At 40.3% G+C, this 144,179-nt stretch overlaps 2 protein-coding genes and 1 pseudogene across 3 annotated transcripts; 2 read left to right on the forward strand and 1 right to left on the reverse strand.

Annotated features, from left to right (window-relative positions):
- The first annotated feature begins 7,625 nt into the window (after positions 1–7,625).
- Positions 7,626–22,602, forward strand: Rtraf (RNA transcription, translation and transport factor). The gene is made up of 8 exons (XM_026391054.2): positions 7,626–7,780; positions 9,509–9,633; positions 11,920–12,019; positions 16,801–16,887; positions 17,615–17,703; positions 19,584–19,652; positions 22,115–22,163; positions 22,274–22,602. Exons 1-8 carry the CDS (start codon positions 7,720–7,722, stop codon positions 22,426–22,428), a joined length of 735 nt encoding a protein of 244 aa, XP_026246839.2. The 5' UTR covers positions 7,626–7,719; the 3' UTR covers positions 22,429–22,602.
- An 88-nt stretch (positions 22,603–22,690) lies between these two features.
- Nid2 (nidogen 2) lies at positions 22,691–81,802 on the reverse strand. Of its 2 annotated transcripts, XM_026391052.2 has the most exons (21): positions 81,527–81,802; positions 80,570–80,878; positions 72,210–72,442; positions 66,746–67,497; positions 56,943–57,092; positions 56,286–56,531; positions 54,578–54,778; positions 52,720–52,950; positions 44,444–44,587; positions 43,605–43,733; positions 42,700–42,843; positions 38,369–38,488; positions 37,375–37,608; positions 33,546–33,767; positions 32,812–32,981; positions 30,090–30,219; positions 29,399–29,570; positions 26,765–26,922; positions 24,633–24,756; positions 23,623–23,735; positions 22,691–23,427 (listed from the first exon to the last, which is right to left on the reverse strand). In XM_026391052.2, exons 1-21 carry the CDS (start codon positions 81,755–81,757, stop codon positions 23,417–23,419), a joined length of 4,224 nt encoding a protein of 1,407 aa, XP_026246837.2. In that variant the 5' UTR covers positions 81,758–81,802; the 3' UTR covers positions 22,691–23,416. The 2 variants fall into 2 exon arrangements, with proteins under 2 accessions (XP_026246837.2, XP_026246838.2); XM_026391053.2 differs by lacking the exon at positions 22,691–23,427 and having other exon boundaries at positions 23,615–23,735.
- On the forward strand, positions 25,589–26,082 carry LOC113184371 (large ribosomal subunit protein eL42-like; annotated as a pseudogene).
- Positions 81,803–144,179: the final 62,377 nt, after the last annotated feature.

A 144,179-nucleotide genomic window follows, 5' to 3' on the forward strand; every position in this document is an offset into this window, starting at 1 on the left:
TGAAATGAAAAAAAATACAACTCAGAAACTGTATATTGAAAACTTACTACAAATAAAGCACTGTATTCATTGGCTTTGTGTCACTGTGACCAAAATACACGATATGAACAACTTAAAGGAGGAAAGATTTATCTTGGCTCATGGTTCCAGAAGTTTCAGTCCCTGGTCAGCTGGCCCTGTTGCGTTCCTCTGAGTTGAGGAAGAACATCATGGCAGAAGAACATGGTGGTGGAAAGTTGCTCACCTCATGGCATCCAGGAAGCTTAGAAAGAGACCAAGGACAAAATATAGTCTCCCCCACTGAAAAGCACACTCTCCAGTGACCTGCTCCATTCAACCATACCTGTTTTAGTCAACTTTTATGCTGCTGTGGCCAAAACACTTGACAAGAACACTTAGAGGAGGAAAAGTTTATTTGGGGCTCAAAGTTTCAGAGATCTGAGTCCATAGACAGCTGGCTCCATTCTTCAGGGCCCAAGGTGAGGCACAGCATCATGGCAGAAGAGTGTGGTAGAGGAAAGCAGCTCAGGACATGACCAGGAGCAAAGAGAGATCCTCCACTCACCAGATACAAAATATATACCCCCAAAGTACATCCCCAATGAACCCTCCTCCAGCCACATTCCACTTGTCAACAGTTACTATCAAGTTAATCTCTATCAGGGGATTAATATATTGATTGGGTGAATGATCTCATAACCCAATCATTTCACCTCTAACCCTTTTACATTGTCTCATACATGAGTTTTGGGGGGATACCTAATATCTATACTATAACAATGCCCTACCCTGCTATAGTTTCCACCAACTTGCAGTCGTTCATTCAGTTATCAATGGATTCATCTACTGATGAATAGGAAAGGATGGGAGGAATCCAGAATTTGTAAAATCCTTTGAGTTGTAAATGTAGATTCTAATTTGTTATCTTTTTTACTTGTTAGTACGAACCAAGCAAAACACATGTGAGGGCCATATGTAGGTTTATATTCTTTGAGGTAGGCAGATGGGCCTGAGCTGCTTCATTTCACAGACCACACTGAAGCAGACCTTCAATGTCCGCTGGGCCCAGAGGCCACAGGAATGGAGTTCCTGTCTCATGGATGGTCAAGGACAGTGACGTTTTCCCATACAACTGAGAGTCACCCAAAGCAGGCCCAGCAGTGACTGTGTCGCCGCAACCAAGGACTGTGCAGAAGTGAGCACATCCCAAGGGATGCTAGTGAGGGTGGGTGAGGACCCTGAACTGACCTACTACTACCTGTCACCTACTCCTTGGCATTTCAGAAGTTCCCCCAAATTCAGATACAACCACTGGAAAAAAAGAGATCATGGCCGACTCATCATGAAGTGATGGTGTGTTAGCTTCCACCTTTAGCATGTGGAGAAAGGAGGTTCAAAGCAGAAATTAGGTTCACATTGGTGGACTGTTCTGTATCACATTCTCCAGCAATGCTTGAAACGAACAGGCTGGGACCTACATGATTTCCCAGGGGCACTATCAAAAAGATCTATTACCAGAAGATCTATATTTTTTTGAAAACCAAACTCCAAATATTTCTCAGCTATGAGGAAAGAGTATGGAAAATGGAAGCTTTTAAAAACATTCCATTCTCTAAAGTCTAAGACTTGCAGAAAGTTGGGCTCATTGGGGAAATAATGCAAACCCTTATTAGCAATCTAAATTATTTATTCCAACACAGTCATTAGTGGGACCAATAAGGTCAGGTCTCAGTTTCCACCAATGCCATCAGGGAAACTCTGCATAATTACATCTGGAAAGAAAAGGATGAAAAAGACTGCTTTTCCTCAATATTTGCTGACACCCGTCCCCAGCACATTAGGTACTGAGTGCTAAATTCCCACGAGTCTGCCATTCTTGATTGCTAAAGCTAAAGAAGAAATGACCCAGAAAACATAAAAAATAAAGAGAAACAAAGTGGTCAGATGGTAATGAGTAAAAACAAATTTTTTCCTCATTATTACTAAACCACACATAATAGCATACTTATGTTTTCAAGGGAGTTTTTTTTTTTTTTTTTTTTTAAGAAGAAGAAGAAAAGATGCCTAGGGAAATCACCGTGCTTTTCTGAGCTGAGAAGAGCTGAGGCCAGCATCTCACCGGAAAATAGGAAAATCTGTTTGAATTAAGAGAGTCTCAGTGGCAGAGCTGGAAAGTCTGTCTTGACTGATAGCAGTGATATTTCTCTCTTTCTAATATGTCTTAGAATTCACTTTTCTATAATTGAAATATTATCCAAATGGCTGTCCAAGTGGTCTAGAGATGCTGAACAGTTAATGAGAGGCGAAGGTGAATAGTTCATACCAATGATTCTCAATCACCCACAATGACGACTGAAAAGAGACCAACCTTCCACCCCAACATTATGCTCTGCTAAACAATGCACAGGACTTTTTCCCACTGCCACTCACTTAAACAGCCTTCTAAATGGGCCTTCCAGCTCCTCTCTACCAGCTACATTCTGTTTTCCACAGTAACCATCTAGATCTTACAACCCAAGTCAGAGTTTGACATCCTGTCAAAAAAACTTCAATGGCTTTCTGTTGCACACAGAAAACCCGTGGCCTCCAAGGCCCTAAGATTTGCCCTTCCACTTCAGATTGTAGCATTCAAAATTTTGAAAAAAGGACAAAATATAAATAAAAATAAAAAGTTCAAAAATGCTAAAAAAAATTTGAAACTTTTTGAGCATGGACATGATGCCACAAGTAGAGAACTTCACACCTGACCTTAGGAGGCAGGTTACAGTCAAAATGCAGGCATGCTAAATGTACTATGTAAATATACCTTCAGGTTACATGTATAAGGTATGTATGAAACATAAATGAATTTTATGCTTAGATTTGGGTCCCCTCCCAAGATATGCTTATATTATTCAAAAATTCAAAAACATCTGCAATCTGAAACACTTCTGGTCCCAAGTAGTTTAAATAGGGATATTCAACCTGTACCCTCAATTCCTCCTCACTTAACAGCAACACACCCACCACCTTGTTCACTCTCCTCCTACCACCCTGGTCTCCCTTAATCTGACAGTATCTACTCTTGCTGACAAAAGGATTTTTTGCTCATCTTGTTTTTTTTTTCTGTCCTTTCCTCATTTACAAGATGGGAATAGCTCATATTTTATGACTTAACATATTTAAGTGTCACCTCCTCCATGAGGCCTCTTCTTGTTATCAGAAAGTCACATTGTGTTCTCAGTTCTTATGTCTTGGTGAGAAAAGATTTCAAGCAAGACATGAGGCATGGTAAAAGTATAACACAGTTATTAGAAGAGAAAGAAGAAGGGAGAGGTGTCCTCTGTCAAGGAAGGACATCTTGAAGAGGAAATCAACAACTTACTTCTTGTGAGTTCTCTTTTATTGGGGTAGGAGAGGAAGTTTCCAAAAGGTCCCACCTAAGCACCATCTCTTAGCTCTTGATTCACTGTACGTTAGTCAGTATTATATGATATCATCAACTCCTTATAGTGTATGTCTTACTCATGAGTGTCTATGTGAAACTTGGGAGTGAAAATTTATAATTATAACAATATTAAATAATACTCTAAGTACCTAAAGGTAACTTTGGTCATCATATCTTGTATAGGCCATTTTTATCTGGAACTTGTTTTTACAAAGCTTGAGTCCATTAAACTCTTCAGCCTCTACTCAGGAAGAATCTATCTTCCTCTTATCCAAGGAAGAGCCTTAGGCAAACCACCTCAGCTCTGTGAATAAAGGTAAGGGTTATTAAGTCAGAGCAGGGCAAGGGTGACTTTGTGTAAAAACATATCGAGCAAGCTGGGGTTGTGGCTCAGTGGTAGAACGCTTGCCCAGCATTCATGAGGCACTGGTTCGATTCCCAGCACCACATAAAAATAAAATAAAGGTATTGTGTTCATCTACAACTAAAAAAAATATTTTAAAAAATATTGAGCCAGCCGTGGTGGCTCATGCCTGTAATCCTAGTGGCTCAGGTGGCTGAGGTAGGAGGATTACACATTCAAAGGCAGCCTCAGCAATTCACCAATGCCTCAAGCAATTTATTTTGCCTGTCTCAAAATAAAATAACAAAAAGGACTGGGGATGTGGCTCAGTGATTAAGTACCCCTGGGTTCAATCCCAATAATAATAATAATAATAATTATTATTATTATATTGAGAATTAGCATGTAGGCTCTGTCTGTAGAATTAACTCTTGATCTCATGTTCCCACCCCTAATGTTTACCTGTTCTTTATCACTCTGACCACACTATCTAAAGGAGGCCCCTCCTTGTTAAGCTCTGTCTCTTTGCTTCATTATTTCCTATCTCCCTGTTGTGTTGGAAACTCCATGAAGGTGAGGCTCATGTCTGTCTTCATTGTGTTATATCAAGTGTCTAGCTTCGTCCATAACAAATGCTCAATAAATATCTGCTGGATGGATGGATGAACGAATGAATGGACGCAACTTCTCCACCCTGACCCTTTAACCAGGTCTGATGTCCTCTTTCATTGACCCATCCTGAGATAGATACCCAGGGCTTTACATGTCATGAGCCTATAATAGTTATATGAGACCTTGAAGCAGAAGGTAGAGTATCTTGTGCTCTCCATCAAAATAGAATTTTATTTAAAATGACCCCAGTTCTGAGAATCAGTGTAAGCTAAGGGAAAATCTAGAGGAGTTCACCATTTCTGCTTCCCACAGCTTGCAGGATGGGCTCAATACTATGGCTTCTTAGGGAGGAACCCCAGGAAGCCTGGCCTGAAAGTGAAGCCTGTGTTTGGGGGACCAGCTGTCAGGACAATGCCTCTCATGAAATGGTCAAAGGTTCTTTGGAAAACCAAACTTTCTAGCAGTACAAGCATCCTGATAGTAGCAACTCTGCAGAAAGACCAGTTCTTGAGAATTCAAAACAAAGAGAAATGGCTGAGACTTTGTGGACATCTCAGAGTGAGCAAATCTGACTGAGGGTTCACTGGAGAAACAGGCAAGGGGAAAAAAGAATAGGAATGTGTATAGGAGATCTGTAAAACAGAGGATCTAAGGATGACTGTACGTTAGTCAGTATTATATGATATCATGATCTTTGCCTTATTCATTACCTGCTCTCAAGTATTCAAAGATGATTTTTCACAGAAGCCATCACAAAATCTACCACTTAAATGTTGATTTCTATTGCTCTGCCACCAATCCTGCCTCTCTAACCCCCTTCCTCTCTATCTTTTGGGGCACTATGTATTCTTTGTTCTCTTTGGATTTCCAATTATATCTTTCATATTTCATGATTCTTCCTCCTACTCCCCTGGAATATGAATAATAGTTTTTCCTAAGATGCAGTCCTCAGCCTTCTTTTCTTCCCCCATTTTCTCATGGAGCTCATCTTAATGGCTTTAGTTACAGCTTTATACTGACAACTCCTCAATGGGCATAACTAGTTCATTCACTTACATCCATTCCTGACATCTCAGAAGTGATTGATTACCCACCATGTTTTCCATATCTCAAATTCAACAGGTCTCAAACTGAATTCTTCAGCTTCCTCAGACTGATTTCCATCTACCAACATTCCTGTTTCTGTGCATAAATTCACTCTTGGTCACATGTCTGATGTGTGACTTTTCAGAGGTTACCTGTAACCATTCATCTCCTTCCCATTTGATGTTGAGTTCAACCAGTTCCAGAGATTTGAGGAGTGGAGAGTACTGGGGATTGAACCCAGGGCCTTATACATGCTGGGCAAGCACTCTAGTACTGAGCTACATCCCCAGCTCCTGTGGATCATTTATTTTATATTGCTCTAGAATCAGTCCTCACATTAGGACTACGTCAGTTTTAAGTAACAAAAATCCCAACCCAACCTGGTTCAATATAAAATGAAATTTATTGGCTTTCATATCTGAAAAGTTGGATCTAGCTCTTTGCAAGACATTTTTTTGGAATGGCCTGTCTCTACTTTATCACTTTGTTTCTGTGTTGTCAGGCAAACTTCCTTTGCAGTATCAAACATGGAAGATGAATGCTTTATGGTCCTTCTATAACTAAATTTATGACTATTCATTCCTATTCCATTTCTACCAATAAAGTTGAATTCTACTGGTTTGGTTTTTTGCTTCTAATGCTGAATCATGACATACTCAAGCCCAATCTTAAATTAAAAATTAAAAAAAGCAAGTCTTCATATTTAACACAGTCTTAGAGAGTAGATGTTTTCTGTCTGGGAGGGTCCCCAAGAACAAGGACCTCTCTGCATTACACAATTGGTTGAAAACATCTGAGTTCATGAGATGTTCAATTGATAACATTCATCAGAATATATTTTTGTGCAATATAGAGAATTTTTAAAGTATTTCTTAGTGTTTTCAACTGGTTCTGTACATTGTCTTTGGAAAGATAATTTAAACAAAGTGGTCTCGCAAAACTGCTCACTTTTTTTTCTTTATTTATTTAGAAAACTGCTTTCTTTAAAAGTGTTATAAGTTGTGAATGTAACTTTCATGCCTCTGATTGGTTGTCTTACTTGATATGTATTGTCCAGCTAATAATTTTGAAATTACCACCTCCACATGTGTGAAACTCTATACACCCTTGAAAATATTTTAGGTTTTGTGAGACATGGTCTCTGGTATCCATTAACTCTGCCCTTCAAGCATCAAAGCATCCAGTAAGCAAATGGGCATGGTGGTGTTACAACTTTATTTATGAACATTGAAAATGCAATTACATATAGACCTCATGTGTCATTTTGCTTTTAGTTTTTTTCGACCATTTAAAAATATAAAAACTATTCTTATCTTACAACTGCACTGAGTACTCTACTTAGAACTGTTTCCCCAGAAAGTCATGTGACTAACCTCCTTACTTTAACAGCCCTTCCTTTACATTTCACCTTTTCTTAGTAAGATCTAGCCTGATCTTCCTGTCTAAAACTGCAACTTGTCTAAAACCTCCTGGCTGTCTCCACCCTATTCTCTACCTTCCTTACTTCAATATTTTCCCCACAGTACTTAGCATCTTTTACAATATAAATAATTTACATTTATTATCCTATTATTTGTCTTCCCTTGCCAGCTCTCTGAGTCAGGAAAGACAGGATGAAAAAAGTTGACCTACTAGATGCTATGTAAATGGAGAAGGTAAGGATGATTCCAGTTGCTGACTTCACTCAGCTGAAACTATCATGTACTTCAATGTTATCTGTAGATCACTCCCAGCTAATCTGAAAGTATCTCATTGCAAACCTTGCTTTTCAGACTTTGCATTAGCAGTATTAGAAAAGCATCTATGTTGGACGAGAATTAGGTGAATGAGTACACTAAAAATATTAGGAGTAATTCTATGATCTAATGAGACATGTAGCCTAGAGTACAAAGCCTACAGATACTGTTCTCCGCATGCTGTTATCAAAAAGAACAGAAAAAGGAGGGAGACAAGAGGAAGCCGGCTTCTCGCTTGCTTTCTACCTATTGTACAACTAGGAAGCTGACAATAAAGTTTATTTGAGCGTCGACGTACCCTGGCGTGACTCCGCCTCCACATCCCGAGCCGCGATTGGTGAAGATTTGCCGGCGGCCTGCGTTCTTAAGCCCCGATTGGTGAAGGCCGCTATCATTCCGGAGCGTCCGGGCGCCAGCCCGCCCTCTCGCCGCGTCGCCGGTGCCTGCGCCGCCCGCTCCACCTCGCTTCTCCTCTCCGGGCGAGGCCCGGGGGACCTGAGTGAGAAGCGGGGACCATGTTCCGACGCAAGCTGACGGCTCTCGACTACCACAACCCTTCCGGCTTCAACTGTAAAGGTGAGGCGGCGGTCCCTAGCCGGCCGCTTGGCCCTGACCCGGGCGGTGGACGCACCCCCACCGGGACCCTTGGCGGCCTTGTACCCCTCTCGGGCATCAGGGGGCCTTTGGGCCCCCTTTCTCGGGGCCGCCACACACCTCTGCCCTCTGCCGCGCCCCGAGGTCGGAGCCCCTTCACCCATTCCTGCCTGAGCATCGCCACTTTCTCTACTTGATAACTCTAGACTCCCCTTCCCCACCCTGCAAACACCCAGCTCCTCTGCACACAAAAGGGAAAGCGTTTGCCTTTTTCTTATTTCAAAGCCCCAGAGTTCACCAGGTGTTGGGTAATACCTTGAGCATTTGTTGTGGGCCAGCAGTGCTGGATTCTGAGAAAGGTGCTGAGTAACTTGAAGACTAGCTCACTGCCTGCCAGAGCTAAGGGATAGGGGTAGGGATAGGAGACAGAACTACGGAAACAGTTTACGATCAAAACAGTACACAATGAAATCCAGCACCCACAGGGTAAGAGATTAATAAAGTTGTGTGGGTCGTGCAAAAAAGTTAGTAGCAGATGAGCCGGGAGGTTGAATTGTGTAAATAGAAAGGTATTGAAGATTTTGCAGCATTAAAGTTTTGAAAAGTAATGACATTGCTGCCCATTATTACTAACCTATCTGTACTCATTTTGTTCAGTTGTTTTTGATCTCTGGTCGACTAGGAAGTTTAAAAGGGATCATCAAGTTCAACTTGTGATATTGTACTCAAGTCATTATATTAGACTCACAAGTTGGGAATAATTTCAAAACAGGTTTCTTTGATCTCCTGTGGAATCATAGTGAATTATTGTATCTTGTTTTTGTACTTTGCGTTTGAATTAAAAAAAAAAAAGGTTCAGTGGCAGTAGAACTTAGATCTGGATTTGAATCTTTGAGTATCAGTTTTCTGATGTGTAAAATGGGGATATTATCCACCTCAAAGGGTATTGGATGCAGTCAGGTGAGGTGGCACATGCTTGTAATCCCAGTAACTGTGGCAGAAGGATCATGAGTTCAAAGCTAGCCTCAACAACTTGGTGAGACCCTGTCTTAAAATAAAAAGGGCCGGGGATGTGGTGAAGTGCACCTGGTTTGTGCACCTGGGTTCAGTTTAAGCGTTAAAAAAATATATATATAGGAAGGATTAAAATAAATATACACTGTGCACTTAATGTGCAGTAAGCATTATGTGACAGTAATAGTCATAGTGTTTCCTTTCTGAATTTATTATTTAATTTCTTAATTGGTTTTTTTATTACTTATTGTTTATTTTACTTTGTTATAATTTCATACTTGCCCAGTCTCTCTCTTCTCCCTCAAAGGAACTGGAATAGTACTAATACTTATATAGCAAAACTATGTGCTTGTGCACTATTTATCAATATTTCACTTAATCTTCAAAACAACACTATGAGGTAAGTCCATTTTTTAATCCCCATTTTGTAGCTAAAGAAACTGGGGCACAGAAAGTGTAGGTGATCAGCTCATGTTCACACAATCAGTTGTAAGTGTCTGGGCTTTTTAAATTCAGGTTGAGATTTGATTAGATCATTCTTAATCTGTAGCTCCAGGGGTCTATACTTGCAACTCCTGCTTCTGTTGGCTTAGTTAACTTATCATTGTGGGATTAAGAAAATTCCACAAGACCATTTGTGAAAAAGGAAGTATTTTATCAGTGTTTCTAGTGATTTATATAATATTTTGATTGCAGATGAAACAGAATTTAGAAACTTTATTGTTTGGCTTGAAGACCAGAAAATCAGACACTACAAGATTGAAGACAGAGGTAATTTAAGAAACATCCACAGCAGTGACTGGCCCAAGTTCTTTGAAAAGGTAAGGAATTAGGAAGTAAAATAAACATACAGAGAGCTTTTCTAAACTATATGAAGGTGACCTTAAAATTACTTTTTCTTTTTTTTGGCACTGGGGATTGAACTTGGGCACTCAATCATTGAGCCACATACCCAGCCTGTTTTATATTTTATTTAGAGACAGGGTCTCACTGAGTTGCTTAGGGCCATGATAAGTTACTGAGGCTGGCTTTAAATTCACTGTCTTCCTGCCTCAGCCTCCTGAGCTGCTGGGATTACAGGTGTACACGCTACTGTGCCAAAGCTTATTTCGTTCTTTAAAGATATAATAATGGTAAGTGTTAGAAAAGCAGATTTCAAGGGTTTAGCTTTTTTCTTACCGTGTTTCTTTTGATTTTAGTGCAAATTCTCCTCCTACCAAGCTTGAGTATTGATAATTTGGGGCGGGGGGGGGGGGGCAGGTGGCCTTGGGATCTTGACAATCTTATGAATGAGGTAGAAATAGTTTCTTCAGAAACGTTGTGAAGTTTCTTAAATAGTGGAATATATTCTTTAAATGTAAATATATTCACTTAGTGGCCAATATCAATTTTAACATTGAACAAAAATAAATAAATAAATAAATAAATAAAATGCAACAATGGTACACTTTTAGTAGTCTTTCTTTCTTTTTATTTTACTTTATTTTATTTTTTTTGTACCAGGAATTGAACCCAGGGGCAGTTAACCACTGAACCATATCTCCATATCCCCAGCCCTTTTTAAATTTTATTGAGACAGGGTCTTGCTGAGTTGCTTAAGGCCTCGCTAAATTGCTGAGGCTAGCTTTGAACACACAATTCTCCTGCCTCAGCTTCCCGAGCCACTGGATATTTCTTATATTAAAAGGCATGCTCGAAAATTAGACTATGTTATATTTATGCTTATATTTAATGTTCTGTGTATGATATGAAATCCTGTGTATGATAGAAGCAGCCTATAAATATCTATGTTCACATCATATTTTTGTGACCAGAATAAAGTTTCCCATTGACTTAATTTTATAATATTTTTGTAGAAAAAATTTGTTTTCAAATTAGGTAAAAGTCACATTTCACAGTGTCATTATTTACATTAAACATTTTCATCAGCTGTATTGCTTAAATGAGTAAGGGCACCCGTTCTCCCTAGAATCAACCAGTAATTTTATGAATTAGGGAATTCTATAAGTTATACACTAGTATTATCCCCTTGGGCAAGTTTATGAACCTTTCTGTCTCAATTTTAAGTAATGGGCATTACAGTGGTACCTATTCCATAGGGGTGGCTTTGTAGTAATGATAGACCTATATACCTATTTACAGAAGTGCCTGGCCAATAGCAGGTACTGTATAATTATTATTGTCACTGCCTTTACTTCTACTGGATTATTTTCCTTTACCCTTAAAAATATTTAAAACAATTCTAATGGGCTGGTTAAGACTTTGAAATACATTGTTAGGATTTTGCATTTGTTTATTTTACCTTTTATGGCCCATTCACATGTATAAAACAATACACATGTAAAAGGGTATTTGAAGAATAAAAACTTTCCTGATATAAAACACACAAATGAGATAAAGTAGAATAACTGGAAGATAAGTATATCAGAACTTACCCAATAGATGATCATATAGTTTGTCTCATGGGAATGTTAATGTCATTGTATAAAATATATATAAAAATGTTTCTTTCTAATTATGTACCTGTGTCTGAGACCTTTTGCTCATTTTTAAATCATGAGTTGAATCCTTTAAATGTTTTCAGTATTGACTATTTGGGGAGGGGGCCATGACAAAATATTGTGAAGGAGGTGATTATTTTTTTAAATAAGGGAACAAAATTTGAGGGTAGAAAATAAGTTATGATTAAACATAATAATTCATTAGTTATTCCTGAAAGGATTTCCAAAGGGGCAGAAGTTTAGTAGCATTGTTGCTAGAATTCAGTTTTCACTTCCTAAGAGACTTATTTGAAGGATACCACTCATCTTGATATGCTTTCAGATGTTTACTTGGTTATAGCCTATGTGTATGTTATATGATTTATTCTATTCATAGCATTTCCATAACATGAAAGTTATAATATTGAAGTTTAGATAATAACTAATTTATTTATATATCATTCTTTTTAAAAATGTCCCCTTTTTATAAATTACTCTTTATGTACTGAAGTCTGCAATTAGAAAGTTTAGATTCCCATCCCAGATCCAAGTTGTGTAATCACTGGCTAAAACTGGATAATATAATCAAATTGGACCTTTAATTTTTTTTTTCCTCCGTCTTTACAGTATCTCAGAGATGTTAACTGTCCCTTCAAGATTCAGGATCGACAAGAAGCAATTGACTGGCTTCTTGGCTTAGCTGTTAGACTTGAGTATGGAGATAACGGTATGTTTTTTTTGGAGTATTTGTGTTCTTTTTTTAAGAGAAAAGAAAGATGGGAAAGAGGGAATATGAAAATACAGGGAACTTACCAATTTGTTTCTGTCTTACATTGTTTAATCTTTGGGTTTTTTGTTTTGTTTATTTTGTTTTGTTTGCACTTCTGGGGATTAAACCCAGGGGCACTCTACTACGGAGCTTTATCTGCAGCCTTTTATTTTTTATTTTGAGACAGGGTCTTGCTAAGTTGTCCAGGCTAGCCTCAAATTTGCTGTTCTCCTGCTTCAACTTCCCAAGTAGCCAGAATTATAGGCATGTGCCTGTGTCTGGGACCTTTTGCTCATTTTTGTCACAAGAAGTTAAAAGCACTTTATATATATATAGTCTTTTATTGATATTTGCATGTGTCTTTTAGATTTTGGAAATTTTTTTGTAGAAGACGGTTTGCCTTTTCAACAAAGTAACGTTACTTTGGTAAACTTTACCATCTTTCACAGTCTACACCTTAACCTTTTAAGTTAAATTGTTTCTGGTATCCCAAATTTGATGGGATTTTGAGGTGTTGGTTATAGCAGTTATCCCAGGAGACTGAAAAGCATGTGTAATGCTAATGTACGTTCATACACTATAGATCACAATTGTGCATTGTGTTTAATGTTGTAACACATACTTTTTGTTATTAGAAGCTTCTTAATATTAATATGTAGAGTAAAAACAGTTTTTCATTAAACTCATGTTTCCTCTCAGTAGATTTCACTTTTGAGGAGGCTGCCCAGGTTTGAATGCGAGATCTGATCCATCTTATCTACATCTTTTGTATTTTGTTTTTCATTTTAATGATACTGTCAGTTACAGTCTCTTAATCATTTCCTTTTGAAGTCTCTTTGATAACTCTGGCTTTATCCTTTCCCTCCTGTCCTACCACTATTAATCTTTTGCCTTGTTTGCTGTATCTTAATTTCTCCATTCTTGCCACTATCATCCTATTTTTGCTTCTTGTTACTTTCTGCTGAGGTTATTGTAATATTTTTTAAAGTAGTCTGCTGTGAGTGTTACTCTACAGTCTTAGCTGCATAATCTACCAGCTCACTTTCTGAAATGTGAATCTGTTTTAGAGTGCTACTTCCTGAACAGCTTTATTTATGTATTTTAAAACATGGTTTTCCCATTTTCTACAAAAGGAACTTTAAGCTCCTTAGCTTGGTATTTCAGTCTATCTGTACACATTTAGCAGTAATTTTCACCTTAGCAGTAATATCCTTATAGCTTTTCATGTCTACCTTCTAACTCACTTGCCACTTTCCATTTTGCTACTATGTCTTATTTGCCCCAGTAAATTGTGAGGTTTATTCCCTGCATGGTACCTCTCTTAGTTTCTGTTGGTATTTTAACAAATTACCACAAACTCAATGACTTAAAACCCAATTTATTATCTAATTTTGGAGTTAGAAGTTCAACATTAGTCTCCAAGTTGTCAGCAGAGCTGGTTCCTTTTGGAGGCTGGAGGAGAAAATCTGTTTTCCTTTTCCACCTTCTTGAGGATATCTGTCTTCCTTGACTCTGGCCTTTTTCTTCATCATCAAGTCTAGCAGCATAGCATCTTCCAGTTTTTTTCTGCCTCTCCTTCCATTGTCATCTTGTTCTCTGACCCTTCTGCCTTCTTTTTCCATAAGGACATTGTGATTACAGTGGACCCTCTTGAATAATCCAGGATATTCTCCTCATCCCACTATCCTTGATTTAATCACACACAATTTCCTATTGCCACATAGGGTAACATGAAGAGGTTCTAAGTACTAGGAGGAGGAGGAATTCTATCTCGTACAGTACCCATGAGGTTCATGCTTATAACAGATCCTTATCAACTTTAGTAATTGCTTGGCAAATGCAATGTCTATGAATATTCACATATGTTGATTTGGAGCATCACCCAGTTGGTTTTTTTGGGGGTGCCTCAGATTTAAATTTCAGAAGCATTATGGCACAGATCTAGGGAAAGCTCTCTGATTTGAGATTTTATTCCTTTCTTTTTTTGTGGGGGGAGTACCGGGGATTTAACTCTGGGGCCCATGAGCCATATCTCCAGCCCTTTTTTGTATTTCATTCAGAGACAAGTTCTCACTCAGTTGCTTAGCGCCTTGCTGTTACTGAGGCTGGCTTTGAACTCAAGATCCTCCTACCTCAGCCTCCAGAGCTGCTGGGAATACAGGCATGCGTCACCGCATCCGGCTTTCTTTATTTTCAATTTTAGTTTACAAGGAAAATATGCATTTGATACTTTAGAAAATAAATGTAATCCTATGCTTTGTAACCTTGGTAGTGTTAATTGATTTTTTAGGACCTTTTAACAATTCTGCTCTGAATCAGTAAGAATTGTATGAGCTAATTTTTAATATTCTCCACCTTATGAAAACTGTTTTTCTGCTATTCCAAATAAGTTTGTAGTCACATATCAATTTATTTGTTTTACTCTTGTTTATTCCATTCTATTTTTATAATCTCAGTCTTCAGTGGTAGCTGCCACATGATAGTGTATCCCAATAGTTGACTACAAGTATGTACATTTGTTTCTCAGTTATAGCAGTCTTTGTTAATGAATAAAACAAGCTTGTATATGAAATATAGTGATTTTTTATACTAAAAAATAGTGGAAAGGTAAATGGTATCAAACATTTAAAAATCTAAACTAGAAACAACTTTTATTTAATAATAAAATTTAAAGTTATAAGAATACTTTTGAAAATTGGTTAAAGTAGTAATGCTTTTCTTTTTCAGCAGGAGGCGCTCATGTTCTTTTGAGGTTTTACATTGATAGGTTGCCACCTTTTTGACTTTTAAGCTTTCTTAAATTTGCTGAAACAATTGTGAAATTTTTATTTGTACCTTACCACTATATATATAAAGCCTTTCACTAGCTTGTCAATTAAGGTAATTAAAGCCTGACTCAAATATCTTTCACTTTTTTAAAATATAATTTCACATTGACAGAATTTTTATACACCCAAATTCTGCAGACTTAGCATTTTATTTTTTTCACATTTTTTCTTAGTTATAGTTGGACAAAATATCTTTATTTTATTTATTTATTTTTATGTGGTGCTGAGGATTGAACCCAGTACCTTGCACGTGCTATTCAAGTGCTCTACCACTGAGCAACAATCCCAGCCCCCAGACTTAGCATTTTATTTCATTGGCTTCATCCTTCTTTGTATGCACACATGTACACAAGAACATATATACAATTTTTTCCTAAACTGTTTGATAGTGAATTATCTATTTCCTTCACACTTATATACTTCTATGTGCACTTTCTAAAACGGATTTTTGTCTTACACGACCACAGTATTAAAATCAGGAAATTAAAATTACTACTATCTATAGATGTTAGTCACATTACACATTGTCTTCACAATATTTTTTATAGACAGCCCCTTTCAAATAAACAATAACAACAACAAAAGCAATCCTGGATTACGCATTAGATTCAGTTTTATATATCTCTTTAGTGTTCTATAATCTGGAACAATTCCTTAATCTTAGCTTGTGCCAAATGATACTGATACTTATTTTGTAGAATTTTACTCAGTTTGGGTTGTGTGATGTTTTCTCGAAATTAGGTTCAGGATTGATACTTTCGTTAGAAACAACACAAAAGTGATATATTTTTAAAGTGCGTTACATCGGGAGTTGTATGATGTTGCTCTCATTATTACTCACGTTAACTTGACCACTTGTTTAAAGTTTGTTCACTATTAATTGTTTTCCCCTTTGGGAGATATTTTGAGACTATTAAGTGTACTTTTGTTCCCCATAGTTCCCTCCTAATTTCAGCATCCTTTTGATGTCTTTTGCTTCATTTATGTTGGTAGTTGCCCAAAGGAGCTTTCCCAATTCCATGATTCCTTTGGCATTTGTTTATTTGTTGACTTTCTACTGTAAGGAGAAGCTTTTTTAAAAAAAAATTTATTAATTAAAATCATTGTAGATAAACGGGGTCTTATTTTACTCATTGGGTCAAAATCCTTTCTTGTCATCATCTGTCTTGGTGTTTATACTGTTCCACATGTGACCAGTGGACGTTTCTTTAGACTAATTTCTGACTGAGTTAGGAGTCCCTTTAGGCTTTAACTTGTCCGGCTTAAATTTTAAAACTTTTATTTTTTCCTCTTGTTTCATTAACAAATCATAAAAGCACTGTAGGTTAAGATTTCATTTTGGTCATTAAGTTGATTCAAAATTTTTTTGCATATTATTAAATATTTTTCAGATTAAAGTAATAAAGCCTACCTTTGGAATTCTAAATTTCACCTTTCCCTGAAATAAGTTTCAGATTTATATATAGTGTATTTGAAGTGATGATGCTTTACAAAGCAAGGTTTTTAGATTTTATATCTGCATTCAAAATAAGATTTGGGGGGAAAAAAAACCTTTTAGTGAGTTTATATTTAATCTTTTGTAACCTTTATTTACCCTCCTCCCATTCTGAAGTCCCAAGTTTTAGGGGGAGCAATAAAAGACATTTCCCTCCAAAAATTTCAGTGTTTGAAATAATTACCTTTAGAAATGTTAATGAAAAGATAGTTGTCAAGTATCTAATAAGCACTTTAGCTTAATCAAAAAGCTATAATTACATTCTCTTCTGTTAGATTTTCTATAGTTAAAAAATAAGTTTTCTTGAATGAAATATTTTATGTTTATAATCATCTGGGCTCAATTGAATTCAGAAATAATTATTTATTTTACCTTAAGTTGCCATTCTATAAATTATATTTTTGCCTGTTTTATAGCTGAAAAATACAAGGACTTGGTACCTGATAATGCAAAAAATACTGACAATGCAACTAAAAATGCAGAGCCGTTGATCAATTTGGATGGTAAGTATTAATTAATTAAGACTGCTTTATGTAAGTAGTGTTTATGTTGACATTTTATTCTCTGTAATGTTTTTGTTTGTTTGTTTTGTGGTGCTGGGGATTGAACCCAGGGCCCTATGCTGTTCTTTAATTCACTCCGAGTAAGTTTGGGGTTTCAATTTATATTTAATCATGCAGGTCATTGTTTGCCTTCCTGGGTGTATAAATTTTATTTTTTAATTCAGTTATAGTATGAAACAAATGATAAAATTTTCCATTAAGTCGCACATGTCTTAGTAATTATTTCCCCTTTATGAAAGTATGAAGAGTTTAATTATCTAGATTATGATATGTTAAATTATGAGTTATTTTTGTGAATGAATAAGCTTGTACATTCCATGCTTGTATATGCTGCTTAGAGAAAAGTTTTGAGGCAAACTCTTCATTGAAGGGATCTTTCTGCTAAAATTAGTAACTTTGGGAAGAAATGTAAATTAAAAGTGCCACAAAAATGAGACTTGCAGAGTTACAGAACAAATCTAATGCAAATTAAGCTAGTCACATTGGTTCTGTTACTTGTGAAATGTATTAATAGGGAAGCCATTTATCTCATTTACCTAATCATTGGAACTTTACACTTCTTTTTTCTTATTAATATAAAAAAATGACATTAGAAAATTTAAAATCTATTTTGCAAGCTTTTATGTCTGCAGAGCTACATAATTTATTTATTTTTAATCTTTCATAGTAAATAATCCCGACTTTAAGGCTGGTGTGATGGCTTTGGCTAACCTTCTTCAGATTCAGCGTCATGATGATTACCTGGTAATGCTTAAGGTAAGTTTCATATTTTTGATTCTTGGGAGAAACTGTATAGAGAAAAATCTTCGCTTTTTAAAATACTATTTATTGATATTTATATTTATGGTTGAGTGACCAGAGTACAGTTGAGAAATATAGGGCATAATGTAGATTGTCCAGTAATAATTAAAGTGCTTTATACTGCTTTGTTTTAACATCAAAAAAAAATTGGAAAGATTTTAAATTTTCTAATGCCAATTTTTTGATGTTAATGAGAAAAGGCAGTGTAAAGTACCAATGATTAGGAAAATGAGTGAGATAAATGGTTTCACTGGAAAGTGTTAAAGATGTGCCTATCACTGTGCTAAATCTTTGCAAAAGTAATCTCATTCAATCCTCCCAGTAATCAATAGAGGTAGATACTAACATTCTATTTTTAAAAAATGTATTCAGAGAAATGTAAATAAGACAATGACACAGAAAATCATAGAGTGAGAAACTGAATCTAAGTACTCTGACCCAGTAGCCCATTCGTTTTCCAACATTAGTCCATTTCTCAGTTCTTTTAAGGATTCATGGTCTGTATTCATTAAGATAGTGGAAAATGCCCAAATTAATAATGTTGAATTTAAGATATCAGAATTGGAGATTATTTTAGAAGTTATTATTAATATAAGAGATTAAAGAGCATTGGGCTGGACCTTGTACATGACTATTACTTTAAACTACTGTGTAATAAATTGAATAATTAAATTTTACCCTACCCTGAAGAGATTAAGTTATAGTTGTCCTACTTTTTAGAACTGTATGTATTATATGGCAATTTTAACAAGGGAAATATTATCCTGTTCTTAGCTCATTATAGTTCTCTGTACTGAATCTGAGTGTTAACTTAGATTTTCTTTGCCCAGATTGAATACTAAAAGACAATTTTTTTTTTTAATTTAGCTGCTTCAAATGCTTGTTCTTCATTCAATTATGTAAAATTCATTGGAATAGTTCTACAGTGGATATGTCCTTTTTAGTTATAAACTAAATGAGGAGAAACAAACAATGCATAGCATATTTAGAGTATTTTTGTTAGATTTCCAAAACCAGTAAATAGGAAAAATACAAATGAGCTATAACAAAAAACTTTATAAAATTCTAGTCTCAGCTACGTGTTTATTTCCCAGGGTTTTTTTTTAAATGATGATATAGAAAGCATCTTAGTAGGTTTGCCAGGTGTAAGAGTCAACATTAACTGGTAACCAATCACCATTAAAAATGTTTTAAATTTTTTAAAAATGTTTTAATTATCTTTTTCAGGTACAGCATTTGCTTTTTATTAAAAATAATTTTTTTAGTTGTAATTGTTATCTCCCCAATTTTAAATTCCATTTAAAAAAATCTTGTCCTTCAGAATGTTGAAAACTTAATTACTATGAAGTGATAAACACAAGGTATAAAACAAGCATTATTATATGCTACCCTTTGTGGCAAAGATTCTATGTTTGTAAATGCATGAGCAGACTTACAACTTCAGAGTCTTTTTAGATACATAAAAATCTGGTAACAATGATTGTTCTTTGGAGGGATGGCTAGGCATAGAAAAGAGACATACTTTTTACCACATACCTTTGTTTAAAAAAAATTTTGTAATATATATATATATTTTTTTAGTTGTCAGTGGACCTTTATTTTATTTATTTAATGTGGTGCTGAGGATCGAACCCAGTGCCTCACACATGCTAGGTGAGCAGTCTACCATGAAGCCACAACCCCAACCCCTAAAAAAATTTTTTGACCACGTACGTATAAATAAATAATACATCTATTCAAAAAAGCGTTTTGAATTACTATGAGTATCCTTATTCTCTAGATTCAGAGAAGGATGAATTATAAATAGTAAACGCAATATTTTTTATTTTCTTAAGGCAATTCGCATTTTGGTTCAGGAGCGCCTAACACAAGATGCAGTTGCTAAAGCAAATCAAACAAAAGAGGTATGTTTATATAAATACTAAATCAATTATTAGTAAGAATTTCTTCTTGTATAGCCATGAGTTTAAACGTTGTAAATATCTGCTTAAGATATTCATTCTGTGTTAAATAGCATAAAGAAAGGATTTCATATTTAATTGTGATTCAGTTTAGTTCTTAAGCAAATTCTGTGTATCCAGTTGTTGGGAATCAGTTGAGTAATATATGAACTTCATTTTTATTCACTTTTCTACCTTAGAAAAACTCTAAAAGCTTGTATGCAGTCTGCAAACTACTGCACATGCCCAGTTGAAGCTCATTTAAAAAGATTTAAGTTCATTGAGAAGGATTGGATTATTTGATTCATAGTAGAAAATAAAAGGGCATATCTTCAGTTACCAGTTAATTTTCTTTTTTGAGATAAGTTCTGTCCTTGGATCATTTTGTTCAGTATACCTTCCCCATACATAAAGAATACTTTGGGGTTTTTTTTATTATTATTATTATTAGCTATCAGAAATCCAAACATTCCTAAAGTTTATTGACCATGAGATAGTGCAGAGAATGTCCTCAGGAGTTATAGGAGGAACTATAGTCTCTACAGACAGTTCCATCCTACTGAATAGATGTTGCAGTGAATACCTTGGGCACACTACCATTCTGGACTTTGGTCTCCTTTCCCCTCTGATGTCTTTTGTCCTCTGACCCCTTTAGCAAGACCCAGTAGTGTTAAAAGGTTACTAACACCAGGGCAGTGTAGTCCTTTATGAAAGACCCACAGTTTTCTTCTCTAGGTTTTTCTTGACTTAATTATGTATGAATGGGGCCAGTAGAACTTGGCTTAAAATCAGCTTATTTCACTCACTCTATAGAACAGATAGTAAATTGTTCTGGCATAATGTAATCATTCATTTAGCAAAACTATGTCTTTAGTTTGGAAGGCAGTGTGAATAAAGGAATAGCCAAATCTTTTTGCCCTTGTTTGCAAAGTAAAATTTAGTTTTATTTTCAGTGCTCCAAATTCTAGTTTTAGTGTCTTCTTAAGATACCAGCCTATAATGTCATAGTAGAGAAATTCTTATAGTTTAGTCTTTGTAACTATTCATAACTAGTATTTAAGGCATAATTTTCACAGATAGCTGTTCCTCAGTGGTCTGTTGGCAGACAGAAGGAAAACTCCAGCCTCTGGTACCAAACTGACAGAGCCACTCAGTACAATTGCACTCTTTTTTGCTCACTATACTTTCAAACCCATTTGTTTTGTCACTTTTATATCTTGTTTGTTAGCTACTTTAAAGCAGATGGTACCTAGGTAGGTGTACATTAATAGATTAGGTAAGAATTAAGCAGTGACTAAAGTATTTACATAGCAACATTGAAAGTATAGGTAGTTGGGTTTTGTTGTTTTACTAGTAATGATTATATATAATATAATCAAAAAAGCCCTGGCATCATTTTTGATAGTTATTGTGAAGTCTACAATTTAGCATCATCGTAGTTGTCATCTTTGGTCTATCTATATGTTGGTGCTGACTAGTTAAATGCCTTTTTTTTTTTTCCTTCCAGATAAACTGTTGAAAGTTTAATTATGTAAATACTCTTGTAAACATAATGCTGGCTTAACAAAAACAGCATATTTTTAGATAGGTTTGTGCACTTTTAATGACAAATTAAGCTGGGCATAGTGGTACACTACTGTAGTCTCGGCACTCGGGAGAATCCCTTGAGTCCAGAAGTTTAAGACTAGTGTGGGCAATATAGCTAGACATCTCACAAAAGAAAAAGCCAGTGTGGTGGTACATGCTTGTAACCCCAGCTACTCAGGAGGCTGAGACAAGAGGATCACAAGTTTGAGGCTAACCTTGTCAATTTAGTGAGACCCTGTCTCAAAAAAAAAAAAAAAAAAAAGGGCTAGTGGGGTGTAACTCAGTACTTACCTTTCATGTGTGAGGCCCTGGATTTAATCCCCACTACTACTGGGGGGAAGAAAACACCAAAATAAATGTGCTAAAAGAAAAACTATTTTTCCTGGAGGAAATACTAAAGGTATTCCTATCCCATTTGCCTGTACGCTAACACTCTGTGAAACTAAATGGAACAACAGCAGCCAGTTCAACCCTCTTTCCATAGCACTAGTGACAAAACACTGTTGCAGTATTTTGCAGTGCTGGGGATTGAATCCAGGGCCTTGCACATGCTAGGCAAGCACTCTACCACTGAGCCATACTGCCTACCAAAGATTTATTGGTTTACAAGCCTGGTCTAAAGGCCTGGATGGGCTGTAGAATTTCCAGTACATTTAAAGCTATTCTCTCTAGTTATTGTAATAGGGAAAAACGTAATTGCAAGGCAGATTTCAGCAAATGATTCTTAGGCCCCTGACCATTATAGCTGAAAGTAGCAGAATAGCTGCTTTTTACAGTTTCTTATGAGAAGCAGTTATTTTTAACTGTAAACTCATTTTGTCTTTTTTTTTTTTTTTAAGGGCTTGCCTGTTGCTCTAGACAAACATATCCTTGGCTTTGACACGGGAGGTATGTGACTTTTGTTTTAATTCAAACTCTTCTTAGACTCTTAAAAATGAATAAATAGTCTTAAAAGCAACAATTATGTATTGATGCAGTGTTTTTTCCTTACAAAACAGATGCAGTTCTTAATGAAGCTGCCCAGATTCTGCGATTGCTGCATATAGAAGAACTCAGAGAGCTACAGACAAAAATTAATGAAGCCATAGTAGCTGTTCAGGCAATTATTGCTGATCCAAAGACAGACCACAGACTAGGGAAAGTTGGAAGATGAACACTTTAGGATTTTAGCTTCTTACCTACTTAGTACAATTGGGAACCATGTACACTTCTGGCATGTGTTTGGAAATCAAATGTCACATTTTCAAGGGAGGAATCCCAGAAAATTGACTGTTCTAGAGATTTACCACCATTGCTTTTTTTCTTTAATAAAGTTTGGGAAAGTGGAGTGTTTTTTTGTTTTGTTTTTTAAACTATGTACTTGTATAATTAATGTGTACTCCTTTGTGGTTGAGATGCATGCCAGTCCCCACCTTGTCACAGACAGTATAGATCCTTAAATTGTAGGAAAACAAATTTTATTAGAGTAATCTAGAAAATGTGAGAACTGCTACATCTTTGGTATTTATAAATGTAGTACTTTTGGTGGTCACATCTGTAGAGGCACTTATGGGATCAGAAAATACAATCATTCTAGCACCTTTTAATATAAATAGAAATGCACTAATGCAGAGGTAAAAAAAAAAAAAGTCTTAGAACTTTTGTTGGGAAACTATAAATAAGTTGGTCTTTCCCACAGTTCTGCATAGGCTTCTATAACTATATCTACGTTGATTTTTTTAGGATTGTATTTTGATTGTATTTTTATACTGATCGCATGTGCTTTAATTTCCTGGCCAGAAAGAATCCATAGCAAAAATCAGATTTAGAGGATTTAACTCTAATTGGTTCCTAGTTTTATAAATTTGCCTTTTAAATATGACACGAATGTTTACAAAAAGTTGCTTTAAAAAGCAACAATTAAAATTCTATTACTTTTTTTGAACTGGCAATAACAACCTTTGATTTTAAAAGTACAGTAGTAAAGATTGAGGTATAAGCTTTTCACAAAATATAGTCTTTTACATTAAAAATGTTCATCTTGTATGTCCAGAAACTTCTAATGGCCAATTCCTTTTTCACTTTCTTTGCCTTTTTCAGTAAATGCTCTTCAGGGTCAAGATTCTGATTGTAAACTTTAAGTCCTCCTTTATGTTTCATGTTCATTTTCTTCCTGTGAGGGAAGAGGGCAGAGTGATGAATTTTTAACCAAGTTATAAGACCAAATCTTTTTCATTTTGTTTATCGTTATGCTAGATAGACTTAAGGTAGTAAAGATGGCAGTGTTGGCAATGTCATTGGCAGCAGGAGTAATCAGTAATCCCTTCTCTGATAATTCAAAGGAGCATCCTGAAATTTGTTCATTTACCTGTTGGGCAGTAGGGGTAGACTGCAGTGATCCCATAGAGGTGAGATCGCTGCTCTGGGAGATACTCATCAATAAACTGGCCACTGTCTTTATTTACTGATATAACACCATCCCTGGCAAAAGAAAGGAAGAATGAATTAATGGAGATTTAGTCACTAGATAAAAAGATACAAGTAGTTAAATAAAGTAGAGAAATCTCTGCAAGCCTAGAATATGTTATTTAAATCAAGTTAACCAAGTGAGTTTTTTTCTCATGGAAGAGTTGTCTAATACCAGTGGTTCTCGAGGTGATACCCAAACTAGTATCATTTGGAAACTTACAGGTAATAAAAACCCTGGCACCTCTCCCCTGACTGCCCCCAAAACCTACTGACTCAAACTCTGGGATGGGACCTAGCAATATGTTTAAAATAAGCCCTTGGGGTGATATTGAAGCCACACTGAAGTTTGCAAACCACTGGTCTAAATCAGTTGTTTTCAGTCCTAGCTGCATTTAAAATCATATGAGGATCTGTTAAAATACTGATGTGTGGATCTCATGCCAGACCAATTAAATCAAAATTGTAGGTGATAGGATAAAAGAACGTAGATGTTTTGTTTTTTAAATGTTCCCCAGATCCTCATTTGAGAATAGTCTAAATAGTATTTTTCCCATCTCCTAGGTAGACTGTTCATAATATTTAAAAAAAAAAACAACTAAAAACCCAATACTTTATAACTACCTTATGGTACCACATAGACTAGTCCTATTCTCTGAGAAACAGATTTAAATAAACATGCCTACTTCTTAATAGGATACTACCAAAAAATCTTTGCCACTTTAAGCTACCTGTGGTCAATAACATTAAACTTCTGGGTTAAGTAAAAGTATGATTTCAAAAGCACTAACTATTAATGAGGAAATAATGAAAAACCTCAATAGAGGGCTTAAGTACCAAAGTAACTCACTGACTGGTCAAGTGTAATCTCAAGAACCATTTGCCTTTTCAGGCAGAATATGCTGAGCTTACCTCCTCCAATCTGTGTGGTAGAAGTGATCTGCATAGCTAACAATGCTGAAGGGGTAGTTGAGGTTGTTTTGGACGATACGCCGTCCAGTTCCATCAGGTAGTATACATTCCAGTTTTTTGGTTCCTTTTAAAACAAAGGGGAAATGAGATCCTTTCATACCATGCAGAAACAAAGGCTATTTTGCCACATATGATAGTGGCAGATTCCTTCTCAAGGAAAACAGAATAGGAAATGGACATTTTATTCCCATTTCTAGTCATACAAATTAGCAGCTGCATTATATTTCTATTATTAGTCTCCCATTTGTTCATTTGTACCAGGGATTGTACCAGCATTTAACTCCTGAGCCACATCCCCAGGCTGTTTATTTTTTTTTATTTTAAGAAAGGGTCTTGCTAAGTTGCTGAGGCTGGCTTTAAACTTGTGATCCTCTCACCTCAGCCTCCTAAACCACTAGGATTACAGGCGTGCACCATATTGCACCTGGCTCTAGTTTCTAATAGAAATTGAAACCTAGTGTTGTTGTTTTTGTTTTAATTTTGTTTTGTTTTGTGTTTTGAAAGAGATCTGTTGAAATCTAAATTTCTTCCAAAGTGAGTCAGTAGAGATGAGCATTTTTTTTAACTTATAATTTTAAGCCTTGGCCTATGAACTGTTGTATATTTAACATCTGGTTAAATATTCATCCTTCATAAAGCAAGTGTAAAGGGTATAATAGCCAAGGCAATCTTAACAAAAAAAATCCTTAAATGTTTTTAAAGAATGTTATTTTCTAGGTACAAGAAAATGGTAACATAGCCATTTTTCATTGTAAACAAAACAGTCTTGAAAATTTCCCAACAGCTAAATTATTCAAGAATTTCCAAATTTCACATTTCTCAAGAAATTTAAATCCCAAATACTTTTTTAAAATTGTAATTTTTTAGCTTTCCTTGCTGATAATGCTTCCACAAACATGGTGAACGTTCCTAGGACCTGACATATGCTCTGTAACAAGTGGGGCAAACACCAACCCCCAAAAAGTGACACAATAGCATGGATAGTGAAAGGAGACTCTCATCATTATACAAAATACATGTATGAAGATGTGAATTTGGTGTCAACATACCTTATATATAATCAGAGATATGATAAATTATTGTATAATGGTATATTAAGAATTGTAATGCAAAATAAAAAAGTACAAGAAAAAAAAAAGTGACACAATAGAAGAAGGGCAAGGATTCTCCGTATGCACAGGGAAAGCAGCATTATGACAGGAAACAGAGTGGGTATGGTGGGCAGACTAGGCAAATTTTCAGGAAAAGAGCTAAAACTACAAAGAAGATTGTGCTGAGACTTAAGTGTGTTGAGCCTAACTGCAGATCTAAGAGAATGGTGACTATTAACAGATGTAAGCATTTTGAACTGGGAGAAGATAAGAGAAAAGGCCAAGTGATCCAGTTCTAAGCTTCATTGTTTGTTTTGTTATGAAGATAATAAAATGTTGAGTTTATCATCATATGAAAAAAATGTAATGTTTTTAGACAATTAGATTGTAAGTGACCTGTCTGCATTATAGTCATTTTTATTAGATTATAAATTCAAGAATAATATTTTCCATATTCTTTACAGAACTAGGTACATAGCATATTTCATTTATTCTAAAGAAAAGCACACAATAGAAATAGATAAATCTGGGTATATCCCAGGTATTTCAGTATTACTGAAAGGAAGCTATTCTGCCACCTCACTTTTCAATATTTTCAGCATAAGATACTATTAAAGCAACAAGTGTTAAGTTGTAATACTGGCCCCCCAAAAAGGCAGAATAACCTTAATTGGTTTATCCAAGCTTGTCAATTCAACAGTGGCTAATATTTTAGCTTGAGAAGTATGCCAGGTGCCCATGTTGAGGTTAAACAGTAGAGACTTACTAATTCAGCATCCCCCAATCCAACCCCCCCAAGCTCATAATGAGAACTATTACAAAATGTTCTTTAAAAGCTTATAGACCAAACAGGTTGTTATACTGTTATAAATTTAACTCAAAAGATCTACATGACAAAATTTGGGGTTTTTAATGAAATCTATCACAGTATACATCCCCACTATAACATAGGGTTATATATGTGCATTCCATCAGTATTACCTGCATCTGCCCAGCAGAGCAGTTTGGAGAAAGGGTCAAAAGTTAAACCATTGGGTAATCCAATGTCTTTATTGACCAGAATTCTTCTGTTTTCTCCATCTAAAGAAGATGTTTCAATTTTAGGTGCTTCTCTATTCCAGTCTGTCCAGTACAAGTTGCTGTAGATAAATTTTAAAAAAGAATGTAAAAGCATAGCTTCTGGATCTGGGATGTAGCTCAGTGGTAGAATGCTTACCTAGCATGCAGGAGGCCCTGGATTCAATCCCTAACACCACAAAAAAAGAATGATAGCTACAGCTTGTGGTAGTGAACATCCAAGATGGCTGCCAATAATTCCCCATCCTCTAGTATTCTCATCTTTAAGCAATCCCCTTAAGTTTGGGCTAGATTTGGCTGAAGTGGTGGGATATCACTTCCAGTATTAGGTTTCAAAAAACTGTCTTCTGTCATAGGTTCCTTCTCTTGCTTCATCTGAAGGAAGGTATATGCCATGCTGAAAGCAACCCTATAAAGAGACCAGTCTGCCAAGGAATTTGTGTCTCTGTCCATAGCCAGCAAGGGCAGAGTTTGCCAAGAGCCCTCATGAATGCTTGGAAGTGCATCTTTCCAGCAGAGCCTTTAGATCACGGCAGCTTGGCCAGTGCCTTAATTAGGGCTTTGTGAGAGAGAGTGCCAAAGGCACTCAGTTAAGCTGTACCCACATTCCTGACTTACAAAAACTGATATAGTAAATGTTTATCTTCAATGGCCAAATTTGGTGGGGGGACAATTTGTTACACAGCAATAGATAACTAGTCATATCCTACTTCTGCCTGTAACACAAGGTTTTCTGACATTTGCAAATGTGTGGAAGAAGTAATTTATCTTAAGTCTATCAAAATTCTTGCTTCTTAGACACTCTGATTCAATTGCCCAGAAACCCTTAATTTATTGAAATGTTGAACTGGATCTTGGGCCTAGAATCCAAAGAAATGCAGTTGTTAAAAACTATGAAACTTGTCAAATCCCCTGGGCCAAGGAATTAAGAGGGAGATCTTCCAAGGAAAATACTCTGGTACTTGCCAAAGAGGAACCTCTGTTAATCTACACCTGGCCCCCAGAGATAGAAACACTAAGCCAAGCACTTTACCTTTTAAATGCCCTGTTAAATATGCAAAATTCTCATATAACAGATATGTCTAGAAATTTATCTCATTTGGAAATAGGTTACATGTTAAAGAAAAAATATTTTTAGAGAAGTAATGATGAAAGCATCATCTATAAAATACTGTTTTATAAAAGCTATAGTTAGTTGAACTATTCGAAGAGCAAAGAGGAAGAGATCATGGGTTTCCTCTGTTGAAAGCTTCATCGTTTATGCCTAACAGATGAAGGTTGAGAGCAAAACCCAGAATGCAGTTTCCACTTCCAGCTAAGATAAAGGCAGCCAGAGAGAGGGTAGGGTATGCATATCATTGCTTTATCATTTGTAACCTATCTCCTCCAAAATGATTTAAGGTACTGAAAACAGTGAATTTTGCAAAGCTCACACAGACATATAACATTTGACATAAATTATTTGTGGATTTCTTAAAGAAGAAAATTAAAAGGGTAAAATATCCAGGAGGGTTTAACAACTAAAATTTAGTTACATATGTGAAGGTGTTTGTTTTCACTAAATTTTTTTAAAGTCCTTTAGCATTATTATTTTCCATCTTGATAAAAATTAAGTTCTACTTTTATTTTTAAACTCATAGCAGTGATTTGGATGTTAGCTTTAAAATATGCCTTTTCCTCTAGGTCATGGACACATGATCTGCTCAGCAGCTCTTCCCTAGTTTCATGTCAAGAAGCAAAAGTTAGAAAGGCAAGCTTATCAAAATACAGTTCCTGGGCTGGGGATATAGCTCAGTTGGTAGAGTCCTTGTCTTGCATGCATAAGTCCCTGGGTTCAATCCTCAGCATCACCAAAATAAAAACAGGTTTCCTAAAAGGTTTTTAATTCTTTGGAATCCCAAATTCAGAACTACCTTTGAGACTTTGCACTTAAGTGTTTTTGAAATTTCCAAACTGAAAACTTCTTTACTGATATGAAGGACTACTGTGGAATTTTGTTTGGTAGAAGCTCCGCTTAGGTATAGCAAGAGCTTCTCAAGTATAAAAATCCTTCCTGGTTCCATTAAGTCCTATATGTCCCAGTTAGTGTCCTTAGTAATTGTCACAGAGTGGGAACATTTTTATATTGACTTTCAAATGCCCATTGTCTGAGCTTTGGTTACAGAGGAAAACCCTGCTGTGGCTTTAGCACTGTGGTTTCTAAATGTGCTGAATGAACTTGCTTTTTCCAGTGTAAATGTCATCTCCTGAGGCCCTGCCTGATCATCTGATCTAGCAGTCCCTAGTCCCTCTCACAACACCAAATATTATTTGTTCATGGTCTTATTTCCTAATAGAACGCAAGTTCCATTAAAGAACAGACCCTTGTCTTTGCCTAAAAGAATGTCTGGCACCTAGTAGTAAGTCCTCAATAAATATTGAGGTTAATGCATTTCGGCTTTTGCTCTCTTATTCTGATCCTCCCCACACTATTAAAAATCCAGGGGCTTCAAGTTCAGGTTCCACAGGTAACAGGAGAATTAGGGAAGCTGGGCTGACCCTCTGATTGGATCCACAGCAATGGCACGGGGGTTCACCAGATCTGTATGGAAGAGGACCTTGCGCTGGGAGCCATCCAGGTTGGCCCTCTCTATCTTATCAAGGCCACTGTCTGTCCAGTACATTGTTCTTCGGATGTGGTCAATGGCAAGTCCTTCAGGGCTTATCAAACCTGGAAATAAAGCAAAGGCAGGGCTGGAGAATTTTAGAGCATCAAGAGTATACTAGAGCAGAGAGATCTGTCATATTTGAACAGTTTACCCAAAAAAAAGAAGAAAAAAAAAAAGCCTGAGAAGAAGAATCTTTTAAGTCACCAGAGGCAGATTAATTGAGGAACCAACCCTTTTGTTTCTTTTTAGACCATCTATGTATACTAATAGAACTACCACCCTGATGTCACCAAACATCTACTGTGCTGGGGGACAAGTAGCATAAACTCACTATACCCTGCATTTGTATCCTGAACCCTTTCTTTTGAGAAGAGCTCATGGTAGCAGTAGTGATTTCTTTCATTCCTTAAGTTTGAATAGGTTTGTTTATAGAGAAGCTGGTCTGATATAACTCAACAAAGTGACTTGGGTGGAACTTAAATCTCCCCTGATAGATGAAAACCGAGGGAGCCTTTTTTTAAGGCAAGTAACTTAGTTCAATCAAAGGAAATGCAAAGTGTCTGCAGAGTGAAGCTGCTGACCTGAGTTAATGATAGTCTCGGGCTCTGCTCCTGGTTCCAGGCTGGCCCGGCTGATTGTCCGTCCAGCAACATCTGTCCAGTACACCATCCTTTCCCGGCAGTCGTAGTCAATTCCCACAACTATGGAGCCCTTCGTGAACCAATCATAAAGTTAGAAGCATTAGGATTCTTTGGATACCCCCATCCCCACTAAGTTCATGTTCACGCTGGCTACAAGCTGCTCTGGATTGTGGTCTTTCAGGCAGTAGAGCAGAGTGGTTTTTCATGTAGGCAGTGGAGATCTCCCTGGGGTCACACAGCCAGGCTCAGCCCCTTAATAACTGTGAGACTCTGGTACTTAAGTCTCCATGCCTTCATTTATTCATTCATAAGACGGCTAGTAGCAATACCTACTTCAAATGACTGCTATAAAAATATCATAAATGCTTGGGTTGGGTTGTGGCTCAGTGATAGAGCAATTGCCTATCATGTGTGAGACACTGGGTTTGATCCTCAGCACTGCATAAAAATAAATTAAATAAAAGGTATTGTGTCCATTTACAACTAAAAAAAATTTTTTTAAATACCATAAATTCTTATAAAGTATCCTAATCAGAAACTGGTATACAATAAGCCCCTCAAGAAATGGTGTTACCACTGCTGGTAAAAATAATTTGCTTGGGAAACAGTCTAAGCAAAGGCCTTAACACTTACTGGAGCAAAATAATCCCTTTAGATGTTACCACTTTTGAAAGAGCCTTTCTAAAATTTGCCAGTATATGCCAACAAAATCTATCGTCCCCACCCCTGTACATAGGCTGAGTGAGGTCTTTCCCCTACTTGAGATGCAATCAGCTGTACTCTGCTCCTAATCTTTAATACAAAGCAAGTCTTCAGTTGTACTATATTAAAAAGTCTAACTTAATGAGTTTAGGAACTGGGGAATTTCGATCTTCCAATCTTTGGCTAGTGAGGCCTCCCCTCATTCCTTTCTGCTAAATAATAACAACATCTTTTATTTTAAAATGTCAGGGTTGTGATATTCCTATCCTCAACTATACATAGGACTTGCTTCAGTTTCCAACTCCACCTCCTGCTAAGAACCCCAGCAGAAGTGTAAAGTAACATCAGAGGCCATCTAACTATCCCGGAGATCACACCACGTCCTTTCTTGCCCAAGAAAGCCTCCTGGGGGTTGGCTTGACTTATGCCTCTAAGACAGCAGCCACTGCCAGAGACTGTACAATGCAGGATTTGGCTCCTGTGAAAAAGTAGGCAGCTTGCCGGGTGTGGTGGTGCACGCCTATAATCCCAGTGGCTCAGGAGGCTGGGACAGGAGGATCACGAGTTCAAAGCCAGCCTGAGGTGCTAAGCAACTCAGTGAGACTCTGTCTTTAAAAAAATACAAAATAGGGCTGGGGATGGGGATGTGGCTCAGTGCTTGAGTGCCCCTGAGTCCAATCCCCAGTACCAAAACAACAACAACAACAACAACAAAAAAAAGTGGGCAGTTTATATAGGGGGAGTCTAAGAATGTTACTTTCACTGGAAAATTAAAATTAAAAAGCCATCTGTCCCAGGCAATATGCACATTCATACGGACTTCATTAGCCCAGGGAATCATGGAATTCATAAAATAAGTTTCTTGGGGAAAATGTCCCAGTTGAAGCAAATTTCCCTAAGGTGTGCTTGTGACACATGTCCATATCTTTTCCTGTTCCATCACCATCCTGTCCTGCCAGGGGCATGTTCAGAAATACACAAGCATCTGACAGTGATTCGAATAAATGATGTTAGCTTGACACAATGGCAAGTTCTTAGCTTCTGCCTCTTCTGAAGAAGCTTACAAAACAGTATGCTAGAGTTCATGGGTAAAACATTCTCAAATCTTAAAAAGGTAGAGAAAACATCTTTTTCTGATAACTGACTGCTTTGAAGCTTCTTTGCCACCAATTAGTAGTTCACTATTAGAAGTAAATATAAACATGAACCCTAAACTATTCTTTCTCATGGTGGGCAGGTATCCCCATTGTGCAGTTTAGAAATAGAATATTTCCATTGTACATGTCAATGCCTTTTTTGCAGAGCCTCCTTTTTTATTCCCCATTTTAGATTAAAAAAAAAAAAATCCTTCCTTCCAAATCGGGCTGTCTTGGTAATAGGGAAGCTGTTGGTTCAGGAAGAGGCAAGCCCCAGAAAGGGAAAGCTCCACACACTCCTTTGCTGGCAGTGCACACTCCCCAGATCTTCATTATGATGGAGTCTGAGACGGTTAGGAAAGAGGTGAGTCAAGGGACAACCAAAATGGGCAGGGAGGGCGGTGACAGTGATGCAGTGCTTAGCTCATTTCCACTTGGTGTTCTTAACTGACCACAGAAGCCACCCTTGAGCTACCACCTCCTTTCCTTTGGCTTCCAGGACCTGTGTGGAAATGTCTGTGACCTGGAGACTCCAGTTGAGAATCTGTCACTTTTCCCTAGGATCACCACCCAGCCTCCACATCCTGACAGGTCTGAAACTCCCTTTCCATATATCTGAAACCCCGTGAGCCCACAGGAGAGCATAGCTGTGGTCAGTCAGATGTGACTCCCAGCAACAGAGCCCCACTTCTGTGGTGGTGGCACCGGACCCATGAAAATTGCAAAAGCCCTCAGGGATTTCCTGACCCGATGTCCTTGACTTAATCCACAGAGGGCCTCCCGAAAGCCCTGCAGCCCCACCCTGCCTGAGAACTCCACTTTACATGCAGTGACAGTAGGGTCTTTGCGGCGTCCTTCTGAAGCCTGGTGCCGTTGAGGGGCAAGTGGCCAATCTGCTGGCCCTGGGCATAGAGCAGGAAAGTGCCCACTGATGGCAGGGTCACATCAGGCCGTGGCGTGGGCCGGAAGGTGGGTGGAGCGACCGTGGGTATACCTGGCCATGGGAAAGAGTGGGGGGTGGGGAGGGGGAAGAGAGGAAACAGGTGGGTGGGGAGGAAGAAAAGTTACTTTCTCACATCCCAGAGCATCCAAATATATCAAAATTTCTTCACCCTAGACAGATGTGCTCCAGATGTTCTTCAAAAGAAATTCTAATTTCTAGGGTTTTTTCAAGGATCAATTATGTAAATCATTGCCAATTACTAAGAAAGGAGGCACCAAAAATGTTTCCCTCAGAACAAAGCAGAGGGGTTTTTGCTTTTGAAAGGAAGAAACCTCTTTGGGTCCCCAGGGGATGTTGCCCTTTCACCCTGGACTGGGGAGCAGCAGAAATAACATGTTGCATGGAGTTCCAGCTGTTCCAAATGCTGTCCTAACCGCTGGTGACAAGACCAACATTAAATCCAAATTGGGCTATTAGGGGGACCAGATTATAAATCAACACAGTATATTGATGAAGTGACTTCTTTGGTCAGACCCCATCACCCACAGAGGACAGCAGCCCTGCAGAAGGACCTCAGTGCTGCTGAGGGGAGTTTGGACTGTCCTCAGTGCTTACATGCAGGGATGATGCCTGGTTGTGAGCGTGTCCCCTGCACCTCTCTGCCATCTTTGTCCACACACCAGCAGAAGTCGCTCTTCCCGTGGCACTGCAGGGCGGTGAAGTGGCCTAGGTCATCGCACTGGGGCACATACTGGTCATCCCTGGGCGTGCCGCCATAATGCTCCAGAAGGTTTTCCCTCCAGCGCTCACAGACGGTTCGAGGCCTCTGGGTGGGCTCTGAGCAGATGAGGAAACAAAGAGTCTTTGACTGCCATCCTAAAACAGTGTGGCATGTAGCACAAGGTCCCCCCACATGACCTCTTGGCCTTCCTCCTACTGTCCGGTAATGAGGTCACAAACCCCTAGATATTGAGCCAGGGAAGCAAATGTGTTCTAAGAAGTTCTCTATGAGAATCACAAGAGATCCTTTTGGAGAATCTGCCATCCAGCCCCCGCCACATGAGGAAAGAATAAGAGGAGGTAAAATTCACAGGGCAGAGTTTGCTTTGCCTTGGGAGGAGGATGATCTTGCTCAGGCCAGCAGAAGCCATGTGAACAACTGCTGGCACCAAAGGAGACCTGTGTTGACAGAGCACTTGTGCAGACTTTGGGGACTCAGAGGCCTATGTGATGCTTAAAAACCAATTGTTTCCCCCTTGCTTCAAGCTCCAGGACCTATTGCTAAGAGGGCCATCCTGAACCTGGCCTGTGTCTCAGAGTCATTGCTAAAAGCCTGGCTCTGCTACATGGCCTTAAAATGAAAAACTACACTGAGGAAAAGTAAGACTTACTGTAATTAGTGTGCACAGCATGGTAGAGGTGGTAGAAAGGAACTTAAAACTCTTAGCTGGTTTCTAGAAGTACTTCAGCCACTCTACTCCTGGGACTGTCAAAGCTGAACTTTTTTCTGCAAGTTCTAACTTTCTGCCACATTGCTACTCTTTTCTTCAGCATTCTCCCCTCCTATCCCTTCCTTCCCAGCCCACACAATGCCTGAAGCCTTGCTGACTTCATCTACAAAGCTGTCCCCTCCTGGATTGCTGTCACAGGGCTATGGACAACTTCCCAAACATGGGTGCTTCTGTCTGAAAAGACTGCTATGGGTCGTTGAATTAACATGTTCATTTATGATAAAATTTACCTAGAAGACTTAAATAAGAGGAGATGCTTCTCCTTCCTTTTTAATTCCTTTAACTCAAAGCCTGCAGGCTGCAGAATCACACAACCAAGTATCTACTTGCTGCCACCATTTGGATGCATAATAGAAATCTCAGAAACTAACAGAACCTGGTCCTCAGCTTTCCCCATCAAGCTTGCTCTTCTCTAGTCTCTTCAATATCAGTAAATAGCCCTCTACTTTCCCCATTTCTCAGGCAAACTCATTCTTGACTCCTTTCTTCTGCTTTTCATATCTGATATGTCAAATACAAGTTCAAAGACATCCTGAACATCTCACTTCTCACCACTTCCACCCCATCACTGTGCTCAAGGCACCATCGTCTCCCACTGGGATTACTTGTACATCTGCTCTGGTTTTCCTGCTCCCAAACTCCTGGGCCTTCCCTCCCTCTAAACCAGAGTAAACTCAACCATCAGACATTTGGTTCATTTAAAACAAGGCATTTCCTGCAACTCCTTTGCTCAAAACCCTCTAATGACTTCGAAGAACAAAATTGGAAACATGAAATACAGCTGCAGCAGGGACAATTTCTCTGGGAAGCAGGAAGATGGTGAATCAAATCTTCCGTGTTCAAACTCAACTAGGTCCACTGCAAGGCCCACCCGGTTTGGGGGAAGAGGATACCCTTCGGTTTACCACTACAACTCCTGACCCACAGGAAGCAAAGCTTTGAGACCTCATGGAGAAGCAGGACTTGATTTTCCCACTCCAGTACAGCTCCAGGAACCAGGAAACAGAAGGCTACCTCCCCACACACCTGTCATCCACTTCAGGGTGGGACACCGTGGGGAAGCTCCCAACACCACCCTGCTCCATATTCTGAATTGGAGGATGCATTCTTTGTTCAAGAGACCACCCAAGGCACATCTCTCAGTTTGGAAATGCAGACACAGGGCAGAGTCAATTTCTGGGGAGTGGATCTCAAACCACTCATAATGTGGGCATCCCTCATTCCTTACTCTTTGAAGCTACTTCTCAATCCAATCATAGATTTCTTTTTTCCTCTTCTGCTTGGCAGGGGCTTAAATATTCTAAAATCTTGGGCACAGAACATCCTCATTCCCCTACAGCTGACCCCATTATGCAGATGAGATTAGTTAGAAATGGCAGCCAAGGCCAAACCAGTGCCAAGGGAGAAGTCTGGACCATGAGAAAGTCTGCACAAAGGAATGTGTCCCTATTTTAGTCATTAACTTCTCAGTCTGAATCATTGTCCTTAACACATGCTTGTCTTAATAAACTTAATAGAACTCTGAACCAATCCCCTAAGGCACCTCCCAGCTGGAGTGGAACCTAGACTTTCTAAAGAGAAGCCATAAGTGAAACAGGATTTCTTGGCACTCTTTTTTTTTTGGGGGGGGGGGGGGAAGGAAGGCAGTACCAGAGATTAAACTCAAGGGCACTCAACCATTTAGCCACATCCCTAGCCATATTTTATATTTTATTTAGAGACAGGGTCTCACTGAATTGCTTATGCCTTGCTTTTGCTGAGGCTGGCTTTGAACTTGTGATCCTCCTGCCTCAGCCTCCCAAGCTGCTGAGATTACAGGCATGTGCCACCGTACCTGGCTCTGCACTCTTTTGAATATGCAGAATTTTTTCCTAAAAATAAGGACAGAGATAAATTGGGGATTTTGCTATGGATCAAACCACTACCAATTTTCACCCATATGACTCTCAGTGGGTGAAGTCCTGGCCATAACAATTAAGATTGTTAAAAAGTCTCAGAACTATTGGTGATTCTCCAACATTCTCTCTATTCACTCATTAAAATCCAAGGTGAATATTTTTGGAATCTTTCTCAATAACAAAAATGGGTCTTGAATAGCAAGCTTGTGGCTATAGGAATCATTTTGGTTATAATTCATCATGGCAAACACATCCTGTGATCTTTATATCAGTTCTTCCAAAAAAGAGAGGAAAAAAAAAAAAGCTTCACACAACTCAGCTAGTAACAGCAAGATGCCTTAGCTGCCTGCTATTGCCATCAACTGTGGACACTCGCTAACTGTGCCCTAACCTGACGGCCAGAACAACAGGCATGTTCACCATCAGTGTCCCTCATCTTCTGAACAAAAACAGATTCCTGTGCCTCTTACAAAGGTGGCCTAGACAAGAGGAATTCCCTGTCAACATGCTGGATAGACTGGAGAGGGCTGGGGTCACCCAGTTAGAGAAAACTAGCTGATCTACCCATAAGTTTCCTACTTATATTTCCTAACCACATAAACAGGGCCTCAAGGCTGCATCCTGCAATTCAGAAGGCAGAGCTAAGTAAGAGTTACATAGGAAGGCAGACTTCCTTCCGGACAAACTCTAGACTGTCAAGGTCCTCTAGCTCTCGAAGATCTCAGTGTGACCTCTGCCTGACCTAGATAATCCGAACTTCCAGCCTGGCACTCAAAAAGGATCTAAGAGGCTGGAGCTCAGTGTGTAACAGATCCCATATGTCACAGGTCACATGTGTATATGTCCCTATAATAAACATGCACATATGAGTACACATATTATCTAAGTGTTCCTCAGAGGGAAGAGGCTATCAAAGGACAGTGGCCAGACATCCCCATGTTTCCATGACCTGGGCAGGGCTTCCAGTCCACAGCCTCCTTCTACTTCTTGAGCCTCGGCCCAAGCTGTTCCAGCTTTCTTTCCTAGTGGGCTCACCTGGTGGTGGCCCGCAATGAGGTGGGGTGGAGCCAGGCGGAGTTTGGGTGCCGGGGACTTCGCGGCCATGAGGATCCACACACCAGCAGAAGCCAGTGCTGCCATGACACTGCAGGGGCAGGAAGTTGCCCTGCTCATCACACTGGGGGATGTGGAGCCGGGACCCAGGGTAGGCATGCTGTGCCTGGGCATAGCGCTGCTGGTGTTCACAGGGCTTCAGTCCAGAGGTGGAGTCTTCCAGAACCAGGGCAAAGAGAGACACAAAGGAGAAATAACAGGTAGAGCAACCCATCGACTTTAAGCAGCTAAGATCAAAGCCTCCTGTGCTATTTTTTCTACAATTGGAAGACACTCTATCATGGGGAAAAGAAGATAAAGGCACTGGCATCTTAGAGTCCTGAATTCTCATTTAAGTTCTGCCACTATGTAGCTAGTTTGTTACCTTATCTCTCAATTTACTCTCTAAGTTCCTAAATGACTGTTAAGTGGACAGAAGCCCTTTCCTCAGCCTTCGAGGGCCTACTGCTATCTGGATAAAATGAAGAGCCATTCATGGCATCCACCCAAATATCCCAGAAGACTTTGGAGAGAACAAGTCAAATTCCATTTATCCCTTGAGCCCCAGAGTTTAAATCTGAGAAGCCCCAGGTCAGTGACAGTCACACCCTTGGGTGTTCGCTCCTGGCTCATGAGTCCTATTTAGTAAACTTTTCAATATCTCATCTAAATCACATTCATCAAAGCAAATGGCTCACTAGGGCAGTTAATCAGAGCAGCTACTAGGCAGGATGAGGGATGGGACAAACTCCAGGCCTCCATAAATGTAATAGCCAGTGAGCCATCAGGAAGGCAGGCAGCAGGAGGTAACTGAAGAAAGAATCCACCCCCTAATACCCCAGACCAGGCTAAATAAAGAGTGGACCAAGATTCAGAGAAAGACATCACTGAAGAAGCAGTGAGATTTATGTGCCTAGTCTGGCCCTCCAAACCTTACCAGGTGTGCACTGAAATCCATCCCCCTGATATCCAGGTTGGCAACGGCAGGAGAAGGAGCCAGGGGTATTGTAGCAAGTAGCTGCAGGGTGACATCTGTTTTCTGGACATTCATCAACATCTGCAGAGGTCAGGAACCAGGCAGAGAGAGAAGGAAGGAAGAGCATGACTTCATGGCACACAACCTGTGCATCTACATGGGCTCAGGACACGTGGAACAACAAATTGTCAACCTAAGAAGACCTCTGGACATGACCAGAAAAATGCTAATGCCTAAAGGTCAATTTAATGAAAAACATCTAGAAACGTGTAAGTTAGCATATGAGATAAGAACATTCAGTATATGAATCAAACATGTGGTTGCTCAGATAAAAATATTCTGCAATATATTTCTAGAGCATCTTTCATCTATAGTGAATTCCAGGAAGTTATTACCTTTGAACTAACCTTTAGACTATAAATCATCAATTTCCTTTTAGTAACACTACAAGGAAGATAAATATAGGAACAATGGTATTTTTTTCTTTCATTATTGGCACCATCTCCCTAGAATATTCAGAGAGATGCAGAAGAGCCAGATGAAGCTCCAAATACTTCTATGTTAGAAGCATAAAGTCCTGGTATCTAGAACCACCAATTAACCAGAAATTTCCTTTATTTTCCTCTTATAGAAAAGAAAAAAATAAGAAAGAAAAATATAAGCAAATATCATCAGCAGTTTTAAAATGATATATATCATATACATATATAATATATATAACAAAAATATATATATATGAATGAAAACCTAAACTTGTTGGACATATCGGTATAGATAATTCAGTAATCTACACTCCCACCTGGTACCCTAAGGATTTTCATATATTGCAGAACTGCAAAATCTTGACACTTCAAACAAAAGCCAATTCATATCCATTATTAATTCATTTATTGAAATGGGCACATGCTGACAACTGCAAGTCATTCATCTTACCCTGGCCCCACCCACACACAGGCTGTGGGGGGAACTATTAAAACTAAGGCTTTGTGGATGAGGTAACCTCCCTCAAGAGGATGGAAGTCTTCCAGAATAAAAGGAGCCTAAACAAAAGGTTCAGCCTCAATTTGGCTCGACTGAAACAAAGCATTAGTCACATCCACAATAATGACCAGAATTTTTTTTTTCTAATGTGTGAACAGAAAAAAGTATAATGGGATGCTCAGCGTGAAAACTAGACAAGAGTAAAGCGCATCCTCTTGATACAGCCCATGACAGAGCCACACCTGCCTGGGAAGATGGAGATTTACAACCTGGAACTTGATGTGAACAGGCTGGGAACAGAACAGTTCCCCACTCAGCCTCCCACGATCCAAATGAGATGTCTTCTAGAGTTATCTCCACCACCTTGTTTGACCACACTGTCACCGAGTCGCCTTCCCATAAATAAGTGCTTTCTCAGGCGCCACTATGTGGACACACTGGACCATAGGCACTCAGCTCATTGGAGGGGGATCTCTCATATTGTAATTAGAAAATTAGCATCTGCTCATCCTCTGCCTCTGGGAAGTTTAATCAACATATATCAGTTCCTTTGAGTTAACAAACAAACCAAATTCTCAACACCATCCACTCTAATACAGCCACAGAGGCTCTCCATGGGGAGCAGCTGACTATACTGGTTACCTTTTCTCCACCTACAACAGTAAAGTGATTCTAAATTCATGTCTAAAGTTAGAAATGACAAGGTGTTCTGGTTAGCTCCCAAATTGTCATATTTAATTATCCTTGTGGTTGGCTGTCTCCTTAAAAGGGCAGCTCAAATGCTCAGTTGAGTGAATCTGGTGACCATCCAGCTCTTTGGGCTTGTAAGAGGCTGTAAAACTGGCTGTAAAACCAAAGCTGTAAAAATTAGCATTCAGGCAAATGCAGGAAACTGAAGCTCCTGGCAGCACATATGCTAAAAGTACCTCTAATGGTAACAGGAACCACAAGCAATGGCAGGAAGCAGGAATTCCTGACACATGACCTATTTCTGAAGCCCAAGGTGAGGTGTTTTTTTTTTTTTTTTTAATCATTATTTTTGAACTAAGGGGATTCCCCAAAGCTCTCAAGCCACCAATAAGATTATCATCCATGGCCTAGGAATTCTGACCTCATCTGAAAGACCATTTTTACTCTCCATGGGTACCCTTGCCATTATCATGGATACCATCGTTACAGATAGAAAGTAACTGCTGCAAATGACCAACGAGAAGGAGAAAGTCCCCCAAGAGACAGAAGGCATCCCACATGAGCAACCCCTGAGCCCACAAAGCTGGAGGAGGTTAAGGTCCCCTGAATCACAGTCCCTGACCCTTCTTAGTGGGCCTCAGGTCATGATGTGAAACTAGATCCAAATCAGTTAGTCCAGGGCCTGAACTCAGAGCTGGCGGCAGCCTCTCCTCAGGAGCTCAAACACGGAGAGGTTTGTGGGGAGCCTGAATCAATGTACAGAGGAGGAGAACTCTTCCCCATTTCATAGGATGCCGTGTGTCAAGAGAGAAAATGAGGAAGGACTTTCAGCCTCTTAGCAAGGTAGGAGCTTTCTTCACTGTACCACCAGGGGAACAGGGAGACACCAATTATACCTCATCAGTGGCAGGGATCTGCAGGGACTGATGGAAACAGACCTAGTCAATTCAAGAGTGTTCTTATACAGCAAAACCCCTTTACCACGAAGGTACTGAAAGGCAGCTCAATTCTAGCACAATTTGCTACTCTGTGATCTATTAAGCTCCTAGGGAACCTATTTGGAAAATGTTTTTAAAACACTCTATTTTGAACTCATGTTTTGGTGCCTTGACATCCTTCTTGGCCCCAATTCAGAGCAAAATCAGCTGGAACCCCTGGATAATAACCCATGTACTGAATCCCAGTTCCTCACCACCCATTCATTTTCCAGCTCAATGTAATCCCCTGATGTCAATTAACCTTGATCCCTCCCAGCACCTCAGTTGCTTTCTCTCTGCTCCTCACTTGTTGAGTGCCCTGTGGGTTGCACCCATGCGGCACATGGTGACCCCTTTTTAAGATCCGTGAGTTAATCATCACCCTTTCAAGCCTCGTCCTTACTTCCTGTGGCTGCACTGACTTTACCATGCTTTATCCAATATCTATAATTGGAGCACAGAAAATCTGAAGTAATAGCAGTACCAAGCCCCCATCTCCCTTCCTGAGTGAGGGCCATGTGTGACCCAGCTGCCTTGCTTCTCCCTGGGAAAGTTCTAACTCCTGACAATCTGCTCTTGCACTGGCAAAGGCACTAAAATCCACAAGGGCAAAGGTGCCTGAGAAATATCCAGCTCACACTAAGGCAGGGTTGAAATCACACCAGATAGAGAGAAGCCTGGAACAGACTTAATTCTGGATAAAAACCTCCTGCTAGTGACTTAGACCAGACTGGTAACCCAAATTCAAATGCAGCCTCTCCAAAGAGCCTGGTTTTTAACAAACTGTGGCTAGAGAAAAACCCACTCACCCTCTTATGGTTAGTTTGATGGAGTAAAAATGTGTGTGCCTCAAGAATGCAGGCCTCCCACAAGACAGCCTCCATCAAAGATGTATAGAAGGAGGACTGGAGATGTGGCTCAGCGGTAGAGCACTTGCATAGCATGCACAAGGATCTGAATTATAGCCCCAGCACACACCCAAAATAAATTAATGATTAATTGATTAATTAATTAAAAGATCCTTTGGTCACTCAGATACCTGCACACTATGGAATGCCTTTAAACACAAACACACATACACTATACACTGACATGCTCATAGATCTATTCTGCAAGTAGAAAAGTTACTTTCATGATTAGTGCAGCCTAATTTATGCAAGATCTTTAGGAAAATGACTATTCATTCTCTACTACCCCACAATCCGAAAGTTTGGAAGGCTACCGTACAGTTCTGCCTGTGATAGGGAGCCTTTAAAATGGTCCCCAGTGATCCCCACCACGTGGTATGAATAGTTCTCCTATAATCCCCTCTCCTTGAGTAACATGCTTGTAGCCAGCACAGTAAAGCTCCATTGAGGAGATGGCTTCTTTGAGATGATGACTGCCATGGCTTTGTCCTCTCACTAGCTTTTATAAAGTAAGCTGTCATAATGGAGAGGCCAACCACACTGTCACCAATCTAGTCCCATGGAAACCCCTGTGCCCTCCCTTCCTTACTCTAAGGGTGTCTCTTTTCTTTTGGCAATTCCAAGGCCATTTGAGTCAAAGAGGAAAAATGTCTTTCTCAGGGAGGACCTGTCTTTGCAGGGATGTGCATCCAAGGTGACCATCCAGAGGCTCTGAGGCTTCCCCGCTGGTACTCACCAGAACACTGATGCCCATTGCCAGCATAACCTGGTAGACAGGTGCAGCTAAATGTGCGGCCTCCATGGTGAATGCATCGTGCCTGTCCAGCAGGAGCACAGGTGTGACTACCATCCTCGCAAGGGTTGGGAGGAGGAGCAATCACTAAAAAGAGAAGGCAAAGGTGTCCAAGAACTTGAATGGTGACCCGTACTCCCCACAGCATCATCCACAGACCAATAGCATCAGCACACCCAGAGCTTGCAAGACATGCAGGTTCTCAGGCCCCATGCCAGAGCTGGAGAGTCAATCTCAATATTAGAAACTTTCTTAAATGGGCCATATACACGTTAAGGTTTGAGAAGTGCTGGAATGGGTTTGTGGTGAAAATATAATATCACACTGGGTTAAAGCTTGTATTTTCTCCAGTACCTAGCTCTATCAGTGCAATGAATTTGGATTTCTAGTTCTTTTGGACTCATTTTTAGGTCTAAATTATGGTTTGGAACCCTAGAAGGGGGTATATTCATTAAAGACGAGGCTCTTTACATGGCTCTTACTTACATGGCACCAGCACCTTGGAATTACAAATCTACCTTGTTCTAAGATGAGAACTACATACGCTCTGTCTACAGCTGGGGTGTTCTTCAAAGAGGTCCATAGTGTTGTTAAGTAGTGGGACCAGGAACTCCAACTGAGAGAACATCCCCCAGTAATTCAACATCAAAAATATCTAGTTAGGGGTAAACCACAACCACAAACAAACAGCTCCACTGAGCTGTAGCCTTGGGTTATTTCAATATGCACCTTGTTTCAAGAAAAATCACATAGCAGAACTTCTATAGAGCAGAAGTGGAAAAACTCAGTGAATTAATGAGCAAGATTCAGTGCCATTTTGGCCAAAGAGAAATGATTCTGGTACTCACAGACACAAGTGTGCTGGTCATCCGCAAACTCATAGCCACTGCGACATTCGCACCTGTAGCTTCCTGGCAAGTTGATACACACTGAATTGGGGCCACAGCGATGGAAGCCAGTTGCACATTCATTTACATCTGAGAAGAAAGAGAGAAGAAAAGTGCTGCTTTCCATTCCCATGAGTGGAAGGTCTGAAGAGTCAGTTTTCTCACCACTATGATGCTTCAATGGGACTAGGGTGGTAGGCTAAACAGGAATCGAAACATAGGATACCTAAGTGACAGGTAGGAATGAATGCAAGTTGAAGCTCATCAGAAATAAAAATTTATCTCAAATCTTTCCAGTGAGGTCTCCGGGAGATAATTTTTGAACAACTTTTCTCAGAATTCTTTAAATGTTAGTTTATAAGAAAATATGTTGTAGCTTTTTTTAAAGATGAAGAAACATCAACTGTTGCTTTGCTGGGATATAATTGGTGAAGGAAACACTGACTGAAATGTAAAGAAACCAGAAAATATGCTTTCTAGTAAATTTAGGAACTACTTAATATATGCTCAAAATTACAAAGCTTAGAAAATATCCAAAAATTGCAAAAGATGGTTTCTTTTTATAGACCCAGCAAATCACCACCTCTATTTTCAAACCTGACTAGACTATGCTTCAGTTTTTACATAACTGCATCCAAATTAACAGCTGCTAAAGTCATTGATCGATTGAAATTGCAGATGTGGAATCGATGTGATCACAGATCACAAAGATCACAGATACTTGTCTTCCACAGTAACACCGCTGGAGAAGGCAGAGTGAAAACAGGAGCTATGGGACACCAACAGAGCATGGCTCTTACCCACACAGCTCCGGCCATCTCCCTGGTACCCAGGAGCACACTCACAGGTGTAGTCTACACCTGTCCCTGGATGGCACCGTGCTGCTGTGTCACAGGCGTGGCTCCCGTCATGGCAAGGGTTCACTGGGGCAGGATCTGAGTCTGCTGTGTGGGCAGAGAGGAAACAAACAATGGTACAATCTGGATGCTGTAGAAAGAATGGAAGAGAAGGAAGGAGAGAGAGAGAGAGAGAGAGAGAGAGAGAGAGAGATACACACACATCTTGGAATTGAATGTGTGCTCAGCTGTTTTGTGGCACCCGTCAATACCTAACTAAATTATTAATACTGAGATCGAGGGTGAATCACCTTTATCTCAGGTTTAAATTTCATACTGCCTACCCTGTAGACAAAACACTTTCTGTAGACAAGTATCCTACTTTCAGTAAGTCTGTGTCTGTTTTAGTCAGGTTTTTTGCTGCTGTGATTGAAGGACCCGACCAGAACAATTTTAGAGGAGGAAAAGTTTATTTGAGGGCTCACAGTTTCAGAGGTCTTAGTCCATAGAAGGCTGGCCCCATTCCTCGGGGCTCAAGGTAAGGAATATCATGGTGGATAAGTGTGGACCGGGAAGCAGCTCACATGGTGATCAGGAAGCAGAGAGGTCTCCACTTATCAGATACAAATATATACCCCAAAGCCACGCCCTAATTCCCACCTCCTCCAGCCACATCCTAGCACTTCAGTTGCCACTCAGTTAATCCCTACCAGGGGATTCATCACTGATTGGGTTAAGGCGCTCTGAACCTTCTTGCATTGTCTCACATGTGGGCTTTTGGGGGACACCTCACCTCCAAACCATAACAGTGTCCAAGGAATAAAAATATCCAACACCTCTATTTAAAAGTGCTTTTGCTCTGGTGTGTGCTCTGAGTCTGTGTGCTGGGCTGTTGTCCCCACTGTGAACAGTTTTACAGATGAGGACAGTGAGGGAGAAACATGGGAAAAATTTACTCCAACCTGCAAAGTTGAGACAGGGACACAACCTTCAAGTTTCTTGCTCTAAATTTGGCAATCCCATGAAAATTCGCTGTTTTTACAGGTAGATCTAATTATTTTTTAAAAAAATATTGATTTTTAAAGATTTCCAAGAACAGATAAGTAGAAATGATTTTCCTAGAATTCACTCTTTGGGATCATCAGCCCTGCCATAGGTCCATCTAGCCACTAGGTAGCATCTGAAATCTTCCCTAAAAAACTTGATTTCTGGGTGCAATGTAAAGGTCAATGGTTATCAAACATTTCTGTACCAGGCTCTAATCTAAACCCTGTGCTTTACCAACCCATCAAATCCTCATAGCTACAAGGTGAGGACAGTATCATCATATCTTCATCTTTATATTAGTACCCAGAGGCCAAGCAAACTGTCCAAAGTGACAAAGAAGAGGTGGATGGAGCTGAAATAAGATAAAAACCCAGGCATTCTCCCTCCAGGGTCCTCGTTTCCCACTGCTCTGCTATCACCATCAGCAGAGGAACTTCATCAAGTTACCTACTCTAGGCCATCGGCCCAGAGAGGCGATGTTGGAAGGAGCTCCAGATGCCCAATGAATCCAATAACCTTGGAGACTTGTTTACTTCTGGTTCCTCAGGTATAAAATAGAAGTAGAAATGTTTGTGTCTGCCAGAATTGCTAAAAACAAATCCAACAGTGTCCCTGAAAGGTGATGCCCCCCTCTGGCAGGGCTGACAGTCCCCAGTGACTGTGTTCCTTCTTCATTCTCAGGGGGCCACTGTTCACCCTCACTTGAAGACTTACTTTATCTCAGTCCCTAGAATTAATTCTAATCTTTAGATTCCAAAGATTTCAAGAGCCCAGGCTATGCCTGTTGGCCTCTATACTGAGCCACCTCTGCTACTAACAGGGCTCCATTTAAGTCATAACTTGGGCTTCTGACGGGCAGCTTGGCGTGTTCCCAGTCCTATCCTGTATGACAGAAGCCAGCATGTGGCATTGGCAGACTCACTCTGGCAGAACTGCCCACCTCAACTAACTGCCCACCCAGTTATCATCTCCTCCAGGACCCTCAACATTCCTCTCTCACCCTGTCTCTCCACACACCTTTTTTACATGGTGAAACTTGCCTAAAGTAGCTCCCAGTCTACACTCCAAGTATTTCTTGCCACACAGTCAGCCTGATAGAGCAGCCTTCGGGATGACTGGCCATCTCCCCAGGGCTTGTATCTCCCCACTGCGCAAGTCACAGCTCCCAACAGTTTTCTCTACTGGTCTGCTGTGAATTGAGATGCCTTGACCAAAACACTTTCTGGTAAATGCTTATCATCCACTTTATAAGAAATATCACAGTGTGTTCCTGGAACTGAATATTCCCTAAGTATCAGTTCCCATACTAGTGCCTGAAAATAAGGAGGGCTGTGGGTTTATCCTTGGTTCACCTCAATAATTTGGCTAGAGTAACAATCTCTGCCAAAACAAAAGACCAAAAAATGGCCCCAGTGCTTTTTGAACACAATGAACTTATGTCAGCATAAGCCTCGCTCCCCATATCACACAGATAAGCCTGGCAGACAGGAAGGAAGAACTTCACTGGGGTTGTGGTTGCAGAGTTAACCAGAGTGTAGACCAATTCCCAAGTCTACCCTAGTATGTATTACAAGTGACAGGACAGGGTCATGTCCTCACTGAGGGCCCAGTGTGACAGAAGCGTCTGATTCTCCCCCATGATAGTTTCTCCATTTTGGGAGAAGATTCTCTACAAAATGCCTGGCATCCCTTGCCAAAAGGGAAGGTCATCTTCAATAATGTTTAAGTTTGCTGCTTAACCTTCTTATTCAGTACTTACCAGTATTAAACTTTCACCATGGAACATTCCAACAAAGATTAGTCGATTCACCAGCCTACTAGACATTAAGGGAGGGTAGGAGAGGCAGCTCCAAGGTGATTTGCATACTTGGACAGGATATACTATTGCACTTGAAATTGAGGAGGAAACAGCCATAATTATATGATACTGACTTAAAATGCATCTCACTGTCAGGAACTGTTACATAATTTAGAATCCAGTGCAAGTGAAAATGCAGAGGCCCCTGTTTAAAAATTAAGAATTTCAGCGATAAAGCATGGAGCTGTTCTGAATCTAAACTCTGTGCTTTACCAGCCCTCAAATCCTCATGACTTCTAAAAAATATATTTTTGTTTTTGCAGTGCCAGGGATTGAACCCAGGGCCTCTGGCATGCCAGGCAAGCATTCTATTACTCAGTTACACTCCTAGCACCCTAAGTAGTTTAAGAATACATTTCTAAAACAATTGCACTATTAATTTTTTTTACAGCTTGCTAGCTTTTCTCCTATCAGCATTCCAACAGCAGTATCCTCCCTAAGACATTTCATATTTCACCTTCACCTTCCTAAACTGTGCAGCTCTGGCAGAAGATCTGGAACTAATTTACTCATTTAATCAAGAGGGGAAGAGCGGTTTCCTTAAAGGAACAATCGGTTCAGCTTCAGTGCACAGTCCTCTGCCCAAGGTCTCTTCAGCTCACTGAAAGGACCCCTGGGGAGGAGGGACAGGAAGCATTCCTGGTCCTGTTCTATGACACTACAAACAACAGCCAACTCCACTTGAAGTTCAAACAATTATGGGGTACGGACTGGTGGTTGGGAAGACAGCAAGGGCTGCCAGCTCCCTTTACTCACTGGGAAAGACACAGTAATTCTCATCTAAACCCTGGGAAACCACGCAGCTCCCACATCAGGTGCCGGCAGCTGTCTTATATCATTCCAGCTGGCTGGCAGCTCCCTCTGGAGAAAGCAAAAGACTTTAAGATACTACTATGCCCTGAGGAGTGGGGGGAGAAAAAAGTGTTTTGTTGGTTTTTTTCCTTTGTTCTTTCTCCCCACTCCCCCACCCCATTTTATTCCCATTTAGAATGACAGTATTGCTGTGAGTGCATGAAAGAGGGTTCAAACAAACACAAAGGGTCTAAAAACACACATTGCCAGGCTGGGTTTGGCTCAGCAGTAGAGCGCTTGCCTAGCATGTGTTGGATTCTCAGCACCTCATATAAATAAATAAAATAAAGGTCCACTGACAACTAAAAAAATTCTTTTAAAAAACACACACATTGTCTCTTTTCAAATTTGGTCCAGATTATGAGGCAGTTTCGAAGTCAGTGGTGTCCATGAGGCACGGCAGGACCATGAGGAGTAAGAGCGTGGGCTATGGACCTACAGCTTGCATTAAGTCCCAGATCACTTCTTACCAGCTAGGACTTCAAATTACTCCATCTCTACATCAGTTTCACTATCTGTGAAATGCAATAATAACATTAACAACTTCCTGTTGGGTAGGCTTGTAGCGGGACGAGTTAATTCACAGCAGGTACTTAGAAGAGTACTTGGCACTCTATTAATTATTGCTTTTGTTTGACTCGGGTGGAAGGAAAAGTCATAAAATTCAAAGGACAAATTAGCAACTTGGAAAGTGTGCTGGGTTTTTTCTGACCATTGGTTATTCCACATCGTATTTCTCTAGGAAAAAAGAGACCCAGGGATATATCTTTTCAGAATCTGAATGGGACTGTCATCTGGAAGGAACTTCCACCAATGGCTGTTTTTACAGATCCAAGGCATACCCCAGTGAAGGGCAGAACTGGACATCTAAGGGTGAGGAATGTTTTCCTCAGCAGTTTTTGCTCATCTCTCTGAGAAATCTGGAATAGCAATCTTTCCTTCTTGATTTATGTGTTCCCCTGAAATCAACGGGGATTTTTCACTTATTAATACACTACCTACCATCTCCCCTCTCTTCCCTTCATTCCCCTTTGTCTAATCGACTGAACTTCTATCTCCCCTGCCCCCAGTGTGTGTTAGCATCCACATATCAGAGAAAATATTTGGCCTTTGTTTTTTGGGGATTGGCTTATTTCACTTAGCATGATAGTCTCCAGATCCACTCATTTACCAGCAGAAGTCAAAAACTCATTCTTTTTATGGTTGAGTAATATTCCCATTGTGTATATATACCACATTTTCTTCATCCATTCTCTGTTGAGGGGAACCTAGCAACCTAGGTTCCATACTTAGCTATTGTGAATATTGGCACCAAAACAGACATGAAAACCAATGGAACAGAATAGAAGACACAAGAGACAAATCCATATGAATATAGTTACCTCATACTAGACAAAGGTGCCATAATCACGCATTGGAGAAATGATAGCTTCTTCCCATGGGGCTGGGAAAACTGGAAATCCATATATAGCAGAATGGAATTTAACCCCTATCTCCCACCCTGCACAAAACTCAACTCAAAGTAGACCAAGGACCTAGAAATTAGACCAGAGACCCTGCACCTACTAGAAAGAAATGTAGGCCCAACTCTCTATCATGTCGGCTTAGGAACCAATTTCCTCAACAAGACTCCTAAAGTACAGGAAGTAAAAACAAGAATCAATAAATGGGATGGCATCAAACTAAAAAGATTATTCACAGCAAAGGAAACAATTAAAAATATGAAGAGGGAGCCTACATAATGGGAGAAAAATCTTTGCTACCTACACCTCAGATAACAAACACATTAATCTCCAGGATATATAAAGAACTCAAAAAACTTACACACAAAAAACCCAAATAACCTAGAATTTGAGAACCACTATTTTCAAGTTTTGTTTCCACAACTGAAATACAATGCACAAGCCATGCAATTCACCTACTTAAAATGCACTAATAAATGACTTTCAGTATATATTCAAACCTATTATGACCAATTATTAGGACATTTTCATCACCTCAAAAACAAACCTTGAACCTTTTAACACATTAATTCCCTATCCTTCCATTATCCCCCACCCTGAGCAACCTTTAATCTATTTTCTGTCTCTGGACTTGCCTGCTCTGGATAGTCTATATAAATGGAATCATGCAAAACGCTGTCCTTTGTGACTGGCTTCCTTCACTTAGCATGAAGTTTTCAAGGTTCATTAATGTTGGAGGATACATTAGTACTTCATTTCTTTTTGTGGCTGAAAACTATCCCATTGTATGCACCAAAGACTTTATTTTGTATGCTTTTATCAGTTGACAGACATTTAGGTTGCTTCTACCTTTGGGCTATTATGATAATGATGCCATGGATATTTCTGCACCAGTTTTTGTGAGCACAGAGTTGTCATTTCTCTTAGACACATAACTAGGAGTGGAATTGTTCTGTCAAATGGTAACTCTGGTTTAACTTTGAGAAACTGCTCTTCTGTTTTCCACAGCAGCTGCACCATTTTACACACAGCAGCAGCAGTGAATGAGGGTTCCAATTTCTCCATATCCTCACCAACACTTTTTTTTGAAAGCTATCCCTGTGATGTAAAGTAATATCTCACTGTGCTTTTGAACTGCATTTCCCTGACGGGTAATGATGTTGAACATCTTTTCATGTGCTTATTGGATATTTGTGTATCATTTTTTAGAGAATGTCTTTCCAGATCCTTTGTCCATCTTTTTATTCAATTTCTTTTAATTGTTGAGTTGTAACAGTACTTCATATACTTTAGAACAAGTCTTTTATTAAACATCATTAAAAAGAATATTTTTATAGCTGTGGGATTTGACCCTCAAGTTTCAAATATGTTATCTCATTCCACAGCTATATTTTCACATTGTTGATAATGTCTTTTGAAGCACAAATTTTTAAAATCTTCATGACACCCATTTGTTTTTCCTCTTGTTGCTTGTGCTTTTAGTGCCATTTCTAAGAAACCATTGCCAAATTCAAGATCACAAAAATTTACCCCTGTTTTCTTCTAAAAGTTTTAGCTCCTACAGTTAGGTCTTTGGCCCATTTTGAGTTGATTTTTTAATATGCTGTGAGGTCCAATTTTGTTCTTTTGCATGTGGATAGTAAATTGTCTCAACATCATCTATTAAAAAGACTTATTTCCTCATTGAACTGTTTTGACACTCTTGTTGAAACACCAACTGGCTGAAAATATGAGCATTTACATCTGGATTCTCAATTCTATTCCATTAATCAATGTGTCTGTTCATATGCCAGACGCACACTGTCTTGATTACTCTAAGTTTCAAAATTGAGAAGTCTGAGTCCTCCAACACCATGCTTCAAGATCTTGGCTACTCTGGTTGCTTGAACTTCAATATGAATTTTAGAATCAGTTTGTCAGTCTCTGCAAAGCAGCCAGCTGAAATACTGATAGGGACTGTGTTGAATCAATAGAACAATTTGGGAAGTAGTATCATATTTATAATAGTAAGTCTTCCAATTAATGAACAGAGAACATAGTCCCACTTTTTTGGGTCTTATTTTTTTTTCCAAAAAAAAAATTATGTTTCAATGGGCAAGTATCACACTTCTTTAAAAAAAAAAAAAAAAGAAAGAAAGAAAGAAAGAAAAAGACTTAATTCCTGAGTATTTTATTTTTTAAAATGAAATTTCTTAATTGCATTTTCAATTTGCTCCATATTATAACAGATACACAACTTTTTTTGTAGGTTGTTCTTGTGCATTGCAGCATTGTTGAATTTATTTGTTCTAATAGGGGTTTTTTAAGTGAATTCCTTCGGTTTTGTACATAAAGGATCATGTCATCTGAGAATAGAGATAATTTTACTACTAATAATTTTCTTCTACCTTTCCAATTTAGATGCCTTTTATCTCATGATCTTGCCTAACTGTCCTGGCTAGAACTTCCAGTAGCATGTTGAGCAGACAGGGAGAGGGCAGGGCCTCCTTGTCTCACTCCTGATCTTAGGGGGGAAATTCCAGCCTTTCACTGTGAAGCACAGTGTTACTGTGAGTTCTTCACACATGAGGTTCCATTTCATTTTTCCAGGTCCTGGTTTGGTTTGGTGAAATCCTTGAGGCTTTAGCTAAAATGTCCCTTCCTGGGGCAACCTCCCTGCCCTTCTAGACGAGGCCCTCTGCACTTGTCACAGTGCACTTGTCACCAGCATCAGTCTCCCTCCTAACTTGCCTCCCTCTTCCCCGTTCCCAGGCATACCCCACCATGGGCATGTACTGTTTGCGTTGCTACAAACCAGGCTCAGGCACTGTGTGTTTCCTGAGCGTGGCCGGGACCTTGTTCTGCAGGTTCCATTTCTGCCCGCCTCCACCTCAAGGACAGGGACCCAGCTTGATTCGTCCTCACACCCAGCACTGCACACAGACTCTGGCACTCCCAAACTCTTCCTAACCTCCGAATTGTTCTGAGAATTCTCAAGAAGGCTAGAACTTTGGCCCAACATTACAAATGAGAAACCTTACCTTCCACAGGGCCAATCTGATTGGTCACTGCAAATCTAAGCACTCCTTCGTCTTCACTGTACAAAGCAAAAACCCGGTCCACAGTCAGCTGCTGGGTGGTGGGGGTGGCCCGGTGTCTGGGGGCGTGCCTGCACACCTGGTAAGTGAGGTTCTGGTGGACACGGTAAGACCCCGTTTGGTTGATTGCACCATAAGTGAGAGAGTAGTCTCTGGAACTTGTGGAGGTCATAGCTGCAACAGACATTTTATAGGCAAACAGGTAAAAATTTTAAAATATTAAATACAGAGATTTTCATGGAGGTAGATTTTTCTATCTTGTTTGTTTGTTTTTTCATCTAAATCCTGAGCACTTCCCTTGGGAATGCCTTGAATTTATATGGGAGACTTGCAAGGATAGCCCAAGAACCAGAGTGGATACGAAGCCACAGTGCTGAGAGGGAGGAGGCACTACAGTTGTTGCCACGGTGTATAAGGAAGAGACGATGCTGTGTGCCAGCCTTGTGAGGTGGACACTACCATTGTGTGAGCAGAGACTGGCAGAAGTGAAGTAGGTAGCCTGAGAAGCAGGGCTGACAAGTGGTAGAACTGGAACTGGAACTCTAGACCACCTGGCTCTCTGCCCCAAGATTTGAACCAGCCCATCCCATACATTGTGCAGAGGTGACAGCTACCAGTGATTTGCACTTAAGTCTGCAGGATTTCAGGGAAAGGAAACGGTGGTTTCCTCTCAGTCTGGGAGACGGGCCCAGGGCAGTCATCTGGCCTTTGGCTATTCTGAACACAGGCCAGGTCCCTGCTTCCCATTCTCTTCCCTACATCTTCTGTCCAGCTTCCAGCTCTCACACCATAGGAGAAACCAGGGCCAGGGGAGGAGCAGCTCAAGCCAAACCACTATGCTGCCAATCAGCCACCTGTGGCTGCCGCAGTTTCTTGCCCATGGGTAAGGATTTACAGAGTATGATGCACCTCACACAGTTTATCAGCCAATTAGTAACGTGTAAGGTGGACAGAAAAAGATATTTTTATTCTGATGCTAAAGATGAGACAATAGGGCTGAGGTAGAGCACTTGTCTAGCATAGGCAAAGCCCTGGGTTCAATCCCTAGTACAAAGAAGAAAGAGAAAAGAGGCTCTCATGTTAAGTGATCTTTCCCACAGGTTATAAATGGCAAGCCCAGGATGTGGACTTGTAACTTCTGACTCCAAATCTTGCATTAGCTTTATAATACTCTATAGCATCTTTCTGTAGCTTTTAAAGCAGACTAAAATCATCAGCTGAAACAAGGTTACAGGACAAATTCTAACAATATTTTGTAATGCCCAGGAGAGTAAAATCTGTATATATTTACATCATCTCAGCCAGGCGTGGTGGAGCATCCCTGTAATCCCAGCAGCTCGGGAGGCTGAGATAGGAGGATCATGAGTTCAAAGCCAGCCTCAGCAATGGCAAGGTGCTAAGCAACTCAGTGAGACCCTGTCTCTAAATAAAATACAGAATAGAGCTAGGGATATGGCTCAGTGGTTGAGTGCCCCTGAGTTCAATCCCTGGTACTGGAAAAAAAAAAGAAGAAGACTATGTCTATATCATCCCTACCCACCCCTAGAGATAATGTTGTTATTAATTATATCATTACTATTTGAAAATACTGGGTGGGGAATTTGTGAATGATAGCTGGCACTCTGCTCACTTACACTATGTCATAATAAGAGTAACAAGAATAAAACTGGTATTGAGCTCATGTTATCTGTCCCACACTGTTCTAGGACTTTCCATGTAGTTATACCTTTACTTTTCGTAATCATCCTGGGAGACAGGTACCATTCCCATTTTCTAAGAGGTGAATACTGGCTATACATACCTGACTCTGAGTAATGGTAAATCTCTTTGTAGGGAGTAATATGGGCTGTGAAGTTTGCTGGAACATAGGGCACCTGGCCTTGGATGTGGGTCTTGATGCTCAGATAATTCTCTGTGTCCAGTCCCTCAGCAGTTTGGGTGATTCGAACCCTCTCCTCTCCTGGGTAGAAAGTAACTTCTGTGTCATGGATAAAGGTAGCACCTGGTGAGGAAAAGAATTCATAAAAAAAGGTTAATAAAAGCCTTGCTTAAATAACAGCCAGTACTGGCTGGGGCTGGGCCCCAGGCTTGGTGGTACAGCACTTGTCTAGGATGCATAATGTCCTAGGTTCGATCCCCAGCAATCCCAGCTCATGTTTCCTCCTCCCAACTTCTACTACTGTGGGAGATGGTACCTAAAAAGATCATCTGATATTCAGACTGAGTCCTATCAGCTATTTAACTCCTTAAGTTCCTCAAATGTTCAATCAACGTGTCTGGTCTCATTACCGTGCACTGTTTCTCTTTATAGGAGCTTATATTCTGTGAGAAACAGACTCTTGGAAACTTCCTTGACCTATCCAAGGTTGCCAGAATTAGCAAAAATAAGTAAGGCAAAAACAAAACACAAACCCATAAACCAGATACCCAGTTAAATTTGAATTTCAGATAAACAATTAATATATCTTTTATATACACCACATGCAATATTTGGGGTATACTTATAATTTAAAAATCATTGCTTATTTGACATTCAAATTTAACTTGGTGTGCTATATTTTATTTACTTTTGACCCAAGGTTATTCAAATATTGATTAACAGCAAGATCCTATAAACAGCCATTGAGCTCTGCTGCTGGAGGTGAGGAAAGAACTTCTCTCACCCTTTCATTTTACATGCAAAAAAGGAAACAAGATTTTTCAAGTGAAAAGACAAAAAGTCTCCCCCACACTTTGGCTATCAAAAGGACCAACAGTCCTGGCATCTCCTGGGAGCTTGGTTAGAAAAGATATTGCAGACCCCACCACAGGCCTACTGAATCAGAATTTCTATGCCCACAAATCATCCAGGCAATTTGCAGGCAGATTAAAGTCTGCAAAGCACTGGTCTGCACCACTCTACGTAAGGGATGTAGAGGTGCAAGAGGAGAAAACGCAGCCCCTCCTCCATGAAGTAAAGTCATCTCCAGATGTCCTGTAGGTAAATTGCTTTTGCATCTCCTTGATAGATCTGTATACAATAATGCAAACAAAACTTCACAAATGAACTCCAACAAATTGGGGTAAGAGGACACAAACACTCCAAATGGAATCAGCCTATTTCTCAGAACAGCTGCAGGAACATTTAGAAGTAATTGCTCTTTCAAAAATCAGCCCTAGATGGGCAGGGTAGCTGCACTGTAATCCCAGCTACTAGAGGCTGAGGCAGGAGGATCCCAAGTTTGAGGCCAGCCTTAGCAACTCAGTGAGACCCTGTCTCAAAATAAAAACAGCTGGATGTAGCTCAGCACTTGCCTAACATGTCTGAGGTCCTGGGTTCAAGGCCCAATTCTACACATAGACACACAAATTCAGTTGTACAAAGCCAAACCATTCCCAACTATGGGCAGAACCACACCTGTGGGTTCAACAATGAGAAAATCCCCTTGCTCTGTATAAAACCTCAAGACATTACCCCAAGGAGCAACAGCACAAGGCAGTGCTATCAGCCCTCTCAGGGTGCCACTCACCTGTAAGGCTGAAGCCATTCTCAGAGCCTGGTTTTTCCAAGGCAAAGAGCCAGCCAAAGAGGCCTCCGATTGGAGTGAGGGGGAGAAGGGCCTGGGCTGCAGGCTGTGGGATGTGGCTGATGGCCGTGTAGGCTCTGCCGTCATTGCCCACAATGTAAGCATGCAGGTCCACGTCAGTGAAGTGCACAGGTGTTTGGCCCACGTGGAGGTGGCCACTCACCTTCCCGTTGACTCGATGAGGTGCCCCTAGAAGATGGTAAGCCCAATTAGCCCTGGCCATCAGCCAAGTTCCAGAGGGGAGCACACAGACAAAACGATTCCACTGACCATTCGCCAAGCTCCCTCCTTAGCAAGTCATTTTAATGATGCCCTAACCAGTCAATTATCCAGTGATGAAAAGGTCCTGTCTGGGATCTCTTCTCCTAGCCTCCTGTCCCCTTTGGCTCTAAGGAGCTGGGGGGCAAAGGGAGGAGGACATCTCTGGATAATTTCAAATTGGTAAATCAGCCCAAATGTCTCTGTTCCTCAAACATTCATTCATTGAGCACCGGCAAGTTGCTAGGTCCACAAAGCAGAGCTCACAGTGGTAGCTGGAAACTAGCAGGTCCAGCAGAACACACACAGACCAGCCCCCACCCCTGTGCCCCAGCCAATCACCTTCTGGAAGACAGTGCTTCCCATTTCCATAAAACCCAGACTGGCAGTGGCAGCAAAAGCCAGTGGCATAATCAGTGCAGAAGGCATGCTGGGAGCACCGTCCATGGTTGTGTTCACAGGTTTCCTTACTGGCAGAATTATATGTAAAGACTGAAAAATAAAACAAACTTGCATGAGGATGACAGCATTTCCAGCACTGTGCCTGCCAGCGTCATCAGGCCACAGCATCTGCTCTACAAAATCAGTGTGGATTATAATAAACAAATAGGTGTTTGATGTTTAAGAGACAGAAATAACACTGGACTCAAGGGAATTAACTTGCTTTGTCCTCTGACAAGAAGCGCAGCTTACTGCTGTCATCTGGGTCTTATTTCGAAGCAGGTGAACTAAGATGAGGCTGCCCCACTGAGGTCCAAGAGCGGAGAAATGAAGGGAAATCAGCAAATGCACATTAGGTTGACCTTATCAAAAAATGGCCAAATGCTAGCAACTCTGTATGGTTCAACCTGATAGTAATGGCCTGCTCAGGGGAATTATAGAGGTGAGGAGTTGAAGAATGTGATCTATGTCTGACTTTTCTTCTTCCAGATAACCTTGAGCTTAAAAGTAACCTATAGCTGGTCTCACTTCCCAGGATTTGACTTTGAGAAAGAAGAGCCTTAAAGAATGTAGCTTAATTTTTCATATCTCTGTTTGTATATGAAGTGTGTAATAAGAATTGTAATGCATTCTGCTGTTATGTATTTTTTAAAAAATCAATAATAAATAAATACACGAAATAATAATGTAACTTAAAGAAAGTGTGTGGGGAGAAGAGAGTAGAGGAGGGAGAAAGGAAGGGAATCCTGCTATTAAAACATTCTGCACCATTGCAGGGTTTGCTGTATAGGGTAGAGCACAAGAATGGTTTCCACGCAACAGTAGAGAGCTTGAGCTATGGTCACATTTTGTAGAATGTTAAGGTAATCTTGATGTTCCAGCCACTGTTGCTCATTGCTCCCAACCCCCCGGGTACTTCACCCATTCAAAAAAAAAAAAAAAGGTGTGGGGACTAGTTGCACAACAGTGAAACAGGAGACTTGGAGCAAATGTCATTGTCCATAAAGAAAATGGCCAATGTAATGGGGTGCAGCTGGAGGTGGGAGGAGCATTTCAAAGAAGGACACAAGGGTGCTTTCTCCCAGGACACTGGGGGATGTGCTCATCCCAAGCATGGCCACCAGGAGGTGAAGTAGCTGTATACCCCTCAGCCTCTGAGACCCCAGGAGATGGAGTGGACTGGAGACTCCAGAAGACCACTGATAAGGCAGGATTGGCATGAAGGTGTGAGACTCTAATGCTGTCATGGAGCTCCCAAGGAAGTCTACCCTACTCACAAATACATATCATTGTGAAGGAAACAGGAAGGGAAGGAAGAAATCAAAAGATCAATATTTACCTTGTATTTCATCAGAGAAGAGAACTAAACCAGAGGGAGAAGATACAGTACCATATATGTAACAACATAGCCAAAGACTTGTTTCAGCAAATAAAAATGTTAACAAAGTGAACGTTTTAGTACTGATCAGATGACAGATACTCTTCCAAAACTTTCAGATTCATTTTCATAAGAGCCCTACACTCAGAGCCCTTTTAATTTTAGGGACAGGGTCTCCCTAAATTATCAAGGCTGACTTTGAAGTTTTGATCCTTCTGCCCCAGCCTCCTTAGTAGCTGGAATTACAGGTGTGCACTACCTCGCCCTGCATAGGCACTGTTTCTAATCCCTGTTTTGCAAATAAAGAAATGGAAGCAAAGAGGATGAAAGTGACTCACTGAAAGTCACACGGGAAGTACACAGCAAAGGTGGACTGGAAGCCAGGAAGTCTGCTTTTGGAATTTTAACTGCGACTCTTTACCACCCTCCTTTGGGACACGGGTACATATATGGTGAGCCTAGAATAAGGAAGCGATTAGGTATTTGGGGTTAGTCAGCATAGACTCCAATGGAGGAAGTTTTGAGTCAGACTCTACAAATCAGATTTAATGGTAGGAAGAGAAGATCATCCAGGTGCATATTTTTTTAAAAAGCACAGGCAAGGAGCAGTGAGAATAGCAATACCATTGGTTTCTGGACAGTACTTGAAAGCTGTTTACAAAAAAGCAGCAAGCTGAGGGGTTGGAGGTCAAATAGATAACCTTGATTCAAGTGGAAAATCTGATTAAGAACAGAGCAGGCCTGGAGTCAGTGACTCAAGATTTGCTACAAAGCCTTGATGATTTGGCTAAGAAATTCCAGCTTGATAAAAATAGAGAATTAGGCATAACTCAGCTTTTCAAATAGGAAAATGACATGCATAACTACTTTCATGTTTAAAAAAGGAAAGTGACAAAATTCAAGACAAAAAAGAAGCAGAACAGATCATGATAAAAATATAATAGAGGTTGGTGTACAGAAAATTATCATTGTCCACCATTGGTTTAAAAAAGGAGAGAGGACCATTTTGAATTAAAAAAAAAAAAAATGAATGTAACCTGGGTGTGTCAAAGTCTCAGGTTTTTCCAGCTCAGAAAGTCACAAGTAAGTGTAAAGCAGCTCCAAGTGTGTTCCCTGCTAAGCTCCACCATCTTAGGTAGCTCTGCACAGACAATGGACTTGTGTTTTGGTGCTGTCCTCTTTAAAATCAGGATGACACTACCTTCCCCATACCTGTGTTGCCAGAAGTCACATTTTTTTTCTTACCATACTTCTAAGAACCAAGGCAAAAAAGCCATCTGATACAAATGTAAAGGTCAAGCATCTTCAGAAAATTCAGCCACAAATAAAACCAAGTTGTACACACTGTTTCGCAAATTAAGAAATGATGGATTTGTGTTATAGTCCCTCTGTTTCCATTAATTTTGTAAAGAATTGTTCTTTGGCCCAGTTCCTACTCTAAGACTAGATTATGAATCAAGTGGGTAGAGGAGAGAGTATAGATCCAAAGAGTTCAGTTAACTTAACTGAAAAAAAATTGGTATAATCATAGCTTTTATGCAGATAAAAAGAGAGTCACAGCAACACAGCCAGCATACACAATTAACATAAACAATTATGCAAAGGTTTGTGAGTTTATGGGAAGCCACATTATATTTGTCTATAAAAAAAATCCCAAAAAAGGCTATCAATATAAGATTCAAACTCTTGCATGGGCTAACTAGTTAATGGCATGTTCACCTGAGAATCTTTTTAAATAGGTTTTTTTTTTAATAGAAAATTGTAATTTTAGGATGAAAGTTACTGAGCCAAGCACACACATAGCCTTCCAGCCCCATGGCAGTCACAACAAAAAAAGATGAGTTTGCTCCCCTTATAATGCCTCTTCCACACCAGTCTCCACACCCAGGTGCACACACAGATTTACACACTCAACACTTAAAATGGCTGCTTGTTAATTTAGGTGAAAAGCAAATGCCTCTTGCAATTTTCTTTCATTCATGCAATAATCAGAAAAATATCTATTGAACACTCCCTCTACACTTAGCTCTGGTATAGAAATCAGGGATAGAGCCGGGATCAAGGGAGACAAGAATCCCTGTTCTGAAGCTTATTTTCTCCTGGGCAGCAGTTAAGAACAAGTATGGCTGATGTGTTAAGAGCTGTGTAAGGAAAGACAAGAGGAAGGGAGGGGGCAGGTGTGCTTCATTCTTTTAAATGACATGGACATTGAAAAAAGATGACCTTTGGGCAGAGATGTAGAGGGTGTGAGGGAGGGAGCCTCATGAACTCATGGGGCAGGGTACTCACCATATGGGCAGGAAGACACCCAGGCAGAGAGGTAGCCTAGGCCTTCACCTCCATGTAGGGTCTTAGGAAGAATCTGGGCTTCAGGATGAGCAAGGTGGGAAGCCACTGGAGGGTTCTAAGCAGAAGAGTGATGTGATCCAACCTACAGTAAATCGGGAATGGGCTAGTGCCATGGTAGTTTAAGAAGCTACTAGCAGAAAACATGAGAAGGAACCAAATCTAGGATATTTTGAAGGTGGAACCAAAAGGGTTTGCTGAAGGACTGGATGTGGGGTGTGAGGAAAAGAGAGTGGGCAGTCCAGGACAACTGGAGTCTTGGTGTAGGAAACTAGAAGGAGGTGCTGCGTTTCCTGTGGAGGGTAGGTTTGTGGGGATGAAGAGCTTTGGCAACAGCTGGGGACCTCAGGGAAATTCACTCCAGTCCTGACAGCAACTGACCCTCATCCTGGCACCCCTCAACCCTTCACAGGGAGAGCTGCATTCCTCTCAGTGGACTCCAGAGACCACGGCATCAGGATCACCTGAGATGTCTATTAAAAAAGGCGACTCTGAGCCCCACTTAGACCTACCAAGTCAAGTCTACAGGCTGATGCCAGGGATCTGCACTTTAGCCCAGCCCAAAGAATCTAATGACAGCTTCTGGTGACCACCTAGGATCCTCACAAGCTTCTCATTTCTGAGTTAACATGTTTAATGAGTTTGACCCAAATGCAGCTCCTGGGTGGGTGGAATGTCAAGGAATTAACTTATGCTCATTCCTGGCCATCTATCTGATATGGAGCTGGGTGCTTATGGCCCAGTTGGGCCTTAAGCTTACAAGAATACAACATGAAGATGTTTTTTAGTGGAGGTAACACAGAAGCACAATAGCCAGGTCCCTTTTACAGATCCCTTCCCTGAGGACGGGGGAGAATTGGAACTAGAAATGTGTACCCACGTGTGACAATCTTTCCAGAGCAAGAGAATCCAGACTTCTGGCCAATGAATATCTCAGTTTCCATGGGAATTAGATTCACAGAGGCAGTGTAGAATTGGAATTAAGATCTGGAGCCCAGAGAATGGTCCAATAGACACATCTAATACAAAGTGGCACTTTTTCCTTTCAGTGGCCACTTGCATGTGTCATTATTATTAGGATGTATTTGCAAACCTTCTTCCTATTATGGTAAGGAGATATTATCTCCATTTTTAAGATGAGAAAACAGAGGCCCACAGAGATCAGCAATCTTCTGGCTCAAAATCCCATGCTCTTTCCATTTTATACCAGCAGTGTTCACGTTCAATGGGCATCAGAATCACTGGGGGTATCTGGTTGTAAAATGCTGATTCTATTTCAGAAGGTGGAGGAAGGAAGAAAAAAAAAGCAGTATTTCTAACCAGAGCCCAGGTAAATTAGATAGAGGGGACTATAATATTGATAAATGATTTTTTATTCCATAGCTTTCTCTTCTGATCCCATGGGCTTCTGTCATGGGAAGTTGAGATGATACAGAGCTGAGCTGATGGCATCTCTGTACACAGCAGTGGGCTAACGCTGCCAGGTTTGAATGAGCTCAATTTGTCACAGATTTGCCTACTGAGGCTTGAGAGTTGCTAAAGGAATCTTAATGTGAGGATTTTTTTAAATCTCGTGTATTTTTTCCATTTGTTTTTTTTTTTATACTTCTCATATCCTTTAATAGAAAGAAAAATGGGGTGGGGATACATAAGCGAAAAGAAACAAAGGCACTGCCAAAGTACTTGAGACTTGTCCTAATTGGGAATTTTTAACAAAAGTGGAAAGTTCTTCTCTGCTGCGCTGTTCTGACCCATCCTTCAATCTTCATTTTTTCAGCTGCACTTAAGCACTGGTGTTCAGCCCTTGGCCTGCCTGCCCTCCTCACTGAGGGCTCTGGCCCCACTGTGGGAGGTAGGTAGGCTCCATAGTGGACCAAGTTCATTGCCACAGGAGGACAGAGGGCTTCCGGCACTAGCTGCCTCCATGGTGGCTGGAGTGACTTTTACTTTTAACAACTCTTCATTGCCTTCTCAAAAAAAAGAATGAACACTTTCACTTCAGGACTGATTGATAGAAAGCCAGACTAGAAAAAAGAACCACATCCCACTTTATAAGGAAAAGCAGTGCCCTGCCTTCCCCTCCATGGTAGTTGATTTCTGATGCATGTGTTGGGTACAGTGACGCAGGTGGCAAACAGTGCTCAGGACCTTGGGGGCAGCAGTTTACATCAACTAGCATGACACTAACAGTCTCTCTCCACTTCTGGAGAAGGAACAGGATCCTTACCAAGAACTCTCTGTATATAGCTGTACTCACAGGTATGGGGCCTTCATCCCCAGGCCTTAGCAACCTGGAGATAGACCAGGAACATAAGGTTTTTAATGCCTGAAGGGCTGGACTGACTGGGAGCAGAGCCTGCTCAGGCTCATCCCAGGGTGGATATCCAGTGAGCAATATACTCCTGCAGCAATCACCATCCACCCCCAAAACAGAAGTAGAGTGAAACTTCAGGTCTTAGAAATCCTGCTCAGGCTGGACCATCCAAGTAGAAAGAAGATCCCCCATGGAGTGCTCCTCTCCTTTTGCCATACAGGCCAAGATTAAACTAAGCTTCTTATAGCAGCACTTCAGCAAGCTTAAGGACATCTAAGACCCCCGTAAGTCAATCTGCTTCCTTGCTACTCCCAACACAGGCAGTCCCTGGTCCTAGCTGGCTGAAGTCTTCTCTGGGGACTCCCACTTACCCCTTCCCTCCCTCTCCTCTCCTCTCTCTTTCCCTCCCCATTTCTACCTCGGTACCTCCACTCTTGTCATTCTTCTATCTAGAATGATTTCATACTTTATCTCTCTGTCTTATTTCAGACTCCCGAGGCCTGGCTGGAGCACCTCCTCCTCCTTCAGCAAACGTTCTCTGACTACAGTGATATCCACCGACCACCCATCCCTGGGGTACCCCACAGACTTTCCCCATTCTTCCTTGGAATCTCCATCAGCCTCTTACTAGGTGAGTCACTATGTATTCCCAACCTTCACTTTCTGCCTCTGCAAGATGGAAAGGATTACCGAACTACCTCAGAGGCCATTCTGAGGACTAACCAAGATAATACAATCGAAGTAAAGCTCCTGCTTAGAGAACTGGTGGGCACTCAATAAATACTCATGAAAACTTCCACCAGCACACAGTTCAGAGAAAAGTACATAGCAGGGACTTGGGTAATGTCTGGCTTGACAGCGAACAGCTGGAGCTCCCTGGAAACAGACATCTCAGAGAAAGGACACATACAGCCACTGCTTTGCTGGTTCTCAAGTCTATAAAAATAGAACACTTGGGGCCAGAACCTGAGTGTGATGAGGACATTCTTTCCTGCTGAAAACCTAATTTGAAAAGAATCTAGATTTCTGAATTTAAAGAAAAAAAAATAGTTTTTAAAAAGAGTCCCTAATGAGAAAAACAAATAGATAAAAAGACAAGAGATACTTTCTGGGCCTTTAAATCTTAATTTCTTGGCTTGGCAAGATGACTACTATAAGCTTAAAAGGGATACTAAAATTTATAGGGTGTGGAGCTTCCCAGGCCCAATTTTAACTTTAGTAACTACTTAATGAGGTCTGTGTTATCTTCATTTTATAGTTGAGGGAAAATAAGGGTCAAACAGAGTCCATGTCTTGCCTGAAACCACACAGCAGAGGTAGAATCAAGTTCAAGTCCACCAGGCACTAAAACCCATGCATTTTTTACTCCATCAGCAGAAAAGGGCAGGCAGATGACACATGGCTGGTTCCTAGTTACAATATTCTAAGTGAGTCTCTGCCACCCCCATGTCCCCAGCTTCCAGAGTGAGCCCACCTCTACCTGATGCCTCTGGGGCTCAATGTTTTATTCAACACACACACACACACACACACACACACACACACACACACAATTCCATGTTTCTATACTTCCCATCTCTCCATAAATTCCTTTAAAAAAATGCTGGCTCTCCTTCAACATTTACAAACTTCTAGTTATTATTTTCCCTAAATATCTCAGTGTATTACTTAGCATTTTTATTTGCATTTTGCCATTTCCAAACTCTCAGTGGTAGGCTACATTCAGCAGCTGACATAAGTCACAGTTCATGTCCCGCCAGTGTTACGGTGACTGTCTTCACTTTTCAATGGCAAATCTCCCACACGGTTACTCCATCTCACAGCTCAAAGTAGCACATGCCGCCCCTTCTTAGGTCTTTAACAGATAACTGCATGGGACTCTTCTCAGGGCAGGAAATCACAAACCACAGATGGAAAGCCTTTGAGGACTACATCTTTACCTCAAACCCCTTTTGTGAAAATCTCTGACACTTTGGCTTTAAATTTTCTTTAGAGAACTCATACTGAGAATTCTGGAGACTGTTCGAAATAGTTAAGGTTCTGAAGTCTTCCAATAAAACTTGCATCTTCAGCTTTACAGAAATGAGGTCCTTAGACACAAGTCAAGGCAAAACTCTTGAATAAGCACTTTCTTCATTCTCTCCCATCCTCCACCCTATTTCCACTGTTTTTAATTTCCTAAAATTAGTAACAGTAGCCACCTTTTTTTTTCCCCAAGAAACACTTTTGGGATTTAATAATGAAACAAAACAAACAAACAAACAAAAATACCAAAAATAAAAACTGTGTGCTTAGAATGATGATAAGGTGCTCAGGAGTTAGCTCCTACTTTATTCTCATCCTGAGTCTAGAGAGCAGTAGATTGGTCCATTTTTCTGAATCACACCTTCCTTTAACAACTATTTAAGAAAAAGCATAAATCAGGAAGGAGATAGAGGGATAAAGAAGACAGTTCTTTCCTTCATGAAGCTTCGCATGCAAAAGTCACAAACTAATTTCATGCCTCTGTTGTTGGATATGGGTAGCACGTTCCTAGAATCTACTAGTGTAGGCACTAAGTACTTCACACATATTATTTCATGTAATCCTCCCGATAAAGCTACAAGAAGCAGGAGATTTGGATGTTATGCGAGTTGCCTGAGGCAGCCAGGATTCAAGTCTAATACACATGCTCTTCCTCTATTGTTACATAATACCACATTAGTCACAAAATATTTTCTTCCCTCTTGAAATAAGCACTTTTCCAGGCAAAATCCTGCTGCCCAATGCCACAGCTGAACCTAGATGGCTCTCTCTGTTGATCGGCATGTTTTTGTCATAATGAGGATAGAAAACAGAAAAGGTGAAAAAAAATGGAGGTGTAAAAGAAAGTGTCTGCCTCTGAGCTCTTTCCTCCTGGTAGAGGTCAGATGAGCTGTCCCTAGAACAAATGGAATAAATCTGTAGTCAGTTTCCCATTCACATCTTTACAGCCCTACCCAGGAAGAAAGAGCTGACAAGACTCCAATGGGAAGAGAAGGCTGTTGATGAAGCCCTGCCTCCTACTCCTTCCAGCTCCAGTCAGTGAATCATGAAATGAGAACAAGGCTCCAGGGAAGAGGACACCACAGCTGCACGTCCAGGAACCAGAAATGACAGCAGACACAGGTGTGCTGCCATCTTCTCCCCCCATGGCTCTGCTCACCCACACATCACAAGTGTGTCTACCACCAAGGGGAGCGCAAGGACTGTCTCATAAACCAGCTCGAATCTGGCCTGTGCATCAGAGCTAGCACCACCCATGACTCAAAACCAAAGTGTTCAGCCCTCCTTCCCTGCTCTGCACATGAAGCCTCAAAGTGCTTCACCTTTGCTGAACTTTCAGACTGAAATACTTCAGTACACTTGAGAACGCAGCTGGCACAAGCAAACCAGTTCTTCCCCGCTCGTTTTGTGAGGCTCATTTTTAAAAACACATTATTAATGGTCAAGAGACTCCAACCAGAATCCGCCTGCCAAGATTTGTTTGGCAGAAGAAATTTATCTGCTGAAACACAGGGAGTAAAATTCAGTTCCAATCTTCTTGCTAAACTTTTCACCTACTCGCTGGAGAGAAAAATCACGACTCTACCCAAGACCAGCATTTAAAAAGTGAAATCTCAGTGCCCGATTTTCTGATGCACTTACCCTCAGTGCTGGAACTGATGTCGTCCCCTGCTCCTACCGTGTACCTCCCTTGATTTGGGGGTGAAGGGTGACCTGGCACAGAGTAATTAGGAAGAACAACTTCGCTTTCTCCTTCAGGATGGGCGGCAGGAATGTGGGGTTTTGAAGGAATGGCCCCTCCATCTGGGTAGGGCTGGATGCCTCTATTTCCAGGATGGGGTGGTGGGCCTTCCCTGGGAGGAGCCAGTGACTCTCCATCTACCTCGGATGGACTTGGGCTTCTGGTGTCTGTCTGGTCCAAAGTTTCCACTCGATCTTCCAAATCTGGGGTGCCTACCTCCCCCTGAGATGCTCCGTTTTGAGTTTGAGGGTCTAAGGTAGCAAATTCTGTTTTAGGAGAGGGTGGCCAATCACTAGGTGCTGGGTGTGGCAAAGGGGAGGCCAGATCAGAATCTGGAGGAGAGATTCCACCTCCTAAAGGACCTTGATTAGTTTTCGAGTGGAGGGACACATCAGTTCTGCCGTGGCCATTCAATGCCTCCTCTGGTTCACTTGGAGGGTATTCAACCTCCTCCTCATTCTCGTCATAATAATCTAAATTGTCCTCAGTATAGTCGCTTTCTAGAGCTGCAGCATGGCTGAAGGAATGCTCCAGGGAAGCTGAAGAGTGGAATGTGGAAAGGTCTCCAACTGCTGCAGGTCTGATGTTGTCCAGGGGGGACCTGCTGCTGATATGAAAAGCCCACACTCCAGGAATCCCCAGGTTGCTTAGTCTAAATAGAAAGGAAAAGCACATTGTAACTAAAATGTCCATTCAACCTCCTTCCCACAAAATTGAGCAATTTTTTTTAAAACAGAAAGATAATTAAAAAGAGATTTGTGTTTTCACTAATGCATAAGACCAAGTAAATGCAGACTTGCAGTCGGGCATACGGGTGCATCCTGTAATCTCAACAGCTTGGAAGGCTGAGGCAGGAGGACTGAGAGTTCAAAGCCAGCCTCAGCAAAAAGTGAGACACTAAGAATCTCAGTTAAGACCCTGTACCTAAGTAAAATGCAAAAAAGGGCTGGGAATGTGACTCAGTGGTCGAGTGCCCTTGAGTTCAATCCCCAGTATGCTCCCCACTGCAAAAAAAAAAAAAAAAAAAGCAGACTTGCATGGTAAAAGTAATATGCTAGAATTTTGATATAAACTACCTTTAATTTAACATTATGTTTTGATATAGACTATCAAGTTACAAATCTGCTCTACAATCCAAATATTTTTCTAAAATATGACTATTTAAAAACAAATAAGGAGTGTGGGAATAATTTATCCTTTCTCTACTTAATCTGAAAATTTGTAAAACACTCAAGAAAATTCATGCTTACAATTTCTTCACCAAACAATAATGACCATATACACTTTCATTAGGTGCCAGCCCCTGTACCAAGTGCTTCACGTTCTTCATAACACAGCAAGGTAAAGACGGTGATCATGCCTAATTTTACTGAGATAAAAATAGGATCAGAGAGGTTCACTAATATCCTTAGGATCACATAACTAATTGCTGCCAGAGCCTGGACTTAAATTCAGTGCTAACACAAAGCCCATGCTCTAAACATCTATATTATATCATAAAACTAAATCATGATAGTCAGCACCTGGATTATCACTACTCTAAGGAAAGTTAAAAAGACATTTTCATTATTGTCCCCATGTACTAATCCAGAGAGAATGGAGAATCAAATAAAAATTTCTGAAAAAAAAAAACAGTAACCATTAAAGTTTAAAAAATTTTGAGCAAAGGCAGAACAAATTTAAGGGGAAAATAAGAATGTAGCTTAGTCAATCTGGGTGAGGTGGTGCACTCCTGTAATCCCAGCAGTTTGGGAGGCTGAGGCAGGAAGATCATGAGTTCAAAGCCAGATTCAGCAACTTAGCAAGGCCCTAAGCAACTCAGTAAGACTCTGTCTCTAAATAAAATACAAAAATGGGCTGGGGATGTGGCTCAGTGGCTAAGCACCCCTGGGTTCAATCCTTGGTACCTGCCACCAAAAAAAGAATGTAGCTTGTTAAAATGAAAGGAGTCTTAAGTGAGAAGTCTTTGCAAAAACATCTAAAGATCACTCATTTTCTCCACTAGGAAGTATCAATGATTCTATTCATTTTTCCAAATATCCCAATAATCCATTATTTTAGAGTCAATGATACATTCTGAAGAGAAAAACTATCCATAAGATTTTTAAAACTAAGAGGAAACTTGAGCTAGCAAGAGTCTGGCTAGCTTGAATCTACCAGTTTATAGACTCTTCTGCTATTTGTACAAAATACCATGCTCAAATTCTCCCATGCTATGGAATTTCCTCCAAAGTCAGCAATGAGGAATAGGAGTGAATAATGAATAAGATATTTAAAATGTATTGAATTGCAAAAGCAAGAGACCTCTGCTTTAGGGGGTAGGTATTCATCATATCAGTCTGGGATTTTACAGTAAAAATATTTTAAAACACAATTTGAGATTCTCTCCCTTTTGTGTGCGTGTGTGTGTGTGTGTGTGTGTGTGTGTATGTGTGTGCTCGTATGCACAGCTGCTGCTGCTGCTGTAGTAAATCTAGGAAAAGAAGAACACAGAAAATAAAACTGTGATCCTTAGAACAATATTCTATGCAAAAACAGTATTTTCATAGAATTAGTGTTGTTCAGAAGCAAAAAGGAAAATTAAAGAAGATACGAGAAAATCCTAGCCGTCTAGGATATTAAGTTGATCATCACATTAGAAGTGTTGCAGCTTTGAAATCTGTTCTCGGATTTAGAAACAGAAAACTATAAAACTTTCAGATAGGGCTACGCAAATAATGGTAGATAAGAGCTAAATAAAATAGCCTTCTAATGACATATAAATAATGATTCTGGATTTTGTCATAGTGTATGATGGGAAAGTAACTAGTTTGAGTTAATCATAAAATCCCAGATCATTTGTAAGGCTTAGTGATAGAAAGAAATTATTTCCTAGAGGGGAAAACCAGGATACAAAATAGGATGCTAATGCCTTCCTTGTTGGGTTGTTAGAAAGATTAAGTGAGAAAACCACACAAAATGCCTAGTACACACCCTGTGCATGATTTACCTACTTAGTATTACTATCTTCCAGAAGACAGAAAAGTTTAATCAACCAAAATGCAAATGTACACATTCACATTTAAGTTTGCAAAAGAAGAGTCTGACAAACATTATGAATTATTTAATTTATGACCTTTGAATTTACCAGTATAGGACAAGTTTGAGGAAAAGAAAGGTTCCATTGACAAGGAAAATAACTTTACTCTTTAGTGATGCATACCAAAGTATTTAGGAGTGAACTGAAATCTCATTTGTCACTTCCTTTAATTCAAAAACATGTTAAATGTTCATCAACAAGTTGGACAATGCAGAACATATACGAGGCAATGCTTTATTGTCTCAAAATGATAATATAGACAGACATAGGACTGAAAGGTGCCTGTAAGACAGTGACCAATGTGAAAATACCACATGTAGAGTGAACAAACAATTTGTGTTTTAAAAAGTTTGTGTATGTACCTCAAACACAGGAAGGATGGCTAACACTGTTGATCACTTGAAGTGGTGATCACGGGCACTTTTTACTTTTATTTCACATTGTTCTGCATTTTCTGTACTTTTTTTTTACATACTTCATTTGGTCCCCATTTCTCCCCACCTCCTTGGTAATATTGGGGATTGAACCCTGGGGTGCTGTACATCCCCAGAACTTTTCATTTTTATTTGGAGATTGGGTCTTATTGAGTTGCCCAAACTGCCCTCAAATTTGCAATCTTCCTGCCTCAGCCTCCTGAGTTGCTGGGATTACAGAACTGCACCTCAGAGCCTGCCTTGGCCCCATTTCTTATTCCATTCTCAAGACAATAAGAGATTTATGGAACGTATCAACGATGAAGACATGGACGGTCTGGAGAGGTAAGTGGCAGTGCTGTGTGCTTGTTGCACACATGTATGGTGTTAGATCTCAGGGCCTTCAGGAATCTGGTGGGGGACACAACTGCTTTTTTCCCCATGGGCTTTGTGGCCCCACTGCTCCTGGGCCCTGTGTGGATGTCAGCCCTTACTCTAGACTCTGTGATTGGACTGACCTATTTGTCTACATTACCAGAGCACAAGTCATTGGTGTGCAGGGCCTGGCTCTTAAAAAATCTGTATACTGCAAGCTCACTGTGAGCACTTCCATAATATCTGAGCAGTAGAGAGCCCAAGCTCCTGAATAAAAGAGGAGGATGGAGAGGGGAGGGGAGCAGAGAGAGAACAAGGAGCTAAGTTTGCCCCAGAGTCCAGACTACACAGAAGTCTAGCTAGAAACCAAAAGATGTCCCCTGTGGGTCACAGAATGGGAAAGGAGACAAGGGCTCAGCATAAAACAGAGTAAGCAATTGAGCACTCCTGACCTGCGCTTGGGCTGTGGCTTGGCCACTTAACTCTGAGATCACAGGCAACTGATTTAACTTCCCTAAGCTTATTTGTAAAATTTAGAAAATAGTAGTACTTACTTCCTGCGATTCTGGTGACTTTTAATTAAGATAACACCTGGAAAGTATTTAGCACAATACTTAGCAAATAATAAGCTTTCAATAAACGTCAGCTCTGAGAAATCTTATCTGGCTGCAGTGCCCATGGTCTGGTAGTCAAGCAGAGCAGATGCCATGCATAGCTGTAAGGTGTTCCTACACCCAGGGGTGATTTAATGAAACAGAGACTCAGTTAAGGGAGGCTAGAAGATAAACAATGTGTTCCATCTGGTTTCTGGACCAGTAGTCAGGAAAGGGATACAAGAAAGACAAAAACAAACAAACAAACAAAACAAACAAAAAACCCTCAAAATACCAGGGTTAATAAAAATCATACTGCCCCCAAATGGACTGACAAAACGGGTCAGGGCTGAATATTGCAATTGTGGAGTAAGCCAATGACATGGGTCCAATTCTGGCTACCCCATGGAAAACCAATTAGTGTAACTTCAGGTCATAAAGCCATAGAGAACTCCTGAGGCTTCTAAACATTTACAAATGTGTTTTATTTTTTTCCTAAATTATATTAATTTAATTTTTAACAGTACCTGTCCGATAGACTAAATCCTCCCGTGTGAAATGATTAACCTGAAAACCCTCCACCTAGACAGTTTATACTACTGGATATTTTTATGTGGTTCCAAGAGCAATGTTTTTCATAGCAAGCCTCCGTGGCTCTGCAAACACACACACACACACTCTGCTCTGTTTCTGGTATCTATACTCAACAGGGCAGGACAAATAAAGGACCTTCTACATCTTGGAGAACTTGATTCTCCCTGGGTCCAATCTAATTCCTGGGTTTGATGCATAGTCTTTCTTATAAGCCACCAAACGGTAATTTAATGGTCTATAGCCACTAGGATTTGGGTCCTACATTCTTTATATTCAAACAGAAAAAAGGCTTAAGTTCCATGTTACTTACTGGTAGAGATTTTTCACAGACTGCTCAGTGCTGGTCAAGCTGAAATATAAACCTTCTCGCTTCAGGTCATCAGCCTCGCCTCGGCAAAAGCCCACCCGCGCTGGAAGCTGGAGCTGGACGTTGTAGGACTCTTTGGGGCGGGTTCCGAAGAACTGAAGACCGTTGGCCGGATAAAGAAAGAGGGCGTAGGAATCGGACTCATCAGATGCCAAAACCACCTGGAAAGTGTTCAGCTAATAAAAGGAAAAGAAAAAGAAATTGGAGACATCCTTAAACGAACAGATGAAGGAAATGACAGAATGCGGGCAAGACATCAAGGTGGAAAGGCACTCACCTTTCTCAGAATGTCCCCAAATTGTCTTGAAATATGATCTTTAAAATTCCTTCTTCAAATTACAAATGTAATTTATAAGTACTATCATTCATGTATTATAAGTATCTTCTATCAATTCATATTAGTTGGCACAGAAAAAAAAAAACCTAAAAAATTTTTTACGTTTTCCAATATCTCTCATCTAAACCCCTCTCAGAGCTAAGAGCAAGTAGCAAAGTTAACTTGTCCATTGCCACAGTCACTGCCCTAGTGTACAACCCCAGGCACCCAGCATCTCTCCTCTGGATCATTCATTCATTAATTCATCTATTTATTAAGTGCCCGTGGAGGGCAGGCACTGTGTTAGGCACCAGCTGACCAAAAGGCCTCCTTGCTGCTCTCAGGGCCTCACCCTCTTTTCTCTCCCACACCAGCACCAGAGTTACCCTCAAGTCACAGATGAGGAAAAGAGACGAGGGGCTAGCAAATGTGCCAAAAGTCTGTCAGCAAGTCCGTGGTGGCAGCCAGAACCCACCCATGCCCTGCACCACTAGGCCAGTCCTTAGCGCCCCATTCATGGGGATTTGTAATGACCCAAACTCCCCTCGGTTCTGCTGCACCATCATTGGACTACTAAGGCATCCCCCTCTGTACCATGTATTCGGTGCTTCTATCCTTTGCTCATTGTTTCTCTGCATCTACAACTCCTCCTAAGCTTCAGACACTGCCCCTCGGAAGTGTTCTGTGATTCCCTCTAGAATTACTTCTCATCCTCCGTGACACCTCTGTGGGTATTTCTAGGTAGCATTCACTTCGTTTTGCTTGGTTGGCTGTTTATGTTTCTAAACCCTCTTTGCTTATTCATTTCTACAGTAATTCAAATGGCCAAGTGTCTAGTAAACACTGGATATTACGCTCAGCACCAAATACACAAGGAGCAAAAAACAGGAGACTCTGCCTAGGAGAGACCCAGTTTATTAGAGGGAAGCAGCAGTGTTTGGAACTGCAGGACAGTTAAGGGAGAGTGGTAGAGTGGTTGAGGCCACAGAGGAGGGTGTGTGCCCAAGACTCCGGGTGGGGGTGGGGAGCCATCACGGAGGCAGCCTGTGAATGTTAACAAATACCACTGGAGTCAAAGCAGACCAGAGAGAGAGAGAGAGACCAGGAGCCTAAATTAGCCACAAACTCAGTACCCAGCTGACTACAGAATCACTGTTTGATGTTCAGTTTACTCTCATTTCAATAAGACATTTTTCACCTTTACCTTTATCCAGTTATCTGCCCACCACCCTTCCAAAAGATCAGTTAATGGTGCTGGATTATCTTTTAAAAATGCTATGCTTAGGGCTGCAAGACTACCTCTCTCACTAGATCACACACTCATTTTATAATCTAATAAGGAACTGTATAGGTATTTTTTAAAAACCACTTCCCTCATAAATAAGGTGACTCATAGAAACATTTACTAGCACAAATTATTACCTTCTCATTTGGCTAGGCACAGAGAAGAACTTAACTGAAAACAATAGAGAGGAAAGAATGTGTCGTGCTTTGGGTCTGTCCTGGGTCCTCTCCCATCTTGTTCCAGATCTTTTCTAATGCTAATTTTTCCCTTCAATATTTAATTTCAAAGTAGTTTTGAGGTTTTGCAGATAGGACAAAGAAATGCAGGCATTAGCATGCTTTAAAAAAAAATCTATTGCAGGAGCCATGGCAGCATACTCCTGTAATCCCATCTGCTCTGAGGGGGCTGAAGTAGGAGGATGGCAAGTTCGAGGCCATCCTGGACAACTTACAAAGACCCTGTCTCAAAATAAAATTTTTAAAAGGGCAGGGGATGTAGCTCAGTGTAGAGTGCTTTCCTAGCATGGCAAGGCCCTGAGTTTAAACCCCAGCACCACACACACACACACACACACACACACACACACACACACAAATACTATGTAAACTTTCTTGTAGTTCTCTAACTGAAAAAAAATCCTCTTGCTGGTCTCCCCCATTCCCAACCTTCTTTCTCTGCATCTATAAACCTTCCTGACCTTATTCCCCTTAATAGACAGGGGATCCTATATATTTGTTATTGTTGCGGCTGTTGATTGTTTCATCAGTAAAACTTGACTGTTCCTAAAACAAAAGGCAAGGAATGTTTTCTAGAATCTTTCACAGATCAGAAGCCTCGACTTCTGCCAAATGTAAACCAAGGCATTCTGCCCCCTTGTCTATGCATAATATATACTTCATCATCAATTAATGTGGATTCTGTAAACCAAGGCATTCTGCCCCCTTGTCTATGCATAATATATACTTCATCATCAATTAATGTGGATTCTATCACTTCAGAGTTTTATTTCGGTCAGAATAAAAACTTGGAAAAGAGAAGTCATTGGGGGAAGAGAAAGAACCCCATTTTAGAAAGCTACACTTTTAAAAGCTCCTGCTGTGGATTGCCCACAATCAAGGTACAAGAGAGGGGAGAATCCGGTTCTAAGTTTAGAGAAATTCTGAAAGATAAGGCGGTGTAAGATTGTGAGGAGTTGCAGGGACTGGGAGGAGGGATATGGAAAAATAAACAAAGCTGAGAGGGGGGTCTGGCTTTTCTCCGTGGGGTCTGGGTAGTTAGCATTTCATTCATTCTCTCAGTCACTCACTCAACAGCCCTGTTCTGATTAAGATGTGTTCAACATCTTTCCTATGCCTTCTTTGAGACAAGCACTCATTACAGGTGGCAAATGTTTAATTTCTTTGTCTCCTCTGAAACAGGCAAATATCAAAGGAAGACAACAACTTCCTTTTAATAGAATTTATGAGACCAAAGTACACTCCAAAAGAGTTTGGCTATTTAAAAACCACCCACTCACCAAATACTGACTTGTAAAGTTCTCCATCAGTTCTACAAAATTCTAAGTACACTCCAGAAGAGTTTGGCTGTTTAAAAACAACTCGCACACCAAAGGATGACTTGTAAAGTTCTCCGTCACTTCTACAAAATTCTACATCTAATTGCTAAAGAGCCCACTTGACGCTGTCCTGAAGGGCTCCTCCTCCCAAGCACTCCTTGACTGGCTTCCAAACCAGAAAGGTCCTTGAATTCCCAGATACAAGCCTTTGCAAGAGCCCCACATGTTTGGACTCTGAAGGCAAACCCTCAGATAGGCTGCCAAACCCTACACAAGGGTCACTGGTTCTCAACTTCCCCAGGATCCCAGAGAGGAGAGAGGGGCCTCTAAAGGGAAAGGAGCAGTACACAGGTTCAGGCTAGTGGCTGCGGAGCTGCAAGGTTTTCACCATCCTGATATCAGAGAGAGAAAGGCCAGAACTCTGAGCAGAAACCAAAGAGGAATCTGCCAGTCCCCTTCCAGGTGAAGGACATCACCACTCCATACTGATGTGACATTAGGCAGACATAAGCTGATGGATACAAAACATGCCCCCTCTAATGCTTGCAATTCATTTAATTAATTACAGACATCTGTCAAAAAGTCACCATAGTGCCATCCCGTCCCTCTCCCCAAGGGGTTTGCCTATAGAGTTTTGCCAAAATAAAAATGAAAGTGGAGTCGGATGACTCCTTCAGGGGTCACAGAGTTCTTCCTGTCTTCCTAGGGACACATGCTCTCTAGAGTTGTAGGATCACTGACTTGTGGCCTCCCGAGTTCAACGGGAACACCAACCTCTATTCCTTAGCGTAATTCTTCATTTCCTCATCTGTAGAACACCGTCACAGGTGTGATTTCCCCTGTTCGTTTTTCTGCACTAAATCCTACAAAACTTGCCCAAAATTCAAAGATAAATGCTCAATGTGGTCACATACCTAATATTGCATCTTTCCTGACACTTGGGTTTGAGCAAAACTTCGGTATTTTTTTAAACCAGTTTCCACATGTGTCTCAATTTTGTCTTTATACCGATGTCTTAGACTCAGGTTAAATTTGCCCTGATAATCTGTAGTCAAAAAGCTACAGTCAAGTCCAATTTTCTTGGTCAGTGATTATCATCCTTTGCATCAAGTCAACATGCCCCATCTCCACACGGAGGCCTTCACCGGGCAACCTCCTACTCACTCTTACGTCACTGTCCCACTACTCCCTCATCCATTTCTCCAGCCTCAGCCCTCTCAGTCTTCTCTCAGGACATGCCCCAACTCAGACCAACCCCTCCTGCTACCTTATTCTCAATATTCATTCTCTCAAGTACTTTTAACACAAGTGAAATTCTAGGTCAACAAAAACATCCCACACTACACAGATCTGTATAACCTAGTTCTCTATAAGCCCTTAAAAGTGACCACCCCACAATGCTCCTCCCCCTGCAAACAAACAAACAAAAACATACACATAGCTAAAGTAAACACTACTCTTGTGTCTCCCACAGTTCTTTGAAAGTCAATACCATGACTTCTTTGTGAATTACCTACATGAAGGTTTAAAACAATCTCAGATTAATTGAATTGATAAACACTATTTGTTCACATTTTTTTTCTGATGTAATTACACCTTGACATTCCTGCAACATCAGGTACAGCTTCCTGTCATACCCAATGGGAATATCAATGGAGAGAAAGGGCACCAACTTGACTGTTTTAAGTGGTAAAGATGCCATTCCTCTGATATATTCAAGTTTCCAGTAACTCTGCAATATTATCTTAGTATGCCAAGATTCAAGAAATCCACATAAGATTCACACAATCCTTCAAGCAAAGTAGTTTAATGGTTGCCAAAATCTATCTCCAGAAAACTATTAAAGCAAGAATTCAAGTCCCAGGGCTCTTTAAAGTATTCAGAAGACTCTTCAACGTGGGTAATTGAAAAAACATACTCTGTCCTAACAAAATCCTCATCTTTCTAAAGGAAACAAATTCTGAAGCCAATTTAGTATATGAAAATGTCTAAAGAATGATTTTAACTAGAAATGTTAAAGAGCAATAGAATCTACAAACCTTTCCCTAAACTAACTTTCCTCCATAAAAGGAACAAACAAACAAAAAAGAACAAGAAAAGTCATTATTCAGAAAACCCTCTAGTTAAAGAATGCTTACACAAAGGACCTGTATCACAACATCTTTAGGAGAGAAAGGAACAAAAGAAGTAGAATCTGGTCTTATCAAGTCAACATAGGGAAACATAGTTTGGCTGATACTAGGTCAAGGGACTACAATAGCTTTACGTAAAAATGTCACCTCGGTTCATTCTCACAACAGTCCTGTACAGTAGGAGGCATTGCTACCCCATTTTACAGGTTAGGAAATTAAGTTTGAATCTGGGTCACTACTTCCAAAGTCACTGACTGGCTAACCTTTCAAAACCATTCTTTTTTTCCCAAATGTTTTTATGTTGTCATTGACTTCACAACCACCCTGGAAATTTGATAAAAGAAGTAGCACACCCCTGCTACAGATGAAATTGAGAAAGGTAATTAACTAAGTCATCTCATCTGTATGGTAACTTTTATTTCAAAGAAGCCCCAGTACAATTGGGATCCAAAAGCTGTAGCAGGATTTCATAAACCCAGTTGTCATGCAATTGCTCTTCTCTCTAATTTACTTAGACTCAACTTTTTCTTTTCTCTACTGAAAAAAATAAGACACACATATAACTAGATTCTCTTCTGAGCACTGCAATTCAAATTTGGAACTGATACTGGCATCAAAGTGTCCTCTGCAATCATCCTGGATGATCACTTTATCTTCTATTTGCCATTATCTGTGAAATGCAAAGAGTAATTCTTGTATTTATCCTGTAGGATTGTGATGGGAAGATAGTATGATAAACTATTTTTGGAAGAATTTAACAAAATAGCTTGAATCAATAACATGTTTAATAATTGTCTAAGCAGTCAGTCTCCTTTGTGCCCTAACCTTCTCAATACCATCAAAATTATCTCTCTTTAAAAACAACAAAGCAAAAACATCTCAAACCGCCCCTCTCCTGTTAAAATCCTGCAAAGGCAGCCCACTGCCCAGAAAAAAAAAAAAAATCCAAACTCCTCCCAAAGGAATATGTGGCCTTTCTAAAAGCCTTGTATCCCATCACCCTTCTTCTTCAGTAACAAGGCACAACCTGCAGTGCCCTCAGCATGTTATAATTTAAGGCACATGGGTGACACATGCTATCCCTTCTATAGTGAATGATCTACTAACTCAGATGCAAAGATACGTTTTCACTAAAACCCCACACAGATGGATTTCCCCTTATACAGGAAGGGTTAGGGGTAGGCTCTTTAAGTCAAGACACCATACCTATCATAGTCAAAAAAAATCCATGAGGTCCTTCAAACTATGAGGTCCTTTGTGGCAAGAGTATGTCCTTTCACAGTATTTACCCTAATAATGACCCAATAGTAAGTGTACAGAAATGGTTTATTGGATAAATAAATCTCAACTATGTTTAAATATACGTGATTTAAATATACAGGTAAAAATATCACACTTAAGATACAAGTTTTTTTTAAAGATTATAAGAATATATAATAAAGTGTAAGCATTGGTGGCCACTAATTATTAGAATTATAAATAATGTTTTCTTATTTTCTGTTTTTCACATTTCTATTATTGGCATGTGATAACAATTTTGAACCAATTTTCTAACTTATAAACAAAAATGAATGAATGAAACGTAATGGTAGAGCCTAGCCATATTTTTCTTTATGTCCTCTCCAACCCTCTACCCAGCCCAGTGGTGTGCATAAAGAAGGTGCACAATGTTTGTTTCAACTGAAGATATTCTGTTGAGATAACTGAGATGTCACAACCATGCATTTAAAAAGTTGTTCAATAAATAAAACTAATTTTACTTGACCAAAAAACTGAATGGCAAAAAGAAAACCCCAAACATAAATTTTTTTCACTTTAAGAGAATTTTTGCTTAGTATAAGTTAGAGAAAATAGTCTTTACTCTAACCACAAAGCAAGAACAGCCACCATCTTGAGCTACCTTCTTAACTTCTTAGGGAGGATATATGCTATCTTTCTATAGTTAAGAAACACTTTAATGAGTTAAAATAAGTAATACTTTTGCCCTTGAAGCACCACATTTTATATTCAGGTCTAACTGCATAAAAGGAAATCCTTACCTACTCCCAAGAATGAGGGAATTTGCCATTTACCAAACTTCCCTGGCTCTACCCATTGTCCATTTGGAGTACTTCAAATCTTGCTCCTAGGATCAAAAACCGTAGCCTGGATTGCTTTGCTCTCTCCAAGGAAAGACTATAAAACACATTGTGGACAGTCTCCTATAAACTAAGGAATATACGTAAACTGGTATCTGGAGGGCACTTTAGCAAAAGCTTTCAAGTACCTTAGAAAAAGCAATTGCCTACCAATTGTGATTTCTGGGATGTCAGCTAAGAAGATGTGCAAAGATGTAACTTTTTGAAAAGTGCCTCACAAGTAATACTTATAATGATGGAAACAACCTTAATGACCACTGGGAATACTGGTTAAATAAACTATGGTAAACATATTGAGTGGAATATTACACAGTCATCATGCTTAATGTTATAGAAATATAGTTATTAACATCAAAACATATTTGGAATACACTATTTGGTGAAAAAACAAGTTATGTAGAAGTACATACAGTGTGAATCCACTATTGTTAATAAATAGCAATTATGTATGTGTAAAGAAAAAAACTCTGGAAAATGTCCATACAAAAATGTTTAATAGTAGTAGGAAAATGAGTGGTTTTTTAAATTTCCCGACTTTCTGATTTTTCCTTTAGTGAACACATAATCAGAAATACTTAGAGGTGATCCTAAAAATAAACAAATAAGCAGTAAACTGCCTGTTCCCAGGACCTCTGGCATCTGCACTAAGCAGTTTTCCTTGCTAACATGACCAGATCTGAATGAGCCTCAGAAGACATCAAAGGACACCTCTGAAGCCACTCTTCCAAACCACTTCAGTTATGGGGCCACCAAAGGAACCATCAAGTTTGGTACACGGGCAAACTCAGAAGAAACTAGGAGCCAGTCCCTGGGTTCCCGTTAAAATTCAAGTCCATCCCTGGATTCACTCAGCCGGGGAGCATCGCCCATCACTTACCTCCTCTGAGGGCGGAACCCCACGCTTGACCTCCTCATAAGCTCCCACCTGCTCCCAGGTGGCCACGAAGGCGTGGGTGGGAGTGAAGCTGGCAGCCGAGCTCGGGAACCCTGTGCGCACGTAACGGGTTGCCAGGCCCAGCACTGCCGGGGAGGTGTCCTGGCGGTACAGGACCCGGCCCCTTCCGTGACTCGTGTCGATATCAGCCAGGAAGGGGGCGATGGCGGGGAAGTCTGTGGGGAAATCATCGTCCACATATTGGGTCTCCCTGGGGAAGTCCTGGGTGGAGATGATGCCGTTTGTGCCTACCTGGGTGGTGAGAAGGAAAAAAAAAAAAGAGAGAGAGACTGACGATCAAGCAAAGGGGAGGCCGCCCATCTCCAGTCGTGCGCGCTCACCCAATTCTGCAGGGAGGGAAGGGTCCTGCTGAGGGAAAGAAGCCTCTCCTTCCTAACAGGAGGGAGTCCGGCTTCAGGGCTACCAGGACCACTGCAGCCGCGATCCCATCCCTAACCCCACTCCACGACGCGTGCCATAGGTCTAGGCGCCCCAGGGCGCGTCCATCTTCTCACTCCCCAAACAATCCTATAGCTCCATGTCCCTGGGGAGAAAGACTCGAGTCGAGGAGGGAACACCCCAGCTCTGCAGAAGTGCACAGCCTCCTCACTGTCCTACTGCAAACATCTCTGATCGCCTGGGCAACCCCACTTTCTTTTCTGCCCGGTACGCTACGTGGCTGCGAACAATTCTCACTCTTCCTCTCCGGGTAATTTTTTTTACCACTGCAGGGGTCAGGCAGCGGCATAGCTCAGAAGCCGCGTCCCCTGAGAGAGAGCCGAGAGTGTGGACTATTTCCTTCCTTCCCAAGGAACACGGTGAGATGGCCACAGCATTAACTCCTGCGATGAACCTGGAGAAATGTGCCCGAGTCGCGCACCAGGAGCGGGCTGAACTTACATAGAGGTTGTTGAACTGGACATCGTAAAAGCGCAGGGGAATCTCCAGTTTCACCGCGGCTGAGCTTTCGTCGTCGCCTTCCTGCAGGAGCTGGTCTCCCCACGATTCCCCATAGGGGAAGAGCTCTCCAGGGTTCAGCGCCGCGGCCCGCGAAAGCAGCAGCACCAGAAGCAGCAGCAGCGGCGATGGCGATGGCAGCGAAGGCCGCCTGGCCGCCTGGTCCCCCGGCATGCTCCCTCCGCCAGTGGGCTGTCCGGTGGTACAGAGCGTCCGGCCTGCCTGCGGGTCCACCAGCAGCCAGCCTCGAACCTGGATCCCCACAGACGCCCCGGAGGGGAGGGACTGCAGTCCCGCCCAGCGCATCGATTGGCTGAGGCTGTCAGCCTAGGACCAATCACTCGCTCTGAGAAAGTTCGGCAGCGGCCACTACATCTGGTTCTCATTAAATTTTCTAAGGCAGCGGTCTCGGGAGCGGCGGGGCTGGCGAGGTAAAAACCCTGGCCAGGGCTGTTCGGGCTGCTCGTTTTTCCTCCTCCTCCGCTCCCCGAGAGCTCCTGGGGTCACCCCCGCCCTCTGGTCGGGGCTGCCCCTCGGCCCCGGCCTACCCCGCCCCTGGGACCAAATGGCCTAAGAGGACCCAAGACAGCAAACGCTACAGGAGATGATCTAAGCGCGAAGGAGGGGACCCCCGGCGGCGTGCGCAGCTGCTGGCTGGCGTGACGTTCCCGCGCCGGACTGGCAGAGCAAGGGTGGGTGGTGGGGCTACGCTAAGAGGTCTGCGTCCTGCCCAGGGTTCCCTGGCAACCCCTTGCCCTTAAGGCCAGGCCCTCCGAAAGAGGCAAAGTGGCAATGTCGCTTCCTCCTCCTCCACTTCGTCCCACCCAGAGATGCCCTGCGGAGACGTGCGCCTTGGTACAAGCTCAGGGAACTGACTCCCAAGTTCGGTTCCGCCCTCCTCCGCGGGGCGGACAGCTGGGGAGAACTCCTCCACCCTCCGAAATGCCCGCGTGACCAGTTGGCACTGTTTACCTTCGCCGGGCAATGACCGCACCAGGGAAGACCCTGGATTCAAGTGTGTGATGCGCTTCGTTTGGGGCGAGGGATGAGGCATCCCTTTGGGGCACCGGACCGGAAGGAGTGAGGCGTTGGGGTCGGAAGACTTGGTCTTGAGCCTGCGGTTTGCGACCCTCCGAGCTGCCGCGCGGGCGGCCAGGGAATCGGTAACCCGAGCTGATCTGCAGGACTGGAAACCACATAACCTGGAAAGCAGCTGCGCGGGTGTGAGAGAACCCCAAGCACCATAAACCCCACCTTTGCGAAGCCTCAGGAGCTGGAAGAGATTTTATTACCATTTTTATTATCCAGAGCTTGAAATTTTCCAGATAGTCTGTTTTCTCTCTCAGATCCCCCATGGGATTCTTAGAAACAAAGGTATTTTAATAGAAAGAAGCAAACGCTGGGAAATGCCTTAAGGGACTCTCCAAAGTCAGATTTCTCTTTGTAGGTGTTTATTCCAGCTATGCGAACTCTTCTGGACCCACAGGGTCAAACACTAAAAACCTTGAAGACACCAGACGGTGAGATTCACAGAATCAAGACAAAGTAGAAAACTGACCCAAAGCCGTTTGCTTCCTCAAAGTTATATATTTGCTCGTGACACAAACGCATTTATACTTGTACATACATTTTCTCATTTTTCCAGATCAGGAATTTACATTCTATTGAAGACAAAACATGAGATGACTTGTGCAATGTCATCCGAAGTTACAAATTCCTCCCCTGTCGCCCTGAAGTTTTTCCTAATCCTCAGTTCGGCATAATGATTCGAGGCACTGAACTAATGAGGCAAGTGGGACTCCGAGATGAACTCCAAGATAGTCTCCCCAAAATCCCAATTTTCTGGTGTTTGCGCCCTTGTATAAGCCCCACCCTTGTAGTATGTGCCAACCTTGTGACTTCTGACCAATAGAATGTAGCAACAGTGATGAGAAGTCACTTCAAGGATTACGCCACATAAGACTGTTCTGTATGGTTAGCAGAGTCTGTCACTGACTTTTGAGAAAGCCAACTGTTATGCCTGGGGCTAGGCATAGCCAGGAACCTAGGGCAACCTCTGGTCACCAGCCAGCAAGGAACTAAATTCTGCCAATAACCATGTAAGTGGGTGGAAGCAGGTTCTTCCCCAGTACAGTCTTGAGATGACACTTCAGCCTTGCCTGACTCTGATTGCAGCATGTGAGAGACTCTGAAGGAGAGGATCCAACTAAACTGAGTCCAGATTCCCAACACAAAGAAACTGTGAGAATTATAAATATGTTTTTTTAAGCCACTACATTTGAGGACAATTGTTATACAGCAGTAGATAACTGAAACATCTAAACACTGTTTTAAGAAAACCTCTAATAGGTTAAACAAAATCAGTTATTGTTACAGAGCTGGTATATTCGAGAAATGAGATTTGAACCCATTTCTTTCTGATCTTTAGTTTTTCCCCTTAGGCACTAAATTACATTGCCACAAGGCCCTTTGCAAAGTAGCTGTAGTCAACCTCTATAAATTTGTCTTTTGCCATGGCCACCCTTCAGCTGAGATTTTAGCTCTGAAATACAACACACAGTTCTATGATGGAGAATATCCTCATGTACTAGTTCCTTTACCTGAAGTCATATTCCCCAGTCAGCCTTAAACCAACACCCACTCATCCTTCAAGACTTGAATCAAAACTCGGTTTGTTCAGGAAGCTATCCTGGAATGTAGGAGATGTGCGCCTTTGATATAAAGTCTGGTATAAAAAAGCCTCTTCTTGCTCCCATTGTGCCTAGTGCCTGGCATGTTCATGTCTCCTGTCACACATATCTCCTATAACCCTGATTTCCTCTGCTCCCCCTTAACACCACCAGTGCACCCCGAAGGCAGGGATTTTGTCTTATTCGATGCCTGCCACAATGTTTGCCTGGTGCATGCCTGGCTTATCAGAAGTTTAAGAAATTTATCAAATAAGTGAAGGCAAGCAGGCCAGCCTGGGACTAGGACCTGAATTTGCTGGCTCAAAACACAGCATTCTTTTCCTTCTACCACCTTTCCTGCTAATCTGACCTGACTCTCATAATCCTCTTTACCAGGCTGCCTAGCAACTCACCTACCACTGCTTTTCAGTTTTTGTCTTTCTTTCATTCATTCACCCATTCAACAACTATTTCCTGCAAGTTTGCCTTAACGAGCACAATTCTGCAAGAAATAAGGGGTGCAAGACCTGGCCCTTGACCTTAAAGAGCCCATGATTTGGTTGGAAAAAGAGCATAAACATGAAAAAAGAAATAAGGCTGCAGCATGTATTTAATAGCACAACAGGCCACAAAAAAAAAAAAAAAAAAAAACACTTGAACCGAAAGGGTGTCACTAGTTCTGAATCTGATGCTGAGTACTAAGAAGTGGATCCAATAGAGAAGAGGCTGAAATGAGCAGTCTTGTTTCCCTGTCTGCATAAAGTGGCTGAATTTTTGAAATATGAGGCTTTAGGCAGCTGTGCTTAAGCAGACATTCCTTTGAGCTTTTATTCTAATATTATTTTTAAACGACTCAGTGGCACCAACAGAGTAGTTTCTCCTTTAAAACGTCACTTTGTGTCTTGGGGAAAAGAAAAAAATCTGTTATAGCTATTTCACTGGTCAAAGTAAATACTGAAGAAATAGTTCTCTTGTGTCCACAGCTCCCTTTGCAAGAGTAGAATTTCCATGACCTGCCAGCCTTGCTGAAGAGGCAGAGGCCCCTTTCAAACTGGAGGTTATAGAGGACTTCTCTAGAAGTTCTTAGCTCTCTTGGATTGGGTCCTCCCAGTAGACCAAGCATTGCTTGGGAAGTATGACTATTTCAATGTAGGACTTTCCATCCCAAGCCAGGATGGTACCAGATGCCTTGCCAATAGACCTCAAAAGAGTCTTCACAGTTATAAATATACTTACAACTATAAATATATTTTGTGGTTACATTTCTTTGCAAATACCAAAGCTTCAAGAATGATGATACTTCCTGTTATTTTAATCAAGAGAATGAAACTCCACAGTGTGGCAAATAGATGTAGGTATTTAAGAGCAAGTTCTATGTATAGCATTGACCACTGTGTGTATGTGTTTGTATTGGAGGTGGGCTTAGTGGAAAATGTCCCAGTTCTCATTGCACACAGGGATTCTTCGCATAACTTTACTATCCATTAAATGCCAGGGTGGGTGTGCTTGCATGTGGAAAAAATAGAGTTGAGAAAATTAGTGTCTTTTCGGATTCAGGCTTAATTGAAATTATGTTAGGCCTAGAAAAACCATGGAGTAAGAAAGTATTTGAATTAAAATGTACAATATGAAAAGACTCTCAACCTTCCAATCTTTTGATATGAATCACTGACTATGTAAATTTGCCATGGCATTTCTAAGTACAAAGAAGGTTAGTGTGGCAGACACTTTGGGATTTTTTTTTTCCAACATAGTCATCCTCTTTTATTTCCTGGTTTCAGAAATTCCATTTTTGTTTCGGCGAATAAGCTCAAAAATGGTGGGCTCCTCCCTCAGTGTTGGCAGATGAACTAATTTTGGTCAAAGCCAATCATAATTACAGTACATCCCGTCTCCTTATCTGCAGGATATGTATCACAGATGCCTGAAGTTATGCGTGGTATGGTACTCTGTATATGCTATCATTTTTCCTGTACATACATTTCTATGATAAAGTTCCATATATAAAGTAGACATAAGTAAGATACTAACAACAATTATAAAATAGAATATTTATGACAATATGCCTTGATAAAAGTTACTTAAAACCTATGAATTGTTGATTTCTGGAATTTTCCAATTAATATTTTCAGACTGTGGTTGGCCATGGGTGACTGAAACCATGGCTAAGGGGCTCCTGTACACCTTTCCTCTTCTCAGTGATACAATGTCCTATACCTTCAACCTTTCCCTTTTTGCTGGCCCTTCCCCTCTGCTTTTACATACATTCCAGTCTTACCCATAAAAACAAGAATAAATTTCCCTGTTTTATGGTTTGGATTCTAAGTGTCCTGTAAAAGTGCCTAGGTTAATGCAGGAGGTGAAACGATTAGAGGATGACTGTCATACCTAATCAATGGTGTGACCCATATAATAGATTAATAATCTGAATGGATTAACTAGAAGGCAGGTGAGGTGTGGCTGAAGGAAGTAGGGGTCTGGGGGCCTGCCCTTGGGGATCATATCTTGTCTCCCTGGTTTCTAGTTCTCTCTCTTTTCTTCTTGGCTGTTGGGAGCTAAATAGTTTTCTTCTGCCATGCCCTTATGCCTTACTTTGGGGACCAAAGGAATGGAGTCAATCCACCACGGACTGGAATTCTGAAACCATTCGCCAAAATAAACTTACAACTCTTAAATTGTTCTTGTCAGGTATTGTGGTCATGGTGACGAAAAGCTGACTAACACAACTTACTTTCTTATTGCCCCAGTTTTGTTTCTTTTACTTTCAAGAACCTCCGTTGAAAAGGAACTATACTTACTCTATGTCCTCCTTCACTCTAATGCACAAAGAACCTTTCTACATCCATCAACAGAGGGCTCAGGCAGAGTAGTGAAATTAGTGAAAGACCAGCAGGGAAGTCATAAGACCAATCTCCTAGGCTCTTTTTGGTCCTTACCTTATAGGTATTTGCGACGTTACTGATGACTCATTTCTAATTCTCTAGTTCCTTGACCTCTCTATTTCTCTGTGATATCTCCTGTGAGTTTCTCATCTTCTGCCTCTATTGTCTAAAAACGTGGCATTGCCATAAGCCTGCTACTCTTCTTCCTCCATGATGTCTTTGGGTGTCTTGATTCTTCTAATGGCCATGTTTCCCACCTACAATAGATCATTCCCCCTAAGCCTTCCCTTGAGTTTTGAACTTAACCCTATTCCTTGCTGAGCATCCCATGGGATTACACCTAACCCCACATCCAGCAGAGCTAGATCCACTGCTCAGAATTTCTGAGTTTTCAGTTTCTGCTCCTGGCAATAATAGCCATTCCTCCTTTGTTACCACTATCTTCACAGGTCCTCATCTTCTCTCACTTGCTAGCTTTTGTGGAAGAAAGATAGGTTAGCTTGCCCATTGCTTATTTCTAACCCCCTTCTCTTCTCTCACATCTATTATAGAAGTGAGATTATTGTTTTCTTAGCTTTTCTATTATAGAAGTGAGATTATTGTTTTCGTAGCTTTTCTTGCAGCCATAGGTGACTATCTGGTATAATCCTGACTTAACCACTAGAAATCTGCTGAAAGTCTTTCAGTTTCTGGAAGGGCTTTACACTGAGGATAAAGGGAATAGTCAAACCTTTCCCCATTCTTGCTGCCTTAAACATGGATCTAACGTTTGGAGCTCTGACAGCCATCCCCTGACTATGACAAGACAACTTTGATGACAAAATCATAGCAAAGCAAAAAACAGAAAGGAGGTGAATATCTGAACCAGTCAGTGACTTCCTGTCACCAAATCCCTTTTCATATGAGAAAACAAACCCCTATTTGCTTAAGTCACTATTATACTGCGTGTGCCTTATATCTGGGCATCCCCTGCCTAGGCTCCTCACCTAAAATACTGAACCTTTCCAGTTACATCTGTCACTTCAAGTAGTTAAAGGGCCTCAAGAGTAGTTTTCATGTAATAGTACACCTTTGTCTTCCTTTCTTCTTATGCCCTCTTATCTACGCATTATCACAATTTCAGATAATTTCTTAACATGAACATAGGGGAAAAAAGGCCTTAGATATGTATTCCTTTATAGTCCAACATGGCCAACAGAATGTGAATCAGCCCTTGGGGACAGGACCATATCTTCCTCCTTCTCTACTTCATGGGTCTACTAGCACAGTACCTGTTACAGAGGGCTGCTCAGTAAGCCCTTGTTGATTCGAATTGGAAAAGAATGCGGTAAAGACATCATTTTTTTAAACTCCTACACTTTTTCCTGGATAATCCATTTCCTCATTCTTTGCATATTTGTTGCATTCTGTATCATTGCTGAAAAAATAGGATTAAAAGTTTGGCTTTATGTTAGTAGAAGAGAAACTTCCACTCTAAATTGTATTTGAAGATGTAAATGCTAATGGCATTATTCCCCTTCAGAAAGAATAGACCAAAAAGGACAATATCACTCTCTTCCCTGTTGTAGTTCCTACTAAAAGAACAGGCTGAACTACACAGGTTGGCACTTAATGATGTAACATCATTATCCATCTTCACAAAGACTCCTCTACTCACCCAGACCGTAAGTTCCTCAAAGTTTCCAACTTTTGCTTCCTTTAAGACTTCTACAGCTACCTAACACAATGTTGAGTAAATAAAGGCTGGTCAACTTCTAATGAGTTGGGGATTTTTGAATGCCCAAGAGTGACATCAGGATGTGGTGTCTCCACCAGGCAGTGAATGTGGTCCTGTTTCCAGAGGCTGTTGTCCTTGGCTCCATCTGTACTTCTTTCCTAGACAAGCTGCACATCTTCCCAATTTGAGTCACCTCATTTTTATTGCATCTAACCTACTGGCCACTGTCACTTCCCCTAGAAGTTGGTGCATGAGTCAGAACAATGCTAATGAAGCCAATAATAATAATAGCAATCCTTAATTGAACCTTTAGAATGTATGGGGCTCTGGCTAAGGACCATCTATTCATTATTATTTTATTTATGCAATGAACATGCTCCGTTTTTAGATAAAGAAACTGAATGAAGAGGAATTAAGTAACTTGACCAAGAACTCAGCCAGCAGGGTTAAAGCCACAGTTCAAACCCAGTAATCTGGCTCTAGGATCCAACCTTTTAACCACCGGCTCTGGTGGACCTGTCACCTTGCTCAGTAACATGGTCATAAACTCTATCTCTAATTCTGCCAAACTGATGAAAGACTTTGTTCTTGTGTTCCCTATCATTTGTAAAGTTGGCACTGTATTATCTCTGTTGAGCACCATCATACAAATGTTTAGAACATTATACACATCTGGCCGGGCACAGTGGCACATGCCTACAATCCCAGCAGCTCAGGAGGCTGAGGCAGGAGCATCATGAGTTCAAAGCCAGCCTTAGCAACTTTGCAAGGCCCTAAGCAACTTAGTGAAATTCTGTCTTAAAATTTAAAAAAAATTTAAAAGTGGGTTGAAGGCTGGGGTTGTAACTCAGTGGTAGGTAAAGTGCATGCCTTACACATGTGAGGCATTGGGTTCTATCTTCAACACCACATTTAAAAAATAAATAAATAAATGTATTGTATGCATCTAGAACACACACACACATAATACATAGATATATTAAAATTCTTTAACAAAAGAGGGGGCTGGGGATGTTGCTCAGTGGTTAAATGCTCCTGGATTCAATTCCCAGAACAAAAAAAAAAGAAAGAAAATTATAAATATCTGAACTTTATAGAGAAAACATAATACAATGCCCTTTAAAAGTTTGCAATCTAGATTTCATGATAATATCTATTGTTTATTAAGAATTTATGTAACAGATACTGTAATATATTTGCAATCTTTACTATAACCTACCAGATAAGAAAAATGAGATTCTGAGAATTTAAGTGACTTAATGAGGTTACAACAGCTAGTAACTGAACAAGGATCTGAATTGAACAAGGATCTGAATGGTCCTGAGGAGCCACATCACACATAAAAAAAGATATGCTTCATTACTCTGGTGGCACAAACCTTGTCAATAAGCAAGCTATCCAGAGTGACTGCAAAGTCTGAAATGAATCAGAATTTCTCTGAGCATGAACATTAGATATTCCAACAAGAATAATAACAACTAAATAAAACAATGTGGGGGGCTCCAAAAACTCCCCAGTCTTTGCTTCCATTGATATAGACAGATCCCTAAGCAGTGGAAGTCCATGTCAGACACAATTCTTGCTTCTTCCTACTGAAATATTGTTGCCAAGATAAACATGGACAGGAATAAGTTCTCATATTCTAAATGATGGGAAGTGGGAATGTATAAAGGCTGCTTTTCTTTTTCTCTTTTTACTACGGGCATGCAACCTGAGAAAGATACTCCACAAGTTGCATAGGGTGCATTTCCTACCTACCAAGTGAAGTGCCATTGTGCGGGCGGCATGGCTTTACTACCAAGAAGTTGGGGCAGTCCTCAGAAACAATGTTTTTTAGTAGCTGTATATCAGAATCACCGAATCCCTGGGTTCAGACTCAGACATCCAAATATTTTGATGTTTTCTAGATGATTTCATGTGTAGCCAAAGTAGAGAACCACTGTTTTGTAAGTGAATTTTTCTTCCATCAAAGTTTTGATTGATTGAACCTACTTTCAACTCTTTTTCTAGATAAAATGGTCTCTTATAGCTGATGGTGCAAAGCAGTATTCTTTAAGAGTCTGAGCAGTATCAATATTCTTTGTGGGGGAACATTTGTTCTTACCATCTCTGCAGCTCATTTCTGTGGGGAAGTAGAATGATACCTGGTTTAGTCTAACTTCCAAGGAAGTAGAAGAAAGAAACAAGTCTCCTAACTTTTCTCAGTATTTCAATTGTGCTAGTGTACATTTTGGCCTGTGCAGCTTCCTTTGATGAACCACACGGAATACTGCCACATCAGGCACCAGGCAAAGAATTTGGTCAAGAACTAACCCAAATCCATCCCTCAGCCACAGTTTTCCTGGATACACCTGATCTTGAGACACATTTTAAGGGACATGTCATTTCTCTATATCCCATCCCTGTATTAAACTAGATCATCAGATTGGATTATATTATTTTATCCCTTCCAAAAAAATGGTTCATCTGAGATAAAATTTAATTTTATGCTTTACAGTAGGTGTTCATGAGAAAAACTAACTTGTTGTGCATTTCAGTTTCTTTTTCTACAGCTATCCTCAAGACATCTACTATTTTAATGAATTTTCTTATGTAGAATTTACAAGAAAGATGCATCCTAAAATTTAGGACCAGGATTAAGTGGGTGTCCAATCTTACAGGGTGCCTCTTTCATTAGACTTTGAGAAACTGTATATTTCCACACAGATCACTTGGTATGAGCCACAAAATCCAAGAGTTTAATCCAGAGTTCATTTCATTCTAGAAAAGTACTTTAACCGGGCTGGGGATGTGGCTCAAGCGGTAGTGCGCTCACCTGGCATGCGTGCGGCCCGGGTTCGATCCTCAGCACCACATACCAACAAAGATGTTGTGTCCACCGAAAACTAAAAAATGAAAATTAAAAAAAATTCTCTCTCTCTCTCTCTCTCTTTAAAAAAAAAAAAAAAGAAAGAAAAGTACTTTAACCAACTATTGGTTCTTCGAATCATTGTGCTGAGCTCTGAACATGCCACCTTCACACCTACTCAGTCCTCTTCATGCCTTCCATTGCTGTCCATCACACCACTGCATCCCCAGACACCAAGATGGACATGGCTGTTTGATTTCCCTCCTTCCCTCTCACTATCCAGTTACAAGTACCACAGGTCATAGATTCGTGAACATCAATATTTCACCTATTTTATTCAGTGAGATATTTCCAGCCCCTAACGCAACATATAAATGTTCTATCAATATACTGAATGAATGAAGTTCATGGCTTACTCTCTACAAATCTCTTGCCTGCTTGCCATTCTCACTGCCATTAAACAGGTACCATCCTCACCACCTTTCCTATCATAATATAGAACTCACTGTCCACTTCATTCCAATCTAGCCCCACTTCTGTCCATATGTCCAGTCTGTCAGAGTTCAACTGCTATTAATTAAGCATTCTAGAATTCCTCGGGATGCCTCTTCCTTGCTCAATGGCACCCCTGACCTTGCATCAAGATGAGTGTTTGATATTATCCTTGTGTCTGTTTTCAATAATAATTACACAGCATGAAAAAAGGAGAAGTGGGATCAGAGGCTAGACTGTGGCAGCTACAAGGGAAGAATGAAGGACAGGGTCACCATGAGGACAAATGACCTATGCACCTTTCAGGTTGTGGGAATGAAAGGAGGCTGTGTACATGAAAGGAGATTAAAACACTAAAGCAGCACAGATGCGGACATTTTATTTGTCAGAAATAGATGTTCATGAAGATAACCCTGAGTCATAAAAAAAGGCAAAGCATTTCAGCATGTCAGAGAAACAGTTGTCTCATTTTAGAAAGACTTGTTATAAATTTTTGTTCATAATCTTACTAGTTTATAGCAATGCTTCATTTATAAAGGAGTTTATAATTTATAGTGCATGATCTTATATGCATTATCTCATCTAACTCATTCCAACATTCTTGAGATAAGTGTTAGCATCCTTATGGAAACATTTGGTGACATGCTCAAAGTCACCCAGCTAGTAAGTGGAGTTGTAAAATAAATTACTTGTTGTAATTTGCACTGTGGAATTTTGTTTGTTTGTGGGCACATTCTGTATCTCTGTGTTATCTTGAACTAAACCCCAAACTTTGATGCTTAATTTGATGCTTTAGTTACTACACCACAGCTGTCCTTTCTCTCCACCACCACCCGGTGCCATAGATAGTTCTAGAGTGATCATCCACTGTACACTCTCTGGAGAAGCAGTACTAGTCAATTATATAAATGATATTTGTCAACTGTTTTGTGATCCAGGCAGGCATGAGTGATTTTTTTTTATTTCTCCTAGGAACTCTTTAAGGAGAATAATTTAAGTATTCCATTTTATATCTATGAAGAGAGGCTCAGAGAAAGAAACTTGGCTAGGTTACGCAGCTGCTACATGGTGAAGCTGAGATTTGAACTTGGGTAGGTTGACTCAAAAGCCTGAGTATCATGCCATATGCCATAGAACTTCAAGAACATCTCTTTCTAAGTTGTACTTTAATAACATCATTTGTCTCCCCTTGCCATTTTTTAAAATTTTATTCAGCATACTGAATGAACAGTGTACTGATAAACAGATATATTCATCAGTTAATGATTCAGGATGAATTCTGAACAACATGTATCCTTGAGCTTCATTCTAAATTTGATCTAAAGGGGAGTCCTACATTTTTCCCCCTTTTTAACAACTCATAGTCTTATAGGACTGAAAAGGCCCTGGGAAATCCTGTAATCTAACATCCTGTATTTAGTATGACAAAACTCTGACTCAAAATTATTCAGTCACCCATTCATGCAACACAGACCTACTGCAATGCAACCGCCAAGACTAACATGACTAAGAACAAGGAACAGAACCAGGTCCTCAATTTCCCATGCCAACGAGGGAGCCAAAGTTCCAGCCCTTTCCATTCTACTTTAAGCCAAAGATGAATGGAGATGAGGAGAGCCAAGCTCAGGCTCTTGGATCAGTGCAGAATACCAGTGAGGCTCTAGTGACACTTTCTGGCTGTTATCTCTCTTTTTTTAAAATTTTTTTATTATTAGTTGTTCAAAACATTACAAAGCTCTTGACATATCATATCTGGCTGTTATCTCTTCAAAGAGATACCCTCTACTTGAGAGGAAGGGCTTCATGGACCTGGTCCACATGAGCTACACGTGAGAACATTAACTTGTCAGTTGGGATTGGAAAAATTTCCTTTTAGCTACTACTTAAAGCGCCTGGCAGACTCGATAAACAATAACACAATCAAATAAGCAGAAAGCTTGCCTCCCCTGTTCTTCTTCAGCAGGAGGGGAATTAAACAATAGAAATGGCATTTCCATTAGCTTCCATTCCTGTGTGTGCTGTCCGTGGAGCAGCGGTCACCTCATTAAGAACATCTGGCCACCATGCCCATCCCTCTGGCTGCCATTTAAAAGAGTTATTTACACAGAGCGGACTGTTTGCACTTCTTAAATTTACAAACTCAAATTTGCCCGGGGCCTGAATCATCGATAAGTCCTGTGAATTAGGCAGGCCTCTTTCTCAGGCCCATCTGGAACATGGAAGTCACAAAGATCGGCCTTCCAGGCTTGGCCAGTTCTGTTGTGCTGGTGCTTTGGTTTTTCTCTTTCCTCCTCCTCCATTTCCTCTTGCTTTTAGTGTCCCTCCATACTACACGCAAACTTAAAAGGGAACGATAACTGGAAACTGTACCTTTATTTTGCCAAATACTATGCTAATTGCTAGAGATTATTCTCACACTGCTATTGAAGGGTTACAGGTTAGCTTTTGGAGCCCAAACAGATATGCACACCTAGGTCCAGAACACTGTCAGAGGAGAGGGAACCTTGCCCTGGCCTCGGAGTGCCTTTGTGTGTGTGTGTGTGAGTTCTAATTAGATATACATGACAGTATATTGCATTTTGACATATTGTACATAAATAGAGCACAACTTCTTATTCCTCTGGCTGTACATGGTGCAGAGTCACTCCACTGGTGTAATCACAAGTGTATATGGTAATCATATTTGTCTCATTCTACCATTCTTCTCTTCCCCACAACCCCACTCCTCCCCTCACTCCCCTATACACAAACCAAAGTTTCTTCATTCTCGCCCCACCCCCCCAGCCGCCCTCATCCCGCTATGGATCAGCATCTGCTTATCAGAGAAAACATTCAGGTTTTGTTTCCTTGGGATTGGCTTGTTTTACTTGGCATGATATTCTCTAGTTCCTTCCATTTACTTGCAAAAGCCAAATTTCATTCTTCTTTAAGGCTGAGTAATATTTCATTGCGTATAAGTACCACAGTTTCATTATCCATTCATCTGTTGAAGGGCATCTAAGTTGGTTCCATAGTTTGGCTATTGTGAATTGATCTGCTATAAACATTGATGTGTCTGGGTCACTGTAGTTTGCTGATTTCAAGTCCTTTGGGTATAAACGAGGAGTGGGATAGTTGGGTCAAATAGTGGTTCCATTCTAAGTTTTCTGAGATATCTCCATACTGCTTTCCATAGTGGTTGCAACAATTTGCAGTCCCATCAGCAATGTATAATTTTAACTTTATCCCCACATCCTTGCCAACACTTATTATTGCTCGTATTCTTGATAATTGCCATTCTGTCTGGAGTGAGATGAAATCTTAGAGTAGTTTTGATTTTCATTTATCTAATTGCTAGAGATGATGAACATGTTTTCATGTTTGTTGATCGATTGTATTTCTTCTTCTGTGAACTGTCTGTTTAGTTCCTTTGCCCGTTTTTGGTGGGTTATTTGTTCTCAGAGGCCTTTTTATTCATAGTTTTGATAGAAGGAGGAAGGGAGTTGAGAATATTTTTAAAAAACATGATAAAATAATTTTATTATTATCTGATCAATGAGAGGGAATTCTCATGAAAGGGTAGCTACCTGATGTCGAAGCTTTGATGGACATCACCCACGCTGTGGAGTGTTCATTGGTACCGGGAGTGTTGACCTCCCCTTCAACCAGTTTGTATCTATTTGGGGCTTCCACACCATAGTTCTGAACTCCTAATCTTTCCTCAAGTATCAAGAATCTCACAGTTAATTTATACTTGGCAACCATCTTCATCAATTAAAAAGGTATTTCCCTTAACCCAGATAATGGGTTAAGAGGATGAATGGGTTACAGGATGAATTAATACCTGTGGAAAGATTTTTAAATAACATATTAACCAGATATTTTCCAGCAGCATGTTTCTTTCTTTCTTATGTATATATTTTAGGTGATACCTAGGATTGAACCCAGGGGAGCTCTACCACTGAGCTATATCCCCAGCCCTTTTAATTTTTTTATTTAGAGACAGAGCTTCTCTAAGTTGCCCAGGTTGGCCTCAAACTTATGATCCTTCTACCTCAGCCACCTGAGTCGTTGGGATTGCTGGCATGCACCACCATACCCAGCTGGCATGTTTATTTTTTAAAGTTATTTCTAAATTCACATACAGTAAAATTCACTTCTTTGGTGTCTAGTTCTATGAGTGTTGGCAAATACTTAGAGATGTGTAGCCATCACCACAATAAAAACACAGAACCCTAAAACATTCCTTAGTGTTTCTACTCTCCTCATGTCACCCATGATCCCTGAATGCCCCCAATCTGTCCTCCAACCCTACAGTGGCACCTTTTCCAGAATGTCATATACATGGGAATGCGGTCTGCTAAGTCTGGCTTCTTCCACTTTCACAATGCATTTGAGATTCCTCCACGGAGTTGCCTGTGTCAATAGTTTGTTCCTTCTCACTGCTGAGCACTGCTGCATTTCACAGGTGAACCTCAGTTCATCTGCCCACCAGTTGAAGGATATGACACTGTTTCCAGATGTTGTAGACCTTTCAGGTCAGATTTTTGTGTGAAAGTCAGTTTTTCTTTTCCTTTTAAGAGTGGAATTGCTGGGCCATATACTAAGTGTATGTTTAACTAATTAAAAAATGAATAAATAAAGCCACACCTGCCAAACAGTTTTTTGTGATTTTTTTTTTTTTTTGCATCCCCACCAGCAAAAATAGTGCTGTCACTATTTTTCACTTTAACTGTAAATGTACAGTGGTATCACATTGTGGCTTTAACTTAAATTTCTCTCATTTTAATAATTAATCATTAAGTAATGTTGAGCATCTTTTCATGATTATTTTCCACCTCTGCATCCAGATATTTAAAGTAGTCTATTTTATTTCAAACTAGATACATGCTTGTTATCTAGAAATCAACATATTATAGAAATATGTTTATAGGATACAAGTTTCCTATGATAATTTTAGTTTCCAGTTATATTTACTACTAACAGATAAGTATGTATTCCTCCATATATTATATGCTAATATATATTATTTATGCAGTTTTTGCAAAATCACATACCACTTGAGAACATGTTCTTATCACTCATAATGCTCTTATATAGCTTTTATGTCAGTATATATGGATTATATAGATCTAGCCTATTTTTTTCTTGTGACTTTATGATATTCAATGGTATTCTTTATTCACTTCTCTTCTGTATCATATTTTGCAATGGGACACAAATTTACTGTTTTTCGGTCAAAAAGTCACATTTTGAAGATTCCACATTTCAACATAATAGCAATTTTATTTCTAGTATATTCCAGTAAATTTCTAGGTTATACAAACTTCATGATGAAATTACAGATTGCAAAGTTCCCAGCTTTGAATTGAAAGTTAGGTTGTAGCAATAAGACTATTTTTAAAGACATGACCAGTTGGGTTATGTGGAAATATGAAATAAGTTTTGGTTAATTACATGTTCATGTCTTAAGCAACTTGGAGTATGGGTAGCTGCAGTATCATAAGGAACAGCAAGACTCCCCCAAAATTTATTACACTGTATTATCGCTCCCCTGGGTTTTCCAGATTAAACAAACTAATTCTGGTATGTACATGCAATTATTTCATTTAAAGGCAATTCCTTTCTGCATCAATCCCTCCTATTAATTCTCATAACATTCTTGTGGGAGGCAAAGTCCTATCGATGTCCTCTTTTTTATTTATATAGTTTATTTCTAGTGACTTAACCTTAGCCCTCCATGTTTGCTTAAATTTAGAGAGATAAAGGGAAAAATACTGACAATATGTTTGTTCTTAAGAAGAAGATTCTTTTTGGTCTTTTTAGCCATAGATAGGCATATTTAATCCTAGAAGGCTATACAGAAGTAGGAAAGAAAAAGGAAACATCAGAGACCTTAGTGGGTATTTCCTCTCTCTCTCTTCTCTTAAGAGTATTTAATCTTTTGGTTTTCTAAGCAAATCTCTTGCAGCTGCTTAGTCCTCTGTTCGTGCCAAGGACCCTTTGTTTATACTAACTGCACCCAAAGAATTCTTCTTACAAAAGTTGTACTACTTAAGCTCTTTTGCAAGTCTCAGACTTTCTCACATCCATGAGGAAACAGAACCATACTTCTCTTTCTCAACATTCCTTTTGGACAAAGGAGAACCGAACGTAGAGGATTTAATTTCTTAAATATTAAGCCTTAACCTAACAGCACTTGTTAGTTCCACATAACAATGTAAAAAAAAAAAAGCTTGCTAAAGCCTGTGGCTTTTACCATTTCCATGCAAAGTGAATTTAGGGACACCCCTAAGAGGAGGCTTGTGGCAAATTTAATCTTTCTGAATTCAGTTTATCCATCCTAACCTTAAAATCAGCAAGAACTAAAGAGCCTAAGAAAGAGAATAAAACAAATAGATCATGCCCTCCTGAGGAGGACTGGTGTCAGATATCTATCTATAAGTTCACAACTTCTGAGTTCCATGGAAAACAATTGTTTTGAACATGTTTTTAAAGCCTTTGAAGAAATTTTTTTAAAACATGAGTATGGTCCAGGCCCTTTGTCCCTCCATCTTCTTTCCACTGCACCACAATTGTTTTACCCCAAAATACCAAGATTTAAAATGTTTTAAAGACAGCCAATCATCCTGATGTTTGCTATCACACAAATTCAGGCACCTAAGCTCTGACGCTTAGTGAGGTATCCTAGACAAGCTCCTTTGGCTATCTGAGCCTCCAGTTTCTCACTGGTAAAATGGAGATAATAGTATTTAGGATAAAGGACTATTAAAAAAAGATTAAGATAAAGTATATGAAACACTCAGAACAGTCCCTAGCAAATACTAACATCAAATAAAATGACAGTAATTATTGTTGCTATTAAAAGTCTGGAGGATTTAAATCTCAGTTGGGTCCTATGCATTTCACTTCTCTTGAGTAACACTTGTTGAAGATATGAATAGGATGTTAAAGGGAATTTGTCAGCCTAGATTTGGAAAGAATTTGTTTGGGGGCGGGATTCTATTCAAGTTCTTTTATTGTCTCTGTTTGAGAAAATATTTAAACAAATTTGAACATCTAAACAAAGATAGTTCTAAAGCCAAAAGTCTAAGTGCTCTGAGTCTCCTCTGAGCATTTTTCAACAATGTTGGGCCTGAAGCCAGAGCATGTTACAAATGTTTTGAACCCACCCCACCCTGTCTCAACAGCAGTCCTCCCTCAGAGAAAAGAATTTGATTCAATGCCAACAAGAGAATCTTCCTCCTGAGAATATCTCAAGGCTTTCATCCTTTGTGTTTAAAAAAAAAAAAAAAAACTAGCTAAAAATCTTGCAATATAACAGACCTCAAAATATCTGAGTGCAAAGAAGCCAGAGAAAGAAATATAAAAATCTGTTGCTCTGAGTCATGCAATGCCTGAGGTCCCCCTTGCTGTGTGGGACCTGTCCAGGGCTGGACTAATTGTCCAGTCCCAAGCTTCCCCTTCAGTTCCTGCATCACTAAAGGACCAGATGGTCACCCACTGCTGTCCCCTTGGTCTCTCACAGAAACTCAAGGCAAATCCATTGGGCATTTGGGGAAGAGCCATCCCTTCATTCCTCACTCTGTTGCCAAGGCATGAAATGGGTGTAGCCAGAAAAGGAGAGGGCAGACATGATTTCAAGGCCCTGGTGGAGCTAGACACCATGGGCTGGAGAAGGAAGGATGAGGAAAGGAAAAGGCTTCCTCTTCCTGGAAAGCCTTCATCTTCATGGCCACCATCTGCTCCTGCCTGTGCTGGAGGAGCTGCCCAGAGCCCAGGAGGCACTCGCTGCCCCAGAGCAGGATAAAATGCAAGACACTCTGTGGACAGCTGCCTCTTTATTCTCATATAGGATTTCTCTGGCATATCCAAAGCATGAGCTATACCACCAATGCCCCATTATTGTGGAACTCAAAGACAGGACTTTAGAATTTCACTTTGTTCCACTCACAGGACTCCACGAGGTGAAATCATCTTTTCTGAGGTTCCACAGCTTATTAGCTGGGTGTCTAGAGTTCAGATTTTTTGTTCTGTTTTGTATTTATTTCTTTCCCAAACCACACAGTGATTGGAACTTTTTACCTCTAAATTCTAAAACTTCAACTTTCCTTCTCTGAATTTTCTTTGTGAATTTTGCATCTTCAGGCTAACCTTGAACCTAGTTCTCATAGAGCAACAAACTCTCCTCTTCCTTTTTTTTTTTTTTTGAGAGAGAGAGAGAGAATTTTTTTGATATTTATTTTTTTTAGTTTTCGGCAGACACAACATCTTTGTATGTGGTGCTGAGGATCGAACCCGGGCCGCACGCATGCCAGGCAAGCGCGCTACGACTTGAGCCACATCCCCATCCCCAGCCCCTCCTCTTCCTTTTTCCATCAACACCAACCTCATCTATTAACAACCCAAACATACATTCTCTATGCAAAGGATATAGTTTTAATGCAATGTACTGGGAATGGTCTCTATAAACTACGAGTTCTGCTGATAAATTTTTATAAGAAACAATGGTTTGAGAATGAAATTTTTTTATAACTTTATTTTATTTATTTATATGTGGTACTGAGGATCGAACCCAGGGCCTTGCAGGTGCGAGGTGAGCACTCAACCGCTAAGCCATAACCTCAGCCCCAATTAAGAATGAATCTTAAAGAAAATCATCATTTTTCAACATTTGATCAAATTATATCGATAATTCTTCATGACATTTTGTTGTTCCCCCTCCTTTTTTCTTGGCTAGCAGAATACTGATTTTGTTTCAGTTATCACCCCTGTGTCCTGACTGGTCTGTGCTCTTGTCTTGCTAGTAGTTCATTTAAGCCTGAACATATTACAGCACTCTGATAGTGAGAGGTGAAAGAGAGGGAAGTGAGGGGCTTTGGGGAAAGATTGTACCTGACTTTAAAAAGGTAAACAAAGATGAAGAATGACTTTATGGCCACTGGATGTTGTTGAGTGACAATGGACACTTGAAGTTTCTGCAGTCATTTTGTAACCAGGAGGAGAGCCAGCCTAAAGATAAGGTTGATAGCCTAATAAAACTAAAACATATCCTGGATTGAGTCTTCCTTCCTTCTTTCTTTCCTTTCTTTTCTTTCTTTATTTATTTTTGGTACCAGCGATTGAGCCCAGGGGCACTTAACCCCTGAGCCACATCCCCAGTCCTGTTTTATATTTTATTTTGAGACAAGATCTTGCTTAGTTGCTTAGGTCCTTGCTAAGTTTTCTGAGGCTGGCTTTGAACTTGTGATCCTCCCGCCTCAGCCTTCCAAGCCACTGCAATTATAGACGTGCACCACTGCACCTAGCAACTCTGAATCCTTGATTATAATTTTTAGTTGCTAAACTATCTAACCTTAATGACACCTAAGCTGTGCATTTAGTTTTCCAGATAATAAATTCTTTAGTATTGAGGCCAGTCAAGTCAGAGTCTCTGTTACTTTCAGTTGAACTCATATAGTAAGTAAAATTAAGTGGTTTACTTTGGGATACAATTTACGATGAATTTATAATGGAGAGCTCACCAGAAAGGTACACTGCTTAAAATCAGAAGCTCAATGGGACTTTTGTTTAGATTTTCTATGACTTTCATGGGAAATTTATATTCTTTAAAATGCTCTGATCCAAAATGATCAGTTTACTATGCCACAGAACTTTGGAGTCCTGAAGTCTTGATGGCTTATCTATCTATAAGTAACAGTAGAACCAGAAATGTTTCCTGAGGATGATTTTGGCTGTGCCATGCAGACAACTATCCTGGTCAGTTTTCTTAGTTTCAGTAAGAGCATCATAATCTTAGCCTCAGCTCTATTGATTGCCAAAGCATTTGAATATGACTTTAATTAGCAACCCAGATATCTCTACTACAAGATTTTGCTAAGTACTGCAGCTTTCAACTCTCTGGAGTCCACAATTTATCTCAAGCTCAGCTGCAAGAATGGAGCTTGCCAGAAGTCAGATAATCCATCATTCTACTGGAGGTTAGAAATCTAGCCTTTGGCTCAAGTAGAGTGTCTTGCAACTGTGGCTGTAATGCTGTGCCTTCTTGTCCCAAACATCCACAAACCATAAAATTTACACTGTTTTTTACAACCCTAAAAGTACGCTTTGAGGTTATACTTTCAACTGGACATATTAAAGAAACAGCCATCTAAATTCTGCAGTGGAAGGTGATCCTACTGAGGCAAATGACCTGGAATCTGAGTAGAGTCCTAGTCACATGAAAATTGTCCAGCAACCAAAATGGTAATTTCAAAATAATGAAACCTCCATACTTGTGTTTCTTAAACACAGTGGAGACAATATATCCTTCATGGCAATACCTTAGGCAAATGACTTATAAAGAGAAAAGGTTTGGGGCTGGGGCTGTAGCTCAGTGACAGAGCGCTTGCCTTGCACTTGTGAGGCACTGGGTTCAATCCTCAGCACCACATAAAAATAAATAAAATAAAGACATGCTGTCCATCTATGACTACAAAAAATAAAAAAAAGAGAAAAGTTTTGTTTTGGTATTCTCTCCCTCCCCCCACCCTGTTTCTCTCTATATGTAGTAGTGGAGCGGGGACTGGATTGAACCCATGCTAAGCACACGTTCTACCACTGAGCTACAAACCCCAGTTCTACAGCAATATTTTTTCAAGTTTCATTGGTAAGTTCATTGTCTTGATTGCAGTGATAGTTTTGTGGATATCTATTGATGTCAAATTTTATCCAAAAGTACTCTTTAAATATGTAGTTTAGTATATGTCAATTATTCTGCAATAAAGTTGTTAAAAAGTGATAAATAAAACTGCCAGAAAAAGTGCCACGTATGTTCCACTGTGACACCCCATAGTTCCTACAGCGTTCGTTCCTCATCTCCTTCAACCTCTAGCGAAACTCAGGATTTATCCTAGCCTGCCATCATCCTTCACCACCTGTATTAGTCAAGGTTCTCCAGAGAATCAGGGCCAGTAAGATATAGAGAGATATGTCTAAGAAGAAATTCCTTGTGGGAATTGATTCATATGATTATGGAGGCTGAAAAGTCCCACAGCTGCTATCTACAAGCTGGAGAACCTGGAAAGCCAGTGATAGGATTCAATGGGAGTCCGAAGGCCTGAGCGACAGGAGGGCTGGTGTGTAAAGGTAAGAGAAGGTGGGCACTCCAGCTCAGACAGAGCCAATTCATCCATTCTCTGTGTGTTCGGTCGGCTGGCAATGGATTAGTGATGCCTGCCCACACCAGGAGGACACCTTCTTTACTCATCTACTAATTCAAATGCTAATCTCATCTGACAATGTCCTCACAGACATAATGCTTTACCAGATACCTGGTCATCTATTAACCCAGCCACCTTTTCTATCAATTCTTTATCATAAAACCACAGAAGAACTAGTCAATCAACTGCAGGACCCTGCTTAGAAGACAAGAAAGAAAAACTAATCAGCCAGAGAAAAATAAATCTTCTTTGGGGAGGGTAAAGGTAAGGGAAGGAGAGACTAGGAACACTTTTTTTTTAATTTTTGCAGCCCTCACAAAGACATGTCCATAATTAGAGAAATGTCCACTGGGAAATCCCAACCTTGCAGAAGGTTGATCTGGTTATACTTATTCTTGGAGTTTTCTTGGGAAATCAGTCATTCATATATAATGACATGGAACCAGTATTTAGTCAGCTTTTTGTCCCTGTAATGAAATACCAAGATGATCAACTTATCAAAGGAAAAGGTCTATTTTGGCTTATGATTATGGAGGTTCCAGTTCATGCTCTTATGATCAAGTGGTCCCTTTTCTTTGGACCTTTGGTGAGGAAGCACATCATGGCAAGAATGCATGGTGAAGAAAACCATTGCACTCATCAGCCAGAAGGCAAAGCCAGAGAAAAAGGAAGAAGAGGGGCCAGAGTCCCATCAACCCCTTCAAGGGCACACTCCCTGTGACCTAGGACAAAGCTCACCTTCTAAAGGCTCACCGGGCCTCCTAACAGCGGCACTCTGGAGACCAAGCCTTCTATACATGGGTCCATTGGAGGAAAATTAACATCCAAACTACAGCAGAAACCAATGTCAAGTCAGCCATTTCTTGAGAGTTCTTATTTTACTTTCTTTTATTTTGTTTCTAATGAAACGAACTCTTCTAAGTGCATTATCCCTTAACTTGTAACACCTAGTGAATCAAGCCTTCCGTTTGATTGGATCCCATTACAAGTTCCTAACCAGCACAGTGAAGTTGTGTGTTCTCTGCTCATTTCTGCAGCAATGACTGCAGTCCAGCAAACAGCTGGCATGCCACGTTGTGGTCCTCTACCCAGCTGGCAGCCCCTTCCTGTCTCCATAACCAGGTCACAACTCGCATCCTCCAGAATCAGAATTGTGTCTGAATCCGTGGAACAGACCCAACAACCAGCTAAGATTTCAAAATAAAGCAATCCCTGACTAATATTTCTCAAACACTGTGAAGGAGATACATAGCCAACAGCAACGTTTCTTAAAGCCCGTTTCATTCCCTATGTGCTTTTTGCATATCTCATGGCTCCTCCAAACCAACCTCCCCTCCAAAAGTTCCTTAAGGGGCCCCTTTACCAACCTCAGTTCACACATATCTGGGCTTCCCAGCCACTCCTTTTCCTCTCAATTAGTCATCGACAAAATCCAGAAAAGAAAAAGAAAAATCTGCAAAGGCAGAAGTGGTTTTAAATGGTGGCCTTAAAGAAGAAATTGAGTGAACAAAGCCAAAAAACTTAAGAAGTAGAAGTGGGGAAAGCCTGGTGACATTCATATATTAAATTTTCTGCATCACCAATATCTGCGGGGATGAAAAGGAGATTATAGTATCCCTTACATCATTGTGTCCACTTTCTGAGAACACAGAAAAGTGTACAAGTTTCAGTGTTATGAAAACTATGCTCCTAGTGATGAAGAACGGCCTTATTTTTATGGATCCTGGGCATCCTCTACTGATGGTACCCCTGTGTCTCTGGGTTATCAAGGAGACCAGAGTCAAATGCATACCACAGTAGCACGTAGCTTAGTACACAGCATAGATAGTACGCAACCCATGTACTAACATCACATTTGGTTTGTATTTCCTATGTTGTTGTTTTTTTTGTTGTTGTTGTTTGTTTTTTGTCTAATAAGTCCCTCACCAACATCTATATTTTTAATCAGTGGTTTCAGATCCACTACAGAAGGAGATGGTATATTAAATGAATGAATAAACTGAATGAATGGATGGGTTAATGAATAGAAGCACAGTTATCTTTCCTCCTATTGCCTGCTTTATGAGGTCATACCTGCCTTATCTCTCTGATTTTCCTACTTCAGCTCCACCTTACTGCATGCTCATTCCCGTCCAGTGTTTCCCTCTTTCTTCTAGTGACCTGGGACTAGAAGCCAGAGGTCATCTTCGGCTTCTCTCATTCCTCCTCTCTCAGATGTCACTAAGTCCTGCCAGTCCTCACTTCACCCACAGCTTCACATTGGTCTCTTCCTTTCCATTCTCAATGCTGGATTCTTGTTCAAGTCCTCATTGTCTTGTGGTGAGATCATTGCAATGTTTTCCTCACCTCCTTGGCTGTAGACCTTTTCCATTCCAAATTATCATATAGATAATTTGCATTTTTATTCATAAAGCACCACCCAATGCATATTGAATTTTTTTTGTCTTTCCTAAAACCTTAAACTCAAAAATTTATCAATTGTAAAGATTCTTTCCATATAAGTTATCTTTGAGGCTTTCCAGATGGTCTCTGGGTAACCAAAAAGACTTATTGCCTCACCTTGTAAAAGGAGACAGACTAAAATAATAATAATTCACATTCTTCATATTTTAATTAGCTTTAGCAACTATAGAAATGACTGAAATAGGTATGGCAATGCCTGTTGGGGGTCCAGATGCCAAGTGAATGAAAGTTAGACTAACCCCCTACTTCAGACAATTCAAACTACACTAAGCCATTCTCCTGATTTATGCATGAAAGACTTTGTTGGGGGGTTTTTTGTTTTGTTTTGTTTTGTCCTTGTTTTTGTTTTTCATACCATGGATTGAACCCAGAGGCACTTAACCACTAAGCCATATCCCCAGTCCTTTCTGTGTTTTATTTTGAGACAGGGTCTCACCTAAGGTGCTTAGGACCTTGCTAAATTGCTGAGCCTGGTTTTGAACTTGTGATTCTCCTGCCTCAGCCTCCCAAGTCGCTGGGATTAGAGGCATATGCCACTGGGCCTGGTGACAGTGTTGTTTTTAAAGGTACTTACTAAAAAACCTTATTTTAAGTCCCATGCCTTCCTCATTGTTTGTCCTTTTTGACCTCTAACCCGCAGCAGTCAGTCCAATGAAGTCCAACCCTCCCAAGCTTGTAGTCACCTATAAAATTCTTGTGTGACCTTTTCCATTTAACTCCCTGGTTAAATGCTGCTCTGATCTAAACCCAGTAGGGAAACCGTTCCTTCCCTTCCTGATGTAGATGTTTCTCCCAGAATCCAACATCTCCCCTAAGTATGCCTCTGTTCTGATTTCTGATCTCACGGATGTTTGATCCTGATGACAGCCCTAATATATTATTTAGTGATTGCTCACTTCTTAAGAATAATCAATACATATTTCATCCTGCATCATAGTATATTCTAAATGTTCTGTTTCATAACTTACTCTCCTCAGTAGCCCTGATAAGGTCATGCTATGATGAAGATAGGTCTAAGTTAATACTATGATTTTGACATATAATTTTTAAAACAAAGGAGTTTTCTAACTTCCTGGGGGCACCCCAAGAAAGCAGTTTTAAATTTTTATATATATATATTTTTAGTTGTAGTTGGACACAATACCTTTATTTTGTTTATTTATTTTTATATAGTGCTGAGGATCGAACCCAGGGCCTTGCATGTGCTAGGCAAGCGCTCTACCGCTGAGCCACAACCCCAGCCCAAAAAAGCAGTTTTATAAGGAAATAAAATGTTCACTTTTTTGAGACATCTAAAGAAAATCTTCATAATTAAGGCCCATTCTAAAAGGAAATGCACCAGCCAAGTATTATGAGAATTAAATAGTCTTTACTGGTGTTATTACCATTAGAAAATGATGGTTCAATCTGATTTCATAATAAAATAGACTAATTCAGAGATAACAGTTTACCACACTAGAAAGAAAATATACTGATCATTCCAAAACTTTCTCACACCACTGATGTCTTTTCAAATTACATCTCTAGGCCTTTATACTTACAAACCAAAAGATAACTCAAGTGACAGGATCAGGGTCAAATTGGTTCAGATTTTACTAAACTACAAGTTGGAAAAAAAAATTTTATCTAAGTGACCCAATAGGTGACCAAATTTTGTCTTTTCTATAATAATCATAATCAGGAAAACTGGATTATTTATTAGAAATACCTTGCTTTGCATTAACAACATTTAAAGAATTATTTAAAGAAATGTTATTGGCTTATCATTCTTAAAGCTCTAAGCATATAAAATAAGCTAATGGGTTTTGTTTTGTTTTGTTTTGTTTTCAGTATTGGGGATTGAACCCAGGGCTCTCATATGATACACTCTACCACTGAGCTACTGAGCTACTGAACTACATCCCCAGTCAAAGCTAATGGTATTTTATAATCAAAATTTTCCCACTTTTCCATTTTAATGGGATCTACACAAAATCCCTATAAATTTTCACTGCATAAAATTTTTATATAAAGCCCTTTGAAACTCTTCCTCTGATAGATCCCACTTGGAGCATTCTGGTCTTGTCAGATATGATTATGTAGATGTGAAGTCCTAAGTTCAATAGATGTGAGCTGCAATCCCAAATGTAGATGGCAGCTAGATTCACCAGATAATATCCATTAAGTGACTACATATATTCAAACAGAACTCGATGAAAGTTGGCCTCAAAATTACACTTACAGGGCCATTTCAGCTACTTTTTTTTTAAGAGAGAGAGAGAGAGAGAGAGAGAGAGAGGAAGAGAGAGAGAAATTTTTTAATATTTATTTTTTAGTTTTCGGCGAACACAACATCTTTCTTTGTATGTGGTGCTGAGGATCAAACCCGGCCGCACGCATGCCAGGCCAGCACGCTACCGCTTGAGCCACATCCCCAGCCCATTTCAGCTACTTTTAAACATAAATACTGATCTTCAGCTCCAAGTCATCCATCATAGGCATGTACCTTCCTCAATCTGGATCCTCAATCTGTACCACTGTACACCTGACCCAAAGTTCAATAAAATCCTCTAGAAGCGAACAATTTCTGGAAGTCCTGACCTTCCTTCTACTCCTCAATGGATTAAAAAAACATTAGGTTGGGCTGGGGATGTGGCTCAAGCGGTAGCGCGCTTGCCTGGCATGCGTGCAGCCCAGGCTCGATCCTCACCACCACATACAAACAAAGATGTTGTGTCCGCCAAAAACTAAAAAATAAATATTAAAAAATTCTCTCTCTCTCTTTAAAAAAAAAACCATTAGGTGATACAATTTCAATGCCTCTGGATCAATATGTACGGTTAATCAAAGGACTCATAATTGGGCTTAAGTTTTATACTTTTTCTTCTTTTCTCCTTTCATTTTGTTACTTCCTTTTTTTCCCATTTCTTAACTGCTTCCTTTTCTCTGAAATACTCTGAACTAAATTTGTCTTTATCAAGGAATAGATGTCCCTCCAATCTTTCTAGATATTAATTTTAATTTACAGGGACTGGGGCTGTAGCTCAGTGTTAGAGAATTTCCCTTGCATGTGTGAGGCACTGGGTTCGATCCTCAGCACCACATTAAAAAATAAATAAATAAAGATATGTGTCCATCCACAGCTAAAAAAAATATTTTAAAAAAATAAAAAATAAAAAATTTAATTTACAGCCTGATAAAGCGCGCGCGCGCACACACACACACACACACACACACACACACACACACACTAACATTGATACATCTATATGCTTTAATGAGATCACAAGTCCCCACCAATTAGCTCCTGTTCCTGGCATTTCTCAGAGCCTCAGAATAAAGGAACACACAACTAATTATGCAAACTATGGTCCAATTATTTTCCCATGAAGCTACAAAGAAATCTTTGCATGATTTTTTAACTCTCCCAGGCATTAATTTCTCCAAAATTAGACCAATTAAGATCAGACCATTCTTAGTACCTATTCCCATTAAATAGCACCTCTGTGGATATGCCTGAATCTATTCATTTTGAATAAAGACATAGCTTTCTCTTTCTCATTCTTACTATATCAAAATGTGACTTATTCTTTAGAGATGGTAATGTAGTTTTTCTGAGTATTCAAAGCAATTCTTTCATGAGCTCACATTTCATTAAGAGCTGGACATGGTAACTTACCAAGAGTGGTCTTATTCTGTGGCTTTCATTGGTTTGCAGAAGGGTTCCTAAACTATAATGTGTGATGAATAATGTATCTCTGATAATGACCCAAATATTTAAAAATCTTCAAACTTGAATATAAATTTAATGACTAAAGTAGTTCTAAATAATAAAGTTGCCTTAGACTACTTACTAGTCAGCCAAGATGGAGTCTAATAATTAATTAATAATTAATTAATGCATTTTATTGTACCAGAGTAAATATATTAACAATAATCAGTCAATTAATAAAGGGGATAAAAGTCGCTTTCTTGATTAAAACTGATCAAACAAATCCTTGAGACTTAATTCTCCTGATCAGGTCAAGGCTAATTAAAAGCTGAATACAAAATAAGGCCCCGTGTTCTTTGGTATTTGTAATTATCCTCATGCATGTTTTCTCTGCTCTGCTTTTTACTGACAAGGGAAAGAGATTGAGGCTCTCATGGTAAACTTCACCTTTGCAGGATTTTGTTTTGAGAGACTTAAGTGTTTATTACTTGTTTACACTAGAAATGCAAGTTCCAGAGAACAGAAACTTCATCATTTACCACTATACCCTCCATCTGCCCAAGTGCAATACTGTTTGGCATGTGATAGGTGCCTAATTAGAATTTGTTGAAGACATCAGCTTCCATATAATGCATGGACCGAAAACAATGTGGGAATATTCTCAGTACTTGGGTGATGGAAGCCTACCTGGCCTCTTGGTGGTAGCCACATGTGGCTATGGCAGTGACCTCATAGGATGAACAGTGCTTCACAAGGCAGAGACTCCTCTCCAGGATTGCCAGAGCCCATCCCGGAGCTTGGAACCCTGGCTTTGTCACTCAGTGTTAGTCAAATAGCCAGCTCTGGTTCTTGGACACAGTGTTGCATTATCTGGGAACTCCAAGGTCTACTGAGAAAAAGAGACTTTGAAAGAGATTGGTCTTATAGTCCATTGGCATCAAGATGTAGATATGTGTGTTGATGGGTTACAGCTTTAGACACTGGAATTATACTTATATTTTCCATTTTGAATATGTATAATCAGCTGACATAATTGTAACTTTCTGAAGGGTAACCACTTAGTATATATGCAGGGGTAGGAGGATGGTGTTTATTTGACTAGAGATGGAATGAAAACAACCCCCAGAGGTCTAAATACAAGGACAGGAAGAACAATTAAAACTAGGTCAAGCTCTTCTTGTCTTACCCTATGCTTAACTCATAAAGCTCCTGAAACCAATTTTTTAATTAGAAAGTTCAATTTTTTTAAATCGACACATCATAAATGTTTTAAAGCATATGATATTAGAAAATGCAGTAGCAAGGAGGTTGAATGAATTAATAAAACTAAACATCTAATGTGATCTGGTGCTAAGTGTCTGCTTGTCTATCCTTCAGAATAGAAAAAAATAAGCCACTTTTTGTCCAATCATTAATCAAAGTCATTAGCCCCAAAAGAATGGAGAGTAAAGTAGGTACCAACTTCTTATGCAATCATACATCCAATATTTAACTTCTTTTCAATTGTATTTCCTCCTCTGTTAAATGGGGACCATATTTGTCTGTGTCTCACAGAATAGGTAGAAAGGTTGGTTTTAAAAAATGTAACATAGAAAGGCATTTACAATGTCAACTATTCTATATTAAAAGTGTTTGAAGATAGGAGTGTAACACAGTCGTTGCTTGCCTAGTACCTGTGAAATCCTGGGTTCAGGACTACAAAGAAAAGAAGTATATGAGTGCCCACATCGGTCACTAGACACCTTGAAAGCAGTATTTAGGTTGTAGGCCTTTTGCAACCACTCAAAACCCCCAAAGTTCCTCTATGGTGCAAAGTTATACATGGAGCAAAGTCATTGCTTTGTAAAAAATATATTAAGAGCAGAGTCCCCTGGGTTTAGTGAGGAAAGCCATCATTTCAACTCAGAAATGTTCAGCTGCAATGTCCACAACATTTCTAAAAGAGGAAGAGAAATTAATATGCTGGGACCATTGAAAGTTATATCCAGCTCAAGCCAATTGCTCACCTGTTCAACTCCTGTCCTGGCGACGCAGGCAGCATTATCACTGCTGACACCTAAGGACAACATCCTTCCCTGCTGCCCTCAGCCTCTTGCTGATGCGATGGAGCATCATCACATAGAAAGCATTTCTTACAGATGAGGCTAAAAAGCTAAATGGATTAATAGAAGTGTCTGAAAACTGTTGTTCATAAGACACATTGTGCAGGGCCTAGACATTTACAAAGATTCCAGATAGTTTAAATATTTTGTTTTTATTCTTGTTTACCATCACCATCCCATCAATAATTCAGAAGAGTTTGATGTTTGATGAATATAAATCTATCTAAGGAAAAGGAACAATTATTTCCTGGTAAGTGAAGCACAGAGAAGCCACTTTGAAGGCTCTGGCTGTGTCTTCTAATTTTAGGGTAAAGAGCAGAAACAGAGATCCAAAAGGAGTATCAGGTAGATGTTTAAAAGACAGCACAGGGAGGAGGTTTTCCATTTGCCTGAAAAGATCTTGCATGGATATTCATGTGGTCTAATGCCTGACCCTTAGAACAGGAATGTTCCCTGCCTGGCTGCCCTCTTCTATGGGGCAGGTTCAACTTACATTACATCTCCTCCAAGGAGGGAAAACAACCATCTAGCATGATCTTCTTTATCACCAAAGAAATGTGCAATGCTGTTGTACTTTTACACATGATTATGTAAAGCCTAGACACCTCCATGAGGATGAGTGAGGAAAGGACACTTCCTCTGGGTGCATGTTCTGGCAAGCTGATGATCCCTTACTATGAGAAAAAGGGTGGTGCCGAGAAGTCATCCTCCCGATGAATTCAATCTGAGCCGTTTGACAAGAGCAGTTTGACAAGGCCCTAGTTGGCCTTCTTGGCTGGAACCATTTGTGCATTGCACAGATCCCACAACTGTATGGGATAATTCTTCAGTCCTGCAGGTAATTGTAGTCAAAGCCAGGTTTTTCCAGCTGTCAGAGTATCTCTACAAAATGCTTTAGAGTTTAGAAAGCTTTTTCAACTCTATCTCATTTAATCCCTCTAAGAATCCTTTAAGGAAATATTACCTCTGTATCATGGATAGGGAAGTGCAGAGAGGTTAAAGTACATGACTGATGAGTGGCAAAGCCAGTAGAAACCAAGCCTACCCTTTCGCATCCAGCCCTTACTTCTCAGCATTGAAGCTTTTCTTTCTTTATTTCCCAATTTAAACACCCCAGATCACTTGGCCATTTTTTGTATATCTACTTCTCCCTACTTATAATTGTCTTTGTAGGATCTATCTCTAGGTAGATGGCCTATCTCTTTAGAGCCCGAAGCTCCAAAATCCAGGCATATCATATGCATTAATGTAAATCAAAAAGTGCCACCCTTGATCTTGAAGTCTTGCTCTCAAGTAGATGGGAGTGACAGTCTTTGCTACTGAAGGGGTCTCATGTGTCCCTTGAGGATGTGACATTACTGTTCAACACCACAATCGGTCAACAGTCATCAGAATGATAATGCCATAATACTCCAAGGCTTTCCTTGTTTTAACCTATAGCATTTCATTTTAGATCCTAAATGTCCACTTCAACTTGATCATTTTTCATAGTTTGGGTTTTGTTTTTGTTTTTTATTTTGGTTTTTGTACTGGGGATTGAACCCAAGGGCACTTTACCACTAAGCCATAGCTCCAGCACTATTTATTTTTTATTTCAAGACAGGGTCTCACTAAGCTGCTGAGGCTGGATTTGAATGCATGATCATCCTGCTTTGGCCTCCTACATTGCTGGGATTACAGGCATGAGCCACCATGTCCAGCTATCATAGAAGCCCTGGCAAGGGTGTTACACTATGTAAGCCTATGTCTCTAGAGCAGAGGTCAGCAAATGTTTTTCTTTTAAGAATCAAAGAACAAATGTTTTAGGTTTTTCAGGACATGCAATCTCTGTTGCAACTACCCAATTCTATCATTTTAGTTCAGAAGCTGCCAAAGACAATATGTAGCAAATTGGCATGCCCGGGTTCCAATACTACTTAATTTGTGGACACATAAACTTGAATAGCATGTAATTTTCATGCCATGAAATATTTCCTTTTGACTTTTCCCCCACCCTTTTAAACATCTAATAATCATTCTTAGCTCACAGACTACAAAAAAGGGCTAGGATTTTTAAAAACTTTGGCTGGGTATTCTAACACTGATGTAGAAATCAATACCTATATAAACATATTGTGCATCAGAGACAACAATCACTTCCATCCTTTCCCTCACAGTTTCCCAGGTATAAAATCACTAGTTTCAGCAGGATGCCACTCAGCCAGGTGCAGTAGCACACACCTATGATCCCAGTGACTCAGTAAGCCACTGCAGGAGGATCACAAGGGAGGCTGAAGCAGGAGGATCACAAGTTTGAGGCCAGCCTGAGCAACAAAGTGAGACCCTCTCTCAAAATTTAAAAGGACTCTGTTTAGCTTTGTGGTCTAGTATTCTGGATTCCATCCCCAATACCAGAAAAAAAAATCTAAAATCATCCGTTTCAGATCTCAAAGCCCAGAGTGAAAACTAATATAAGTGCTTTGAATGAAAGAGAGTTTATATTCAATCTAGGAAACAACAACTCCCTTCAAGTTTGATTCCAGATTTCTGTAGCTAGATATACTCATGTATTCATATGAGGTTTCAGGTTTTCATATTTCCTTTTCCTTTTAAACTTCGGCTTCATGAAGTATCCACAGAAAACACATATGAAAAGATTTTTTACACTAGGGTAATAGTAAACAGCTCTGGGCAGTGAGCACTGGCCCCTCTGTGTTGCCCTTGGCTCTGGAGTCCAGCTGGCCATATTGACTTCTCCTTCCTGCCTTGGATGATTTTATTTCAGGCTCCACAGTCCAGTCTGTGGTGCTCAGTGTCCAGGTTGGTCAGATGATTCTGTGAGTTGAATAAATAATTTGGATTCAGGACAAGGGTTCTAGATAAATTCGTTTTCAAGAACAATCTCCAGCTGGTGAAATGAATGGGGAGAAAGCTTACAAAGAAATTGCCACTGGCAGAAAACTGAAAGTGGCTCCCAGACGACAGGTCTCATCAGGATTCTGGACCTGAAAATAATACATTACTTGAAGAGGAAAAAATCTTTAAAATGTGGATTTGGCTCTCTGGGGCTTCAGCTGTGAGGTCTGGATCACACACTGTTGTCTGAGCCTTTCTGGTGTTTGCAGGGTGGATCTTGTGGCCTTCAGCCCTTTGCCTCATCCTGTCCTCAGGTGTCTCTGCTCCTGGCATCTTCCTTTGGTTCTGCCTAACCTGGGAATTTGGGGATATTGCCTCTTACACGTTTCTCTACCTCCATTGTCATGGCCTTCCTTTTGAAGGAGTGACTCTCTTTCTTTGATTCTCTGATCTTTTCAAAGGGCAAAGCTGGATTCTTGGAGAACATAAAAATGCAGATTGAAACAACCATGTTTCTGAATCCAATTAGTAATATTATATATATATATATATATACATACACACACATATGTATATATATACATATATATATATATACACACAAATATATACATATATTAATTATATAGTTATAACCATAATATTATTAATTTTATTAAGCATGTCATGAAACATATTTGTATGCAATGCAGGTGAATGTGCAAATCAAAAAACTGGTTAGGGGGCTGGGGATGTGGCTCAAGCAGAAATGAGCTCACCTGGCATGCGCAGGGCGCTGGGTTCGATCCTTAGCACCACATAAAAATGGAATAAAGATGTTGTGTCCACCAAAAACTGAAAAAAAATAAATATTAAAAAAAATTTTAAAAACTGGTTAGCCCTGTTAGAATACAAATGGATAACATACATCAAAATATTTCAAATTGTTTGTATATTTTAATGCTTAGAACCTTTATAGGAATATATCCTAGGAGAAGATTATTAATACCAAAAAAATCATCACAGATATACTTATCATTACATAATTGTGATAGCAAAAGGATGCACTAAATATCCAACAATGGGGGAAAGACTAAGCTGTGTTGTGTGTACAAGTAGCATATTTACATTACAATAAAGAGTGCAAAAAGCTGGATACAAGATTCCTGCCACTTAAAAAAGGGTATTTGCATAGACAAAAATTCTAGACAATGTATTCCAAATAATAGTTATTTCCTGTTTATACTTTTATGATGTGTGTTATACTGTATGTACATTGGTACAATCAGTGAAAAATATATGGAAAGATTACTAATATATTGCTTAGAGAAAACAACAGCATACAAAGTTACATCCAGGAAATAAACACAATGATTAAAAAATAAATAAAAACAGCTACATCAAGGGCATCAAACTTAAATAACTATTGGAGCCAAAAAGTTACCATAAAAAAATGGAAAAGGGGCTGGGGTTGTGGCTCAGTGGTAGAGCACGTGTGAGGCTCTGGATTCGATCCTCAGCTGGACCACATAAAAATAAATAAATAAATAAAGATTAAAAAAAAGAGAAAGAAATGGAAAAAAACTATACTGGGAAAATGGCAAATTGACAAGCCTGTGCCGCTTCTGTGCCATCTCTCCTGAACTCCTGCTATCTAGAAATGCCGGTTCAATTTTTCGAGAAAAACCCTAAATCTAGACTTAATATGACATCTCTTATTATTTGCATGTTAAAATCTAATTTAAATTAAAAATTGTTAGTCTTCTTTTTTTTTTTTTTTTGTTACTGTGACCAAAATACCTGACAAGAACAACTTAGAGGAGGAAAGATGTATTTTCCTCACAATTTCCCAGGTTCCTTCCACCACCAGCTGGCTCCAAGCCAGACACTTCATGGTGGAAGGGCATAACAGAGGAGGGATGCTCACCTCATAGCAACCAGGAAACAGAAAGCAATAGGAAGGGGCCGGAGAGAAGATAAACCTTTCCATGAAGCCCCAGTGACCTGCTTCCTCCAACTAGGTCCCCCCTCTGGTAGCCCACTCCGCTATCAATGGATTAATGCGTCAATGACTGACTGATGAGGTCGGAGCCCTCATGATCGTTACCTAAAAGCCCCACTGGGAACCATGCTGCACTGGGGACCGTGCTGCACTGGGGACCATGCTGCACTGGGGACCATGCTTGTAAACATAAGCCTTGGAAGGACATTCCAGATCCAAACCATAACAAAAATATACTGAAGGGGTCAAATAACATTCCAGATTCCTCCCCTCACAAAGGCTGTTCATTTGCACCTTCTGTCTATCCTTGAAGAGGGACTTATACACACCCGCACTCGCATGCACGCCCACACACACACCGTTGTTAGAATCAGATCACAATGGAAACAGATATCATGCAGAATGTGGAATTCTGGTAATTCCTACTACTTTCTGTGCTTCCATATAATCTAAATTTTCTTTAAGATGCCTGGATATTTTAAAAATAGAAACATCAAACCATTGTTTTGTTTACCAAAGCACAGACATAGGTTATCTTTTTTGAAGATTTTTCAAAATTGAAAGCATCATCTTTTTATTTTTCCTCTACATAAAATAGCCATTAAGTCAAGCACTAAGTTATATACTGTTGTTGTTTTCACTACTGGGAACTGAACCCAGGTCCTCATGCATGCTATGCAAGTGCTCTACCACTGAGCTGCATTCCCAGTCCAGCATTTAATTGTTCTTAAAGGGAGATGTTATACCGACACCATAGGGTCATACAGAGATGCAAGACCAAAAGACACTGGCATAAAACAGGACACCTGTCTGGAAGGGACAATGAAATAGAAGGTCATTGCATCATTGTGCCGGTGCTCATTCTCTCTGCCACATCCTCTTGCCCTCTTTTTCTTTCCCAACACCCATTCAGAAAAAGCAATCACCTTAGCCTGCTTTATTACAGGAGTCAGGAGTGTAGCAGAGGAGAGGAGGGAATTAGGTAAGCTTATGGAATTTATAATATAGGAAGAGTTGATGTCTTGGAAAAAGTGAAAGATTTTATATTCTCCCAGGACTTACTTTAATAATCCTACTTTGAAAGCTGAGCTGTTTCTCCAGACATTAAAAAATGTGACAAAAGACCATCTGCAATTCTACTCAAGACAGAGCTGCAGATGTTGAAGAAAAAGTACTAAGGAAGTTAGACTTGCTCTTCTACAAGTTCAAGTGCCATTAAGGGCACTTTCAATTTCCTTTCTATTTTCTTTATTAGTTCAAAGGGATAGTTCAAGTTTCACTTTGGGCTGAGAAGTGGCATGGTCTGTGCCTAGAGGGGAGACATATTTTCATTCATTTTTTCTTTGCCTTGAGAATGTACCATTTTCAGGCCTGATTCACAGCCCCTAGGGCGTTTCCTGCCTGGCCATAAAAAACAGTGCTTGGTGAGGTGGGCTTGCCAGAGTCCTGAGGCACTGCACGAGGCAAGTTTAGTCAGGTGAAGTACCTGGCCAAGGGGTCTGTACAACTTTGAATTTCTGTCAGGATTGCTTGAGAGTTTCTAGATTTTTCCCTGACTGAAAGATTATATAGTTTGTCTTGGGGCTAATAAACGTTCAACAACCAATTCTCTAAAGGAAAGAGCTCTGATTTATAGCATTTGCTGATTTTAGGGTGCAAATACAATCAGTGCTCAGCATCTCTGGGTTCTGCATCCCTGTGTGCTATTAATCACAGAGAAAAAAATAAACAGAAAAACAAATTAGAACTATACTGAATATGTACAGACTTTTTTCTTATCATTGTTCCCAAATAATACAACTTTTTACACAGCATTTACATTGTATAAGGTATTATAATTAATCTATAGATGATTTAAAATATACAGGATGATGAGTGTAGGTCATACACAAATGCTATGTCATTTTATATAAGTAACTTGAGCACCTGCAGATTTTGGTATTGGCAGCGCCTTTGTGTGTGTGTCCTGGAACCAATCTCCCATAAGATGGTCAACTGTATTCCCATCCTCGCTCATTTGAGGCTATCAATCTGAAGTCACTGAAAGCAGTGCCCAAGATAGCACATACACTAGACTCCTCCAGCACACTACTACAGATGGTTCCTGAAGATTTGACTTGCAATTTTTCATCTTTACAATGGTGTGAAAGTGATACCATCCAATAGAAACCGTACTTCAGATTCTGAATTTTGATCTTTTCCTGGGCTAACGCTATGCAATAGGATCTTCTCTCAGGATGCTGGGCAGCTGCAACAAGCCCCAGCCCCCAGCCAACCATGCAATCAGAAGAGGAAATAAGTGATGCTGTACTGCACATGGTGTTGCTGAGCTAGGACATTCAGCAGGCTCCGTGTAGTAAGTGCATTTTCCACTTAAGGTGTTTCTAACTTACTGTGGACTTATCAGGACATAAATCCTCCTAAATCCAGGAGCATCTGTAGTTTCTCTCTTTTAAAAGAGCTCTGTCATGGCCAACCCAATGGTGTGTTGGGTTTCAGAGGAGCTGCTTAGTCCTAAAAGAAGCCCTTGCTATGAAGAGATCCAGCTCTATTCTCTGATGCTTCCTTAGCCTCCTTTGTTTAAAAGAGGCTCAGTTTTAGTCTAGATTTTCCTTTTTTTTTTTTTTTTTTTTTTTTGGTACTGGAGATTGAACTCAGGGCACTTAACTTTTGAGCCACTTCCACAGCTCTTTTTTATTTTTCATTTTGAGACAGGGTCTTGCAAATTTGCTTAGGGCTTGGCTAAATTGCTGAGGCTGGTTTTGAACTTTCGATCCTTCTGCCTCAGCCTCCTAAGCCACTGGGATTATTACATCATGCACCTCCACTGCTGGTTTAGCATCTTTTTTAAAGTATCAGATTGCTTAACCATTTCATTTTAAAATATTTTATTAGTGTTATATCTCTTTCCCTGTATTTTTTCATTTAATCAATTATATTCCTCTTCTGTTGTCTATTTCAGATGAGGAACACTAGAATCACCTTTTTCCTAAAGAAGATCCATAGTTCATACTGCTGTCAATAATAAAAGAATAATAGGTATAAAATTCACTTTTGAGGGCCAAAATAATGTTGCAGTGTAAGCATTCCATAGCTCCCCTGTGGCTGGACATTTACTTTGTTTCTTATACTTAATATCTTTGTTTATGCACTCTATATATTTGTGGGAGTATCATATAAAGCTAAATTTCTGAAGATGTCCCACATCAAAGTCTCATATTATTTGAGACCTTTGATTGGGTTGCCAAATCAAAGTTAGAGATTAGAGGACTGGAGAAATGTAGTAGGCTGCACCTGAAAGGAGTTTAATGAAGTGACAAGAATGCTCATGTAGACGTTAAAACAGTGAAAGGCTAACTGGTGGCTGCAGGGAGGGTAGGCAAGGAGACAGACCTTCACCCAGAAATGCGTTTCCTTGAAAAGCTGGAAGATAGCTTGGCATAATGGTGCATGCCTGTAATTCCAGCTAATCTGGATGGCAAATTCAAGGCTACCCTGGGTGATTTAGCAAGAACCTGTCTCAAAAAAAAAAAAAGGCCTGGGTATGTAGCTTCATGGTAGAGTGCTTGTCCAGCATGTCCAAGGGACTGGGTTTGATCCATAATCCTGCAAAAAGAAAAAGGGTGAAAAAAAGAAAGAGGAAATCAGGGAGGGACAGAAGAAAGGAAGAGTGGGTAGAAGGTGCTGAAGTGGGAAGCAGAAAGCTGATATGCTGTGATCCGCTGTCAGAGATTTAGAAAGTTGGAGATTTGGGTCAAAGTTCATGACCTCCTGGGAGGTAAGACGTTAGCTCCAGTGTTCAGGGAAGGAATGCATTGCTGTAGGAGGCAGCTCCTACTGCAGTTCTGCTATGTTTCAGACAATTCAGGATCTCAGTGGCTAAGAATAACAAGTAATTATTTCGCACTCAGAGTGTGCAGTTCAGCTGCAGTGGCTCCTCTTCATGCTGAATGTTTGATTCAAGATTTAGATCTTTCCTGAATATCTTCTTTCTGTATACATAATGAAAAACCCTTGGCTACTGGAACATGTGCTCCTAAAAAAGACAGATATGCTCAGGACTGTCATCCTGGTCTTCTCTATCTACATTTTATCAACCAAAGCAAGTCACATGACCAAGTTCAACATCAGAAGTATGGAGAGGTAGATTGTGCCCCAAAGGACAAAGAAGTAGAGAAAGGCAATTTTTGCTAAACAATATTCAATAAACTGGAAGAATTCTGCAAGGTATTGCACATGTAATGAAGGTGTTGTATGAGCTAGTTTCTTCTGAAAACAGTCCAGGTTGAAAAAAAGGGGGGGAGGGTAGAGAATAAAAGAGTGGAAAATTTTAAAAATGAGTAGCTTCCTAGGAAGAAATTCCTCACACAGGTCTCTGACCATCTCTAAATGGTACCAGAAAGAAAGTAGATTAGAATTGTTGCCCAAGAGCAGGACGGATCCTGGCTTTGGGGATTTGTAGCCTTTAGTGGTATTCTTAAAAGAAATGCAATTAGATTAAAAAGTATTTATTTAGAATAAGAAGATTAAACCATATATAACACATTCTGCTCATGACCAAAAATATCCAAAATTCAGAAAAATAATACATTTTAATTAACTATTTGACACCTCTATAATATATTTTTTTATGTTTGGGGGTTGCAGCTATTTTGATAGAATTTATTTAACGATTTTGTAATATCAAATATCTAATATCTGTAGAGAGAATGGAGAGGTAGAATCATTTCTATGCTATGGTGGCTTCTAACTCTGTATATTTCAGACTTGTTTCTTCTCCACAGCCCTTACTTTCTGTGCTGGTGGCAGGCAGCCCCTCAGACTGGCTCTCTTGGAAGAATAGCCCTCTTACAGCTATGGCCCCAGTCCCATGTGTGCCCAGCTGCCTCCGCATGCTTTTCTCCCTCACTTGGATTGGACACAGATGCCCTTAAATTCTTCAACTGCCTATAACCAAACTGCTGCCCTGCCAAATGCAGAAGCTTGAAACTTTAGTTGTTTGGAGATCATACAATTCTGAATTCCAAAAGGCAAATAGAGACACTGTTTTTGGCAGTTAGTTTATTTTATTGATCCATTTTCCAATGCCTAAAAAAATGTTCTTCTGAATGTGAACTTCCAACTTCTTACTCAGGTATTAGCAAGCAATTATCATTAAGAAAATAAATTGTAGCAGGGCACAGTGTCACACACCTGAAATCCTAGCGGGTCAGGAGGCTGAGGCAGGAGGATTGCAAGTTCAAAGCCAGCCTCAGCAACAGCATGGCACTAAGCAACTCAGTGAGGTCCTGTCTCTAAATAAAATGCAAAATAGGGCTGGGGATGTGGCCCAGTGGTTGAGTGCCCCTGAGTTCAATCCCTGGTACCAAAAAAATAAAAATTAAAAAAAAAAAAAAGAAATCATTATGTGTCCTAGCTACACTGTCCTCCACCCATCCTCCCACCCCTATACCAGAGATTGGACCTAGAGACTCTCTATCACTGAGCTATATCTTCAACCTTTTTAATTCTTTTGAGACAGGATCTTGCTAAATTGCTGAGGCTGGCCTCAAACTTGCAATCCTCCTGCCTCAGCCTCCCCAGTCACTGGGATTACAGGCATGCACCACCATACTTGGCTCATATCTTATCTTACAGCAAAGACAATGAATAAACACTAATTCTAGTGGCCATCAGAGGGTTGACTTCTGAGGTACTTGTGTAATCTAGCCAGAAGTTACACTTTCATTTTTAAATATTTTTTACCAGCAGTTGGTTGATCCTCAGATGTAGAACTCACAGACACAGAGACCTGGCTACTGGAACATGTGCTCCTAATAATAATCATGCTTTAAAACTACATCAAGAATGTGGTTAGAAATAAAAGTTGAGGAAGCTGGGTGTAAAAATGCACACCTGTAACCCCAGCAACTCAGGAGACTGAGGCAGGAGGACTACAAGTTTGAGGCCAACCTCAGCAACTTAGGCCCTAAGTAACTGAGACCCTGTCTTAAAATAAAAAATAAAAAGGGCTCAGATGTAGCTCAGTAATAAAATGTCCCTGGGTTCAATCCCTAGAGTGTGGGGGTCGGGGGCGTGGAGGAAGTAGACTTGGAAAGGAAATCTATAGCATGAGACTGCTGGGAAAGATAGGAGCAGACTCTGGATTGTGTATCCTGATACTGTACAAGCATGGGGCAGGAAGAGGTTCTGGACAATGGACAGGGTATAGATGTCATGGCAGCACAACAGAGAGTTCGCCTCTAGGCCAGAATAGATCAGAGATAGGGCAAAAGATGGCTGATGACCTTAGGAAGGAACAGACCGCCATGATAGTCCCCTGCCTGGGGACATATCCTGCCTTTCCTCCTCTCCATAGCAGGCCAGATTGTAGGTCATGAGGTACCTCTTTTTCAAACAGACCGTGCAGAGCGTGACCGGTAATCCCCACCTCAAAAATGATCCCCCAATCCAGAAACATGAGCTATTCACAACAATCAACTTCCATGAATGGAGGCACTGAATTAAACAATGGAAGAGCTCATATATATGTATATATATCCAAGTTGGTGGAGAGATCAGGAGCTCTTAAAGATTGGAACTTGGCATCTTCGTTTTCAGGCCACCTTTCTTTCCCCTTCTCTACACTGCAATCACTCCTAAATTGGCCACTTTCTATATAGAAGAAACAGTTGAGAGACTTTTCTTTGTTTTCCCAAATAAAGCTATTTGGTGGTCGCCCATGAGTTCAAGACCCACTTCAACAGATGAGATTTCCTCCTTTCTTAATTTGAAGAAGGGCCTTATATGCACCCTAAAATTATGGCTTCCCACTCTGTTCACAGGTCAAGTCACTGTGGCTGGAATTGCAGCAACAGATTTCTAATTCTTGCTGACTCTGTTGCTAAAAGCTCTGTCTCCATCCCTGATGCCAGTCCAATAATGAGGGCACAGTTTTGAGAAAAAGGAAAAAGAAGGTTTATTGCTTTGCTAGCAAAGGAGAAACACAGGGACTCCTGTCCCAAAGGCTGTGATTCTGCCCATTAGCAGGAACAGGGGGGGTTTAAAGAGGCAATTCAAAGGCTACATTCTGCGTGTTATCTGTTTGGAGCTGTAATTCATTTGTTAATTTGGGAGACAGTCATTTCTGATATCCTCTGGTACCATCCCCAAAGTCTGGATTACCTGGTTCCTATGCTGGATGTGTACTTGGGGACAGATAAATCTGCCTAGGATTCAGAAGAAAAGTCATCCTGTCTCCCCTGAGATTAGAGATGGGGAGAGGTTAGGGAGGATCAGGGAGAGAGGAAGCATAAAGTGGATCAAAGGTCACCACCACTCCAGACTCCTTTTCTCAGCTCTCATGCCCATTCCCTGTACTCTAGCCAGAATGATCTTTCTAAAATGCAGAAATCATTCTGGCTCTACAAAACTTCTCATTGTCTTTTCAATTCTCTTCGAGTAGAGTTCACATCCCTTAGAATGGCCTACAACACCCAGTGGGATCTGGCCCCTGACCTTTTGTCCAGTCTTATCACTTGACCCTTCACAATTTTCCTGCTACAGCCCCTTGTTCCAGGACCTGCCCATAACTAACTTCTTCCATTTGTTTCTCTCTTCTCCAAGCTGTTTTCCCTGCTAAGAGTGCTCCCCACCCCCACTCCCCATGACACACACACACACACACACACACACACCCTTTTACAAGGCTGACTCCTATTTATCCTTCAGGTCTCAGCTCTGGGAAGCCTTCCTGGGCCCCCAGGGTCAGCAGAGTCTGGTCTGTATTACTGTGGCAGGGAGCACCATGGGTGTTCTTGTCTGTACCACCAACCACCGTCCTCATGTATAAGCCTCAGGGGACAGAAACTTCTGTGTCCTCTGTGTTAGCCACACAAGAGGCAGAGGAAGCACACAATGACATGAGTCATTGGAATCCATGAATTGTCTTGTTAACCATGGTCCACGTTATGCTTTGAATATCGCCTTGCTGCTGTGACACTGACTTATTTTTGAAAGGACATGCTTCTTTCTCTTCCTCTCTCCCTGCTCCTCTCTAATCTCTCCCCCCTCTCTAATCTCCGGGGAAACAGGATTACCTTTCTTCAAATCCTGGGCAGAGTCATCTGTCCTTGAGGACATACCCACCACAGGAGTGAAGTAATTCAGACTCTGGGGATGGCACAGGAAGATCTGAGAAATCACTATCTCCCAGATTAACAAGTGAATTACAACTCCAGACAAAGAACACATGGAATGCAGCCTTTGAATCACCTCTTTAAAAAGCCCCTGCTCCCCTTGATGTACAGAATCAATGCCTCTGGGACTGGACTCCTCTGGGTTTTTCCTTTGCTAGCAAAGCAATAAAACATCTCTTTCTTTTTTTCTCAAAACCATGTCCTCATTATTGGATTGAGCTTTTGGTAACAGTCTGAGGTCATCCCTGGAACCATGTCCTCATTATTGAACTGAGCTTTTGATAACAGTCTGATGTCATCACTGGAACTTTTGAGATACACGGTTAGCAAACTAGAGAGCAATAGAAACATGGTTATCTTCCTCTTCTCCCACAGAATGGATTCACAGGCTATTCTTGGACCTACCTTGACGTGTAGACCGTCATTTCATTCAATAAATATATGGAGGGTAGGGATATTCCATATGCTGGATTCAGCAATAAACAGAACAGACACAAATCCTTACTCTTGTAGAATCATTTTATAGGAGATTATGTAGTCACCAGCCTCCTCTTCCCCACCATCCTCTCCTAAGACTAACCTGCCATTGTGCTAGAATCTTCCCCCACTGTCAATGAATCCCGCTGGTCTAGAACATCATGGCATATAACCATACATCTAGCTTATTTCACTTCATTTTTATTTAAAAACTTTTATTATGGGAGATTTCAAACATACAAAAGTAGAGATGACAGGATAATGAATCCTCTTATATACAATATGTCAACATACGCCCAAGCCTGTCTCATTTCCATCTCCCACAGGCTTTTCCACTGCTTGCCAGAAGGTTATCAAGCAAAACCAGACATCCAATGGTTTCATCCACAAATCCCCTGGAAAGGATAAGGTCTTTCATATGGACCTGGAGAATGGATAGGTCACAGGTGGGGTAGGGGTGCAGTATGGCTCACTAAAGTGGAACAGAAGCACAAAGCAAGATTCAGATAGAAAATGATATGTATATAGAGTCACGAAGGAACTCTCCGTGACTGAGAGAAGTTGGATTGATCAGGTGGAAATGATTATGAAAAGTCTCAAATGACAGCCAAGGGATGTGAGTTCCTGTAGAGAAGTGTTAAATAAACATTCTAAGAGGCCATTGTTTTGAACTAGTCTCTTGTACTGGGTCCCAATGGAGTAGAGGAAAAAATAAAAATGGCGACACTTGTGCTAAAGTTCCATGTCATCAATCTGAAATCAAGATATCTGAACTGAAAAATCAGGAGAAATCATAGCTAAATTTCCCTAACTGGCTAGTATTAATTGTCATGATAATGAAATTCCCTTTCTCTTAATCCTTGCACAAAAAGGTAACCCATTAGTTACTTTTCCTATTGTTCTGTCTCTGTCCTACCTTACAAGGTGAGCAACTCTGAAATGACCAATCCGATTTTTCTTCTCTGTTTCTGTTTTTTACAGCCATTTTCTATCTATCACTGGACAAGGGATGTCTCTAGAGAAGGGTCTGAGGACTTCCCACAGAGAAGGGGGACCTTGACTCAGAACCAGTTAGGTTCTTGGAACACCTGATGAAAAGAATTTCAACATGTGCCAGTCAAAGGCATGGACATAGGTTTATTTAGGAAAGTAGATACACAGTCAAGGGAGAAGGGGGTGGGTGCAATCTCAAAGGAGAAATGCTTTTGGGGTAAAATTAGGAAGAGGTACTCAAGGGAGAATTCTGGCGGTCTGCCTGTTGGGAGACCAACAGGCGGTCTCCTGTTGGTGTGGTGTTATTATTTATAGACAGCCAATGCTAGCAACTGGACAGGGCAGAGCTGCACAATTCTACACCAGTTTTTCTTTTGCTTGCGCATTTCCCTCATTTTACAAGGGCATGGGCCAGGGGTATGTCGTCAAGATTTACAACTGTGCTTTCTGCATCTCAGTGGCTCCTGGGTGTTCCTTTTAAGATTCCGTATCTCTCTCTTTATCCTAAATTCCTATCTCTTATCTATGAAACAACCTCTTTGCTCAGCTCATTCGAACACTTTTTCTACTCTGTGGAATGAAGTGTTTCCTGAACCTAGAATCAAAAATGGACAGAATTAAGATCTTAAAAATGAATTGTAATTTTTTCCTTTTCACAGAAAATTTAATTAGATATTCATAGAAGGTGGGATATGAGTTAAGCCATGTTTGCAAAACAAACCTTTGGGCTGAAAGTAAGCTCAGGAGACCTAAGGCGGGTTGGGGTGGGGGGAGAGGGAAATGAACAGAGGACAGGGACATACAGGGGTCTGTTCTTACAATTCTGTACATGTTCTTACAATGTGCATGGCCATGGCAGAAATGGAGAGGTGGGATGGGCTAGGATGCCTCTTAAAAGTCAAAGGCACCGAATTCACTGTCTGGCTCCATACAGCAGCTAAGGGCAGAAAGAGATGATACAGTGCTCCATCTGGCCATCTTGGAGACCGGAAGTGTCCTTTACTTTGCCACGGAAAACGGGAAGAGAATCTCCTTGGGAGATTTTAAGTTTTATGCTGGATTTGATAATGGGATACACAAATGTACCTTGTAGTATGTTAGAGGTGCAGGATTAGAATTTAGGTGTAATTGGGATCCGGGTTCAAATTTGTCTACGTAAAATTAATAGTCAAGGTCATTATTTTTTATTTAAAGTCATTAGAAAGGGAAAGAGGAAGAGAAGAAGGGATATTAGAAGGGAAGGAGGAGGGAGGGGAGGAGAGTACAGGGAAGCAGGGGAGAGGAAGAAAAATAATGGGGAAGAAAGAAAAAGAGCAAGTCAGGGAAGGACCATGGCTGAACTGAGAAGGTGCAAATACCAGGATAGTAAAATAACTTCAAAAGTCACAGAGAAGAAGCTCACTAAAGGAGAAATTTTGGTCACTAGAGAGACTGGGGCGGTTGGAAAGCCCCACTGAATATGCATGATGTCATGTACTGTACATTCGCGGCACACAAGGCCACATTCAATCTGTTGACCTTGAGGGCAGAGCACAAGGCTCATTTATCCCCCGGGCCTCGCCTCTGAAGAGAGGTCTGTACTGGAAGAGTTTTAATTCTTGAATCAGCTACTTGTTAGCTGCGCTATGAAATGAGCTAGTTTTCAGAAACTGAAATTTTCATTTCTGCTTATAGTCACCACAGGAAGTGAAGGTGGGTAACAGGCTTGAGAGAAAAATGGGCCCGCCACCCCCGTTTGGTGTCAGGGATGGAGTGACAAAGCTGGGACCCACCAGTGCAGAAGCGCTAACCCAGCTCTGAAGGGATGGGCTGTGCCCCAATCCAAAGTGTGATTCAAACACAACATGGGTGCCTCCTTTAGTGACTTCAAGAAAAATAAATCTAATATATAACCTTGTTAAACAAGCTGGTTAAAACAAATTAAGTCATATTAATCATGGGAAATTTCATCATGGCATGGATTATGTGGTGGCGACATTATAAATACAAACAGAAGGGACATCTAAAAGAAGATTCAGGAATACTGGAATTTGTCTGGGTGTTACCAGAATTATATGAAGAGAGGTCTTAGGTTCAGAGCAAAAAGATACAGAGAAGATAGGTAATTAACTAGGTTATTTTCCCCATTTAAATTTTATTTGGTAAGTTTCAGCTTCTATTTTTATTATCCTGTGTTTACTGATTGGTTTTTGTTTGTTTTGTGCTTTAAAACCCTGCTTATTAAGAAATAATTTGGGGGATAGAGAAATAGCTCAGTTGGTAGAGTGCTTGCTTTGCATGCACAAGGCATTGGGTTCAATCCCCAGCACCACACACACACACACACACACACACACACACACGAAGAAGAAGAACAAGAAGAAGAAGAAGAAGAGGGGGAGGAGAAGAGGAAGAAATAATAATGCATGCTTGTAATCCCAGCAGCTAGGGAGGCTGAGGCAGGAGGATCGCGAGTTCAAAGCCAGCCTCAGCAAAAGCGAGGCCCTAAGCAACTCAGTGAGATTCTAAATAAAATACAAAATTGGGCTGGGGATGTTGGTCAGTGGTTGAGTGCCCCTGAGTTTAATCCCTGGAACCCACCCCTCTCTGAAAAAGAAAGAATTAAGAAAGAATTTAGATTTTTATCTTGTTATTTTTGAAAATTTATAATGATAGACCTTCTCAAATGTAGAAACAGAAAGAATAGTATAATGAACTCATATGGGTTGTACACAACACCTTTATTTATTTTTATGTGGTGCTGAGGATCAAACCCGGAGCCTCACATGTGCCAGGCAAGCGCTCTGCCACTGAGCCGCAATCCCAATCCCTCATCAGCAATTTACCATTTAAAAAAAATCTACTATCTTTTCATTTCTACCACCTCCTTTCTTTTTTTGGGAGGTGGGTGGTACTGGGGATTGAACCCAGGAGCACTTAACCACTGAGCCACATCCCCAGCCTTTTTTATTTTTTATTTCGAGACAGAGTCTCTCTAATTTGCTGAGGGCCTCATTAAGTTTCTGAGCCTGGTTTTGAACCTGCAATCCTCCTGCCTCGGTCTCCCAAACTGCTGGGATTACAGGTGTGTGCTGCCACACCCCACCCCCCTTTCTTTTTTTTCCCCCCTGAAGTATTTTAAAGCAAGCCCCACACATCACACTCACTCATCTATAAAGACTTCAATATGCATCTATCTTTTACTGATGAGAACTTAAAAAGATGACAGTTTGCCTTTAGGATTGTGATGACACTTAAAATACTGTGATATAATTGAATATTACATCTACATTCAACTTTCCCTGATTATCTCAAAGAGGAATGTTAGAGCAGGTTTGTTCAAATCAAGTTCACATCTTAAGATTTTGTTATTTCTGTTTCTTAAGTATCTTTTTTTTTTCTCTAAAAATTCATCTCTTTATATTTTTTATTGCCTCTGTTTTCTGGAGAAACTGGATCATTTGGCTTGTAGACAATCTCAGTCAGGATTTGGTTCATTGACTCTTCGTGGTTTTGTTTAAAATGTACTATTCCTCTCATTGTACAAAACCCGGCAGTGAACCCTACTGACTGGGAAGGTTGGGTTTCATTTTATCAGGCAGGGGTACTTCCTCTGTAGTGCCGCCTGTTGTAGCACATCATCCAGCGTCCAGTCGTCATACTCTTCATGACACTGAGAAGGATCACCAGGGTCAGTGGCAGCAGTCAACACTTCTGTTATCAAGTTCTTCATCAACTTTTAACCTAATTACTTTAGCAAACATCGATGGGTACTCCCAGATCCATTATTTCATTCAGGGTTGTACAATGATGAACTTTACTTCTATCCTTCTTTCCACATTTACTTATTGCATTATTCCATAAAGAACTTTCTCCAATGACAATTTAGTTGTCCTGAAATACAGTATGTATCAGAGAAGTGGATTAATACTGGATATTTCCCTTTTCACTACATTTATGGGTAGGTTGGTAGACTAGCAATCTCCAAAGGTAACCAATTAGGTATTTTTTTTTAATCATTGTAAATTCATGGATTTTTAGATATCTGATATGGTCTCCTTTCTCTTCTCTTTTATGCTCAAATTTTCCCATCTTTGGCCAGTGGGAGCCTCTTAAGGTAGCTTTTGAATCCTTTTAATCTGACTTCATTTGTTCTGAAAGGCTCACTTTGACACAAAACTATATGGAAAACTCACCTTTTAATTTCCTGCCCTAGACTTGGAATCAGACATGTGTCCATACAGCTCTGGCTCCTTTTATGGAGAATGGCATTTAGAGAACACAATCTGTGTGCTTAGTGCTTAGTACCGCTGAGTTATTTCTTCATCCAGTCCTCTTCAAAGAACAGAACAAGGAAATAGGTTTTCTTAAAAATGTATTTAAGGAAAAAGCAATGAGTTCATGTTGATATTTCCAATATGAATGTGAGGTATGGGGATTTCTAGATTTTTTATTTTTCACTCTTTGATTTTTATACTCTTATTTCAGTAATCTCACTATTACTAGTAATACTGTTGTTTTAGTATAACTTATATTTGAAGCAACAGCCAAGGTTCACCAGATACTTGAGAAAGCCTGAAAAGTAAAAACGGAAACAATAAAGGAATGAAAAAAAAAACACATCAATGCAAAAAGGAACTGTAATTAATATCCCTAAACACATAAGAAAGGATACTGACTTCATGCAATTACTGCAAAGAAATCTTGACCTATATTCAGTACTCTTATTAGCAATTACATGATCTTATTACTTTTAAGCTAGACATATGTTACTTTTAAGCAGTTAATAAGTAATTATGCTAAGTAGGTCCTATTATTTTTAAGCTATAAATGTGTTGTAAGATACAGTTAATAAATAATCATGTTAATATCATAGAAACCAAGCTTTTCAGCACAAGAAAAACAAAATATGAACTTTCAACAAGTAAAATAAAAACCTTGTAGTCATATATTTAAATAGGAAATGCCAATAGAAACTCAGTTTTTCTCATTTTCCAAAGACATAAATATTTTCCAACTCTGTTTACTCTGAATAAAACCACAAAACAATGACAACCCAGTGGCTCAGAATACCCCATACAGAGATGGTGGTCTTTAAATACCATTTCCCAATTAAAAGGAACTGGGGCTCTTTGGAAAAACACCGCAAGAATGTAATAAGCCAAATATGGAATATGGGAAATTCTACAGAACCTATGACCTGATTTCTTCTATAAATGAAGAGCATGAAAAAAAAAATGAGACAGGAACTAATGCGTTATGCATAGACCTTGTTTGGCTCTTAAACCACCCACTTCAAAAGGGACGTAATTCAGACAACTAAGGAAAGTAGAACACTGGGCATTAAACCTTATGGGAAAATTACTACTTTGGTTACATATATATTATAGCATTGCTCTATTTTAAAAGTCTTTATGTGCCAATAATACATTTTGAAGTTTTTACAGATGAAATGATATGATCTTCAGGATTTGCTTTCATATACCTGGGGGAAAAATGGACAGGACACAAATGGAATAAATTCGGCAAAATATTGGTAAATATTAGAGAGAGGTGGTGTGAGTTCCCCATACTATGCTCCCTAGGGTTTGTTTTTTTTTTTTAAATGTTTGAAAATGTCCTTAATAAAAAAAATAAATGGGGAGATTATAGCCTAAGGATGCTTTAAAAAGTAATTAGCTAATTAACTCAAGGAGCACAAGAGGAGAGAGAATCCAGCTGATCCCATGCTGCAGGGTTCGCAGCCAGCAGGATATATGTGCCTGGAATTCCTCCAATGGCCCTGTTGGGGACCTGGAGGCAGCTGCAGAGGCCCCTCTACCTTCCTGTCCAGGGCAGCACTTGGTGTTCTGAGGCTGCTGTTTGTAGCTCATTGTGCTGCAGGCTGCACGTTCCATCCCCTAATTCACAGAGCTCTTTTGGACCTGGATGAATAGCTAACTGGTCACATTCTCCTCATTTTTTTGCAGATGACATTGCGCATGGTGGATGCTGGGGGCTGGGGCAGCTGATGAGGAAATCACTAAGGGCAGATCAGGAAAAAAACCTCCCTAAGGGACATCACAGGAAGCCAACCCAAAAAGATGTTTTTCAAAACGCAGTGCAGCAGAAAGTTCATATATCTTCTGGTTCTTTCCTCCACCATGGCTCTGAGCCTCAGTTGCTCTGGAGGGTCCCTTTCTCCAGCCTCTGTCTCCCCCACCAGCTCTTGTTTTATCTCACTTACCTAAGGAGCAGGAGGACTCCACACCATTTAGGGAACTCCTGGTGTTTCCTGGTGGCTGGTGATGATTCATTTTTTACTCCCTTGAATCTTCTCCATGGCCAGATCATTGTTTCCCACATCCTTCCCACCCCCAGGAAAGAACAAAAGGCACCATTTGATCATCTGGTCAGAGCTATTGCTGGGCCATCATCCCACACAGGACCTGAGCTAAAGGTTCCTCCAGCTCTCCTGGGTTTCCCCAAGCATTGGGAGATAAACTCTAATGGTAGGATACATTCGCTTTCCGGTTGAAGCAATGTATTATATGATTCATCTGTTCCCTAAGATTTCCATTAAAATCATGAAATCTGGCCTTTGCTCCTGATACAAAGTGTTTGTGTTGTAAGAAGTAACCTAGGTAACCCACTACATTTTCAGAGCTAGGAACTTGTTTCCTGTCCCCCGAGTTTGTAAATGCAGCAACATAAATTTCGTCATTCCAGCCTGCTTGAAAAGTTGGTATAGTTGGAATTAGTGCCAAATAAGGCAGATTGGAAAAATTTCCAGCTCCAAAATTCCATCTTCTCAATCCTGTGCCAAGCCATGGCCAAATCAATGGGACTTTGGTTGCATTTGATTTCTTCAAAGAAAATCGAACTCTTTTTAGCAAATGTGAAGGGTGAGAAAGTGACCTCAGCCATCCTGTGTTAGATTTGCCACAGATGATAAACAGATCCTCAGCATCACAGAATATTAAGAGTAGGCAGGACATCTCTCCTTTCACAGGTGAGATGTGAAACAAGAGTCAGATTTTGCAGCCTATGCTTGCAGAGATAGTAAGTGAAACCTGGCTTAAACCAGGTTTATCACAAAAGACTCAAAGCCCACCCTCTCCCTCATGTCAGCTACAGAAATGCCTTTGTTTTAGTCAGATTTTTTCACGGCTATAACCAAAAGATCTGATTTTAAGGATGAAAATTTTATTTTAGGGCTCACGTTTTCTGAGGTCTTAGTCCCTAGAAGTCCAGCTCCATTTCTTGGGGCTTGAGGTGAGGAAGAACCTCATGGCAGAAGAGTGTGGCAGAGGGAAGCAGCTCACATAATGATCAGAAGGCAGAGAGAAGTCTCCACTTGTAGATATAAATACATACCCAAAGCCACGCCCCACACCCCAATTCCCACCTCCTCCAGCCACAACCAACCACTTCAGTTACCACTCAGTTCACCTATCAGGGCATTAAAACACAGATTGAGTTAAGACTCTCACAACCCAATCACTTCTCCTCTGAACCTTCTTGCATTGTCTCACATGTGAGCTTTTGGGGGACACCTCACATCCAAACCATAACAGCCTTCCTTGAGAATCCCCACCTCTTCATTGGTCTCTTCTCGTCCCTTCCACACATTCTCCTGACTGCTGCCTGCCACCGCCACTGTCTCTACAGCACGGTTCTGATTGGGTCTCTCCAGGCTCTGAACTGTTCTAGGATTCTTGGCTTGGACTATGCCCAGTGACGTTTCAGTTGAATCTCAATTGCATGCATGTACCCTGCCCAGCAGCTGCTCCTAAGCAAACTCTCTGCTTACCTGTGTCTTTTCCCATGTGGTCTTCTCTGCCTGGAAAATTCTTCCATAGGCAAGATCCTATTTTTTAGAGGCTCAGTTAAGATATCATTTCCTCCATAACCCCTTCCTTCATTCTTCTAAGTGAAAACTGACTTCTCTCTCCTTGTCTCCCTGTACTGTGTACTGCAGACATCTATTCTAGCAGGCACTGTATTCCACCTGGTGTAATACTATAGTTAATTATGAACATTCTTCTTCCCACTAGACTACAAATTCCCTTAAGGCAGACATCAGATCTTATGTATAGCCCCAGCGATATTATTTGTTCAAAGTAAACATCAAAAAGAAAATTTTGTTAAATTAGGTTGAAATCCACTATCTTTGGAATCCCAACAGCATTTAGAGATACAATTATAAAGAGCTAAAATTTGGCTTCTTATCTTTAATGGTCTTAGGCACACCAAAGGATATTTTTATCTCCTACAATGTGTCATGGATAAAAATAGGGACAATTCATTTTCCTCACTGTTTCCTTAGATCATGTTCAGCAAAATACAACTAATTATGGGTATTGAATACCTGGTATGTAGGCAACACGATGCTAGGTTGTTGCAGGTGTTATTGATGGGGTGCACAGCTGAAGTCCTGTTCCTTGGTGTTGTGAAACCCCAAACAAAGAACTGATCAAGGCACACAGAAGTAACAGGCAAAGCACAGATTTATTGAAGGTAAGAGTGAAAAGGCCACTCTGTAGGATAGAATGGAGTGGACCGAGCAAGAGAGACACGCTCTCAGCCCCGATGTCTGGAAATTAGTATCTCATATGCTGAGCCCTGAGGTGTTCTCTTCCCTATATGAACCTCTTTGAAGACCTTATCCCATTTGCTCCTGTTGGTTCCCTTATAGTACCTGATTAGAATAGTGTCCAGTTTTCCCTTATTGGTTACTTTAGAAAACTTAATTAGCATACTGTCCGTTTTACCCTCATTTTAGAATATTGAACCTGTGGTGGGAGTTGCCATGGGTGATATGTCCTCAGTGGCAGAAGTTGTCATGGTAATGGGACTTATTGTAAACAGGGACATGGTGACTCATCTCCTCATCTTGTCCTTCAGTGGCATCCTTCTTATACCCTACCACTGTCATCTTTGAATTCTGGAACTTCCTACCTAAACAGAAGAATAAAGCCTGGTATTCCGACCATAACACATTTGTGATAGGGTAATTTGCATAGATACAGAATTCAAGGACCAACCCTAGCACTGACTGATAGGTATTTTCCAAATATTGCCAATCATCCCTGTGTGCTATTAAAAAAGGTTACCTTAGAAACCTCCCTTGATTAGGAATCAGAAGACATTGGGCTTACTTCAGACTAGAAATATTTCTTTCTTTATGACTCTGGACAAGTCACTTACTCCTGTTTATCCTCCTCATTGGTAAAGCAGGCTCTTCATAAAAGGCAGGACCTTCCAGAACACGGATGCCACCCATCTTCAACAAGCATGTGGAGCAATTCTGAAGACATGTGGTATGAGTTAAGGCAGTTCTCACAATACAGTCTCCAGACCAGTAGCATCTGCTGGGAACTTAATAGAAACACACATTTTCAGACCCCACCCTAAACGGACTGAATCAGAAACCCTGGTTTCTTTGCCTGGGGAATAATGGTTTGGGGGCTTGCTCTTCTTCATGTGGAAGGTGGTCCTGGAGGAAGCTGGATAGTCTCTCCCCATCCCACCAGCTCCATGTCCAGACAGTCTAGCTTGAGTTGCATATCACCTTTAAACAACTCTGCTTGCCACCTGCTCAGCCATCCCCACTGAGGTAAGCTCTGGCTGAGACTCCATGAGGCCATGATTGGGAAAAGACTTTGAAAACCCAGAGGGGTCATGCAAATGTAAATACTATTAAAGTTGCCAACTCTAGGGAGGAGGTGTGTCAAAGGGGAAAACAATAAAAGGAAGAGTCACTGACGACAGATTCTATAAACTATTCTTAAATCCTGAAGAATTTGTTTTTGACTGTCTACAAAGCTCCCCTCTTGATTTTGTCCTGCTTGTCTGTTTATACTTGAAACAAAGATAAAACAGACGGATAGAGTGAAGGCAAGGCACTGCAAAAGAAAGCCCAGGTCCCCACTACCAGTACCAGCCTTCTGGGCTCACTTTGGCAGTGAGATTGAGAACTCTGGCTCCCTCTTGTGGGAGGAGCTGGAGGGAGCGCTGCTTTTGTTCTTTTATCCCAAAAACTCCTGTCCCTTGAATAATCTCAATTGATTGCTTGCAGTTCAGACCCATAGTCTATCACACACAGAATCCCACCTGCTTCAGCCCTGTCTACAAGAAACAAGTTGGTCTTTGCAAAAAGGAAATTATTTGAGCTCTTTAATTTCTTCCTTCCCCTTTCTATCAAATTGCTGGTGGGGTGCTACTTTCCAGAGTAAACAGTATAATGCAGCAGCAAATGACCTGAATCACATACCAGAACTTTGGTAGATTTCTGTTCACTACAAGACTGTGTGTAAATCCCATCTTGACTTCATTTCCTTCAGGGTATTTGAATGGACAGTATGCATAGTATTTGTTAACTACCAAATATTAACAACTTCAGATGGTATTCTTGCATTGCTATTAGTACAAGTAAACTAGCAAAACTGTCCTGGTCAATAGCTTTTCTTTTCAAATGAAGAGAGTTTGTAAACAGAAAGAAGCCATAAGTATTTGTTGTCATTAAATGAGAAAACAAATCAAGACACCTACTTCCTTGAATGTTTATCCAAAACATGGTAGAGTTAGTGGTTCCTGGTTGGCAGAGCTTCTGATCTGCTCCTGCATTTGCTCTGTTGTGATATATTGTTCTAGTTGAAGTACATGAAGAAAACTCAGCCTCACACACATAAGTACATGGAAAAGGGAGGGTGGTTTCAACAGCTTTTGAGATACTTCTATACTTTTATACTATACCAAACTACCAAAATGTTCGTTTCTTAAAGATTAGTAGCAATATGGACTCTGAGGCTGTATCAATGAATTTTTTGTACTCTGTCGTATTAAAATTCATTGCTTATATTGCATTTTGGATAGATCATTCACTCATACATAAGGTAAAATAGTTGTTTGCTAAGCTACTCAGAACTTTCACAGAATTCATTACACAATATAAAAATATAAAATTAACTGGCATTACCACCCAAATAATTGTGAATTCTTCAAATATGAATAATTTGTGAAGCTCACATTGGTAGATACAACTTTTCCAGATTTTAAAATTTTCACTGGAAAGCTCAAATTTTATCATTTATACAAATACTATTAGTTGTTTTCCTTAAATGGATTTTAAGAAAATATCTTCCAAATACTGAAGACTGAGAAAAAACAAAATTGGTCTGTCAGTCAATTTGTTTTAGTAAAAATGATATTCACCCAAAAGGGAAACTTGGTCAGGCCACAAAAGTATTTTTCCTTCAAATCAACCATCCTACTTTGGTATGCAGCAGATGTTCTATCTGTAGTCTCATTTTGTTACAATGAATACTAAAAGAACATAAATTCACAAGTCAAGATTTAATAAAACTAATTTTGACTGATTGGTAAAGGCTGTTCTTAGATGAAACTGGCTTGTTTTACTTCTATACCTATTTGATGGTAAAGAATGACTGCTGGAGTGTTTTTGTGCAAGGATTTTTCTTGGTGCTAAGGTGACAGCAGTTTTAAATGCCATCACTTTTGCATCACTTTGCGCAAGATAGCTGCAGGAAAAGGGCAGATCGCGTCTTGCTGTTCCTCTGAAAATAGTTTGACTTACCGGACCCTCTGAAAGGTCCAAAACCTTCCTACCTCCTTCCTGTGATTTTCTCTAAAGCGTCTCCTGAGAGATTTAATCTGAAACAGAGCATAAAGAGAATTGGAACGGAGCCAGAGACCAAATACTCCAGTTGACAAGTAGCCGACTGAGAAAATTTTTATCCTTTTCCTCCCCCTAGTGGTAGCCCATCGGAACTACATCTAGCTAGGCTGCAGGACTGATAGATACTCTGTCAAGAAAGCGGGGGAAATGGTTTTCTTGCTGATGTGGCAGTGCCATCAATTTCAGCCACACTTCCTGCATTCATTTCTGGATCTGAAGTGTGTTTGATATTTTAGTGACTAAAACCCAGGAGAAGAAATTGTCAGTAGTTCAGAATGAGACCATCTCCCTCGTCCACTGTCCCCAAGGCCTCTAACAAGTGCTTCCTTCTTTCATTCTAGTTTCCATTCACCTAGTAGGTCCTATTTTAGATGTCCCAGAATGCTGAAGACAAGACATTTAGCCCTAGTTTTGCACTGATCACGGAATGTTGATCTGTCCCTAAATGTGAGGGCAGGGACTCTGTCTGTGTCTCCTTGTGTTCTGGGTACCCATCATCGGGTCTGCACAGAGCAGACAAACAGTGCAACCTTGATGCGGTCTAGGATCCAGCTTTGGCTATGACTTCTTAGGTCACTGAGAACACATCTTTCTCTGAGAAATTCTTGTGCTTTAAGACATAAAACTCAGCACTTCTCTCTTCTCTGCTGTACCCATCCCCATTAATACTTGTTCTTTCCTCTGTGGCTATAGCCCTTTGTGCAAAGGGCAGCACACACCTAACTCTGGCTTGCAAGAGATTTAGTTAATTATATGCAGATTTCCCCCACTGGAGTTCATACAACTTGAAGGTGAAGGTCACTACCAAAACAAATTTCTTCTCAGTTTACCTTGCATAGAGGCCACTGTAAAATATGCATTAATTTTATGTTTCCCAGAAGACAATACCAAGATTTTTATTTTTGGATAGGACTTGGTGTGACTGAGAGGGACATGAAATAGGCAGATTGGACTTGGGTGGTGTAATATAAAGCACCACTTCTAGTGATAATTCTCAGAAAGGATTTAATTCACAAAAGGCATTTAAAGTACATTTTGCTAAATTAATCTATTTGTTCCCTCACTTTCATCATAATGTCAAAGATTCATTCAGATAGAAAACCCTTTCAACTCAAGATGGAGAGAAAGCCTGGTGTAGTGGACAACTTGCAGATTCTGCAATCAAACAAACTTGAGTTTGAATGTGACTTTTGCTCCTTACTACCTTGAACAAGTTACTTAATCTATCATTTTTGTCAATTTGGCAAAGAGGTCAGAGATAAGTAGAATTATTATTGTTATGATGATGATGATGATAATGATGATTATGTAAGTAGTGAGCAGACAAAAACTCCTATTAGTAATAAACTATGAAATTGTCATATGTCCCAAATTTAGGAATATTAGTTAAATAACATTTACAACTATGAAAGGAGGACACTTTCCATTACAAATATGGAAACTGAACCCCAACAGGTTAAGCAAAAAAAAAAAGAGAGAAAAAACTAAAAAATCACAAGTGGGGAACATCTAGGAGTGCCTCAGAGTTCAGGCACATCGGGATTTAGAGTTGAAATGATCTCCTGGGAGCTTCGAACACTCTGCACTCCTGGGGAAGGCTTTCTTACAGCATGGAGAAGAAGATAGCAGCCCAGCCTTATCTCATGAGTTTTGAAAATATAGATGGAAGCAGAAGTCAGAGCCAGTGGCCTGGGATGGGGAGTCACCAAGTCAGAATCCACCAGAATGGAGTGGGGAAAGGCCATCTCCTAAAGCAAAGGTGGGTAGTTAGAGGAAGAGAGATCATACACTCTGCAGGCAAAACCAGCGTATACACACTCAGCCAATAGGAATTAGTTAGGTTACAATTACCTTTTGTTTTCAATCCTGCCCAGAATGCTGTACCCCCTCATCCATTGCAACCTCGGGGATCATCAGTTTCCTGACGCCTTTACTGACATATAATTATGAGCCATGATAATAATTATTAATGTGTTTGCCTTAGTATGTGAATGTTGTGCTAAGCGATTTACATAGATGATCTCATTTCACCCTCACTATCTCAGACCATATGTATTTGGTGGGGGTGCTAGACCCCATGGCCTCTTGCATACACTAAGCACTGAGCTACACCGCCCCCCCCCCCCCGCCAGCTTCCTTAGTCTGTTTCCTGTTGTGAATAACATAATACCACAGGTTGGGTAAATTATGAAAAAAGAGGTTTATTTTGGGTTGCAATTCTAAAAAAAAAAAAAAAGTTGACGGTGTGCATCTTGAAATCCCCTTCTTATGGAGTAGAGTCCCAAGGCAATGCAGGATATACCATGGTGTGAGATGGGGAGCATGGGAGACCTAGCCCAGCTGACTTTCATAGATGAGCCACTCTCAAGATAAACCATTATCCTACTAATCCATTAAACTGCATTAACTGAATCAATTAACTGAATCAATTATATAGCACTCATTACCCACATTGCATCCTTGATCCAAGTGGAGACAGAGGCACATTAAGTCATTACCTATGCAGGGAGCAGGACTCTAACCCAGCATCCCACACAAGGGCTTGCACTGCTTTGTTCTGTTTTCCTGTCTGTCTCAATAGCACCACGAACCCAGTGCCTTGGGCATACAAGGCAAGCTCTCTACCATCTGAGCTATATCCCCAGCTCAGGGCTTGGCCTCTTAACCACTGCTCCTCCCATGCCTGACCACACATACGTGATGTGATATCATAACTCGATTGCATATATTTCTTTATATCTTAGTCTTTGGCACCTAGCAGAGTTATGGAGTGGAGCATATCTATATGAATATAAGTTTACATATAGTTAAATATAAATAGTAGTGAACTGCTTTTATCACTTTTTTTCATAACTGTAAAATGGGAATCATAATACTGCTTGATTCATGCATTGTGAAGGGATTAAATGAGGCAATATTTGTAATGTAGATGGGATGGAACACAGTGAATGCAAACAAATCCTTCTATTGTTATTGTTCGTGTTATCACTAGCTAATCAATTATGTTTCAGGACTGCTGTCCTGAGGTTGGGGCCCTGGATGAAATGGGGTATCCTTTTGGAAGAACCTTAGATCTGTGACAAAAGGGACACCCAAACATCTTTCTTCTTTTCTTTCTTATTTCATCTTAAACCAGTCAGAATGGCAGTCATTAAGAATACAGATAACAAAAAATGCTGAGAGGATATGGCGGAAAAGGAACACAGTTACATGTTGGTGGCATTGTAAATTAGTACAACCATTATGATAAAAATCAGTATGGAGCCAGGCATGGTAGCGCATGCCTATAATCCCAGGGGCTTGGGAGGCTGAGATTGGAGGATCACAGGTTCAAAGCCAGCTTCAGCAATGGCGAGGCACTAAGCAACTCAGTGAGACCCTGTCTCTAAATAAAATACAAAATAGGGCTGGGAATGTAGCTCTGTGGTTGAGTGCCCCTGAGTTCAATCCCCAATACCAAAAAGAAACCAGTATGGCGATTCCTTAAAAGACTGGGCATGGAATCACCATATAATCCAGCTATACCACTCCTTGATATTAATCCTAAAGAATTAAAGTCAGAGTACAATAGCAATATCTGTGTACCAATATTTGTAGAGGCACAACTCACTATAGCCAAACTATGGAATCAGCCTAGGTGTCCATCAATGGATGAATAGAGAAAGAAAATGTGGTATATATACGCACGATGGAGTTCAGTCATAAAGAAAAATGAAGTTATGTTATTTTGAGGGAAATGAATGGAACTAGGAACCATCATGTTAAAACAAAATAAGTCAAACTCAGAAGGTGTGACTGGTTTAACATATGGTTTCTCATATGTGAAACTAGAGTGGAAAACGGAAAAGAAAAATGAGGGTCAGGGATCTCATGAAAATCAAAGGGAGATTTGTAGAGGAAATGGATCATGGTGTGGAAGGAGGGAATGCTGGGCAGTGATATTGGCCAGAGTATACTGTTATATGGTGTGCATGTACAAATATGTAACAACAAATTCCATTGTTATTGTATGTTATTATTATAATGCACCAATAAAAAATGTGGAGAAAATTAAAGACCCCGAATAGGAAAAGGAAAAAAAAAAAAGATTGACAATTTTAAAGCTTAGTCTGTGGCTGAATTGGCACCAGTTCCTATCACCACTTCCCCAAAAGTCAAATAATTGTCCTTCAACTATCGGGTAAAAGGGCCAACCACTCCTGGCTCCATTTGTTCTGCCTGAGGAAAACCAGATATAGGTCACCACCCAGAACTCTTCAGTTCTGATTGTTCCTATTTCTGGCCCCTAACAGAATGAGCAGCATGCAACAGCACATGCCAACATCTGGAAATATCTCTGGTTACAGAACCTCCTAAATCCCATCTGGAATTCAGAAGACACCGCTAGCAGGGAGGTCAATAGGTCACATCGGCCACTCCAGTCTCATTTCCATGGCCTTACAAGATCTGAGAGACTAACACTCAATTCTCCCCTCATCTCTTCTGCTCCACATCTTGAACATTTAATTGCTAACTATCCATTAGATGATGTATATCAAAGGTTGTTAAATCTTTTAGAAATGTCACTCCTAATTCTTATTTATTTATTTTCTTGTGGAAATAAAAAGGCAGATGCCAATCTTTTTTTTTTTTTTTTTTTTTTTTTGGTACTAGGATTGAACTCAGGGGCACTCAACCACTGAGCCACATCCCCAGCCCTATTTTGTATTTTATTTAGAGATGGGGTCTTACTGAGTTGCCTAGTACCTCTTGCCATTGCTGAGGCTGGCTTTGAACTCCTGATCCTCCTGCTTCAGCCTCCAGAGTCGCTGGGATTACAGGCATGCACCACCGCACCCAGCTGGATGCCAATCTTTTGAGAGAGACTAGATGAGCCTGAAATAATTACCAGCACCATCTAAAGGTTCTTCACACTTCCCCAGATCCTCTGCAACTCATGAGGAGTGGAGGAAGTCTAGGATGTGGGCCTCCCAAACCTCTGGACCCTGAAGCAGAGATCTATGAATGGTCTGGAGGAAGGGAGACTGAGCAGGGTTTCCTGCACCTGGGATGAAGAGGCAGCTGTCTTCTGACACTTCAGTCCTTGGCCAGGCCTCAGATTTGGATATTGCTAAAGGATCTCCACTTAGCTTCACCTGCTCCAGAGCAAAAAATGCACCTTGGGCTGGGAGTGTAGCTCCATGGTAGAGCACTTGTCTAGCATGTACCAGGTCCCAGGTTCCATCTCTAGTGCAAAGAAGGCATGTTCTGTCCCACATTTTGTAATTTTAGTTGCAGAGACTTTATTTTTAACCTTAGAGGCTTTCCTCCAAGCTCTTCCTTGAAGGGATAAGCTTTCCCAGGCCTTGCATCATGTAAGTTTCAAGAATCATGTATTAAACTGGTTTTGGTAAACACCAAGATGATCTGTTAGTTCTTCTCCTCTGTGTCTCTGTGTCTTTTCAATGCTGAATTCTTAAAGAAATAGTAAATTCTTGCTGCCTTTACTCTATTACAACTTCCTAGCTTCTTTTCTCACAATCTGACTCTATTTCCATCACAACCAACTGCTTCCCTGAGTAACAATCTTTTCCTATCTTCCACAGCCCCCACCCACCCTCTGACTTCTGTAGCATTTGGCACAACTGATTCAATTTCTTGAGTTTCTTAGGTTCTCACACTGAATTCAATCTTGGCTCAAAATCCTCCCTTTCTAACAACATTTTACCTCCTCTATAGGCTCTGCCTCTCCCAAATGTCTGACTTGTAGAATGTCCCATGTCAGTCCTGACTTCTTTGATTCTCATCTGATGGGTCTTTGCATCTCCGAAGCCACAGCTCTGGTTGGGGGATACTTGCAGATGACAACAGCAATTAAAAGGATGCTTTAAAGCCAAGTTTCTATGCCCTAGGAAAGTGTCTTACCCTTCAGAATTACCCTCCTTGACAGAAGTTGTGTTTGGCTTTAGGAAACTGGAAGATGGCATGGATGGGTCAGAAAGCCTCTGATTCATGCTACAATCTGCAGACAACTTGATAGTGTCTGTGTCATTTCTACAATAGGATTCCTCCCAGCAGTCAATCTTCAAACAAGTAACCCTTTGGGGTCTTTGTGGATTTTCTGTCTTTCTCACCCAGAACCATACTATTCTACAGCCTTCAGCTTTGTCTCCTGCCCCCTGAATCTCCTCCCATCCATTATCTTAAGGAAAAATAATGGAATGAAGGCTAGAAATCCTGAGTTCCAGCACAGATTTACCACCAACTAATTGACTTTGTAGGCCTTAGTTTCTCATCAGGGAGAGAAGAGGTGAGCATATACAACCTCTAAAACTCTTTTAACTCATCGTAAGGAAGCCTCATGAGTACCCTCCTGAGAAATAGTGAGATATCTCAGCAGAACTCCAGTAGTCACTGGGAAAAGAGTGATGGAATTTTGAGGCTGAGGGTC

The sequence above is a fragment of the Urocitellus parryii genome, chromosome 6 (assembly GCF_045843805.1).
Source record: "Urocitellus parryii isolate mUroPar1 chromosome 6, mUroPar1.hap1, whole genome shotgun sequence".
Classification (NCBI taxonomy): domain Eukaryota; kingdom Metazoa; phylum Chordata; class Mammalia; order Rodentia; family Sciuridae; genus Urocitellus; species Urocitellus parryii.

Excerpts from the sequence above, each read along its gene's own strand:
- Rtraf (XM_026391054.2), top strand. The coding sequence starts at position 7,720 with ATGTTCCGACGCAAGCTGACGGCTCTCGACTACCACAACCCTTCCGGC. Across the intron at positions 9,634-11,919 it reads GGCCCAAGTTCTTTGAAAAG|TATCTCAGAGATGTTAACTG; the intron begins GTAAGGAATTAG and ends CCGTCTTTACAG. Across the intron at positions 17,704-19,583 it reads ATTACCTGGTAATGCTTAAG|GCAATTCGCATTTTGGTTCA; the intron begins GTAAGTTTCATA and ends TATTTTCTTAAG.
- Nid2 (XM_026391052.2), bottom strand. The coding sequence starts at position 81,757 with ATGCCGGGGGACCAGGCGGCCAGGCGGCCTTCGCTGCCATCGCCATCG. Across the intron at positions 38,489-42,699 it reads CAATGGGCATCAGTGTTCTG|ATGTTGATGAATGTCCAGAA; the intron begins GTGAGTACCAGC and ends TGACCTCTGCAG. Across the intron at positions 33,768-37,374 it reads TCATTGCGGGCCACCACCAG|AGCCCACCCAGAGGCCTCGA; the intron begins GTGAGCCCACTA and ends TCATCTGCTCAG.